Source organism: Cavia porcellus, unplaced genomic scaffold (assembly GCF_034190915.1).
Source record: "Cavia porcellus strain 051 isolate PalLab524CR breed Dunkin Hartley unplaced genomic scaffold, mCavPor4.1 scaffold_32, whole genome shotgun sequence".
Classification (NCBI taxonomy): domain Eukaryota; kingdom Metazoa; phylum Chordata; class Mammalia; order Rodentia; family Caviidae; genus Cavia; species Cavia porcellus.
The window spans coordinates 36,694,154-36,822,891 of NW_026947515.1; the positions used below are offsets into that span (position 1 = coordinate 36,694,154).

Below are 128,738 nucleotides of genomic sequence, written 5' to 3' on the forward strand. Positions count from 1 at the left end.
GCTGGAACTCTACAGCTGAGCAGAGGCACAGAGCCTAGAGAAGTGAAGTCCAGCGGGGGGCAGCCCGAATACGAAAGCGCCCTGGGGCGGCACGTGAGCTCTCGCGCATGTGTGGAACACAGACAAAATGCCCAGCAAGGGACGCACCCTGCAGCGCAAAATTTCCTGAAACTTGCGGGTCGTTTAAGTCCAGTAAAGTGGAAGTGGGGCGTTTCCTAAGACGCATGCGTTCTGGACAGAGCTAGCGATACAGTGGCGTGGTCTTTTCAACGCTCTGCGTACTGACGACGTCTGAGGTGGAAGGGGCGGTTAGGATCGCCAATACGCATGCGTTCAGAGACCAAGGCGTTTCCTCCAGAGGGTGTGGAGTGCAGGACCCTCTATTGCGCAGGCGCACGGTTGGTTTGGTAGGACAAGTGGTCTATCAAGGGGAGGGTAGAGGAGGTTGAAGGGAATTAAAAACCGGGCGCGCCTGCGCACTGTTGACTTCTTGGAGGCGCTCAGGTTTCGTGAGGGGCGGGGTCACGTCTACGCGTCATTGGATGGGTAAGTGGGAGAGAGGGTGGAGCGCGGGGAGGGACTGTGCGCTTGCGCAGTGCGGGGGTGGAGGGCGGGCGAGCTAGGTACCACGCTTGCGCGGCTGTCATAGGGCTGCTTGGTTGGTCAGTGGGGAGTCGGCGCCTGCGTACTAAGACCCGTGTGCAGCAGCGGCGGCGGCGATAGAGGCGGCGGCGGCGGCGGCGGCGGCAGCGGGCTCTGAGGCAGCGGTTGGGCTCGCGGCGAGCGGACGGAGTCGGGTCAGTGCGTTCGCGCGAGGTGAGAGCGAACAGGCGCGCCTGCGCGGAACCTCAGCTTGGGCCGGGAGTAGAGATGGAACTGCGCGGGGGTCGGGGAGGGGGCAGAGGGGAGCGGCGGCCACCGCCACACGCGTTGGGTCGGGGAGCCGCGCGGGGTGCGGAGAGTCGCGGGCGCGCGGCCCAGTTGGCGCGCAGGGTGACGGTTGGGGCGGCCGGGTGACGTTGGAGCGACGCAGGGCGGGGGACGGCCAGCCGCGAGGCCGCCACGCGGGAGAGGCCGCCAGGCGACCACGCCGGGGCGAGGGCCGGGAGCCAGATCGGCCCTGCCAGGATAGGGGTCCCTGGGCCGTTGAGGACCGTGCGCCGCGCGGCCACGTGAGGTGGGGGAGGGGGCTGTTCGGTGAGAGGGCAAGTGGGGGGGTGGCCGCCGGGGGGGGAGGGGAGGCGGCGTGGCTGTGGCCTGGCCCAGCCTTTGGGGAGGGGATGGCCGCGGCGCCGGAAGTGCCCCCCGTGGTAGGCTGCCCTTGGAGGCCGAGACCGCATGGCCGAACGTGGACCGGGTCCGCATGGTAGTGTGGGGACCCCTCCCCCCAGGTCCCGGCCACCGGAAACCCCGGGCGGCCACATGGTGGGCGGGAGCCCGGTCTCCGCAGCCCGGGGAGGACTGCTCCTGCTCCTCCGGGCATCCAGGCCGCCTGGGCTCTGAGGGAGCGGAAGAAGTCCGAAGCCGGGCTCCGCGCCCCGGGGGCCTGCTGCTCTGGCATATGTTTCGGTCTCCCGACGTTGTAGGCCCTGGAGTTTGCCCCTCAGTGCTCACGTGAAGTGAGGCCGCCGGCCAGGTGTAAGTGGCACTCTTGTGAGCGGGGGCCCTGGAGAAATGGGGAGATCTGGGTAGCTGGACCCGGGCCCACCTCTCCGGGCTCGCTCCGCGCCGACAGCGCCGTGTGTCAGGGAGCGGCTGGGGTCCCCGCGGTGATCGGCGGTCTTCACCTTGTCACTGTCTTCCCTGTTGCATCTGGCTTGGGAGTAACTCGGCTTTAGTCTACTAACTACCAGCCTAGTGTGATGTGTACTACTCACTACTACCAGCCTTTTGCTTTCATTTTATTGTCATTCACCACCCCCCACTGCACTTTCTACTGACTGTACAGGCCCGGCCTGAAAAGCCGACAGAACCGATGCATCCTGGGAAAATGGGAGGGCCCTCGAGTGAGAGGCTGGGTTCCTGGGTTCCCTTTGGGAACTGAGATCTAGGTGTTTAATAGGGGAATCGTTTAGGAAACTGCTTTCTCTCCCATGACTGCATCTGCAGTGCATGTTGGAGAGGCGGGAATCCCCCGAGAGGCCTTGTGGTTTCCTGTCCCGGTGACTGGCTTGTGTGTGGATAGGGGTGGAAGGGTGTAACAGAATCGGGTGGGGCCTTGCCCTCCAGTCTCCACCCTCACCCCCATTAGCCCCGCCCTTTTGCTGGCTCATAGTTGCTCACCTAATTATAGCCCTGGCTATATGTGGGGAAGGGGGGTGGTTGGTTTCAGTGGCAAATAACACCTGAGTCCTCCCTGCTCATAGGAAGTAGGCCGCTCTTCATTCGAGATTTGGCATCCCAACTCCCTAGAGCCTTTCTTTTCCCAAGCCATGACTAGCTTTCATTTTGGGGGTGGATCCAGGTATTCTCCCTTCCCTTATACCCATCCTTAAGTGTATTTGATCTCAGTCGGTGTTTATTCTAGGAACTTTGACTTAATTTTAGGTGGTTAATGGAGTAAAGGGTTGGGGGAAATGGAGTAATGTTTCCAGAAAGGTATAGGATGGATTAGAGGTCCCAATAACCTCCATCCTTACTGACCCCAGTTCTCTTCTTGGCTTTAGTTGGAATCCAACCCTCTTAAAATGGCAGATGATTTGGACTTCGAGACAGGAGATGCAGGGGCCTCAGCTACCTTCCCAATGCAGTGCTCAGCATTACGTAAGAATGGCTTTGTGGTGCTCAAAGGCCGGCCATGTAAGATCGTCGAGATGTCTACTTCGAAGACTGGCAAGCATGGCCATGCCAAGGTTAGAATTTCTCCACATCTTGCCTTCCCCCTACCTCCTGTATCCGATCCGTAGGGCTCCTGGCAGCAAGTGGTCACCAGTTCTGGCCCTGTACCTACCTTTAGTTCTTTTCTCACTCAGTCCTTCTGTTAAGCACTCCGCCTCAGACTGTACCTGCCTCTAGTCTGCAGCCTCTTCCGGGGATATCTTTGGGTGGTAGCAGCCTTCTAGTAGGGCTCTCCCTTTGCATCTTTGTGCCAGTCTCTTGGTAGTGTGTTATGCTCTGGCTATTCTGTTTATTCCTTATTCCTTGCCTTTTTCCTTGAGCCTTGTAGATGTCCTTTATTTGCATTACTTTGTCCACTTTAATCCTAACACAGTACAGTGTCACATTCCCTAAAGGGTTCCAGTGTACATGTTTGAAGTCACTTTGCTACTTCCCTCCTTAGCTTTTTCTTTGGAATTGACCTATCCTACATTCCAGTTCCTGCCCTTGCCTGTTAAGTTCTTTACACCTCCTTGCTTTTGGGGGTCTTTATTGCTTGTGTTTCCTGGGTCACCTCAGATGACTTTTTCCTTAAAAGTTCCAGCTGGTTAATTCTTAAAGAATTTCTTGTGGTTTTTGTTTCCCAGTCAAGTTTTTCTGTCTTTTGTTGACTTGACATTAGTCCTGATTCTACTTGAATAATGCCTTGATCTTTTCTATTTCCTTATTTTCTAATGCAAAGTTTGAGATGTTCAAAGTACTTTTTAAAGTTCTTTTATTTCACATTTCTTTTTCTCAACTTTTTCTATTTTCCAAGTTCTTAGTCCCGTGTGTGTCCAGAAAACTTCACCTAGATTCCTATTCCCCTAGTCTTCTGTGTTCGCTATCTGAAAGTAATGGACTTCTCCTAACTCTGCCTTACCATTTCCCGTGTGTGATTAGCCGCCATCTCAATGGTGGTCTTTTGGTCAAAAGGTGGGGGGAATTTTTAGCCTTTGAGGCTTTGATATTTCTTTCCTTGGTTGTGGTTCATTTTCAGTTCGCCTAAACTTTGCCCTAACAAGATAGACTGACTTCTTTCATCAGTCCACATGAGAGTGTATCACCTCCACCCTGGAATTTGGTTGGGTTTCTCTTTGTGGTTCATACACAGGTCCACCTGGTTGGTATTGACATCTTTACTGGGAAGAAATATGAAGATATCTGCCCATCAACCCACAATATGGATGTCCCAAACATCAAAAGGAATGATTTCCAGGTATGTAGTCATTTAGGACAAGGGTGGTTTATGGAGGGAAAATAAGGATTGACCCGAAGCAGCAAAGAGGAGGGAAATGGCAAGAAGAGAGCATTTGATACAAGTGTGCTCATCTTCCCAGTTTGTCCGTTTCCTTTACTCTCAGCTTGTGTGGGCCTACTTTGAACTTCTTTCCTATGTACCCTCAGCTGATTGGCATCCAGGATGGGTACCTATCACTGCTTCAGGACAGTGGGGAGGTGCGAGAGGACCTTCGTCTGCCTGAGGGCGACCTTGGCAAGGAGATTGAGCAGAAGTATGATTGTGGAGAAGAGATCCTGGTACGGTGCCTCCTGCGCCCTTGTGTGTTCAGCTCTGCTCTTCCCTTCGAGTCTAGGCATCTCCTGACTATCCCTTTCTCTTCCAGATCACGGTGCTGTCTGCCATGACAGAGGAGGCAGCAGTTGCAATCAAGGCCATGGCAAAATAACTGACTCCCAGGTGAGAACAGAGCCCTTATCTTCCGTTTTACAGTTCTCATCAGATTATTCCGGTATCCTCTGCTGTGCCTTTCTTGTTAAAAGTATCTTGTGTTACATGGTTTCTTTCTCTTGCCAGGGTGGTGGTGGTGGCGGTGGCAGCAGCGGCGGTGGCGGCAGCAGTGGCAGCAGTGATCCTCAAGCCTGCAGAGGCCCCTCCCCTAGCCTGGCCCCACTCTAGCTGGGCCCTTGGCTGGACTCCTACACAATTTATTTGACGTTTTATTTTGGTTTCCCCTACCCCCTCAATCTGTCGGGGAGCCCCTGCCCTTCACCTAGCTCCCTTGGCCAGGAGTGAGGGAGCCATGGCCTTGGTGAAGCTGCCCTCCTCTTCTCCCCACCACCCCCCACTATAAACCCTAGTGGGGGAGAAGGGGTTGGGTGCTGCTTGTGGTTTAGGATTTTTTTTTTTTTTTTTTTTTTTTTTGGTTTGGGTTTTTTTTTTATTATTATTCAATTTGGAATCAGAATGCTGTGGATTCTGGTAAATGGTCCTTATGCCCTTCTCCCTTACTCGTCAATGGTCTGATCCCGTTTCCCATAGCTCTTTACCCCAACACCACCCCCACAGACTGGGGACCAGCTCTCTCCCCTGCCTGTCTCTCCCTGAACCCCTTTAGATGGGGAGGAAGAGAAGAGGGGAAGGGATGTGCCCCCTCCTCAGGCATCTGGGAGGGCCCTGCCCCCATGGGCTTCATCCTTTCCTGTGGGCTCTCTCCCCGACACATTTGTTAAAATCAAACCTGAATAAAACTACAAGTTTAATATGAAGCCCTCAACTCAAGCCACTTACTTGAATTAAATTTATTGGGTATTTATTGATTGGCAGATATATTCAGGACTCTAAGACTAAATGCCACCTGATGACAGTTTATTAGGGTCCACTGTCTAAGGGTGGCTTAAGTATTTCCCTCCCTCGAAGCAGCTGTACTGTATTCCTGGCCCCTGGGTGGGAAGTGACACGAACAGCAGCAGGCAGGGGTGGCAGGTAGGTTTTATTGATCTGGGACATACAGGGGAGACCCTCACCCATGGGGGGTGGAGTTGAAGAGAAAATCTGATGGTCACTTATGGTAGAAGCGTGGGTTCTGGCTGTGTTGGATGAAGGGGAGCCGGGGGCCAGGTTGACTGGTAGTGGCAAAGCCTGACTGGGTGGTGGTGAATGGAGAATGCTGTTAGTGAGTGTACTCTCCTCCCACTTAACACCCTTACAGATAAGCAACCCTAGAAAGGAGGGGACCACCACAGGACACAAGCCACCTGTCTGGTTTTCCTACTAGCAAAGGGGTTTTGATTACCATCCTTACCTTTCCTGCTGGTTGCATCTGCACAGGAAGCTGAGGGGAGGTGAGGAGTCCAGGTGCTGGGTGCAGAGCTTGAGGGTGCATGGGGCGCAGAGAAGACTGCAGAGGCAAGTCGACATTAGCATACTAGGAGCTCCCCCCAACCTATTCCTCCCCTGAATCTCCCATGGCCCATGCTCACTGAGTCAGAGAAGCCAGTCTGCTGATTAGCATGTTCCATCTGCTTTTGCAAGGACAGAGCGCCACTAGGTTGGAGAAACCCTATGTGGGAAAGAAGATGTGTAAAATGAGTAAGTATGAGTAGACCCACGGGGCCAGGGCTGCTACCCGCAGTGTTAATCACCTGTCTGGGTGGGCTGGAAGTGGCCATGCACGGCATAGGGCTGTGGCTGTGGCTGTGACAAGTACTGCACTGCAGGAAACGCTGAAGGTGCTGAAAAAGGCAGGATGCCGCCGTCAGGACTTGAAGGTTTTCTCTGGACTTGGAGGAAAGCCCGTCTTCTGTCCCCATCACTCACCTCTGAGCTGCTGGCTAGGACTGTAGGCTGGCTGTGTGGGCCCATAGTGTGGAGGGGGCTGAGCAGTCCCATAGGCACCGCCCGGGCTGCCTTGGAATTGCCCATGCTCAGGGGTGCCTGGAAAAGCAGCAGCTGAGCCCACATAGTGCCGGGTCTAGGAAAAAATGAAAACATGTCCTGTAAAGCAGAAACTCAGGGCTGGGGTTACAGTTCAGCATAGCTTGTAAAACTTGGTTCAAACCCAGTATGGGGCGAGAAGATTCCCAGGAACCTGTCATTTATATAGTGCACTCGCCCCCGTACAGTAAGTGCGTTGTACACCTGTGGGCCGGATGTCTGGAGAAAATTCTAGGGGAGAAACTTAACAGCCTACACATCCAAACCTACTTCTCTCACCGTAAGCACTTGGGGTCCAAACATCTGTTTGGCTCTGTCAGCTGCCATGAGGGTGCCTGGGCGATTGTGTCCTCCAGGACTCCCTGGAAAAGGAGAGGGGCTTTGGGATGCTGAAATGGGGAGCCACCATCTCCAGGAGGGCCCTTGTGAGGTGGTTCAGTCCTCACCCTGCATGCTGAGGAGGTGAGTTCCTGTGTGAACAGTCAGGCTCTGCTGGTACGCAGCTGATGTCAGTGTGGTCAGGTCACTGGAGGAAAAGGGAGACAGGTATCCCCCCTTTCGCCATTAAACATCAATTTTGCTACCTGTTCCCAATTCCACTATTCCCATTTGTACTTCTAACTCTGATCTCACCTTTGCTCCTTTCGCCTCCGTTTTTCTTCCTCATGTAAAACTTTCTTTAGCTGCAGGAAAAGCTGGTGCTTCTCTTCCTGTAGAGCCAAAAGCTTCTCCTGTAATTTCAGAATCTGGGAGGGGAAGAGGAAAGAAGAGGTAGGCAGGGGAGTCAAGAGAAACCGCCACGGCTGGGAGTGACTAGGGAATGATTACTTGTTCTTTGGTTTCCTCTAGTGACATTCTCTCTTCCATCTCCTTTTTTTTCCTTCTCTCTTGCTCCTCTTTCATCTTCTGTTCCATCATCTTGTCCACTTCTTCCTCCTCTGGAGAATCGGGGAGAATGGGGAAGTGGCAGGGTGGTGAAAATCGAATGTTAAGAGTCTGAAGACCAATAAAGGCCAGTTACCCTACCACTCCCTTGTAATGGCTTTTTTCTGTCCCAGGGATAAGTTTTATTAGGTGCTCTCCAAGGTCCTTGCCAGCTCGGAGTTTAACTTAAGACCAGGCCCCTTCACTCCTCCGCCGTAAGCACAGCCAGAGAGTACGGCCCAGCTCTGGCCACTGGCCCGCCTGTCCACCCGCCCCGCGTCTACCCCCGCTCTGCGCCGGCTCACCCTGCCGCTTGCGCTCCCGCTCCATCATGATGTGTCGGTGCAGCGCTCTGGCCATGGCGTTAGAAAGCTTGGGGCGCTCCAGGAGCGCGGGCATCGTGCTGCCGGGGTCGTGAGGGCCGCAGGCGCCCCTCTCTGTCACTGGCTGCCAGACCCCGGGCCGGGCCTGTCGGCGGGAGGGCGCTCAGCAGAGACCCACGCCGGGGCCAGGAGGGCGCCCGTGTTGGCGCGAGTCACGTGTCCCGGGAGTCCGCCGCTCGCCAGGCCGCATCCGCAGCCGCACCCTAGACGCGCGCGGACGGCACGAGGCTCGGCGGCCGGGCGCCCCGCCCCTCCGCGCAGCCCGGGGCGCCGACCGCAGCCCACCCCACCCCTACCCCACCAGTCTTCAGGCGCTCCCCGAGGCCTCCGGCGCGCCCGGCCCCAGCGTCACATCCGGCGGCCGGGCCGAATCCTTCCGGGTCACGGAGGCTGCGAGCTTTGCGGGTTGGGCGAAGCGGAAATGCGGAAGCGCGCGGGACGGGTGCCCGCGAGTGCCAGCCCGCGGCCGCGCCCCCGAGACCCGGCGCACTTCCCGCGAGGAGCGCGAGACCGAGGCGAGCTGTGCTCCAAGTGTTTATTGGCTCCTTAAAAACCGGGTCAGTAACAACTGTACAGAGGGTCCGCGGCTTCCTCGCGCCCCCTTGCTCCCCACTCCCGCCTGATGGCCCCGGAAAACAGCAGCTTCGTGTGGGCACAGGGAGAGGCTCCTCTGGGATTCACAGTAACCAGAAACGAAAACGGAAATAAATTAAGTGATGGCGAGGGGCAAAGTAGGGCTCCACGGTCCCCACATCAGTGCATGAAAGCTGGGCTCCCACAAGCTCCCCGCCGTCGGGGGAGCGCGCTGGGCCTCTGGACACGGAGATGGACTCCACTTCCGTCCGATCGAGGCTGCCTGGTGCTCCCGAGGCTCCCAGGCCGCACCAGGCACGCCCTGGCTCACTGGCACGGAGGCGGAGCAGTCTTCACCGAGTCCCGAGTCGGGGCAGAGCCCAGCTGTGCTTGTCGTCGTGGTGCTCCCCCGCACTCATTCCACCCGGACCAGCAGGGCATAGAGGAGCGTGGCCCCCTTCTCCTTAGTGACCCACTCAAGTTCCGCCGGGCTGAAGTGAGGGTCAGGTGGCTCTCTGAGAGCAGCAGAAGGGGGTCCATGGGTGTAGGAGCCAGGGCGCACACAAACCTGGAAAGCCACCTGAGCCTGGTGCGTCCGCTGGGATTTGGGGTCCCGGAATCTGTCATCCAAGCAGAAACAAGGAAAGTGAGGCCTCTGCCCCACTGGCTGCCCCTGGCTAATGTCCCCACCACACAGGCCTTACTGTCCCTTGGAAATAATTCCCAGCAAAAGGCACTGAGCTTCAGCTGTTTGCTACTTGCAAAGGTCTTCAAAGTCTTCTCAGCTACTCCCTTGAATATCTTCTTCATACCTTTGCTCAAACCTCAGTTTTGGGGGTAGGGAGCGGCAATCCTGGGGATTGCCTTCATGCTGAACTATATCCCCCAGGGCTTTTTTTACTTTTGAGACCATGTCTTGCTATGTTATTAAACTGCCTAGGTTAAGGGCTGGGGATTTAGCTCAGTGGTGCAGCACCTGGCTGGCAAGCTTGAGGTCCTGAGTTCAATTCCTGGCACCCCTCCCCCCCAGTAAATAAATAAGTAATTGCCCAGGCTGGGTGGGAACTTACAATCCTCTTGCCCCCACCTCTCAGTGCTGGGGTTACAGGTGTGCACCACCACAGGGGCCAAACCTCACCTTCTGATGTCCAACCTGATACCCTATTTACATGCCCACGCCAAGCACATGCCTCTTGTTTGATTCCACTTTCACTTTTTATTGTTTCCATTGTAGTCACTTATCACTTTAACAATGCTCAAGGCATTATATGTAAATATTTCCTAACGTGAAAGGCTAAGATCTGCAAGAACAAGTCTTTTTTTCTTTCACTAAAACAGCTTGTTCTAAATGGTAATCTGTTCAATGAATAAATGAATGAGGAGAAGACTCAGGTGAAGAAGCAACTAGCAAGCCAGGATGGGCAAAGGAGGGGGTACAAATCATGTCCACCCAAGAGGCCCTGGCCCGCCCCCCAGGTCTGATTCCCCGAAGCACTTCAATTCTTGTACTCACTGCACTTTGGAGGCCAGGGTCTCAGCCCCAGCATACTGAAGAGAGGGGGATAGCAGCACTGGGGGGGGCTGCTCTTCCCGGGGAGGTGCACAGTTCTCACCAGGCTCCTCAAACCCCACCCCGGGATCTCCCTTCAAGGGGCGGCAGCTCAGGATGGAGGCGGTACCTAGGCAGACAGCTGGGTCAGGGCAGCCCCGAGGCCTCCGGTCCAGCCTTCCCTCCCTCCCCGATGCTCTGCAGTACCTGCTCCCAGCTCCCCCCGGTCCAGCACCCTCCGTACAGCTGCCACACTGCTCCCATGATACGCCATGTGCCACTTCTTGGTTAGTGTCCCAGCTTCCAGGCGGGGATTCACCCTAAGAGGAAAACAAGGCAGACAGCACAGTGGTCACTGCTCGGAAGCTTAGCCTCTGTCCTATCACGTTTTACAGCCACTTACTTGGCATTCTCCTTTCCTGGGTGGGGAGCAGTACGAGAAATGCCCGAATCCGACCCATACATACCTGAGGTTGAACCTGCACCAACCAAAGGGCAGAGCATATTCCCGGGGGGGCTCCCCTCTGCGCCTGTGGGCCTCATCTCCGCGCAGCTTCCGGCAGGACTCACAGTAGCACAGGCTACGCTTGGGCGGAGGCATGAAATAATCCTCTGCGGGACAGTGAACAGCAGACTTGATGTGGACGCACACCCTGGTCCCAGCCATGCTGCTGCCCTGGAGCTGCCGCCAGGGCTCTGCACACGGCCTTGGCCTGCCGTATGAGTGGGGGGTGGGTTCTGAGGACTGGGACTCACCAGGAAGCAACAGCAGTTCTTGGAAGCGCGAGCAAAGGGCATGGTACTCGCAGCTCTTTAAAGGGCTGGCAGCAGGCGGTGGACCCCAACACACACTCTCCTTAATACCTGAGGGGGCAGAGGGGGCACAGGTCACAGGACCCAGGGCGAGAAGGATGGGCGCAGGGGAGTGGAGCGGGATGACAGTCCCTTTGGGGCGGCGCACCATCCACCATATCGGCTTTTTCCATGTCCCCTTGGGTTCCAGCACTCTTTCCACTGGCAGCTCCTGGTTCAGGGCTCACAATTGTCACCTACAGGGGAGAGGATCAGCCAGAGTTTGATCAGCCCCAGAGGCTGCTGACCCCTCCTGTGACCCACAAACTTCCCAATCTCCTGGGTACTCCCTCCTTCCTATCTCCATGGCTACCGACCTGCTCGCACTGCCCATAGAGATCCACAAGAGCGTGGCAGGGCTGAGGCACATCGGGCACGGCTACCCCCTGGTCCACCCCATTGACATGGAGATGCAGTCCCCCAGAGCTGTCCAGCCGCAGTCCTAAGATGGTGCCTTCGGGACATGTGTCCAGATTGGGCCCAAACTTCTCGCAGATCTGGAAGGAGAGACCTACTGTTTTCCAGACCTGAGACTCCCGGCTCAGTGGTCATAGTTACCTGCCTCTTTTACCCCCACCTACAGCACTAGTAATGGCAGACACTCCAGAGGAAGAGGCAGGCATAGACCAGATAATGACACACACCCTTGCCCATCCGCTCCCTTCAGACCTATGCGCCTCCTCCCAGGAGTCCAAATCCCACGACTCCCCTTCCGCCAGCCCTCCCTGCTCAGAAGCCTGGGCCTCTCTGGCTCCCCACTCACTTTGAGACCATTGTGGAAGATACCGCGGCCCCGCAGCAGCCAGGCTGCCCGTTTGAGGGCACAGGCAGAAGCGGGAAAGTTGAGTCTCTCAGGTGGGCAGGTGATGACTCCCAGGACGAGAGATGATGTCCACTGTCGGTTCAGAAAATCTATCCGCACCTGCAGAAGGAACTGCTCTACAATCACAGCCCCCAGGCAGAGACATCCACTTACCCAGCCGAACCGGCCACTCTCCAGCCGGGCAGGGAACACTGCACCTCCCAGGGTACGGCCTGGCTTCTTGCCCTTTCATGTCTGGACAGATCAGAAACTAAAAACTCACACGTTTCCGTCCTTTTTATTTGTGTATGTGCATGTGTGTGTTGGGGAATGGAACTCACGGGTACTGCGCATGTTAGACAAGCTCTCTGACTCAGCTGCGGGCTGCCCCATCCTCTCCCACTCACGTTTGAGCCTTGGTCCCCAACTAACTTTGCTGTATCTTTCAGTTTTCAGAAGAAAAGCCCCCTTTAGGAGAGTTGGCACCATCACCCCAGAGCAAGAACTGGGGAGATGGCAAGGCACACCTGGACCAGTAGCTGGGGCAGCAGGGGCTGGCTGATGACAACGATGCCCTGATTGTAGCTGGCCACCCGTGTGGCTGTGCGGTTCCCATTGGACAAAAGAATATTCTTCCCGTGGTTTTCCAGGAACTCGAGGACTGTGGGCATAATACCCATCTGATTCTGGCCCTGATGTGGAGAGAGACAGTGAGCTTCACCAGGACTAATGACCAGCCTATCCCACCCCACTGGGGCGAATACAAAACTCAAGTATGAGCCTTTACCAGGCGGCTGGAGAACCTGAGGGAACCTGACACTTGATGGTCACCAACTGCCCATCCATGTGCCCAGCAGCCCTGCTGCAGCCTCTTACTCCCAAGCCACGTTCCTCGCTCTCGTCATCCTCCTCGCCTTCACTGCCAGTGTCTGAGCTGGGGGAAGGAGGCTGGGTGATTTCGGGCTCCTCCAGCCTCGTGGAACTGACAATGGACACACTGCGTACCGGCCCATATAGATCCAACACAGCCCACACGTTCTAGGGACACAAGACCCAGGTATCAGAGACTGGCATGTGACTTTCACCCAAGGACCCACAACCAGAACCCGAGGCAGTCTGTAGTCTACCTTGGCAATCCCTGTGGCTGCAGGCCCCATGTCCTCTCCATCTACCAGGACGTGCATTGTGTCATCTGCCCCCCGACGAATGCCCACACGGCTCCCCACCTATATCAAAGTGGGACAAAGACAGGCACTCAGTCCCCCTCTCTCTGCTTTGGTAACCCCCAGCCCTGCCCACCACTGCCCTGGAGCCAGCTACCTTACCCCCAGCCTCTCAAGGTTCCGGCCATAGTTCATCCTCTGGAGCTGCCCATCACGCCTCACTTCACAGCTGGACACCATCCAGGTGGTCTTAGTCCGGAGCTCGGGCAGGGAAGGCGGCAGCCCAGGCCCACTGCCTGCTCCAGGCCCCATCTCCCCTGGCACCAACGTGGTCAGCCCCAGCCGGAGGGAGCCTGCCCACTTCTCATCCAGCTCTTCCACCTTCACCTGCGAAAGCAAAGCTATTAGCTGGCCCCATCACTGAGCCAACACCCCCCACCGCATCCCCACAGCCCACCTCAAAGACTTCCTCAGCCTTGAGCTCCTTGGTGCTGAAAACAAGGCCATGGGAATAGCCAACTGCACGCACTGCTCTTGTGCCGTCCTCCTCCAGAGTGACATTCTTGCCACAGGTGTTGTGGAATCGGTGGGCCACGCCAGCCACTGCAGACAGATGGCCACAGGAAGAGGCAGGGTTAGGACAAGAAGCTTCAGATGCCATGCAGAGCCACACTCGCCATGACACAGGAATGGATACGAAGGCTCCACATGACATTACTGCTCTGCACCCCTAGAAACCTCTTCACCATGGCACGAGGCATCCTCAAGCCCAGGGTGCCCAACACGCGGTATGTGGGCCCCTAGGTGCAACCAGGTTATAACCTCGTTTCTGACCGCTTGCTGAGGGCCTTTCCCCACTTATAACCAGCAGCATCTTTGAACAGGATCCCTTTGGCCCACAGCAGACACCTGGGGAGTGCAGAGGGAAGGATTTCTCCGTAGCAGTGTTGCTGGTCGCCAGGCTGTTGTCCATGGGGCCGGTGGCATTGGTGATGGACACTTGGACACACTGGCCATAGAGATCCACGACAGCATACACCTCTGCAAGAAAAGGAAGGGGTCAGAAGCCTGAGAGCTCAGGCAGTCTGAGTGGAGCACGGCTGGCCAGAAGCCACAGAGCAGTCACCTTTACCCGGAGGCAAGCCTGAGCAGGCGGCGCCTTGGTCCTGGCCGTTGATGAAGTAATGCAGGTCACCCTTGGCAGTCCGCATCATGCCAATGCGCGCGCCTGTGCCCAGCGCATCCAGGTCACACCCATAGTTGTTACGCATTGTGTTGCCATCCTGCATAATGGCTGTGCCGCTGGGGAGAGAGCAGGAGGGGTTAGCCTCCCAGTTCCAACCCCACACTGGCCCCGCTAAGTCTGTCTGTCAGCGCCCTCCAGCCTCCTGGACATGAGGAGGGTGTCTTGATCTGGGTCTGAGGTACCATCCTGTCTCCTTTACAACTGGTACCTCCTTAGGGAAGAGCAGGAATTCCCCCAAGAAGGTGATGAATCTCCTACAGGCTGGGCAGGGCTTCCCAGAATTGAACACAGTGCACAGGATCCCCTAGGTCTGCCACTGCCTGGGGCACTACAGACCTACACCCTGATCTTAGCCAGGCACATTCAGCCCCGCCAAGCTGGTCCTGACCTCAGCATCCACGTATCATAGTCAATGTCTGTCATGGTATTGGGGAACTCCAGGTCTTCAGGTCTGATGGCAGTCACCCCTAGGAGAAGGCAGGGGAAGTCAGAGTCCACCCCACAGGCCAAGGCCTCCAGCATCCATCCACACACAGCCACCTCCTCACCGGCCTCGATGGAGCCTGACCAGCGGTCTACCATCTTCTGGATGACAATTTCAAACAGCTCTCCGTCTCGCAGCGCCCTGCCAGGAGAGCAGCGGTCATGGAGGCCCTGCTAGGGTGGGCAGTGAGATAGCAGACACACGGGAGTGCAGAGACTGACCGGTTGGAAATGACAATGGCGTCGTTGAACTCGCTGCGGCAGTTGTGGCGCAGTGCGGTGCGGCCCCCGTTGGTGATGACCGCATTACTGCCGTGCAGCTGGTGGAATCGCAGGTCAGAGCCTCCTGCCCCCGAGGACGGGGAGCTTGGAGATACCTGGTTGTTCCCCTCAGGGAGGGGCTCAGGAACGGGAGGCACCTCTGCAAAAAAGTTGAGGTCACCCATTAGGATTAGGTCTCTGGGTACCTCTCCAGCCTTCCACGGCCACCCTAACCCCCTGCCCCAGCAGAGCCTGGCCTCACCCACGTCATCCACAATGGTGGCCTGGGCCGCCTGGCCATAAAGATCAACGACAGCATAGACACCCGGGGGCACATTCCAGGCAGCCGGGCCCTGAGTCATTCCATTGACAAAGAAGTGGAGAGTGCCGTCCTCCCGCCGCACCACGCCCACCGTGTCCCCTGCCTTGGAAGAAGGGGGGCTGGAGTGAGGAGTCAGGCGGAGTTCCTGCCTGGGACGCCCTGCATTCACCCTCCTCGCAGCTCCCCGACTGCGCACCGGAGCACTGCACCTCTCCCACCTTGAGGCGGTCCAGATTGTGCCCGTATTCATCCAGGATGGTGGTTCCATTGTGCATCACGCCATTCCCAGTCATCATCCAGGTCCCTGAGGGACAAGGGGCCACAGGAGTGAGGGGGAAGCAGGAGTACTCTATACAAAACACTCCCCGACACGGACAGTCCACCCGTCTCTACTGCGATCTCAGCGTGAGTTCCCAAGGCAGCCACACTCCGCCCTCATGGCTTCCACAGACACTGGACAAACCATCACAAGTGTGATGAGCAGGGAAGGGCTAAAGAAAGTGACAGAGCCGCAGGGATGGCCTCTGCTCCAGGACCCAAGCCCAGCCCGGCCCTTGGGAGCTCACCAGAGCGCAAGTTGGTCATGGTGGAGGGCAACTGGAGGTAGGCAGGGTTGTGGGTAGTGACCCCAATCTCGATGGAGCCAGCCCACTTGTCCACCATCTTGTCGATGCGCACCTGGAATACTTCTCCGTCCCGCAGTGCTCTGCTGCTCAGCACCACCCCGTGATTGAAGTCATCAGTGGCACTGAGGACACAGCAAGTGGGGATTGAGACCCCAACACATACTGAGTGTGCCAAGGCTCAACCTAGCACCACCCGTCCCCACTGCCCCAAGCCCAGCAACCAGACCTCACACTGCAGGAAATTCCTGACCTCTGCGTCCAGGACTGCCTAGGGACTCCCTCTACCTCCCTGGTCCCCATCTTGCCCCTTTAGTCCCATCACAGCCCCTTCCGCAGCTTCTCCACCCCACGGGCCGTACTGGGGCCTCAAGGCAGTGCGTCCCTCGTGGGTAATGGCTGCCTTCTGCCCACAGTTGGGGTGAAAGAGCAGGCGCTCAGGTTCCGCCTGGGCAGCAGGGGCAGCCCGGCGGAGGGCACCCTCAGGAGACAATGCCCGCAGAATGGCGTTGTTCCGGCGAAGACGGTCACTGTGATTGTTGTTGTGGACAATGGTCACCTTCACAGCCATCCCATACAAGTCCACCACACCATATACCACTGGGGGGGTCAATGGGGTGGCCACACCTGCGAGGGAGGAAAACGACAGGTGAACAGCAAACAGGAGAGCAAGCAGCACCGAGGATCCCCCCGAGAGCCCAGGCCACAGCCGCTCGGACCACTCCCTTACCTTGATCGATGCCATTAATGAAAAAGTGTAGGGCAGAATTGGACTTCCTGGTGAGGCCAATATGGTCCCCCTCCTAGTGAGAGCAGAAAAGTAGCTCAGTGTGGATCTAGCCATAGTCCCAGGGGCCCCTCCCTACCCGCTTCCACAGAGGACCTGCTCCCAAAGGTGTTCGCGCAGGCCTGAGGCCAGCCCGAGTGGTCGCTGGGCAGGGCATGTCCCAGGTCCCTGTCTTCTAGACATTTCCTGCCTGCTCGGTGTATGTGTTCCCTTCAGTAGCACATGTGCTGACACTCAATGTGAGTGAGGCAGTAAGTCACACCCTTTTATAAGCATCCCCTTCCTTAAATCTATGTAATTGCCACAGGAGTTACGTAGCATGTGGGAAGGATAGGTTCAAACCAAACACAGGGCAAAAGTAACAGTACTGTTAGATTCACTGTACTATCAGACTCATTGTAGAGCCCGTTGAGGAATTCTGCCTTCTCAGAAACAACCTCATGTAGCCGGGCGTGGTGGCTCACGCCTGTAATCCCAGCACTCAGGAGGCTGAGGCAGGAGGATCCTTTGCGAGTTCGAGACCAGCCTAAGTTACAAAGTGAGCTCAAGGCCAGCCTGAACTACTTATCGAAGCCCTGTCTCAAAAAGACAGAAAAAAAAAAAAAAAGAACGAACGAACCTCAAGCAAAGACAAAGGATTTCGTGTCAGATCAGAGACGACTATATGGCCCCCAGGCAGGAACAGAGTACCAGGGCTCCTCTGGAACGGCCCCGCCCTTACCTGCAGCTCATCCAGACTGAATTCACAATACTCCCGGCGGGTGCCCTTGCCATTGGTGAGGATCCCACAGCCGCTCATCATGATGGTGCCTGAGCACGGGTGGACACTTGCTTAGGACATGGCCTTCCTTCCCTTTAGCTGCCCCAGGCTTGCGTCCTCACCCCTCCTGGGGCTGGTACCTGACTGGAGGTTGGTCATGGTGGCTGGGTACTCCAGGTTGTTAGGGTTGTGCGTAGTGACACCAATCTCAATGGAGCCTGACCACTTATCTACGAGCTTGTCAATGCGGATCTGGAGTTAAATGACAGCTAGTAAAGCAACAGGGAACTCAAGTGCAGAGAAGGGACCCTCAGCCCTTGCTCCCCAAGCCCCGCCTGTCATCCATCAAGGACTGAGGCCCATTTTTAGCTCGCACAGGGTGAGCCAGTCAGACCTGAGGGTCCTGCCTACCTCAAACATCTCATTGTCCCGAAGCGGGCGATTGGTCATGACAACTCCGTTGTTGAATTCATCCAGAGGCCTCCGGCGCTCAGCTGTCTTATTATTGTTGCTGAGTTTGATAAGGGTGCCACACTTCTCATGAAAGAGCAGGGCGTCATTGGAAGTGAGGATGGGCGAAGTGGCAGTACCGCTAGATCCCAGCCCATCCCCTGCTGGTGGGGAGCTCAGGTTCACATTCAAGAGCCCCCCATTGTAGGCAGACAGGATGGTATTGCTCACCACCTCAGAGAGCTCCATGCTGGCAAAGTCTACAGCACCAGGACAAAGAAAGAAAACCAAGACGAGGCTCTACACGCTGGCTTAGCACGCTCCCGTCCCAGCCCTCTCCTGAGGTTCCTCTCTTGTATACTGCACTGCCTGAGCCCCTTCCCAGAGCGCCCCCAAAGCCCTCACCATTGTGTGTCTCGAGGCTGTTAGGAAGTGTCCAGGGATGGCCGAGGGGTAAGCGCTCGGCCCGGCTTCCACCACAGCCAGATCTTCCACTCTAGGCCCTATTCTCCCTGGCAGCAGACGCAGGGTCCGCGTGGCTCGGCCTGCCCGGCCTGGACCTTTACTTTGCTGTGCTGCTCCAGCTGTACTCCCTGACCCACCCTCCACCAGGGCCCCGCTGTGTCCTTACCCTCATCTCCAGAGGTCCCCTGTTCAGTCAAGGCAGACTCTTCAGGGGGTGCTGAGGGCTCAAGGGGAGTTGAGGGGATGGGGGTCGGGGGACTGAAGCCTGGCTCAGTGGGGAGCACGGTGATCTGGGTGCACTTGCCATAGAGGTCCACGACAGCCCAGACCCGAGAGGGCAGGCCGGTAGCGGCCACACCGCAGTCCCGCCCATTCACCCAGAGCCGCAGCTCCCCAGCAGCTGTTCTCTCCACACCCACTCGGTCCCCTTCGCCAAGCTGGTCCAGGTCCTGTCCATACTCCTCGAGCACAGAGCGGCCATCCTTCAGCACCGAGCAGCCCGACACTACCCATGAGCCCCCCTTTAACCCTGTGGCACTGCTTGGGAAGTCCAGCACACTGGGATCCAACGCAGTCACCCCAATTTCAATGGAGCCACTCCAGGAGTTGACCTGTGTCGGAGGCAGGAGACAGACAGATTCAGGATGGGCCATCATTGGGGTCTCCCACTTCTAGGAAGCTACATTCCACCTGCCACTGTGCACCTCTTGTCATCTCTCAGGCACCACCCAGAAACGCAGCCCACAAGTCATTTTCTAGACCCCACTTGGGCAGTTATTTGGTTCCACTGTCCCCCGGTGAGCCTGCTCTGTAAAAGGTGCTCTTTTCCTCAGAAGCAGGTTAAACCCCCTTGTTTCAGCTTCCTATCTCTTCCAAACGTTCTGTGGACCTTCAGCCACCGCAACGCACACACTGTCCACACTGCTTTCTCCAGTCTCTCTCTCTCTTCCCAGCCCAACTCTCTCCTAGGGTCAGACTCCTCCCAGATCCACTCTCCTCCCACATTCCTTCCCTGTGGGACCAGCCACACACACACCTCTCTCCCCCAGAGTATTTCACTGCATCTGTCTTTCTGGCTCTGCCTCCGGTATGTCTGTCCTTCTATGGTTTGTGCTTTCCTCTCTCTCTCCATTTTTCCTAACACATCTGACATCACCTCTATCCCCAGGAAACTGTGTCAGGAGGCCCACTCCCCAGCTGGACTATTGGCTGGGCCCCCGGGTCCCTTTTCTGCTTGAGTCTTTCGGATTCTTGGGCTCTCCCTGTCTCTTCCTTCGGACTGAACGTTTCTGAATCATTTTCTTTCTGCCCATGCCTTCATGCCCTACCTCTATCGGGCCCCTTTAGGAACCCAGCGAGGCGAGATTTCTAGCTGTCCTGCCGCATTTCCCTCGCTTCCCTCCCACTCCCCTCCACGTTTCGGTTCCCCGGGCCCGCCCCTGCACCTTGCGGTCGATGCGGACAGTGAAGACGCGTCCATCGCGCAAGGGTTCCCGGCTCAACACCAGCCCATGGTTAAACTCCTGGCCTGGCTGCTGCCTCCGCGCTGTACGCCCACAGGCCGACAGGCTCACCAAGCGCCCGGTGCGCGGGTGCAGCTCCCCAACGCTGCCGAGACCCCCGCTGGACCCCGGGCCTGGGCCGCTGCTGCCAGGGCCCCCACCCCCGCCTGGCCCTGGCCCGGGGCCTCCCCCAGACCCCCCACTCCCACCCGACCCCGCCGCCATCGCCGCTGACACCGGGGCCGCGCGACAGCCGCGCTTGGCGGCACCGTGGCAACCGCGGAGGACAGACACCCTAAGGGACTACGACCGGGGGCTGGGGCCAGGTGTGCTTTACGGCAATGCCGGGCAAGGAAGCATCCCGGCTAGGGAACTAGCGACTACCACGGTGGAAACAGAAGGACGACAGGGTCGGCAGGTTTCCTTTACGGCAGGGCCCGATGAAGTGGTTCCGAGAGTGGAGAGTTGGGCCTCCTAGCTTTTGCGACAGAAAGAGGAACGCCTGCCGCAGGCATCTTTACGACGGACGGGTGCAAGCGCCCAAACACGCTTTGCGACACCTGCGATCCCGCCCTCGCAGGGCGAAGCGACACAGTAATGTATTCGCTTGACGGCCAGGGCCGGCGTCTATTCTTCGCGCCGCACGTTTTAGAACCGTGTGAAGTGGGCTCTGGAAGGTACAGAGACGAGAGCTTTGTAAATGGGCTTCTGTCCTCCACACGACCAAAATGTCGCAGTACCTCCGCTTTGCTTCACACCTTTCTAAGACTGCGCCAGTTTGCGAGAGGGAGAGCTTGCGGATTCAGGTCAAGCCCACTTTAGACGTCACTTCAACCAGACGCTTTAGACTTTAAAACTACAAATGAGAGCCAGTCGTGGTCGTACATGCCTGTAATCCCAGATTTGGGATGCTGAAACAGTACGATCGTCCCAAATTCAAAGTCAGCCTGGACTACATAGTTCAAGGCCAACCTCAACCACATAGCAAGAGCCTCTCTCAAAAAAACTTTTTTAAAAGAAGTCCAAGAATGCATTTTCAAACAAGTATTGATGACCCCGAGGAAACGCCCAGAGTTAATTCTAAATCCAGTTTTCCCGTGCTTGCTCTGAACTCAGACGACGTCACAATCAAGGTTGTTCCGCCCACCCCGCCCTGGGCCAGGCCTTCTGGCTATCATTGGTTGATTTGTGTGATAGTGGTGATGGAGAAGGACGGGAATGAATGGCCGAAACAATGAAAGATAGTCTTTGGGTGGAACAAAAAAGAAAGGGCCAGTGACGCAGGGGCTCCTAGGCTAAAATCCCTATATAGTCTTCATTACGCCCACCTCAACTCTGGAGGGCTAGGAATCAGCTGAGCCTGAGCGTCCCAAGACCTTTACCGTGGGGGCGGGGCCGGGGGCGGGGCTATGTGGAGCAGGGAGGCGGGGCGGGTAGCAGGGAGGGGCCCCTGAGGAGGGGCCATGGAGAAGCGGGAGAGTCCGGGAGCTGCTGGCGGCCCTCGGAGGGAATTCTTTAGAGGGGAAGCCAGAGGAGCCGCGGGAGGGATCGGAGGAACAGTAATGAACACCACGCTCCCCTCTGGAGGAGTCCTGTTTCAAGGCTCAGGACCCACCTTGCACTCCAGGGATACCATAATTTACAGTCCTAGTTCAAGCCGGACTTCCCAAGGAGCAATGACCCTTGGTTCTAGGCCCAGTCAGCACCCTAGGGAATTTGCAGGCTACAACCTTGGATACAGCACATCCCCTGGTGGATTCAACCCCTCTCACCCTGGGACCAGTCTAACCGCCGCGTCCACCAGCCTTGGGCCCAAGGAGCCTAGGGCACACGGTTCGTGGGTCACTCCGGGCTCCGAGTCAACTTTCCTGCATCCCTACAACTCCAGTGAGGACCAGCCCCGGAGCATCTTGAAACACAACCACAGCACCTTACAGGAGAAATCCCCCAGTGAGGAGAAGTAAGGGCCCAGCTTTGTTTCCAGACTGAGGGGGAGGAGCTAGGCATGTGGGAGGGGCGGAGCCATGAAGCAGGAGGCGGAGTCTGAGAGTGTGGTATGAGAGTAGGTGAGGACTGTTGGGTCCAGAACATTATGTCCAACATTACGTTCCAGGTCTTTGATAGAACAGGAGCTCACATAGTAAAATGGTTATCATTGGGTCTGACCTCATCCCTAGCCTCTGCAAGAAGGTATGAAGTTCTTAAATGACTGAAAGAATGAAGGAAGCCTGTGAAGAAGGGCTCAGTAGGTTATTTCCCACCTTCTCTCTGTCTTCTCCCCACCTCAGGAAAAAGTCTCAACACTGGGATGAGATGAATATCCTGGCCACTCACCACCCTGCTGATAAGGACTATGGTTTTATGAAAGTGGACGAGCCTGCCACCCCCTTCCACAGGTGCCAAGCTTTTCAACCTAGACTCCGTTCTCTATTCTAACAAGGGACAAGGGGAGGAGGCAGAAAAACCTCAGGCCCACCTCCCAGCATTGTTTTCTCCTCTGCAGACTGCAGGACAGTGATGAGGACCTTTCTGCTGGGTCCTCCCTCAAGGTGACCCCTGAAGTGCTGGCAGAGAGGTGAGAGTCCTTGCAGATCCTTTGGGGTTTTGGATCTTTACTGCTTCTCAGCGCTGAACTTTAGCATGAAGTATCTCTGCTGTTGGACCCCAAAATAGGAGGTACTACAATTCCTATCAGGCCTGACCAAGGCCAATGTGGTGGGGTCAGCCAGGTTGGTCCCATTTACTACCTGCCCCACTGTAGTTTTCTCCTTTTGATGCCCCCAACTAGTCTCCCTCCTCTTCAGGTTTGCAACCATGGACAATTTCCTCCCCAAGGTCCTCCAGAACGGTGATAACAGAAGCTCAAAAGCTGCAGACAACTTTTCCAAGACACGTGAGATGCAGGGTGAGCATGAATGGAAAGGGAGGTGAAATGAACCTTCACCAAGTTCCTGGTGGGAAACCCAAGTTCTCACACTGACCTACAGACTCCAGTGATTTTTACAAGCAACGTAAGAGACACTACAATGAAGGAAAATTCCTCAGGACTCAGAAAAACACACCTGAATATGATGACAAGGGCAGCTACTGGGGCCGTGCCGGCATCAGCAGTGGTGGTCAAGGTGTGATGGTGGACCCAAAGCCCAGTCCTGTGGAAAGAGGCTGGCCAGGGTTACCAATGGGAGCCACCAAACAGGAGACTTCCCCAGTGACTGCGGATGATGTAGAAGCCACAGGTTGGTAGCAAAGGGGAGGGGAGCCCTCCTAGAACCCAGAACCTACAGTCCTCTTGAACTATCTGTCTGTTCCTCACTTCTCTCCTTTGGGGCTGTTAGCATACAGCCCTGCATCCTGACCTGGAGGCAGTGCTGGGAGGTGACTCCAGGGTTAAAGGAGACTGCTGGAGTGGGGTCCCCAGAGAGGACTGGTTGAAGAACAGAAAATCCAAGAGGGATAGAAAAGTTTCTGACAGTTTCCTAAAATGGGCCAGGCATGGTTAGAGCAGTAAATGGGCTGGCTGTGGTGGTGCACGCTATAATCCTACTACTTGGGAGGCTAGAGGAGGAGGATCCCTGTGACTTTGAGGCCAGCCTGGGCTATGGAGTGAATTCAAGTCTACCCTGAACCTCATAGTGAGAACCTGTCTCAAGAAAAACAGAGACAGAGAAAGGAGGTGGGGGGAGAGAAAATAAATGAGATGAAAACCGAAGACTTGAGCTGTTCTTCTCTGGTGGGAGTCCACTATCCACACCTGAAGGTGGCCACAGACAACTGCCTTGGATGGCCCCTCAGATTCCACTCCCGGCAGAAACCAGTTCCACCCAGTACCAGCCCCGATCCTGATGATGAAGGAGATCGATCAGCAACGCAAGGAATATTACAACAAGGGAATATACCTGAGGTCCTGCTGCAACCCAGAACTTGAAGAGGACACAGAGGATGAGCAGCAGAACAGTGAGAGCCAGGGCAGGAGGTCTGGGGGGTGGAAAATCAGCACTGGCTGGGGCCACAGCCTTCATCCTGTCACACTTGCAGACTCCATAGGCTTGATATAGGTCACTGAGAATCTCCTAACTCCTGATGTTCATCTGGTAGGCCACACACGGGCCCTGAGTGGCTCACAGGACCATTGAGGCTCCCTGATTATGACTGTGACATCATTCTAACCTAGTTAAGGCATCAGGCCACCATCTCCCTAGACCTGGTCTTGGCAAACTCCCATCTGTCAGCCTCTTATTCCTGTTAGGCCAGTACAGCGGTAACATGTAGTAAGAAAGGTCTAAACACCCCCAAGTTCAAGCCAGTGTTATTCGGGAAAGCAACCAGGGAGGCTCTGCGGGGGCTGAGGCACCCACTTGGCTTGGCATAACCCACAGGCTCCATGCCTTCTTCTTGACTCCTCTTTTCCACCCCACCCAACTCCAGATGCTACCGTATCCCCCAGTGACGGTAGATCTCAGGTGGTATCCAACTGCCGTCAATGGCTGGAGGCCAAAAAGCCGAGCTACAAAACCCCAGGGAACTCAGAGAGGGGACATGGAAGCAGCCAGAACCCACCAAGCTGGAACAGGCACTGATGTGACCCTGGGCAGAGGTAAGGAGCGCCTCCAGGGAGGTAAAGGGGCTGAGGATGCACAGGTCATCTGCAAGAAAGCCACTAACCCAACTTCTTCTCTAGATGAAACTCCAAGCTCCAGTGGACTCAGGAAGAGGAAACTAGACCACGGAAAACCTAAGCAGCTGGGGGTGGGGTAAAGGCGACTTTCCCTGCCCTTAAACCTAGGGGTAGACAATAAAGATAAGAAAGCAGGAATCTGGTGCTGCGAATTCGGCTGTCCAGGCTGGTCCTGCTGCATCAAGGCTAGGAGAGGTGGGTGGAGTATTTGCCAGCAGGAAACCCATAAAGCAGTCCAGAGACGAGGGGGCTGGGAGCAGCCCAGGGACTATTTTCAACAAGAACCTAGGATCTTGAGAAGACCCAAGCTGCAACAGGATGACAATAACTGATACGTTAATTTAGTTAATCATAAAGTCACCAGTAGCACTTTTTGGTGGTCTGTTTTGTTTTGTATTTTGAGACAGGGTCTTGCTACATAGTTCAGGCCGGCCTTGAACCCATTGGGATGCTCTCGCCTCTGTCTCACTAGTGCTAGGATTACGGCCGGCCTGTGTCACCACTCTAGGCATCTTTCATTCTTCTAACAACCCTTGAGGGAGGGATTTCCATCTCCATCTTCCAGATGAGGAAACTGGGAAATCAGAGAACTTGCTCAGAGTCACAGACTTTCTAAGTGACAGAGCTAGGATTTGCACCTAGATCATCAAGCCCCAAAATTCAGTCACAAAAGGAGAAAGATGCAGAGGCAGACCATGGTTCACAGGAGGAAGGTGACTGTAGATAGTCTCTGGGGGCGGGGCTGTGGCTTCTCTGATCTCAGGCCCCTCGGCAGGCCAGGCCCCACCCCTACCCCTCCCAGCACTGTCTGAACTGTGGAGCCAGAGCTTCTCCAGGACACCCCTTTTTCTTGGGGAAAGGATTCCACCCTACAGGTCCTCCCCAGCAGAAGACTGGTCCTTCCTCATCCACTGGCCCTCGTGGGGCGGGGAGTGCCTCCACCGACATCCCCACCTGCCTGCCTCCAGGGCCTCTGGCCGCACAGCCACCAAGCTAAAATGACGGTCAAGTTGGATTTTGAAGAGTGTCTCAAGGACTCACCCCGCTTCCGGTAAGTGTGCACAGGTCTGGGGGTGCAGCATTTCCTAATGTGTAACACACCCACAGCTCTTCCCAGGCTAAGCCTCCCTCCAGGGAATAGGCCTCCATTGGACATGAAGGAGCTGGTGGGGCCAAATGGTATCGCTGATAGCCACCAAGGGTCTGCCCAGCCTCTACTGCTTCAACTCGGACTTCTTTCATGTCTCCCACTAACAGTGGGCATTGCCCGCTGGCTCCCTGGGACCCCCGCCCCTCCCCCCGCACCTGCTCTGGGCGGTTAGCAACTTCCTGCTCTCACCACATCCACCCTCCTCCTCCTCTTCCTGCTCTGGCCCGGAGGGTAGTAAGTAGCGTAGACTGTGCAGAGTGAGTGAGCGAGGCGGGCAGGTGGGTGGCCCGCCCAGGCCAGCAGTCTGCTCTGTACCCGCTGTGGCCCCGCAGCCCCAGCCCTGACCCTAACGAGGCAGGCAGGCTGGCTCGGTGGAGCCAAGCTCTTTCCCCATGACCTTTCCCTCCTTTCCCAGAGCCTCTATTGAGTTGGTGGAAGCTGAAGTGTCAGAATTGGAGACTCGTCTGGAAAAGGTGACCCTGACGTGGAGAGAGGACCCAGGAGAGATTAAGGGTCATGCCAGGGAGAAAGGTGGAGACTGAGCATGAGTTCCGGGGCCAGTGAAGGCTCGTTGTACAGGGCAGCTACTGGGGCCTGCAGAGAAGGGAAAGTGGTGGTTCTGAGCCCTCAGCGAGCTTAGCATCTTGGAAAAGTAGACTTAGTCTTGGACTTACTACTGTGCTCGGAGTCCTTGCATGGTAGCTGACCACGGACATGCATGGAGAATGAGACCAGTTCTGCCCCACAGAGTCCACTGGCTATGGAAGTCAAACCAGTGACACATTTAAACATAGTACGCGAAGGTCTGCCCTGGTCACGCTGGATCAAACTGCACATGACGCGCACATGCATTCACACACACACACACACACACACACACACACACACACTTGATTGTTTGTTTCTTTCTTTGGAAACTTACTTCCTGTTAGCTTGCTTGTGTTTTTCTTTTTGTTTTGATCGTCATTCCTTCCTTAGTTTCTCTTTCTTGGTCCAGTGCTGGGTATTGTGTTCACACAGAGCTTTCTCCTCAGCCTCTTTCCCCCTCAGTCTTTTTTATTTCTTTAATGTTTGTTTGTTTATTGAGACAGGGTCAAGGCTAGTCTTGAACTTGCAGCAGTCCTCCGGCTTGAGTATCCCAGAGTGCTGGGATTACAGGCATGCCTGGCCTATTTTTCCCCCCTTTTTACTATTTATTTAGTTATTTAGTTATTTTTTGGTACTGGGGATCAAACTCACAACCTTGCACTTGCCAGGCAGGCGCTTAGGCCACTGAGCTAAATCCTGGCCCTATTTTTTATTTATTTATTTATTTTTTGAGAGAAAATCTCATTAAATTTCTGAGTTGTCCAGTTTGGGCTCAAACTTGCAAACTTCTTGCCTAAGCCTTCCAAAGTGCTGGGATTAGAGATGCGTGCCACCATGCCAAGCTTTTTGTGTTGGGTCCCTATTGCTATTTAACAAATTACACGAACTTAGTGGCTTGAAACACTATGCATTTCTTACAGATGTGAGTCAGGGCTCCCGGCAAGGCCTAGCTGCTCCTCTGCTCTGGATCTCCTAGACTATTAGCAACATCCTGACTGAGGTCGTTGTCTCCCCTGTGACTTGGAATTTTCATCCGAGCTCGTGCCATTATTTAAAGAGTTCAGCTCCTTGCCATTGTGGAACTGAGGCCCTCATCCAGGGGCCACACACGTAGCCCCCTCCATGGGCATAGCAGCTTGCGGCTGCTTCTGCCCCCCCTTTCAAGGCCACGAGGGAAGTCCCCAGTGTGCTGTGTGTGTAACCCTGTGTGTTATGATTACAGAGCTCGGAAAGTAATCCCAGGGATGCCACTCATCACTTCCGCTTCGCAGCTGGCGGTGCCACCGCATTTCCTTTGCCATGTTCTGTTTGAAGCAAGTCATGGCCCAGCCTCGCTCACACTCAAGCGTGGGATTATACAAAGATGCATAAAAGATTGGGGCCTTCCTGATGGGTGCCTGTCGTACTTGTCTGTTTTCCCCCACTAGAAGGAAGGTTCCATGAGAGGCCGTAGGTTTATCTTCGCACAACCCCCCTGAAAGCTAGTAAGCAACCAGTTAATGTATTTTCCCTTTCTTTCTTTCCTTCCTTCCTTCCTCGCTCTTTCCCTTCCTTCCCCTTTCCTCTTTCTTTCTTTTTTTTTCTTTAACACAAGATTTTGCTGTTTTGCTCAGCTCCTTATCTCAAGCAATCCTCCTGCTTAGCTCCCCAGAGGACGGTGTGTATAGGCACATGCCACTACATTTATTGATTGATTTATTTGATTGTTTATTTGATGTACTGAGGCTTTAACCCAGGGCTTTACACATACTAAGCAAGAGTTTAGCACTGACCTATACCTCCAGACAGTCATTTATAGTTTAATTAATTTTTTTTTTGAGACAAGGCCACACTATGTAGTTCAGGCTAACCTTCACTCACTGTGCAATCCAGGCTGGCTTGAACTCCTGACAACCTTCTTGCTCAGCCTCCCAGTTGCTGGGATTATAGGTATGGGCTACCACACCTTTTTTTAAAAATCCGTTTTATTCAAGGATAAAAAGAAGAAAAAGGAAAAAAATGCAATAAAATTTCAAAACATGTCAATCAGGGGAACCAGACCTTTTTTATTCTGACTTAATTATAGGTTCACAGAATAGGAAGGAGAGGGCCCAGGTACCCATTAACCTGCTCCCCCCAGTAGTGACATCTGACATAACCCCACTGCATTATCAAAGCTGAAAAAATAATCTAGGGATAGTACAGTTAATGCAGTCTACAGACCTGCCTCAGATGTTATGTTTGCATGTGCCTTTTCAGGGGTATGTCTATGTGTATAATTCTATGTCACTTGATCCCACATCAAAACAAAACAAAGCCACTTCTGTTGCCACCTGTGTGGCACTTTGCCCATACTTTGTGCCCTGGATCCACAGTGAGCTGTGGGGATCTTTGTGTCTTGTTACAGACCGATGAGATTTGATCTTGTTTCCTGAGCATTACTGATCTTGCTAGCCACTTGCATGTCAAACTGTAGTTCCCTAGAGTCTCCACAAGTTCCAGGGAATGTTTTTTGATTTTTAACAAAAGAATAATGGACACCTGTGGCCCCCAGCTCCTGGCACTCAGTACTTCTTCACAAAGCCTCCGTGGGTGAGCATCAGCGGGCTTGTCAGACACCTGCTCCTTCCCATGTATGGTGTCTCAGGCGAGCCAAGTGTGACACCTCAGAGGCAGAGGCATCGTAGTCCTGTGCATAACAAGGCCTAGCGAGCCGTAGACTGATTTTGTGTGTGTGTTTGAGACAGGGTCTTCCTATGTGGTGCAGGCTGGCCTCCAACTCACGGCGATCCTCCTGCCTAGCCTCCCAGGTGCTGGGCTCATGGGCACACACCGCCATGCCCGTAGGAGACCAGGTTTAAACTCCAGCTCAGTCTCCTGGTTCTCCCAGCGCCCCTCCTCAAGCCAGTCCTTACCTCCTAGTGTAGCAAGTCCCCATTGCTCCATTGCCTGACAGCGTGGGCTCCACAGCACCCTAGCCACCTCCTCGGCCCTGGCCCCGTGGACCACATGGCCATTAACATTTACTGGGGAGTGTTCAGTGAGCACAGAAATGGATGGTCCAGGTCAGAAATACTGTAGAACTGAGTCCAGCTGTGCAGAGAATCCATACTGTGAGCCATGCAGTGAGGAGCTGGAGTTTATAGGGAGCCCCTCATCCAAGCAGGTAGGCAGGGTAGGGAGGGACAGGTGGGAGGGGACAGAGTAAGACATTTTGATGGTAAAAGTGACAGGACAGTGACGGCAACAGACTACGAAGACCAGGGCAGGGATTTTGTACCAGGTTCAGGTCAGTGGAGCCAAGAAGCAGAGGACGTAGCGTTTGTGTTGGGGTAGGGCAGAGCTGGAGTGGGTTGGGGGAAGGTAGACAAGGCTGGGAAAGGGAAACACGGCCCTGGGCAAGGGAGGAAAAGAGGGTTGCCTGGAGGGTGTCACCTAGTATGGTAGCTGATGGCCCTCATTTTTTCCCAGCTCCTCAAGCTGGGAACCGGACTCCTGGAAAGTGGACGCCATTACCTCGCAGCCAGCCGTGCATTCATTGCTGGCATTTATGATCTGGCTCACCTGGGTCCACCAGAGCCCATGATGGCGGTATGTGGAGGGTCTGGACCAGGGTATGCTGAGGGCTGTGGAGGAGAAGCAGGGCCGGAGCTGCTGTCATCCAAGATGCCCGTATCAGGTGGGGTCTGGAGCTGGGAGTGCCCTGTCGCCCCACACTGGTACTATTCTCTCGGCCTCCTCTGGCCTAGGAGTGTCTGGACAAATTCACCATAAGCCTGAACCACAAGCTGGACAGCCACTTGGTGAGTAGGGAGAGGTAAACTGAGGGCACGGGGGACAGCAGGATTCGATGCGGTCCTGAGCCCTTCCTCCCACTTCTGCTTCCCTTAGGAACTTCTTGATGCCACCCAGCACACACTGCAGCAGCAGATCCAGACCCTGGTCAAGGAGTGAGATGGGAGGGAAGGGAGCCTTAGTTTCCAGAAACCATCCCTCTTCCTGTTATCGCAGGGGCCTCCCCGATTGAAGAAGTTACGAGGTTGGGGGTTCCTGGTAGCCTGACTCTATCCTTCCATCCCCCGGATCCCCTTGGGCTTCCCCTTGTACAGAGGCTGACTGAAAAGGTGTGGGTGGGCCTTGTCCTGGGAGGCCCCACTGGGCCCGGCGGGTGTATCTGCAATGCTGTGTTATCTCCCCGCTCCCAGAGGTCTTCGAGGTTTCCGAGAGGCTCGCCGGGATTTCTGGCGAGGGGCTGAGAGCCTGGAGGCTGCTCTTAGCCACAACGCAGAAGTCCCTAGGCGCCGTACACAAGAGGCAGAGGAGGCTGGAGCTGCTCTGAGGACCGCTCGAGCCGGGTACCGAGGCCGGGCATTGGATTATGCCCTGCAGGTACCTCCTCAGCATCTCCACTGGGAGTATTAGGGGCTTGGGTGTCACCCTAAAGCTGGGAAGTCTGCAGTATGTAATGGGAGGGAGGCTCTGTGATTTTAAGACTGACCTGAGGTCTTCTTGGGTCTTCAGATTAATGTGATAGAAGACAAGAGGAAATTTGACATCATGGAATTTGTGAGTTGGGGGGATGCCAGGGTCAGGTGGAGAGGAGCCTGCTGACGGAGCAGGAGGGAGAGGCGGAGAGGCGTCTTCCTCAGCCCTGCCACCTGCCCACCTTGTCCCCTAGGTACTGCGTCTGGTAGAGGCCCAGGCTGTCTATTTCCAACAGGGCCATGAGGAGCTGAGCCAACTGGCCCAGTATCGCAAGGAGCTGGGTGCCCAGGTAGGACCCCAAGGGACAGACAGGTGGTAGAGGGAAGTTAGGGGCTCTGGATGCCTCTCCAGCCAGCGGGGAGAAGGCCTGGACATCTCACACACCCCTCCTATGCCAGTTGCACCAGCTGGTCTTGAATTCAGCGCGAGAGAAGAGGGACATGGAGCAGAGACACGTGCTGCTGAAACAGAAGGTAAAGGTTAGGACCCGCAGGACTTGCAGGAGCAAGGCAGGCCCGCAGTACCTCGGCTGCCCTTTGCCCCTTTGTGTCCACAGGAGCTGGGTGGGGAGGAGCCTGAGCCAAGCCTGAAGGCAGGACCTAATGGCCTGGTCATGGAAGGACATCTCTTCAAACGAGCCAGCAATGCATTTAAGACTTGGAGCAGGTGATGGGAGCCACTGATCAGCTAAACTCACCCAACTGGTTTCTTAGTAGTGGTGACAGTGTGCGAGGGAAGAGCAAGGCAAAGCCCACATTCAATCAGCAAAACCAGACAGTAGCATAAGAACTAGGTAAGCAGTTAGGTGTGCTGGTGCACACCTCCATCACAGCACTTGGGAGGCAGAAGCAGAGCATTGCCCGTGTTCCAAGCCAGCCTGGGGCACATAGTGAGTTCCAGGCTAGCCCGAAGGCCTGAAATTCATGGTGAGACCCTGTCCCTCCCACCAAAAAACCCCTAAGTTTGTTATAGTGCATTGGAAAATAATAGGACATGGGAGAAAACTGAAAAATGGATGTGGTGTGTGGTGACTGCGGTTTTATTTTTATTTGTGGTGCTGGGAAGTAGCTACCTTTACTTCCCAGTTACACAGTGTACTACACCATTGAGCTGCGTATCCAGCTGTTTTTTTTATTTTTTACATTGATACAAGGTCTCACTAAGGTGCCCATGCTGCCTTTGAATTTGTGATCCTCCTGCCTTGGTCTGCAGAGTGCTAGGATTATAGATGTGCAGCGCCAGGCCTGGCTTGAGGTCTGCAATTTTAAACAGTGGGTCAGAGTAGGCCTCATGAAAAGGTTACTTTTGAGTCAGTTGCAAGGCCACTTAGGGGAGGAAAAGGAAGAGCCTGGGCTAGGGCCCTGAGATCCCTGGAGAAAAGCGGTGAGGTGGCCGTGGGGGCAGGCAGAGCAGGGAGCAGGCAGAGGAGCTAAGTGCGAACCATCCTGGGGCTCGTAGACTTTCTAGATCTCTGTAGGACCTCGGGGTGCACGGAGGAAACGGGAAACACCTACAGTGTTTGGAACAGGATAGCGACATGCTCTGATATGACTCCGTCCCTTCTAGAGCTTCGGCCAGCCCATGTGGGACCTGTGCAAATGAGAAACTGAGTCTCTTCCCTGAGACACTTCTACCTGTGAAAATTTATAGTTATAGGACTGTAACTATTCAAATCCAAATCTCTTCTGAAAAACACTCTCACTATCTCCTTAAGCTGTTGAAAATGGTTGAAAACGCTCAGAAATAATGTGTGCCAGCATCTGGGCATCCCTTAGCCGTAACCTAAACCTGTACTGCTATTTACCTCTACTATCTCCTTAAGCTCAGGCTACAATGAGAAAAAAAATTATAGAATAAACCTACTGACTTTTTGATACAGGGTCTGGCTATGTAGTTCAGGCTGGCCTTAAACTTACTATATAGACCAGGCTGACCTCGAACTTGGAGCTGCCCCCCAGCCCCAGCCTCCCAAGTGCTGGGATGACAGGTGTGCACCACCATGCCCAGCTTATTCAAAAGAAAATTAAAAAACAGAAAGCATTGGCACCTGTTAGAAATTTGTCTTCATAAATATTTTAAATCTGAATTGTTCAAGGTGCGAGCAACCTTTGTGAGTCCCAACGATCTGCTCTTCTCTGGGATGTCTCCTGGAGCTGTCAGCCCAGGTCTCTGTCATCCATCTCAGCAGGACCCTCCTACTGTGCCTTCCAAAGCCTCATCCCGGTGCTGCCCATGTTCATAACTAGTTACATTTCTTCCAGGCGCTGGTTCACCATTCAGAGCAACCAACTGGTTTACCAGAAGAGGTACAAGGTGGGTAGAACCAGGTCTGGGCTGCGGGCCCAGGCAGACTGAGTCCTCACCTGTGGCTGAGCATCAGCCCCGTTATGCCACCCGTCAGGACCCTGTGACCGTGGTGGTGGATGACCTTCGCCTCTGCACAGTGAAGCTCTGCCCCGACTCAGAAAGGCGGTTCTGCTTTGAGGTGGTGTCCACCAGCAAGTGAGTACAGACCCCAGGGGTAATGCTCCTCTGCATACTCAGGGACCCTAAGGCAGGACCCCCACAACACCGACTGCCCTTGCGGCTCTAGGTCTTGACCTCGAGGTGGCTGGAATAAAAACCAGAGAGCTCCCTGAGGGAAGGCAGGATGAGGGAGCTATTTAGAAGGGTGTTACCAACTGATTTACAAGTACAGATCTCCCTTGCTTGTGATGGAATTACATCCAGATACACCCATTGTAATTTGAAAATATACTGTTGAAAATGGTTTTCGGGGGGTGGGGGAGACAGGGTATTACTATGCACTTCAGCCTGGCTTTGTCTTTTTTTTTTTTTTTTATTGGTACCGGGGATCTAACTCACAACCACCTGCTTGCAAGGCAGGTGCTTATGCAAGCTTATGTGAGCTAAATCCCCAGCCCCTCAGCCTGGCTTTGGACTCACCACGTAGCCAAGGCTGGCCTCAAACTCACAGCAATCCTCCTGCCTCAGCCTCCTGAGTGCTGGGATTACAGGCATGTGCCACCATGCCCAGCCCTAACCCACTTTAAGTGTACTCAGAACACCTACTTTAGCCTATACGTGAACAGGATCTAACTCAAAGCTATTTTATAACAAAGTATTAAATACCTCATATTATATTGAACACTGTACTGAAAATGAAAATCACAATTGTTATGTGGGTTCTACACCATCATAAAGTCAAAAGATGTTAAGTCAGACATCGTAAGTCGAGGACCAGCTGAATTTCAGTACACCAGCTGCATGTCAGTCTGTCTGCCGCGCCTCGTGGATCGCCAGGCCTTAGCTGCCCTCCTCTGTCACCCCGCCCCACTCAGGTCCTGTCTGCTCCAGGCTGACTCTGAGCGCCTCCTGCAGCTGTGGGTCAGCGCTGTGCAGAGCAGCATCGCCTCGGCCTTCAGCCAGGCTCCCCTTGATGACAGCCCCAGAGGCCCAGGCCAGGTACCTCAACTCGGGGCTGCAGGGCTGGGCTGCCCTGGGAGATGAGGCTGGCCTTATCCAAGGCCCCTGACCACCCTTTCTTTCCCCCTCCTCCAGAGCTCAGGACATCTGACCCTGGGCTCTGCTTCTGCCCCAGGCAGTGGCGGGACAGCCAGGGGGAAGGAACCTAGGACAGTCGGGCATGTGGCAGCCCAGGTGCAGAGCGTAGATGGCAATGCCCAGTGCTGCGACTGCCGGGAGCCAGCCCCAGAGTGGGCCAGCATCAACCTTGGTGTCACCCTCTGCATTGAGTGCTCCGGCATCCACAGGTCATTACCCAAGTCCCCAAGTATGAGGTCTGCTGCTTCTGCCGGTGGTTTGGCTCCCTGCCTATCACTCAGGCCCCTCTCCTCTCCTCTCCTCTCCTCTGCCCTGGCTCCCTCTCTTAAATTCTGGCTCGGTCCCTGGGTATGAGGCCTGAGGCAAGCCTGTGGACATGAGGTGTCCTGGTCTTCCCAGGCCTGGGGACTTCTGAGGAAGTTACGGGGAAGGTACGGGGTAAATGCTGCTGAGGGCAGAGGAGCCAACCACCATGACAGGCGTGGTGGTGAGGTCTTAGCAGGCTTTGTCAGTGTGGTGCAGGGAGGGGACGGGAATGGCATGGAAAGGCCTGACAAGGTAGTGTGCCATGAGAGAAACACAGCTAAAAAGGATGAGAGTCTCACGGAGAAACATGGGGAGGGAGGAATGGTGAAGGGCAGGACCCTCCTAGAACCATCTCGGAGTGACACGGCCCAGCTGCCTGCCTCTGGCCCTGCTCCATTGCACAGCCCCACGCAGGCCCTGCCTCGCAGTCTTCCCAGGGCCAGTAGCAGCCTCCCTGAGCCACTGCCCACAGAGTGCATGACTCCCGCTCTGGCCCTCCAGGAGCCTGGGTGTTCATTTCTCCAAAGTCCGGTCCCTGACCCTTGACTCTTGGGAGCCGGAACTAGTGAAGGTAATGTGGGGTATCGTGAAGACTGGGTGAGGTCGGAGGGCTGAGGAGTCCGTAGGGCACAGACACTCACCCTGCTTCGCCTGCTTCTGTCTCTGCCTCTGCCTGGGACTCTTTAAGCTTATGTGTGAGCTGGGAAATGTCATCATCAACCAGATCTACGAGGCCCGTGTGGAGGCCATGGCAGTGAAGAAACCAGGGCCCAGCTGCTCCCGGTGAGGTTGGGGAGGGGGCTGGGGGTCTCCTCCGGGAAGGGCTGGGGTGGCCAAAGGTGTCTGCTTATCCCTTCTCCTCCAGGCAGGAAAAGGAGGCATGGATTCATGCCAAATATGTGGAGAAGAAGTTTCTGACCAAGCTTCCTGAGATTCAAGGGCGAAGAGGTGGCAGGGGGGCCCCAAGGGGGCACCCCCCTGTTCCCCCAAAGCCTTCCATCAAGCCCCGGCCAGGGAGCATCAGACCTAAGCCAGGTATATGGTTGCTTGAGTCTTCAGTGTCTGCTGTGTGCTCAGCACTATGCTGGGCCCTGTAGGGAGGCAGACTGTGAGGCCCAGGCCTTCCCTTGGGGAAGGGGGATGCTGGAGGGACCAGACTTAGTTTTGAGGGGACACGGTGGCACTAGCACAGGAAGAGCATGGGTGAGGAAATGGGCAGGGTGGAATTTGTAAGGTTGCATGAGGAGAGGCTGGAAGTTGGGGACCTCAAGGCCCTGGAGGGAGGAGGGCCGGACCTCGGGAGGAGGTGTGCCGGGCTGTCAGTGAGCCGGCTCCCCTGTGACATCCAGCCGGTCAGAGTATGTGGAAAGGAGGGGGTGAATAATGCTGTCTGCCCTCCATATCCCGGGGCCCCACACATACATACTCACAGGTACACGACTGCACCTTTCACCCACGCCTGAGTCATGAAGGTTTAATAGGTGGTGAGCCAGCCTACTGCAACATCGGGGGACAGTGCTGCGGGTGCTCCCAAACTCACCACTGAGCCTGCCTGATAGTACCAAATCTCCTCCACAGAGCCCCCTTCTGAGGACCTGGGAAGTCTGCACCCTGGGGCCCTACTGTTCCGAGCCGCTGGGCATCCTCCATCCCTTCCCACCATGGCCGATGCCCTTGCCCATGGAGCTGATGTCAACTGGGTCAACGCGGGTCAGGAGAATGCCACGCCGCTGATCCAGGCCACAGCTGCTGTGAGAACCGCGCTGACCCCCACCCCACCTCCTCACCTTCGGCCTCCTGCTAACTTCTCTTGAGTTTGGATCCAGCCCTCCCCTTCACTCCTGCTGTTCTTTGGGGTCCCCACTCCATGGAAAGATGAGCAATGTCCACTAGCTGCTAGGAGTGTGACTCAGGAGCACAAATCTGAGTTTGAATCCAGGCTCTTATCCCAAGAGACTTTTCTGAACTGACTCATCTGTAAAATAGGGCTAGCTTACCTTGTAAAGCTGCACCATGAACTTTTCTTTTTTGTTCTTTCTTGCTTTTTTTTGTTGTTGTTGTTGTTGTTCTGGGGATCAAACTCACAACCCTACACTTGCTAAGCAGGCACTTGCACTGCCGGGCTATATAGTGCTGGCCCTTGTATGATGGATTTACTGTATGAGTACCTATGAAGAGCTGGAGTCACCTGGTCACAATGGCACTGGTCTGTAACCCAGCTACTTCAAAAGCTGAGTTTAGAAGATGTGATTTTAAGGCCGGCCTGTGCAATATAGCATGACCATGTTCAAAAAAAGAACCACGCTGGGGATTTAGCTCAGTGGTGCAGTGCCTGCCTGGCAAGTGTGAGATTCTGAGTTCGATTTCCGGTACCCTCCCTCCAAAAAAAGGACCAGCATCAAACCTTTTCCTCTACTATGTCCCCCAGCTCCTGGGCCCCACAACTCCACAGTCCCTGAAAAACTCCATACTAAAACATCTTGAAATCCACTTCTAAAGATGTCACCTCCTTGCCTTCCCCATGCAGAATTCCCTTCTGGCTTGTGAGTTCCTTCTCCAGAACGGCGCGAATGTGAACCAAGCAGACAGTCAGGGCCGGGGTCCACTCCACCATGCAACCATTCTCGGCCACACTGGGTAGGGGCAGTGGGACTGAGGGTCTCGGGAGGAAAGCTCCAAGGGCATGAAGACTGGGGATGTGTGCTGAACATGGTTATCCCCTGCAGGCTCGCCTGCCTGTTCCTGAAACGGGGGGCTGATTTGGGGGCCCAAGACTCTGAAGGCAGAGACCCTCTGACTATCGCCATGGAAACAGCCAACGCTGACATCGTCACCCTGTGAGGATCCCTAAGGGTGTGACTGGTGCTTGGATTATCCTTCCTGGGTGGGGTTAACGCCACCCCTGCACAGTGCCTGGTTTGGGGCCCAGGCAGGGGTACCAGAGCCCGGAACTGGCGGAAGAGAAGCACACAGGCAGGGTCATGGGTGGGTGCTCATGCTGTGAGTTAAGTTCGCAGACACTGGAGAGAGAGGGGAATGAAACACGGAGTGGAGTGAAGCTGGGGGGGCCGGAGTGGGGAGCACGAGGTTTATGCCTAATCCTCTCCTTGCAGGCTGCGATTGGCAAAGATGAGGGAGGCCGAAGCTGCCCAGGGTCAGGCAGGTAAAGTGTTCACCCACCCCACTTCCCAGACCCAATACTGAAATTCTGGGCTTCTGGCCCTTGGTGACCTGCCCCTTTTGTGCCCAGCTGTCCCCCTCGTGCCCATTATCAAGGTCTCCCTGCTTCCCTCCATTATTTATTCAACGAGTATACGTGTATGTGTATCATTGCACGCATCCGACAAGCCAGGGCCTCGGGGCAAAGACAAGGCGGGCGCTGCGCCCTGGCCTCAAGCTCCGGTCCGCCCACGCCGCCGCTGGCCGGCAGCCGCGTGCGCTTCCGCTCCGCCGGGGTCCGGGTCGGGCGGCAGCGCTTGCTCCCTCCCTGCAGGAGATGAGACCTATCTGGACATCTTCCGCGACTTCTCCCTCATGGCGTCCGACGACCCGGAGAAGCTGAGCCGGCGAAGCCACGACCTCTACACGCTCTGACCCGTCCTTCCCCCCCACCTTCGCCATTAAAGCCTCGGTGCCGCCTTTCCCTTCGTGGTTCACTTTATTGGCGCCACCTTCGGGCCCGGCAGGGTGCTGGGCGCTGTGGCTTCCGGGCTGCAGGGAGCGGCTGGGCGTTTCAGGGCTCGAGTCTCGAGGGGGCGACTGTCAGACTCGGGCGGCAACGCGGCCGGACCCGTCCAGCGGGGCGGGGCGGGGCGGTGGCGCCGCGCGCCAGGAGCGCGCCGGCCACCCGGGCGGAGAGGTATCCCCGGAATGCGGTGGCTCAGCAGCCGCCCCCTCGGGCATTCCCCGGGAGCCACCCGCAGGGACGTGGTCCCCGGACCGCGCCGGCGGGGCCTTCGTCTTCTCCGAGCGGCGGGCTGGGTTGCAGACGTGAGGCCCGGCACAACCCGGAGGACCCCGGGGCTGTCGCGGCCACATCTGGAAAGATGCGCATGAGTCACCCCACTCCGCTCGTGTCCGCTCGCCCATCCAGTCGGCCCTGTCCCTCCGGAGGGCTCCGGCTCCCACCTCCACCCCGCCGCTGGCCCGACGGGGGCTGGGCGGGGCGCCAGGGGGCGGGGCTGCCCCTTAAAGGGCCCCAGCAGCTGCCCGTTGGACATTTCCTGGGGACCGAGGAGACCTCTGCGCTCTCCCTCCACGAACATCCCGGGAAGGCAGCGACGCCCAAGTTCCGAGACTCCTGGCTGCTTCCATCTGAGCCTTCGGACGCTGCCAGCTCGGGCTGAGTGCGCATCGGTGCCCCGCTGCAGACACTGCGCGGCTAGTCATCTGCTCCCATCAGCTCCGGTCGGTCTTCTGGGGCCGGAGCCTGGAGCCTGGCCGGGCCTCTCACTGACCCCTAGAGCACTGCGTGGACTCGCCCACAGGGACAGTGAACTTCCTAGAGACTCAGAATCTAGGCCCCGCAGAGTCGGGTCTCTGCTCACCACCGTCACCTGCTGGTTGAATTCCGGAAACCCACTGTCTGAAGACCACAGAAAGGAAATCGCTGACCACCCAGAACTGGATACGTCTGGACTGAAGGCTCCCTTCCCCTTTTTGGCGGCCCTCTGCTCTTTTCATCTGTTCTCTCAACCTTGCAGCGATTTCTGTGTCCAGAATTCTCACCTCACCACCAAAATACGTGGGGCGAGCTACAAACTTGCTGACCTGTCCTCCAACCTGTGCCTCCAAACCAGCAATTCTGAACCATACCATCTAATCTTGCACACATCCGGAAGTCCTGCCTTTCTTTCTCTTTCCTTGTCTCCTGTACTCCCCAAAATTTCCCCTCCTCCTGTGCCCTCTTCGCCCCCCTCCTTTGGGGGCCCCGTGACCCTGAATGTGGGGGGCACACTGTATTCCACCACTTTGGAGACCCTGACTCGCTTCCCAGACTCCATGCTGGGGGCCATGTTTAGAGCTGGTACTCCCATATCTGCCAATGGCAACCCTCAAGGAGGTGGCCACTACTTCATCGACCGCGATGGCAAGGCCTTCCGCCACATCCTCAATTTCCTGCGACTGGGCAGACTGGACCTGCCCCTTGGGTATGGAGAGACAGCACTTCTCAAGGCAGAAGCTGACTTCTACCAGATCAGGCCACTCCTGGATGCCCTGAGAGAACTGGAGGCCTCTCGGGGGACACCTGCACCCACAGCTGCCCTGCTTCACGCAGATGTGGATGCCAGCCCCCGCCTGGTACACTTCTCTGCTCGCAGGGGCCCGCACCACTATGAGTTGAGCTCTGTCCAGGTGGACACCTTCAGAGCCAATCTCTTCTGCACTGACCCAGAGTGTCTGGCTGCCATGAAGGCCCGATTTGGTGTGGCCAACGGGGACAGGGCAGAGGGGGGCCCACATTTTCACCTGGAGTGGGCCCCTCGCCCCACAGAGCTCCCCGAGGTGGAGTATGAGAGACTGGGCCTGCAGCCCTTGTGGACTGGAGGGCCAGGAGAGCGGCGCGAGGTGATGGGGACACCAAGTTTCCTGGAGGAGGTTCTTCGCGTGGCTCTGGAGCACGGCTTCCGCCTGGACTCTGTCTTCCCTGACCCTGAAGACCTGCTCAACTCCCGATCTCTGCGCTTTGTGCGGTGTTGAGGATGTGGCGCTCAGCTGCTTGTGGGGAAGAGACCCAATGGGGCAGTTGGTGGGGGTAAGGACTCCCCCTAAAGCCTCTTTCTAGCTCTAGTGTGGAAGCTCTGAGGGTCGGGGGGGCCCACTGCACCTGACTGGAGCCCAGACGTGGGTTGGAATTCCAAAACCTGAGTTTACTGAGGGCTCACAAGTGATCCAAGGGGTCTGGACTGGTGTTATTCTGCGGTGGGGTGGGGCAGGGAAGATTCTCTTGGTTTGTTCTTACTTGAGGCTAGAGACCTCCAGTATCTCTGTTGAAGCTCAGTATTCAGAGGTCTACAAAAGTGGGAAACACATCTCTGCCCAGCCTAGACCTGGGCAAAACCCTGGACAGACACTGAGATCTGAGGGAAAGGGGATAATTTGAATTACCTTGATGTGGGGTCTCCTGGACTGAGGCTTTTCCTCTTGGAGCTGAATGGCTTGGTGTGGCCAAAGAGACCCCAGAACTCTCTGGAACACAGAAAGGGAGGTTGTTGGTGTCTCAAGCCACCTACTGAGGGTGACAGCAAGACCTCCATAGGTTGACATATGGGAGGTAGGAACAAGGCCCCTGAAGTGTCCCTATTTTGAAGGTAGAGTTTACTACAGGGAGAAGCTGGTTTCTTTTTCATGGCCTTCATAGGTGTGTGCATGTCAGCCAGTGTCTGACTAATGTGTGGGTCCTTAGCAACCACTGACTACAGTGTCTACGTGATGGTCCTTGTGTGGTCCCTGCATGTCCAGGCGTGTTTGACGTTGCCCAGCAACTCTTCTGGCCGGGTTTATCTGTGGTGTGAATGTAAGTAGATTAAGATTTAGTTTAATCATAGGGTGTGTGTGTATGCGTGCATGTGTGTATGTGCCTGAATCACCGTGTAGGCAGGAGGGGCCTATTTGTCTGTGAGTCACTAAGATCTTCCTGTGAGAAGTAAAAGAAGTCACTGGGCCTAGCTGGGCCTCTGAGACCTGTAGAGAATGCTTGGTTGCCCCAGCAACCATGGGCCTGTTGCTAGGAGATAGCTGGGGGAAGGCCCAAGGCTGCCCTGGGCACACAGAAGAGGCAAAGAGTTTGGGAGCGTGGGGGAGGATCTGGGAATGGATGGAATCTCTGAGTTCCTGAGTGGATGGGATGCACATGCATGATTTCTTCACTGAAGGGGAATTCTCATTATTTATCACTGACTGTCATAAGAAGAAAAATAAAAGTGCTTTCTGAGCTACACACTTGTAGGGACCCCATCCCCCTTGCAACAGAGCCTCTGTTTTCTATACCTTTTCAGAAATGTCTTCTTCTGAGTTCTGAAACTCAGCCTTAGATGGAGCGGTGGCATTGTTCTGGAACACTCTAGAAATTCCAACTGTTCCAGAATATTCAAGAACCTCCTGGGCAAAGGGCTGGAACCCAGTCACACAGCGCTCTGAAGGCTTTCCAGTCCAGGTGGACCAGCTCCCCTTCCGCCCCCCAGCAGGCTTTATGTGGGCACTGATACTAGGCGGGGTTTTCCTGGCAGCCTCCCAGGCCTGCATCTTTTGCCGGCTCCCAGCCCATGACTTGCCAGGCCGCCTGGCTCAGTTGGAGACCCAGTGGAAGGAATGGGTCTCTCCAGACTTTTCAGCCTTTGCCTTAGGTAAGACCGCCACCCAGGAGCAGGCCCACAGTGGTCACCCCCACCCTCCAAGGGCAGAGGCATGTGATTTCCTCAGTCCACATTCCTCTCTGAACACACTGGCCTCTCCCTCTGGGGTAACTCCCCATCTCAAGAAACTAAGACATTGCCCAGAAGGAAATTCTTGCCCATCTCCACAGATGAGGTGACAATGAACAGAATCACAGAGAAGACTCACAGAGTCCTGAGGGTCATGGGTGAGGTCAAAGGGAAGGTGAACTCTAAGGGTTTGAGGGGGTACAGGGAGTGGGATGCAGGGAGGGCAGAGCACAGGTGGAGACTGGGGGGCTTGTCAGGAAAGGGCTGGAGGGAGGCGGGGTGACCTGGCACTGTTGAGACCCCGAGATATAAATCTGCACTCTAGGGGCTGGGGATTTAGCTCAGCCGCATGCGCGCAGTCGTGAGTTCAATTCCAGGTACCAAAAAAAAAAAAAAAGAAAAAAAGAACCAAAATCTGCATTCTGCCTCCCAGAGATCAAAGGCTCCTTCTCCTCGCTCCCTGCGTACTGGCAGTGGCTGCAGATGACCAAGATCCCGCAGTACACCAGGGAAGGTGCGGGCCGGCAGGGCACGGGGAGTGAGTAGGATCTGGGGCGAAGTGGGGTGTGGCTGAGCGGCTCGCCCGCCCCCATCCCCTCCTTGTCCTTCGTTTCAGCTCTCTGTGCCCCTGCCTGCCGTGAGTAGAAAAATCAAGGGGGGCGAGGACGTGGGGCTTGGGAGCGGGCAGCTAGGAGAGGGCGGAAGCCTCGGTTTCCCCGCCTGCTCCCTCCTTCCGTCTCCTGCAGGGGGCAGCACCATCCTGTACAACTGCTCCACCTGCCGGGGCACCGAGGTGTCCTGCTGGCCCCGAAAACGCTGCCTGCCAGGTGCTGACTGCGACCTCTGCCCCGCCCTGCCCAGACCCAGGGCCTTTGGCTTGGCACTGTGGCCGCCGGGCTCATCCACGGCCTTCTGCGTTCCCTGCAGGAAGTCACGATCTGTGGCAAGCCAGGATCCTGCTCTTCTCTGTCTCTGGCTCTTTCCTGCTTCTGGGTGCCCTGAGCCTCCTGGTGGAGTGAGTTGCCGGATGGAGGGCAGGACTCTCCAATGCCACCCGCTGTCGCTTCTCCCAGCCCCCTTCCTGGACTTCAGCTGGGCCCTATCCTCTCTTCCCTCAGGAACCGCAAACTCCAAGCCAAAGGCAACTTGTGAAGGAACTTAAGGACTGGGTATACACAATGTCCACATCCTTTGGCGAATCAGCTGTCCCTTAGCCCTGCCCCCAAAGACTCAGTCTTCCAGAGCCTTCAACCTAGATGTCCCAAGATCAGTCCAGCATCAAATGCCCTCCAAGAACCCAGGCACCCTTGTCTGGAAAGTTCCTCCCCCCTGGCCCTCCGCCACTCAGACAGAGCAGTGGGTGATGCCAGGAAATTATCTACACAAGGAAAGAATCCCCTGCATGCATCACCCCACTCCCTCACCCCCTCTGCCATTCCCAGACATCGGGGCGTCTGCCCCAGAATCGCCTCTAGGCCTCCCGGGGCTGATTTTGAATCCGGGAATAAGAGTTCTGGAAAACTCCCTCCTGCTCGGGTGAGACCACATCAGTCAGCCGCTGGCATGCATCGGCCCATTGTGTTAACACTGTGCAGCCCTGGCCTACAGAGGCTTCCCTCCTGCTGGACCCGGGTAAAAGTGCTGTTCAATGCCCTCCATCTCTGCTTGGCCTCTGTCTGCACCGGGGAGGTGGCAGGGCACTGGAGGCTCTCAGTGTGGCTCAGGGATTCAAATCAGGGCGATTTAGCACCTGGTAAACATTTAGCAATGGCTGGAGACGTTTTGTATTGTTTTGCTTGGGAGACTGTGCTACCAGCATTTTGTGAGAAGAGACAAGGAGGCTGTTAACATTTGACAATGCACAGAAACTCCTCACAACAAAAAATTAACCTGGGGCCGGGTTAGCTCAGTGGCATAAGTGCCTGTTTGGCACCTGCAAGGTTGTGAGTTCAATCCCCGGTACAAAACGAAACAAACAAACAAACAAACAAAATCTCAAAAAGGAAAAAACCTTTAACCTGCCTCAATGTCAATAATTAGTGGTTGAGAAACCTGGTATTCATCTTCCGTCCATGGAGAGATTTTGGTTTGGTGGGTTGGAGATGGAATGTGAAGAGAGGCTGTCGTCAACCCCAAGGTTCAGTTCAGGACGTAGCGCTCACCTAGCCTAGAAAATTTTAAAATTTGACACGTGAAGTATAAGACCCAGATCACACAAGATCATGCAGCCCCTTTATTCGTCTAACTGACATACAGGGTATCAGCACTGCCCGGCGCAGGCTGAGGAGCCTCGCTTCCTGACTGCCCAGCAGACGGGTCCCGGGAGCTGCAGCAGCTGCCTAGTGCTCTCCTGTGCTTTCCCTTTCTGGGCTCGGCGTTTGGTTTTTGTTTGTATTTGTTTATTTTCTTACTTATTTAGCCAGGGCTCGACATTTTGAATTTTTCTTATTTTCATGCCCACATGGAGGGTCTCCTTCTCCCGCCCTTCGTCCCCAACCCTCACAGTGGACTCAAGTCCCCCTATACACTGCCTGGCCCCTCTCAAATACACGTCCCCCTCAGAGCCACACTGGTCCTCCAAAAACTCCGCATAGCTCACAGCCCGCCTGCTAGGGCCACACAATGGCTAAGACCTCGGGTGGGTTTTTGTTTGTTTTTTTTTTTTGTACTGGGAATTAAACTCAGGATCTTGCACTTGCCAGGCAGGTGCTGTGCTGGTGAGCTTTAGCTCAATAGCTTCAATAAGAACTTGAGTTTTGAAGTTGAGGTGTTGGGTTTCAAATCCTGGCTGTGTCTCTTATTGGACCTTGGGCAACTTATTGAATCTATCTGAACAGGTTTCCTTATTTGTTGTGCTGAAGAGCAAACCCAGAGCTTTGCTAGGCAAGCACCTACCACTGAGCTACACAGCCTCAGCTCCAGCGTAACTTCTCCCCCGCCCATATCCCTGGCATTACAACGGGAACCCAGCTCCTGTGCCTGTTAGGCAAGCCCTCTGGAGTACCACTGAGCTGCATTCCAACCCATTTTTACTTTTATCTTGAGACAAGATCTCAAAAACTTGTTCAGATTCAGATCAAAATTTCTATCCGTCTCAGCCTCCCAATTAGCTGGGATTAACAAGGGCATTACCACCATGCTTAGCCTGCTCTTTTATGGACAGATAATATCTGTCTTTGATTTCATGGCCTTTTTTGGCATCCTTTTTTTTTCTTTTAGTGTGTGTGTGTGTGTGTGTGTGTGTGTGTGTGTGTGTGTGTGTGTATTTAACTGACCTTGAGGTCACTATGCAACCCAGATTGGCCTTGAACCTGTAGTGACCCTCCTGCTTCAGTCTCCTGAGTGCTGGGATTATAGGTGTGTCCCACCACACCTGACTCTTTTTGCATTTTAATAACCGTAAAACCAGAATGTGCTTTAAATATAAAGTACGCCATGATTTAATTGGGGGGTATTTTTTTCTTAGCAATACATAAAATAATAGTATGTTCTGTAATCGATACCCTAAATCGATGAAATGTAGTAGCATTTGCCTTAATACAATTGTTGCAAAGTCCAGAGAAATTCACGTAAATCGCTTGGGGCTGGGCATAACAAAATGGAGGTTCGTTAAGTGCCTGCCCTCATCTCAGGTTTGAAGCCCTTCTCCAGCTGCTCCTTGCCTACAGTGTAGACCTGGCGACTCTACCCTGACGTTCACGCTCTCCATCAGCCACCTCTGTGTGTGTGAACTGCTCCTCAGGTCAGAGCGACGCAAACACAGATCTAACTGGAATCTCCACTCACACGCCCACACGTGTGCACCTCAGACTCCACGTGGCCAAACATACGTCCCAACGCCGTGACTCTCTGTGGGTGCTCTCAAGCTTCCCAGCAGCGCCAGCTGTAATTATGCACAGCACCTTCCTTTCTCTTCCCTGATGTCCACAAGGCCACGTGATGCACCTTTGTAATTCTTCTTGGAATCTGGTGCTCACGAGTCCCTGCAACTCTCTCACTCTGCAAGCCACACCTGAATCACCCCCTACCTGGGAGGCCCTTCTGATCTGACTGAGACATTGTTGCCTCTTCTGAAAAGCAGCTTGGTGCCCCAGCAGAGCAGAGTCCCTCCTTTAAGCAGGTGTCGGCTGTGGCACCGGTTACAGCAAAGTGTTTTTCTTTGCCTGTAGACAACACAGTGCCCTATGAAACCACTGTCCAGTGGTTTGTGGGCTTCATTTCCTGTGCCTGGCACTCATAGACACCAGGCCACAGGGCTCTCGGATGAATGTTCTTCTAGTAGGCTCTTCTTGAAAAGGTGACATGGGAGACAGCTGGCATTTGTGCCGCTTTTCCACTTTTTCTTTTTGTGTTGCAGGTCAGGCCTTCATGTGTACAGGGCAAACACTACGCCTGGGCTACACTCCCAGTTTGTGTGTCTTTTCTATGCATCTAAGAGTTTGGCTGCTGGAATGTGAACTAAGGGGAAGGACTGGCCTTTCTGAGCCCTTCACCAAACAGGGAGGCTGTTGTGGGTGTTTTGGGTTTTTTTGTTTTTGTCTTTTTTCTGTTTATCGGTACCAGGGATCGAACTCACGACTGCCTGCTTGCAAGGCGGGCGCTTATGCCGCTGAGCTAAATCCCCAGCCCCTCGTTGTGGGTGTTTTTAAGAGGTGGTTTTAAAAGATGGCTCCCAAACTCTTTGACACGCTGTCATGGTGGGGTAGGGTCCGTGCATCCTTCCCTTCGATCTGAACTGTGTAACAGGCCGACCAATAAAGCAGTGCAGAGATGACCCTATGCCACTCTCTGGGCCCGTGCCTGAAGGAGCTGGCTGGCACCTTCCACCGTAGCCTCTGGGACACTCACTTCAGAACTTGGTCATCATCTACAAAGAGGCTCAGCTTCAGGAAGAATCTTCATGGAAAAGCTTCAGAGAGAGGCCAAGTCCTGCTACCAGACAGGATGGTGCGACAGCCCTGCCTGTCCCCCCACCCCGCAGCTGTCAGATAATCCCCAAACCTTCAGTTTTCCAAATAAGGCCCAGATGTCACAGAGCAGGGGCAAATCAACTCCACTGGCCTATTGGAATTCCTGGCTCATAAACTTCAGGTATGTAATGCAATCGTTTTGTGCCACTAGGTATGATTCCCTTAACAACAGCTAAGAGGAACAGTGGGCAGAAGAAGGAGCCTAGGACTGCCCAAGGAATGTCCAGAGCTCGTGACCTGCTGCCTTCTCGATGCGTATATCAAGCACATCGTTTGGTAACTCCACCTGTAAGATGGGCTTAATGATGGCTTACTTGTGTGAAGACAACATGTCATGACAACTGGAAACATTTGTGCACCGTATTACCCACAGTTCCACTTGTTTAAACCCAGTGGCTTACAACAAAAGCACACTCTTTCAACTTATAGGAACTGGAATTCCAGAGCGAGCTACAGTTGTATGGAACTAAGATCTACTGTTCTGCGGTGAGTAGGGCTGCGATTACACCTGTGATCCCAGTATTTAGGAGGCGGACGTAAGAGGCTCACCGTGAGTTCCACGCCCGCTGGGCTCCACAGTGAGCTCAAGGCTGGCCTGAACTACACGGTCAGTTCAAGGGCAGCCTGAATGATGCAGGGAGACCCTGTCTCAAAAACAAATTCATCGGGGCTGGGGATTTAGCTCAGCGGCATAAGCGCCTGTCTTGTAAGCAGTCAGTCATGAGTTCGATCCCTGGTACCGATAAAAAGGAAAAAGACCAAAAAAACCCAAATTCATCAGGGTGACCCCAGTTCACACAGACTAAAAGGGTTTCAAACCTCCGACCAGGAAATGAGAAATGTTCAAGGAGGTAGAAATGCTGGTGACTCTGACCTGGTTATTACTCACACTTACACGTTTTGTCACATGATACCTCCTCCACTGTACGCTTATTGTATGTCAGAACAAACTGCGGACCGGGTTGTAGCTCAGTGGCATCTGAGTACCTGTGCCTGGCGGGTGCAAGGTCCTCAGTTTGATTCCTGGAACAAAAAGAAACTTGGGAGCCACTAAGCTGGATGGCTGTAGCTCAGGACCTCTCAAGCTGTTAGGGCTGCAGAAATCTGAGATCTCACTGGGGGTGAAGGATGGCCTCCCAAAATAACACCCTTGCAAGCCTGGCAAGTTGGCTTTGGATGTTGGAAAGAGGATGCAGCTCCTTGACAACTGGAGCTTTTCAAAAGGCTACTTAAGTAGCCTTGTGACATGGTGGCTGGCTTTCCTCAGAGGCAGCAATTCAAGAGCGCAAGACAGGGGGCTGGGGATTTTTAGCTCAGCGGCATAAGCACCTGCCTTGCAAGCAGGCAGTTGTGAGTTCAATCCCTGGTACCGATGAAAAGGAAAAAGACAAAAAAAAAAAAAAAAAAAAAAGCACAAGACAGAGGCCATACTTTCTGGCTAAGCTTGAAAGTCGCCATCTCGTTTGCAGTATTCCATCAATCATCCGGAGGAACCCCATCTACTGTGGGAAGGGACTGTATTGCAGGGTGAGCACCAGGAGGGGACTTCCAAGGAAGTATTTTGGAGACTTGGCTACCACACAGTAGACACAGTTAATCCTCCAATAATCCCATCAGGCCGACACTCTTAGAAGGTTTATCCTGAGGAGGAAGTGGAGGATTCACAACATGAAGTCATTTGCTCAGCCTCGGAGCCTGGTAAAGGTAACTCTGGAATTGAGACTCAGGCAGGCGGACTCAGGAGCTGAGGTCTCAGCTACCGTGAAGGCAGCAAAGGCTTTTAGGTCCATTTCAGGTAAGCTTGAAGGGATATGAGAGTCACCATTTGGGGTACGCAGAAGGGAGTGTGCAGTGGTTCTAAAATCGACCTAGGTTCTGCTCCCGCCTGGCATCGTGTGTGTGTCCAAGTCTGACTACGTCTTCTCACGAACTTCCAGAACCAAGCAATTCCTGCCCAAGAAGCAAAAGCAGAATCGTCCCATTTCTCAGTGGATTCGAAGGGAGACTGATAAAAAAATCAGGTCCAGCTCCAAGAGGAGACACTGGAGGAGGACCAAGCTGGGACTCAGGATTTGCACATAGTTGTAGCGTATTTACTTCCTCAGAGGTCACCAGATGATAGCTTCTTTATCCTGGTCAGAAGTATCCCACTAGATCAAGCTAAAAAGTGGCACTGGCTGTATAGCCAGTGAAGGTGCTTAACCAGCATCTTATTCTTCCTCTGTGATCCATACTGAGTCAACAATAGACGTTTCATTTTGTTTTGGATTTTTGACACAGGGTCTCCTTCTGCGATTCAAGCTGGACTGGAACTCATTATGTGGCCCAGGCTGGCCTTGAACTCGCAGTGATCCTCCTGCTTCAGCTTCCCAAGTGCTGGAGTTACAGGTGTGCACCACATACCTGGTGAACAATAAACGTTTGAAACCTTTAACAAATAAATAGAAGCTACTAAGACAAATGCACTTTGGAAAAGGTGTCTCAAGGCTCTGCGTAGTTGTAGGATGACAAACAGGAGGATTTTAGTAATGGCCTGCGGAGAGCCACCCATGTGGGCACAAGTGCCAACCTAGAAGAGGGGCAGGGATGGGCTTCCTGGAACACGTAGGATGAGGTTTAGTAATTTCTATCTCCACCTCTTCCAGCAAGTGAGCTCTTGATTTTTTTTTTTAATCTCCTTTCCTTCAATTGAACCGAGATGCCTTTCCACCTCATTCATGTGCTCAACGAAGCTTGTTTAACACTTTGCTCAGGAGTCAGGCACCACCCTGAAGACAGGAGGTGTGTCGTGCCCAGGCCAGATGAAGTCCTTGTTCTCGGAATTTAGAATCCATCAGGGGAGACAAACAAGTTACTGACAAACTACCAGAGCAACGATACCATGACAAGGGTGCAGAAAGGTTGGGACCTGTTAGTGACAGGCTTCCTGCACATGGCGAGGCCTGACAGAAATAGACAATGTTGGAAAAGTTTTCCAAGCCGAGGGAATGGCTGCACAGAGAGGCTCAGAGGAGAACAAGCCGGGCCCCCGCTGTACCCTCCCTGGTTGCAAGGCTGTTACAGATAAAGAGGAGGAGGAAAGCCAGGGATTCAGGGAAGGAGGCTCTAAGGAGGATCCTAATAGCAGCAGAACCTTCTGCCCGGGCCTGTCTCCAAGGTGGGGGGGCCATTTGCTTATCTCCCTGGCTCTCTGTCCTTTGGAGGAGGACTTGGCCCTGCAGGAGGGAATGTGCTCACCCTTCAGGATGGATGAGACCGCAGGGCAGGGAGAGGCTCGGGAAAAACCTGGAGTGAGTGGTGGCCGAGCTGGGCTTCCATGGCTCATCCCAGCCTAAAGGTAGCTCGGATGGTGGGGTTGGGTACCCCCAGCAACCACCCTCTGTGAGCAAATGTGGGGACGGCAGAAGGCAGAAGAACTCTAATTCCAAAAGGAACAAATAAATAGGGAGAAGGATAAAAAAATTTTTACACATAATGATCACCTTCATCATAGAGAATTTGTACCTGTACATGATACAGGTACAAATCCCGCATTTCCCCGTCGCCCTACCCTCCCTCCAGCCTCTCCTCCCCCTCCATCTACAAAAGCTTTCTTTCCTTTTTTTTTTTTGTCTTTTTCCTTTTTATCGGTACCAGGGATCGAACTCACGACTGCCTGCAAGGCAGGCGCTTATGCCGCTGAGCTAAATCCTCAGCCCCCATTTTGTCCTATTTTGCAATGCCTTTTGTACATTTTGGTCATTATTTATGCTTTTGGTTTCTCACACCAGAGTAACAATGCAGCATTTACACTTGTATGTCTGATTTATTTCACTTAAGGATACCGTCTCAGGGTGCATCCATTCACCAAGAAATGTCTCCAGCGTATCTGAGAAGGGTCACAATCTAAAGGCTTGGGATTCCCTGGAGTCCCCCAACTCCCAGCCGAAGACAGGGGTGTGACTGAGCCTCTGCCTCCGACTCCTGCTGAGGCAGGAGAGTCTGGGGGGCTGAGGCCCCAAGCCCAGGCTGTGCGTGCCCGGCCTCAGCCTCCTCTCCATCTGTGAGGTCGGGATGTAACAAGAAACGTATACTTGGTCTCTGTCCTGGTTCCTGTCAGCCCTCAGGATCTCCTGAGTGACAGTGGTGCCGGGAACGTCTGCTGTTCTGTGGAATAAGCCTCTGTCGTCGTAGCTGAGTTCATGCTGGTGTGGAAACACCAGCCGTGGAGTCTTTTACCCCTGAGCTTTGAGCTTCACCCCTCAGTGTCTGGAGGGGTGCGGGCTGGGGATTGAGTTCATTACCAACAATCAGCAATTTTCTCCCCAGTACTCGGGGCTGAATGAAGGGCTTTTTAGGTGCTATGCAAGGGCTCTACCCCTGAGCTACATCGTCTTTCCTTTTTACCTATTTTGAGACAGGGTCAAAAGAAGTTGTCCAGGCTGGCCTTGAACTTGTGATCCTCCCAAGTAGCTGGGATTACGTGTGCACCAGTGCATCCAGCTATGGTCAGTGATTTACACCATCAGGCTATATAATGGAAGCTCCACATGAACCCTAGATAGTGGGGTTCAGAGTGTTTGGGGATTGGTAAGACCATACGTGTACTGATTTCTTATCCAGAAAGGAAAAGAAAAAGAAAATCCCTACACGTCATCCTAGGCATCGCTTCCATTTGGCTGTTCATTTGTATCCATTGTAATGTCCTTTATTTTTAAATTAATTAATTAATTAAAATCTATTATATAGGATCTTGCTATGTTCCCTGTGCTCAAACTCAAAGGCTCAAGCAATCCTCCTGCCTCAGCCTCCTGAGTGGCTGGGATTATAGTGCATACATAGTACTTGGCTTCTAAGACCCTTTATGTGAACCATTCTAGCAAATTATCAAACCCAAGGTGGGGTCATGAGAACCCCTGATTTACAGCTGGGCGGTAAGAAGTACAGGAGGCCCAGGCTTTCAACAGTGTCCAAAGTGGGAGGCGGATTGTGGGACCCAACCCTTGAGCTGTGAGGTCTGCACTAGGTCTGGTGGTCAGCACCAGAAGCAAATTATGTCACAGGACACCCTATTGGCACCTACAGAGAAAATCCCTTGGGAGATACTACACGTTTGATGTCAGCAGTGGTGTGTAAAAGTGTAGCATAAACTGTTTTTGCTGGTTTTGGTGTGGGGTAGAACCCAGGGTCTCACTTAATGCTCAGCAAGGGCTCTGCCTCTGGGCTACAGCCTGAGACCCGGTTTGCTCTTTTAGCACTTTCAAAGCAAGGGCCAGGCAGGGCCAGCTCCACGTCCTGAGCCGACAGAAGAGGCTCCTCACACTGTTCCTGACTTCTTCTCACAGCTTTTCCAAGTCCCTTGACTCTGCCACACTGTGTCTCCATGTGACCCTCCCTGGCACGGCTGTTCATGCGATTCCCCGAGCAGCCATGGTGCACCCAGATTCAGATGCTGGGTGTTCAGAGGAAAACCAGGCTCCACAGTTTTCCCCGTGAAGCTCCTGGAGCCACTGTGCCTCCCACAGAGACCTTGGACACCACTTGTACCGTCCCTGCAGGCTGGAAAGCCTTGTCCTCTAGGGGCGGTGCAAGTGCTACCTCTGCCATGTCTTCCCCCGTAGCCCGTCCAGCGCTCTAAGTTGGTCACTGTCACACATTTCTCCGCATTCCCAGGCCCTCTCGGTCCCTCCTCCCGGGTTATGCCCCCTCTCCATCTCCTTCAGCAGTGCATGCTGAGGGCTGGCCGCTGCCTCGGCAGTGTGGGAACTGCGCTGGGACTCTCACCGCGATCTGGGTCTCCTGAAGGAGTCTCAGGCTCTCACTCAGGTCACTTTCAACTGCTGGTTCCTCAAAGGAAACCGATGAAACTTCTCTCTGGAGTAAAAAATCTCAAACGTAGGCCTTTGGGAGTCCTGGATCAAATTCACTAATGGATGATCTCACCATCATGAGTCATCATGTACAATGTACAACCACGAGTGAGTCCACAAAATCAACAACTACAGTCTTAGATCTACAAGGATATACATGTTGGAATCCAAAAAACAAAACAGGCTGGACACGGTGGCACATACCTGGAAGGCCAGCTACTTGGGAATTTGGGACAGAAGAATCAGGAGTTTGAGGGAACTTGGTGCTCTGGGCACTTAATGAAATCCTATTTTTTGAGACAGGATCTTGCTATGTATACAGTTCATTCTGAACTTGAACTTACTATGTATCCCACCTGGCCTCAAATTTGAGGCTATCCTCTTGCCTCTGCCTCCCGAGTGCTGGAATTATATGTGTGTACCACTCGGCTGAAACCCTGTTTTATTTTATTTATTCTTTATTTAGGTACCGGGGATTGAACTCATAACCTTGCAGTTGCCAGATACGCACTTGTGCCACTAAGCTAAATCCCCAGCCCTTGAAACCCTATTTTAAATAAAATTTTAAAAGAGCTAGAGAAAGCTGGAAATGGTGGCATACCCTGTAGTCCTAGCACTCTAGAAGGTTGAGTCAGAAGGATCACAAGTTCAGGCCCAGCCTGGGCCACAGTGATTTAGTGAGATTCTATCTCAAAATTTAAAAATTCTTTTTTTATGGCTGGGGAGGTAGCTCAGTGCAAAGACCCTGATTCAATCTCCAGTAACACACATGCACATGTGCACGCTCACGCGCACACACACACACACACATACATCCACTCACACACGTACATGGTGGTGGGAGTAGTGGTGGGTGTAGCTCAGTGATACTAGACAGGAGGCTCTGGATTCTATCCCTAGCACCACATAAACAAACTCTGAATGAGGTTTTTTTTTTTTTTTTTTTTTTTTTTTTTTCTAAAAATGTGGAGTATGTGGAGGTCAAGTTTGGGTAATTTAGGGGAGCTCCTCTCAAAGTAGAAAATTGAAATAGGGCTGGGGACACAGCCTGGTGTGAAGGTCACGAGTTCAGTTCCCAATACAGCAAGAAAAAAGAAAATACGATAGATAAAACCTGACAAAGTACCAGAAAACAAATTGAGAAGGGCTGATGGCACACACCTGTCATCCCAGCACTTAGGAGGCTGAGGCAGACGGGTTGCCCTGAGTTTGAGGCCAGCTTGGGCTCCACAGTGAGTTTTACAAAAAAATAAAATGTTGATGAAGATGTGGAGCACCTGGGACTCTCTTACTTTGCTGGCAATACTTTGAAATAGTAGAACTACTTAGAAAAACAATTTTTCAGTTTCTTTAAAATTTAAGAATATTTGCTATGGGCTGGAGATTTAGCTCAGCGGCATAAGCACTTACCTTGCAAGCAGGCAGTTGTGAGCTCGATCCCCGGTACCGATAAAAAGGAAAAAGACAAAAAAAAAAAAATTAAGAATATTTGCTATAAGACCAAAACGTCCTGCTCCTGGGTAGTTACCCAATGTCAGTGAAAACACAGACACACATTTTGTTTTGTTTTTGATACAGAGTGCTGTGTAGTTCTGGCTGGTTTTAACTTACTCTGTCACCCAGGCTGGAGCTGAACTTTATGTGGCCCTCCTGCCTCAGCCTCCCAAGTGCTGGGATTACAGGAGTGACCCACACTGACCCAATGTGCACTACTGGGGTGTGTGTGTGTGTGTGTGTGTGTGTGTGTGGTGTCGAGAGCCGACCTCACACATGCTGGGGGGAAGTGCTCTGTTACTGAGCTGCACCCCTACCCTTCTTTTTCAAATGAGCCGGTCCTGAGTAGCTGGGACTCCAGGCATGAGCCACCACACCTAAATATGAATTCTATTTTTATGTAACTGGCAATACCTTAGCTCTGTTTACATCCAGGCCATCATAGCCTTGTGAGTAACCCGGGCGTAAGTCTTTACGATGACTTATAAGTCAAATGACTTATCTAGACACACAGTAAGAAAAGTGACAAGGATGGGATGTGGCTCAGCAGCAGAGCCCTTGCATGCATAAGGCTCCAGGAAAACACACACACGCACACACACACACTAAAACAGAATGACAGGAACCAGTCAGCGTCTCTCAAGAACCAGCTATGCCAGAACCCGGGGACCAACCAAGAAGCAAGGAGCCATCCTTCCTGGTAAGTGGGGGCACGACTGAGCCCCAGGCGCCCCAGGGAGAAAATAAGTCAGTGTCTCCCACTCACGGGCTGAGAATCAAATGTCCCGTGTTCCCTCCCTTAGCAACTGGCTGGTGTCGAGGACAGCCGGAGTTGACAGCAACCAAGACATATACAGCAACTAGACGCTGGTGCTGTTGGGTTGGTCATGCTGAGCTGGGGCCAGAGGTCTGGGTACCTCTTGGGAGGCTGACTGTGTGCAATATAGCAAATATGGGGGATTTCCTTCTGTCTTCTCTTTGAAGGCCAATATTGTTTTTACTGTTTTGCTTTATTCTGATTAATTGTTTTGCTCTATTCAATATTCTGGTCTGATTGGTTTTATACTATTCTGGTTTTGGTTTGATTTTGCTATATCTGATTGAAAGGAAGACTATTGTGAAGATAACGAGATATACTGTGGCACCTATTACTGTTATCCCGGTACCCTGCCCTGAAGTTCTGTACCAGTTTCACTGCATTGTCTCGATTGGCTTTGCTTTGTCTTGTTCTGTTATATTTTACTATCTCTAAAATAAAAAAAAAAATTTAAAAAGAGAATAACGACAGATTATCTGCAAAGATCATCAGCTGCAGTTAGACTGAGCAGACTTTAATTTTTTTATTTTAAAGGGAATAAAAATTCATAAGAAGATAATAAGAAGGTAACAATGTTAATATATTGTGCATTATCTTTCTTTGAATTAGTTGCTCAGAATACATGATACCGGCATTTAATTGTCCAAACAACATTAGCACAAACTTCTCAACAAACTAAGAGAAATTAGTAGAAAAACTAACTGAACTGTCTTACATACATATTTTTTTTTTCTTTTCCCTTCCTTTTTTTTCTCCATCACCCCATTGCAGTTTCTCTTTCCTTTTGAAGCTTCTTCTCATAGATTTTACCTTTGGTAACACTGGAGATTTTAACCCAGGGCCTCATGAACAGCTAGGCAACGGCTCTACTGCTGAGCTATATTCCCTTTTAATTTTTCAATTTTGAAACAGAGTCTTTCTGCGTTACTAAGTTGCCCGGACTGGGCTCAAAATTGTAATCCTCCCACCTCAGTCTCTCACAGTCTGGCGTTACAGACATGCACTGGCTCTGAGCAGATTTTTAATTTATTTTATTTTGGTCCTGGGATCGAACTCACAACCTCATGCTTGCCAGGCAGGTGCTTGTGTCGATGAGCTAAATCCCCGGCCTGAGAACTTTTCTTTACAACTAACATGTACTGTGTCTACCCTACACTGTGCTTTACTGTCAATTAGACAATTAGAACACAGTGATAAATAAGACGGGCCCTGCCCCTACCCTGCGGAATTCACAGTGTGCCAGCGCTGGGCTGGCTGGAGGCAAGAGAGCTGGCCAGAAGACCATTCTGTGGAACTGCGGTACAAACACTTTCCCACCGAGGGGCGAGATGTGACTCAGCAGGCACAGAGCCTGCCTGGGCAAGCACAAGGTCGTGAGTTCGATTCCTGAAAGAAAACAAAAGCAAAAAACACTGTCCCATCGAGTATGGTGTAACATACTGCTGTTTACCAAGTGCAAGAAGGGCTTTCCCCGCCAGAGATGGGGGCGGGAGCCGTGCCCACCCACAGCAGGCCACAGGCACCGACATCTCCATCCCTGGGCCCCTGCTCCCCAGTGAGGGTGTGAGGCGCAATCTCCATGCAGGCAGGCCCGCGCTGTGTCCTTTTCCGCCTAGTTCCCAGGTCTGGGCAGGGTGTCTCCATCAGGCCTTACTCACGCAGGGTGCGTCCTGATAGTGAGAAAGAACGCGCTGGGGAGAAAGCCCTGGACCCAGAGGAGGAAGTCCAGCTGGAGAGGCTGGACAGGAGGGGAGAGGGAAGCAGGGCAGGTGGCTTTCTTGTGGTCCAGGGGCCGAGCTAAGCTACCGAAAGAAAGAGCAGCCAGCGCCCCTGGCCTCTCTCATTTTGCATGGCCAGGACTTGGGAGCGCGGTTCCTGCTGTCCCTGGCCAGCAGCCAGGACCCACCCCCGTCCCGCCCTTCTCGGGATTTAGCGCTGGCAGCCTGGGCAGTGCCACAGCGCCACTTCCGTCTTCTCCAGGTGAGGGCTGCACCCACTAGCAGGGGCCGCAGAGGGGCCGGCAGAGCATCTGCCCGGGGGGCTGTCCGAGGGGTGCCTCCGCTCCCCACCTTGGGTCTTCGGCGAGGTCTGGGTTCTTCTGCTTCTTCTGTGCTTTGCTCTCCCCACCTGACCGGGTCTTTCGGGCACTGGGAGTTCCTCCAGGGCCAGCTCCTCTGCGGCTGGCCAAGTGGACCCAGCCTCGGGGCTGCCAAGTGGGCCTGGCCTGGGGTCTTAGCTTCCTTCTCCTGTAACTGAAGTTGGGGCGTGAGGGGCCCAGGTGTAGTGCAGGCAGCCGTACCAGGAGTGCCTAGCTCTAGAGTTTATTTACATAAAGGCCGGTGGAGAAGCCTTGAAGTGGAATTAGACTGAGGGCCACAGGTGTGCCAGGCTGAGTCAGGCAGGTGTGCAAAAGCTGCCTGTGGCAGCCTCGGTGACTTTGGGGTAACTTGGCTGATTAAAAGGGCATGACCGGAGCATCGCTGGGGTGAGGGCCAGCACGGCTACGTAACTTAGGTGTGTATGGGCACTATGCGTGGATGGCTCGTGAGCTGTGTGTTTATCCAGGTGTCTCCGGCGTGTGGAGGGAGTGAACTGCCTTGTTCAAGTGTATATGTGTGACAGTGAGCGTGGCAGTAGTCCTAGAGTTGTGACACCACACTGGAACGTCTCTGACTTGGGAGGGTAGCTGTGAATGTCTCAGGCACATTTGGCAGTAACCCTGTGGATTTGTAGTGGTACGGGGGAGCCAGTGTACCTTTGTGTGTGTGTACCCACATCTTTGAGCTTTTATTTTTGGTATTGGGGATCAAACTCACAACCTTGCACTTGCCAGGCAGGCACTTGTGTCTGCTGAGCTATATCCTTGGCCCATACCCGCATCTGTGAGGTGTGGTATGGTTAGCGTACCTGGGCATCTCCAGGGTGTGCGGGAAGCAAAAATGTCTCATGTAAGAGGAGGAGAGAGGTCTGAGGTATATACAAATGAGCACGTGTAACAGTTTATCTCAGTTCTGAAGGCACAGTGTATGTGGGTGTCCTGAGGGTACAGGGCAGCATGCCATTGTCTCTCTGGAGCATGGACTGTGGCACACCTGGGTTCTCTCGCCAGTGCAGGCAGTGTTCTAAAACCTCAGGTATGAGAGGGGCAGGCTTCTGGTGAGGGGATGGTGGGGGGGTACAGTATCTGCAGCCTTGGGGCTGAGGAGCATCTTACTCGGGATTTGCCTGTGTCTCTGATGTGTCAGGGTTCCTGTGTCTCTGATGTGTTCCTTCCCCTGGGCCTGTTTCTGATGGGTGAATAGTGGCACTGGAGACCCCATCTCTGGTGTCTGAGTGTCTTAGGTCCTATCCTAGGCCTTACATCTGAAGCAGACCGCCATCGTGGTTATGGGTCCTTCTCCAGACCTGTCCCCTGAGGCCAGCTCCCTATGGCTACTACAGCTGCTCCGGAACATCCAACTGGCCCAGTTTTATCGACCCATCCTTGAAGAACTTAATGTCACTCGGCCAGAGCATTTCAACTTTGTACGGCCTGAAGACCTGGACAGCATCGGCATGGGCCGACCTGGTGAGGAACCCTTGCCCCGAGGCCCTGGTGACTCCTTCCCAGCCTGTCAGTTGCCAGCCCATTCCCTCACACCACAGTCCTCTCGCTGATAAATCTCTGTAAACCGTGTCCACCCCACCCATGCCCCAGTCTCTGATTCTGGCCCCTCCCAGCCCAGCGCAGATTGACTGAAGCTCTCAAGAGGCACCGATCAGGGGTCAAGTCCAAGAATTGGGTCTATAAGGTACGTGGTAGTGATGGTGATGTCTGAAGAGTTTAAATGGCCTCTTTAGGGCCTGGGAGTGGGGTGAGCTAAACAGCAGGAGGGTGCAGGAGGTGCCTGAGTTCCCACTCCTCCTTCAGATCCTTGGGGGTTTTGCCCCTGAGCAAAAGGAGACCACCCCACCCTCAGACAGCCCTGCAAGCCTCCCTGAGCCCGAGAGGGGACTCAAGTGTCTGATCCCAGAGGGTGCTGTGTGCAGAAGGGAGCTGCTGGGCTCAGGCTGCTTTGGCGTAGTACATCGGGGACTGTGGACGCTGCCTAACGGCCAGAGCGTGAGTATCCGGGGGTCCTGGCACAGCTGCCCCCTGCATTCGTTGTGTCCTCTGTGTCTGGCCTTTATAAGGCCGGCCCCAGGGTGCCTAATGATGCTTCTTCCGATCGCCAGGTCCCGGTGGCTGTCAAGTCCCTCCGAGTGGGTCCGGAAGGCCCCGTAGGCACAGAGCTGGGAGACTTCCTGCGGGAGGTGTCCATCATGATGAAGCTGGAGCACCCGCATGTGCTGCGTCTGCACGGCCTGGTACTGGGCCAGCCTCTGCAGATGGTGAGCCCACCGAGCGCCGGTCCCCAGACAGCCCCAGGCCTGGTGTGTGGCGGGCAGCAGGGTGCCGCAGGGCGGCAGCGCACATGGCGGGTCTGTGCCTCTGCAGGTGATGGAGCTGGCGCCACTGGGCTCGCTGCACGCACGGCTGACGGCCCCGGCCCCGACGCCCTCGCTACCCGTGCCTCTGCTCTGCCTCTTTCTTCGGCAGCTGGCAGGGGCCATGGCGTACCTGGGGGCCCGCGGGCTAGTGCACCGGGACCTCGCGACGCGAAACCTGCTGCTGATGTCGCCCAGCACCATCAAGGTGGCCGACTTTGGGCTGGTGCGGCCGCTGGGCGGCGCTCGCGGCCACTACGTCATGGGCGGGCCCCGCCCCATCCCGTACGCCTGGTGAGGGCGCCGCCTGGGTGGGCTTGGGGGTGGGCGCTCCGGAGGGCAGTCCCCTTCAGCACCCCCTTCCGCAGGTGTGCCCCAGAGAGCCTGCGCCAGGGAGCCTTCTCCTCGGCCTCCGACGTGTGGATGTTCGGGGTGACGCTGTGGGAGATGTTCTCGGGGGGCGAGGAGCCCTGGGCCGGAGTCCCGCCCTACCTCATCCTGCAGCTGCTGGAGAAGGACCGAGCCCGGCTGCCCAGGCCTCCGCTCTGCTCCAGGGCCCTCTACTCTGTCGCCTTGCGGTGCTGGGCCCCCCATCCTTCGGACAGGCCTAACTTTTCCTACCTGGAGGAGCTGCTCCAGGAGGTGGGGACCCCAGCTCCTCCCCCAGACGCACGTAGTGCACCTCTCCCCTCCATTCCCTTATGCCCCGGGGTTCCATGCAAAAGACTATGATGTGCAGACAGCTGTGCTAGGCTCGGGACCCGCTCTGAAAAAAAGATTCATTCCCTACCTTCAGGAGCTCAGGTTCCTGGGAAGGCAGGCATGGGCTACTTTGCTGCAGGCTGAAAGCCTGTGTGTGCCTGCGCCCAAAGGAGAGTGCGGTAGGTCCCGGAGGGTGTGGGACAGGCAAAGAGAGAAGTTCTGCGTGGGAGGGGAAATGGAAGAAATGGGGCTGCGGAGGAGAGCAGGTCTGCATCATGGAAGGTTCTGGGGCGTCAGGAACCATGGCTCCCACACAGCACACGAGTAGTCTCATACTGTGGACTGGTGCTTTGCAGGCGTGTTTATGCCTGTTTGTTCATTTAGTGCTCTCATCCACGTCATGAAGCACTTATTCTCCCATTTAGTGGATGGAACAGTTGAGGCACTGTTCAGTAACTTACCTAAAACCACCAAGTAAGTACAAGAATTGACTTAAGCACTGGTCAGCATGACTTCAAGAGCTCTTCCCTAAATGGCCACATGAGTAAAGGAGTTGTCTTCTCTCCAGGGGTGTTGTGGACATGTGTCGGGCAGGGGGTTACAAGCCAACTTCGTGTTATTTTACTGTGTCCTGGTCTAAGAATGGTTTTGAGAGATCCTGCCAGCACTGACTGAAACAAGCTAGACATGATCTGGGTGAGGGGTAAGGAGACGGTGCTGGAGAGGCGTGGAAACCTTCCCGAGGACTTGGGAGGCAGAGCTCTCGGGCTGCGGTGCGGAGAAAAGCAGTAACAGCTCTGCCTGTGGTCTCCCTAGGCAGCAAGAGGGCCCTCTTGCATTGTTCCTCGATCCTTGAGCTATGTTAGCTTGGCAGGGAATTTAGGTAGGCCTCCCCAGTCGGTGACAACTGGGAGACAGTGGCAGTCCTTTTGGGGCCCAGAACAGGACACACCTGCCATGGGTTTGACTGGCAGGTGCATAAAAGGTCTTTCTTTCCTGATCCCATACTACCCTGCCGACTCAGGCTTTTTGAAAGCCCAGCCTTTCCTCCTGTCCCCACAGGCCTGGCCTTCTGAGGGATGCTGCGTGAGGGACGTCACAGAGCCAGGAGCTTTGCAGATGGAGCCTGGCGACTCCATCACCATCATTGAGGGCAGGTACCAGCCTCATGCCCCCCAAACTTCTACAGGGGAGCCCACTTTCCCAAGCTTTCTTGATTCCGGAACCCCTCTCACCTCTCCCCAAGTCCTTGAAGGCTAGTCTTCAGTGTTCTCCCCTCCCCTCTGAGCTCTAGCTCCAGGGCTGGCCTCCCTTCTAGAGCCCTGCCGGGCCCATAGAGCCCTTTTGTGTAGGGAAGAAAAACACTTCCCTTCCTCCAGGCAGATGCAGCCACAAGGCACACAGCTTGGGGAGCTGAATGGGCCCGGGCCAGCTGCATTCTCCCTGGCCCTCACCCCCTTCACCAGTCCTCTTCCCACAGCCCTGACTCTACCATCTGGAAGGGACAGAACGGCCGCACCTTAAAAGTGGGCAGCTTCCCAGCCTCGGCAGTGACGCTTGCAGACTCGGGGGGCTCCTCGGCTACCCGTCCAGTCCACAGAGGCTCCCCTGGAAGGGGAGAGCGAGGCCAGGGGAATACAGACAGGTGAGGCACTGTAAGGGCTGAGGACGGAGCTGGGGCGAGGAGACGGTCCAAGTTGGCCGACTTCTCTAGAAGACAGGATGGAGGATAGAGGATAGGATGGGGAGGGGGCGACTGGAACCGCCTCTCAGCAGCAGCTTCCCGGTGGGCCTCAGCACATCCCGGAGCCCCAGTTTCATCGGGAGGGAACACTGATGCGTGTGTGAGGGGAGGGGTCTGAACCAGACCATTCGCTCCACAGAGAGAAGGAAAAGCCCCGGGACCTACCTCCAGCACAGGGCCAGAGAAGGAAGGTGCCCCTGCAGAGGACGAAAGGTGGGTACCAGGCTGCAGGGGCAGTGACAGCCGCCCGGGCCGCTGTCTTGAATCCACAGCCCTGCGTGAATGACCCCCTTCCTCCAGCCCTGCCTGCAGGCATCCTGCTGTATTTGAAGACCTTAGAGATGTACAGCTTTCCCCAGTGGATCGCATCCTCCCACGCTGGCTGAGTTTGCGACATCAATCGGTGCTAGGGACCAAACCCGGGGGTGCTCTATCAGTGAACTGCATCCCAGTCTTTCATTTGATTTTTGAGACAGGCTCATTACGTTGCCTTGAACTTGCAGTCCTCCTGCCTCAGTTTCCTGAGTAGTTGGGATCACAGGCGTGTGGCACTCCTACCACTCGGGGCGAGCGACACACGCCTTTTCCTGTTTTCCTTCTCCTTTTGAGACAGGGTCTCTCTATGGAATGAACAGTAGCCTTGAACTCACTGTGTAGCTCAGGCTGGCCTCGAACTCACAGTGATCCTCTCGCCCCAGCTTCCCACCACCACTCCTGGTGCTACCGAAGTTCTGATGCCCATTTCTACACCTGCCCGATTGTCCCATTTAACACACGGACCACCCCAAGGACAGTGCTGGCTGGAAATTCTCATGAAACCATCTAGCGCATCACAGATAAAGATAGAAAGCAGGAAAAAGTGTGACCTGGGACCAGCGTCTTCTTTGAAGTTGTTTCTTTTCTCATCTGGACAGGTATTTCCAAGAGTCTGGAATCAGTTCTGTCCCTGGGCCCTCGCCCCACAGGGGGTGGATCAAGTCCCCCCGAACTTCGACGTACCAGGGCTGTGCTCCTGGGACTCCAAGGCCTGCCTCCACGCCCACCCTTCACCTCCAGTTCTTCCCAGCCCAGCCAGCCCCCCAGAGAGAAGCCTCCCAGGCCCAAAAGAGAAGCCCTCCATAATCACCGCAGTATTAACACATCTGGAGCCAGTAAAGCCACTGTCCCCTCTGGAGGCCCCTTCCCCGACACGGAATGGCAGAGGAGGATAAGAGAGGTGAGTGAGGGCTCCCCACTGGCCAAGTGTGCAGAAAGGCCTTGAGATGCGGCAAGGGCCTGAGGAGGCTTTGTGCCCTGCAGGTGGAGGGGAGTGTGCATGGTGTCACCCACCAGGAATGCCAGGCGGCACTAAGAGCCGCAGGCGGAGATGTTGTTGCTGCCATCCGAAACCTCAAGGTAAAGCCAGCACCTTCTCCCACGCTGCTTCTCCTATCCCTGCGACCTGCGATGGAAGCCCGACGCCCTCCCTTGCCTCCGCAGGTAGAACAGCTCTTCCACCTGAGCAGCCGGTCCAGGGCTGACTGCCAGCGCATCCTAGAGCATTATCAGTGGGACCTCTCAGCTGCCAGCCGCTATGTCCTGGCCCAGTCCTGAGCTCTTTTCCGAGGGCACAGACACCAGCATGGAGCCCCGGGACCCCTCAAGGCCGGGCCATAGAAGAACAAGCAGAATCAGAGTTAAAGTCTTGATAGGGTTAAGGTGAGACCTTCCCACCTAAGGAGATTCCATTTGCTATGGAAGGTCAGGAAGTGCTCAGGGAAGCCCAGGCTTGGGCACCGATCAGTCTCCTCCCTACCCTGTCCCCTGTCTCTGAGGGCCGAAGAACCTTTTGCTGGGACAAGAAGGAGCTAATCCACTCTGTCATTGCATTATCAACGAAGAAAACCTGAAGGAAAGTAGTTGCAGTGTAGCTTATCAAGAGGCAGCTTCTGCCCACTGCGGTCACTGATGAGGTGGTTACACTGGACCATGGAACAGCCATCCTGGGCTGCCATTGCTACCTCACCGGACTTTGTGGGGCAGCCATCTTAGATGTTGGAAGCAGCCGTATCGACTTGGGATACGTGGCCCAAACTGCCTTGGTGTAAGCCAGGGCTGCCACAGATGGTGAAATTATCAGCCTCTTGGACTGAAGGACATTTGATCCTCGTAACATGGATTATGAGATGGGGCAACCCCAGCCCAGCTCTCAAAGTTCCCTTTGTGTTTTCCCATGATTCTTTACCCTCTCCCATTACATACATCTTCCAATGTTCAAAAAGTTACAAACTTTATGTGAATACAACGTACAAAGATGCAGCCTCCTTCCTAGTGCAAGGGAAGGCGGGGGTGGTTAAGGCACAGGAAGCTGCAGCAAGCACCAGCCGTGGGCAGGGCCCAGGGGGAGGGAGGGTTGGCACGAGGGCCCAGCCTCTGCAGCTGTTAGTGGGGAGTGGGGCTCCCCCAAGGTGCCATAGTCTAAGGCTGAACTCGTTGGCCAAGCTGATGCAGGGGAAAGGCAGTGTACCCGCCATCTTTGGTGCTATGTGCTCTTCTCCCGCTAACCCTGTGGCACACCAAAGTTCTGGATTCCCAGGGCCTCTCGCTGGTGCAGAGGCCCTGAGAGTCGGAGGGGGAGGTCAGGGGCAGGTTGAAAGCCGATATGCCTTTGTGTAAGGGGCCACTGGGCGGCAGCAGGAAAGGGCGCTTATACGTACCCTTCCGTGGGGCCACGGGTGAAGGGGGCGAGGGGAGAGGGCAGGGCTGGGGCTCCAGGGCCCCCAGCCACTCAGGAACCCCGTCTGTCCCCCGCAGTGTACACGGAGGAAAGGGGCTCTCTCTGAGAAGAGGCCAGGCCAGAGCAAGTGACCATCTGGAATTCTGGTCGGAGGGATGGTCTCTTCACCCTGAGGCGTCCTCTAACCGGTGATGGCGGAGGGCCCAGCACCTCCTCGCTTCTCGAAGAACATGTAGTCCTGAGGGGAAGCGACTGTCAACAGATCTGGCTGGGTCAGCCTGGCTCAGCCGTCACAGCCCAAGTCTTGATCCACAACACCCACCGCCCACCCTCACCCGCCATACCCGTCCCTAACATTTTCCTGGCAAGAGGCATCAGGTGACAGCCAGGGAGTGGCAGAGGGGAGGGGCAGGGGCAGCCAACTCACGATGAGGAACGTGGCCCCCAGCAGCACGGCCTTCACCCTCACATCCAGGTCCAGAGGGAACTGCAGGCCGAAGTCGTCGGCGTCCGTGAGGGCTTCTCGCAGCAGCCCTCCCCACTGCTTGCTGATGCGGCCCACGCTGCGGGACTCGTCCCTGGTCTTCACCTGTCAGGAGGGAAGGAGGCTCTGACTGGGGAGGATGGGACCAACCGCACTCCCAGGGTCACCGTGTCTGAACTGTGCAGGGTCCACACCAGATGAACCCTACCAGGCTGGGGATTTAGCTCGGTGGCATAAGCACCTGCCTGGCAAGCGCAGGGAGCCCAAGGACGTGTTTGATCACTGGTACCAAAAAATAAGAATCCTGGGGCTGGGGATTTAGCTCAGCAGCGTAAGCACCTGCCTTGCAAGCAGGCGGTCGTGAGTTCGATCCTCGGTACCGATAAAAATGAAAAAGACAAAAAAAAAAAAAAAAAAAGAATCCTGGAGCCAGGCATGGTGGGGCACACCTGTAATCCCAGCACTCAGGAGGCTGAGGCAGGTGATCATTGCAACTTCAAGACCAGCCTGAACTGCAAAGTGAGACCGTCTCAAAAAAAAAAAAAAAAAAGAATCCTAACACTTCCGGATTCCATGTGATAGCTGGAGAGACAGACACCCTACATCCTACATTACATGCAAGTAAACTGCAAATATCAGGGTTCAAACTCAGATCTGTTCTCCAAAGGCCATGGGTGACATAACTGAATAGCAGTAGCAGAAATGGAAGCATAACGTCGTCAAATCCCCTCAGCGTAGGGCTGCTTATTGGTTTGTCCCTGACACCCACGGGCGGGAGAGTCTGCACTCTGCAGAGAAGTCTGGCTGACGAGCAAAGCAAGCTGACAAAATCCTAGCTCTTAGATGGCCATGTCTGCCATGGATGACTTTTCTGTAGTCTGCAAAGTAGAGGCATGCCCTGTCCAGCACTGAACGTGGGTCTCATCCAACCTACTGGTTGTAGGGAGTGCCTCTAAGGACCAACCTCTCGGAGCCCAGCAATAGGCTCTGCTGATGTGGGCAGTAACTCCTAATTACTTCCTGGTCCTTTTTTATGCTCAGGATCTGGTGACTAGGCCCAGAGCGATTTCCTTCTATATCCTGTCCATCCCCTTCCTCCACTGTCCTAAAGCAGGGGGCACTTCCTGCAGCCCTGCCCCAGGCTGAGCAGGGCCTGTCCCAGCCAGCGCCGCGGTCCTGAGGGTGTAGCATCAGCACAGAATCTTGCCCTAGGCTGGACACTGTATCTGGGAGGAGGCTGGGAGGCGGAACCAGGGGGCTCTAGCTGGAGCTCTATCTCCCCCGCCCCTAGGAATTTACTTGTGGCGCGAAATGAATACCAATGGGCTACCTGTGCATCACTAATGCCCCTTAGGCTCCACCCCAAACCTGAGCTACAGGTATGCCCCCACACCACGTGTCCCAAGGAGACAATGCCAGACCCGGGAGGGTCAGGGGATCTCTCCCCACATTCTTAAAACAGAGGTCTTTTGGGGCTGGGGATTTAGCTTAGCAGCATAAGCGCCTGCCTTGCAAGCCTGTGGTTGTGAGTTCAATCCCTGGTACCGGTAAAAATACAAAAAAAAAAAAAAAAAAAAAAAAAAAAAAAAGGTCATTTATATTTCATAATTCTTTCTTTTCAGCCGCACCAAAATTCTACCACAGACCATTCATAATTGTGTAAAAGGGTCACTGGCCCTCTCAGAACCCACATATCCACATAGACATCACACAACTACCTCCTCCCCACTGGTGCCCATCACAGAGCCTCCCTGGTACTACCACGTGACTCACTTTTTAAAAGTACCCTGAGGTGAAATACCTTGTTGGAAGTCTTACAACATCTCCTGGATAATACTGTTGTTTCTTTCTTATCTGCACAGGAAATTATCCCTTAAAGAACCTGGGGGTCTATGAAATACCTCTGTCTTTAGAAATTAAAGTATTTCTCAGGCCTGGCCTAACCCGAGAGCATCACTTAGTTCTCCAGGATCCACTGGTGATAAGAAGGTATCACCTGGACTTCAGTTACCTCCAACCCAACCCAGTGCTATAGGTAACCATCGACACTGGTTCCGAAGATGAAATCTTTTTTGCTATGCTTTTGTAAGACTACAAAGCCATCCCATTTCTTTTCTTTTCTTTCCTTTTTTTCTTTTTGATACAGGGTCTCACTGTGCAGTTCAGGCTGGCCATGAGCTCACTTTGTAGCCCAGGCTGGTCTCGAACTCGCAACAATCCTCCTGCCTCAGCCTCCCGAGTGCTGGGATTACAGGCCTGAGTCACCACACCCAGCTAGCCATCCCATTTCTGACTAGAGGAAAACTGGAATTGTGGTAGGAGTCAAATGCATTTGGATTGATGACCTCAGAATCTTGACTTTAGTCAAGCCATTCTGCCTGAGGGAAACTGCCATGTTAGCTTATAAAGATTTCAGGAATCTCCCCTTTAATCCCAGTACCTCAAAGTTGGTATCTGTGCCACAGCCACAGGTCCAGCAAGGTCCCACCACTCGCAGGACAGTCTGTCTATCAGCATCCTGGATAGAGAACTTAGGGAGGAAGGGATGCCAGGTCTGGAGCACGTGACCAATGGTGGTGCCTGGTGGAGACTGTACTTCCATCTGGAGGGGGAGGCAGAGGGTCACTGCTGAGCCCATGCACCCTGACCCATGTGCTCACTGGTCCTGGCACTATCCGGCATCCAAGCCTTTTGTCTACCCAGCCCCTCACTAAACCCGCCATCCTTGCCTGCCCACTAGCACTAGGAGCCACACCGCTCTCCTAGCCCTGCCCCATCAAGGTCCACCTGCTTGCCCCCACCTAGCGCTGTAGCCTCTTTGCAGCCCCAGAGCTCACTGCCCACCTCCTGAAGGCCACAGGGGCAGCAGAGGCAGCCACAGTGGAGTGGACGAATCAGGCGCAGCACCTCCCGGTCCCCAGGGTCTGCCATGCGGACACGAAGCGGCCTTTGGGAGCCACAGCACAGGCGGGCACAGCAGTTGCTCTCCTCAGCCGCCTGACCCAGAGGCTGCCCAGCCCCTGAGCGCAGTTCATAGCGGTTGCAGGTCTCCCAGCCTAGGAACGCTGTCGGGGTGACACACAGTGGCTTAGGTGCCCACCCAGAAGTCTCCAGGGCTGCTGTGGTAATAAGCCCTGCCTAATTCCGTGCAAGGGAAGGAGTCCTGCAACTTACTTTCCACTGGCTCAGTCTTCTGATGAATCAAGATCTGATCAATCTGAGGAGGACAGGGGTAGTGCTGATCATCTGGCCAACTGGACTCCCAGGTCCTCTCCCCACACCCTCCCTGCCACTCACCTGCGCCAGAAATTCGAGACCAGAAGGCACCCCTGGCAGTGGCAAGAAGGGGACAGAAGGCCCGGGGGCCACGGGGGCCACGGGGACCACAGGGACCGCAGGGCCCGGCGAAGGGAAGACAGCGAAGCCAGGTGCAGGGGGAGGCACTTGGGCGGGCACGGAAGGCTGCCCCGGCCCAGGATGCTGCGCAGGCTCCGCGTATCCGGTGGTCACAGGGTAGGGAGGTGGGGGTGAAGGGGCATAGCCTTTGGGGGGTAGGTAACCTGTCGGGAAGGGGCAGGGGCAAATCAGAAAGGTACCTGCGGCCTCATCCCATTATTCCTTAGCCCAAGGGCCGAAAGACCCCGCAGGAAACGTGTGGAAGGCGAGGAGGATGGGGCAGGGGTGCAGGGCGGTGGCTCCCAGGAGGAAGGGAGGGCCCGAGCAGCCAGCCAGTCGGAGCACATTCCTAGAGGATGTGCTCCACACCCAGCACCCGAGTCCGTGGGGGGATAACGGAGCCCCCGGCCCAGCGTCCGCTTACCTGCCATCAGAGAGGGAGAGGTGCTGGCGTGGTGGGGTGTCGGTGCCAGGCGCCTTAGTGCTGGAGGTGAGGCAAGCTCGGAGACGGCCAGACAGACACAGACAGACACAAAGACGGACAGGCAAACGCGGAGAGCCAGCAGCGCCCGGCGCCAGCCCAGGGTCTCTAGGGCGGCGCCTAAGACTCGGGAGAAACCGAAAGTGTCAGCGGGCGGGGCGGGGTACCTGGGACCCTGGATTCCCTCCGGGGCCCAGAACCGCCCCCTCCCTTTGTTCTCCCATTGTGTGCGGAGGCGGCCGCAGGCAGACGACAGTGCAGATGGCCCCGCGGCCAGCCAGACCGCGCGACCTCGAGGGAGGTCTCCTCGACGTCCATAAGCCCCGGCTCACCTGCAGCCCCCAGAATAGCCCGGGGGCCAAGCTCTCCTGGACGCCCAGGCGCTCGCGGAGGCGGGACCAGGCCTGGCCCCGCCCCTACACCATAGGCCCCTCCCCCGGAGGGCGGCGCGCCTGCGCAGAGGACGCCGCTCCCCTCGGTCCGCGGACCTAGGACCTGGCGCCTCTCGGTGCCGCCGCGGTCCTCGCTCCCTCGGCTCCGACTGCAGAATCCCCGAGCTCCTGGGCCGCGCGGCTCGCCAAACCCCGCTCTCCGACCCGTGCCAGGGCGCCCCTAGCTGGAAGCAGGCCGCAGTCCTGCTCCGCTGCGAACCAACTGCACCGGTTCCTGGGCTCCTCCTCCCAAGGGCGCTTTGGGCCTCGCTGACGCAGCGGAACATCCTTCACACTCACCCATTGGCTTCCCGGGCTGACTCCTGGCTCCCTTTCTACCTCTCCGGGACGACCTCGCAGTCTTCGCTCCCTGACGCCGTGGTGACCTACGCAGGCACCTCAGAATTACAGTGCGTCCCTTAGCTTCCCCCAGCCACGTGGGTGGCAGGCTCCCAGCCACCAGTGATGCATGTGCGTGAAGGGAGGCTCAGGAGGCCAGAGGAGGACGCTTGGTCAGCAAAAGCTGCCTCGAGAGGAGTCCGGGAGGTCCGCAGATTTTGAACAACTGAGGTTCTCAGGTTGGGTTGGCAGCAGGAGTCTGCTGGAGAGGATGGCTGTGGTCGCAGTGGTGCAGAGTTAACCCACTTCAAAAATCCATAGACACAGCTGGGGCTTTAGCTCAGCGGCAAGTCCGAGGTCGTGAGTTCAATCCCAGCACACACAAAAAAAATACAACATAGACAATAATATGGAATTTTGTTGGGGGTGAGATGTGAGGGCAAGGAGTCTCCGATGGCCTCAGATGTCTTTCTAGTAGCCATGCAGATGCAAGTGGACATGGCGATGCATGTCTGGGAATCTCAGCACCCTGGAAGGCTTAGGCAAGAGGATCAAAGTTGTTTGACTTAGCAAGAGTTGAGAGAGAGAGAGATTTAGGGACCTCCTGCTCTTGTGTCTGTGTTACTTTGGAATAGCCCCAGCACCTCTCCTGGTTTGCTTATCTCCTTCCACAATTTTATTCATCATCTGCTCCAGACCCAAACTCTATCTGGCTCAAACCTTGGCCAGCTTCCAGTAAAACAGAAACATTCAAGAATCCAACCAAGGAGAGGCTAGGGGCTTAGCTCAGTGGCCTAAGTGTCTGCTTGGCAAATGCTAAGTCATGAGTTCAATCCCCAGTACCAAAAAAAAAAAACAAAAACAAATCCAACCAAGGGTTAGTGAGTACCTATCACATGCCAGACAGCATTTGAGGTGATGGGAATATGGAACAGCTTTTGTTTTATTTTTTAAAGACACAATTCCAACCTCCTTGGCAACAACATCCTTGCTAGTGAACAGTCAATAGGAAGGACAGAGGGAAAGTCAGAGTAGTAAGTGCTATGCTATGACAACAGAACAGGATGAACAGCCAGGTGTGGTGGTGCACACCTGTAATCCCAGCACTCTAGAGGCTGAGGCAGGAGGATCCTTTCAAGTTTGAGACCAGCCTGAGCTACATAGTGAGACCCTGTCTCAAAAAACAAAACAACAGGGGCTGGGGATTTAGCTCAGCGGCATAAGCGCCTGCCTTGCAAGCAGGCAGTCTGTGAGTTCAATCTCCAGTACCAATAAAAAAGAAAAAGACAAAAAAAAAAAAAAAAAAAAAAATGAGGAAAACGGAGTGGTAGGTAGCATACAATGTTTTTTTTTCTTCAGTGTTTAGGATTAAATCCAAGGCCTTCTATATGCTAAGCAAGCATACTACCACTGACCTACTCCTCCAGTTTGGCTTTGCTGTTTTTGTTGCATTTTGCTTTGTTTTTATTTTTGTTTCCCCTCACACACCCTTTTTTAATGAAGTGTTACTATGTTGCCCACAGTGGCCTTGAACTCCTAGACTTAGGAGATTCTCCTGCCTCAACCACCCTAACAGACTAAGATGTATGCCACCATGCCCTGCTGGTTTTGCAGTTTAAAGAGGGCCAGCTAAGAAAATATACTGAAGAGTTGATCAAAAACCTGAAGGAGGTGCAGGATTGAGCGATGAAGGTCTCCAGGTGAACAGCATTTCAGGCAGAGGAACAGTTAAGTCAAAGCGCTTGTGACCAGTGTGTTCAGTGGGTCAAAGGCGACCAGTGAGGCTGGGAAGGCGTTAGTGATGGGGAGGGTAGAAGGCCGGATGACACGCAGCCTTGAAGACCACGGGACTCCGTTCTGGGATGGACGGTGGTAGACTGTTTAGGGGGACTGACACCTGGTAGTCAACTTGCAACGCCCAGCTGAACTGAGTCAGTGCGGCGGCTGGGTGAGGAGGGCTCACCTGAGTTTGTTGCCAACAACATAAAAAGGCCAACTGGAGAGGAAGGAGTGGTTGGTTCTCCTGTTCAGGTGGGTTCTCCTGGGGAGATTTTCAGGCTTCTCTCCTGATGGGAACTTTGCTGTTCTCATTGCCAGAGGAGCTCAGGACCTTGTTGTTGCTGAAAATGGCTGTGGTTCACTTTGGGAGAGCTCTGGTCCTTACCGTGACCATCATTTCGTGGCTCCAGAGGGCACGATGCTGTGCTGTTCAATCTGGAGAAGCATGGCAGGCTGGCTGTAATTGTCAGAGGAGCTCAGGACCTTGGCTGTCACTGAGGATGGCTTGCATTCCTTTTTGGGGAGACTCTGGTCCATACTTTGATCATCACTTCCTGGCTCCAGAGCAAATCCCTCGGCTCACTGCACAGATCCTTCATCCTCTGGGCACAGACTTTTTAGCTTCCACCGCTGCCCTTTGGGCCTTCCCAGTGCAGATCCACGAAACAGACTTACATGGGTCATTGTGGGCTTTGGGCTCCAGTTGGACTTGTGGGGGACATTGTCAAGGGCTGTAGGTCTTCACCTGAACTCATGCAGGTCATTGCCATGGGATCAGTGGATTCTTTGGGTCTTTAGTGTGTGGACAGATCTCCTGCACTTTTTTTTTTTTTTTTTTTTTTTGTCTTTTTACTTTTTACCGGTACCAGGCATCGAACTCACGACTGCCTGCTTGCAAGGCAGGCACTTATGCTGCTGAGCTAAATCCCCAGCCCCCACTTTTTTTGTATTTGACTCTTTGGATGACTATTATAAAATAGTTTTATAAATTATACATCCAGTATTAAATCATTTTCCTTGCAAACCCAGACTACAACGAGGGTTTACTCTGCTATGTAATTCAGGCAGGCCCTGAACTCACTGTGTAGTCCAGGCTGGCCTGGAACTCACAGCGATCCCCTTCCTCAGCCTCCTGAGTGCTGGGATTACAGGAGTGCACCACCATGTGTGGCATCAAATGACTTTTTTTTCCTGGGGTGGGGGTTGGTACAAGGTCTTCGTAGGAAGTCTAGGCTGACCTCAAACTCTCAGTCCTCCTGCCTCAGCCTCACAAATACTGGGATTACAGATATGCAGTACCATGCCTGGTTATCATATAATTTAAGCCACAGTCTCACTAATAGCTAACTTGTCAGCTTCAAATGATTTTTTTTTGTTTGTTTGTTTTATTTGAGACAAAGTCTTGCTACACAGTCTAGGCTGATTCTGCTTTTTTTTTTTTTTTTTTTTTTCCTGCTTTTTTTTTTTTGAGAAGTCCTGGGAATTGAACTCAGGAACTCATGCTTGCCAGGTAGGTGCTGTGCCACTAAGCTAAATCCCTGGCTCACTCGGCTTGTTTTGAACTCAGTATAGCTCAGGCTGGCCTCAAACTTGGGGCAATCCTCTTGCCTCAGCCTCCCAAGTGCTGGGATTACAGACATTCACACCACACCCCGCTTAAATGATCTTTTCAAAGGGTCTATTTTCGCTAGTGAAATTTGAATTTCTTGGCTTACTGAAAAGAATTTAGCTCTGAGTTAGAGAAGTTTATTCACAGCTTACGCAGGTCCTAGCTGCATAATATAGAATCTCTCTTAGCTTCCCTTTTCACAGACTTGCAGGGATGTTCAGAAAACCTGACACAATGTTAGAGAATTATCATAACTCTCATTCATATTAATGCACTCTGGCGGCCACTTTTTTTTTTTTTTTGAGGTGCTAAGGATCAAAGTCAGGACCTTGCACATACCAGGCTAGGTAAGCATTCTGTTGCTGAACTGCATCCCGGCCCTTGACATCTATAATATTGTCCTGAGCTTGGCTTGTCACCCTTCACCTGTACTTCTGTGTGTGTGTGGCATCAGGAATGGAACTCAGGACCTTGCATTTGCCCGGCAGACACCGTGAGCGATGTCTGGCCCCAACGTGTGCATTCTGAGGAGCCGGCCATCCGGTTACATGTCCTAGGTAGATAAAGGTCACACTGTGAGCCACTCGACTCCCTCACTTTTGCTTTTTTTTTTTTTTTGAGACAGTCTCTCCCTGTACCCCAGGCTGGGTTTGAACTCCCTATAGTCCAGGCCTGCTGAGTGCTGGGATTACAGGTCTGTATCACCATGCCTGGCCTTCTCTTTTGCTTTAAACTTAGGAAACCTGTTTGAACCCAAGATGTAACCCTTGAGTGGCCTGCCTTGGAACTCGTGCGTCCTTCAAATTAACCATTGCCACCCCTCAGGGAGAGCCCGCAAGAACAGCTGATGGCCCGGACCCTGACAGAAGTTCAGTCCTGTAGTTCCCGACCTCTTTTGTTCCCACCTGTGGGCTGAGATGTGGCCCAGATGGCTTCCCTCCCTTAGCGCCCCAGAATGCCAACCTGTTCTCTGGGATCTGTAGTCTGTTCACTTTGCTGAGCCACAGTTAAGTCTCTGACTTACAAACATGCGACTAGTGAACTTTCACAGATAGGAAAGGACCCGGCATTGCAAACCTGTGTAGATGCAACAAATCACACAAGTAGCTCTTGTGCCTGCCTGTGTACTGTAGTACAGTACAGTCAGGGACATTTTGTGTTTGGTTTTTTATGCTTTACATTGTATATTTCTGTCAAAGATGTATAAGACTTACTTTGCTGGACTTGCAAACGAATCCAAACTAATGAACATTCTCCTGGAATGAAGACTTCTTTGGGGAACTTACTGTATCCCAAACCTAACTTAAATACCTCACTTAATAAATCGCCATAGTAAAAACAGAGACAAAGTATCAAGCAGGCTTTACTTAGACTGGCAGGGCTGAGGCTAAAGCACTGACCTCATTACACGGAGGGCAGTCATTCCAATGCCTGGGTGTCCTCCACGATGGTCGCCCTGTGACCTAGATGACATCTAAAATGGGTAGAAAGGGATTTCCTTACCTCCCCGTCCTTTCTACTACTTTTTTTTTTTTTTTTTTTTTTGGTGTTTTTGATGATAAACATTCTCTGTGGGAGAGGTAATAACTCCTGTGCTTTCAATTTTTATCTCATTGATGATTAGTGATGTTGAGAATTTTTTTGTAAATCTGGTCAATTGTACGTCTTCTTTTGAGATATACATATTTAGGTCTTTTGCCCATTTCAAAAAAGTTATATGGGGGGCTGGGGATTTAGCTCAGCGGCATAAGCGCCTGCCTTGCAAGCAGGCAGTCGTGCGTTTGATCCCTGGTACTGATAAAAAAGGAAAAAGACAAAAAAAAAAAGTTATATGGATTTGTTGTCATCTAGTTGAATACTCCCTTTGACAGGCATAATTTGCAAATATTTTCTCCCATTCCAGAAGTTGTTACTTCACTGTATTGATTCTTTTGGAGAAATCTTTTTAGTTTGCTGATTTCTGCCTTTTCCTTTTTTCCCCCCTTTCTGATGTCTTGCTCAAACAAATCATTCCCTCGATTCCCAGTACAAAAAAAAAAAATCAAAAATAAGTAACATGGTTAAGAATGCCAGGTTGGGCATGGTGGTGCCTGCCTGACATCTCAGCACTGGGGAGGCTGAGACAGGAGGATCACCAGGAGTTTGAGGATAGCCTGAACTACATGAGACCCTGTCTCAAAAACAAAACACCTAAAAATAATGAAATAATGTACTGGGCATGGTGGCACACGCCTGTTATCCCAGCCAAGAGGTAAGGCAGAAAGATTACTTGAGTTTGAGGTTAGCTTGAACTAAATAGCAAAAGAGAGAGAGAGAGAGAGAGAGAGAGAGAGAGAGAGAGAGAGAGAGAGAGATTGTAAAGTATGGAACTGGATGAGATTACCCAGAAATTGTGATTTTTTTTTTTTTTTTGAAACAGGGTCTCTATGCAGTTCTGGCTGGCCTTGAGCCCAGGCTGGTCTGGAACTCACAACGATCCTCCTGCCTCAGCCTCCTGAGTACATAAGCCACCATGCCTGGCTAGAAATTGTGATTTTTGCAAAAGGGTCTACATACTTTTTATTTAAAGTGTTTGTGATATAATGGATATATTCATCATGTAAATTGGTACATATATATAATATACATATATATTATATATATGTAATTCATTTATTACAGTAGTGGGGATTGAACTCACGACCTCATGCTTGCCAGGCAAGCACTTATATCACTGAGCTAAGTCTCTAGCCCTAGTACATATATATTAAATCAATCCTTTTTACTTCCCCTTCCCATTCTCTCTTCTCTCTCATCTCTACATCCTCTTCCCATTTGCAAAAGATCTACCTCCTCATTTCCTATCACCTATCTTTTATTTTGCTTTCAATTATTTATACTTTGGGTTCCTCATGTAAGAGACACCATGCAGGGCTGGGGGTTTAGCCCAGCAGCATAAACACCTGCCTGGCAAATGTGAGGTTGGGAGTTCCACCCATGGAACCAAAAGGAAGAAGACAGAGAGAGAGAGAGGGACACCATACAATATTTAAGTGTGTTTGATTTATTCTGCTTAGTATTATGGTCAAGGTGCATCCATTTTCCTTCAAAGGACTCAAATTTATCTTTCTTTATGGCTGAGTACTCCACTGTGTATGTGTGCCACACGTTCTTTATCCACTCACCTGTTGATGGACTTCCATAATTTTTTTTTTGTCTTTTTTAAGCCAAGGCCTCTATGCAGTTCAGGCTGGCCTTGAGCTCACTTTGTAGCCCAGACTGGTCTTGAACTCGCAACAATCCTCCTGCCTCAGCCTCCGAGTGCTGAGATCACAGGCGTGAGCCACCACGCCCGGCTCGGACTTCCACACTTTTTGAATGCATACATTCCTGAAAATTGTGTCCTCAATGTATTATACAAATTATGCTTTGCAGAACACACACAAAAATGGAAAGTTAAAAGCAAAAACTGGAACCCTTCAGTCTCTTACTGTTGCACTAGAGTCCAAGAAACTTAGCGCCTTCTGCAAGGCCTACCCCAGCCACCCAGGACTCCGTGGTCACCTCAGGGGGGCTGTATAGCGTGTCCTTCCTCCGACTCACCGAACTGTCTCACACCAAGGATGTGGCATTGTTCTTCTCTGTCTTGTCCACTATTAGGAAACACTTTTTCTACTCTTCTCCTGGTTATTTCTGCTGCCGCAGGACCTCCTGGAAGAGGCCTTCCCTCTGAAGGGGAGGGGACGTCCTTCACTGCCCAGTTGTCCAGCACAAATTGCAATGACACATTTGTGCGATGAGCTCCTTGTTTCCACTGCGAGATGGGAAACTCCATCAAGGAAACAACAGTATCTGTCCTGCTGGGATTTGGGGGCGAGGGCAGTATTGAGACAGGGTCTCCTTGTGCAGTTCAGGCTGGCTTATTTTAATTTCTCAGGCTAGCCTGGAACTCACTATCTAACCCAGACTGGCCTTGGACTTGGGGTGACCCTCCTGCCTCACCCTCCCACTGATGGGATTCTAGGTGTGTGCTGCCATGCTTTGTCTCGCTTATGCTTAACCTGTCACGTGTCTTGCACCCGGTGGGACCCACACTGGCCTGTTTAGTGCCCCCTAGACGTCCTCCAGGCCTCTCCATGCTGCCTGGCAGCCTTCCTTGCCGCTCTGCTCTTCCTCACTGTCTCCTCAGCCTGGGCTTCCCCTCCCCACCTCAGCCTCCTGTTCATTGTCTGCCACCTGACGAGCTCATGTAGGGATTATCTCAAGCACTATCAAGTATTTTCTGACTCCCTGGCATATGATGTGGCTTCCACTTTGAATCCCAAAGTACTTAGTTACTTTTTCTGCCCGCTTTGCCTTCCCTTTACTTCCAAAGTGGACGTGCAACAAATTTATAGAATGACAGAACTGAAAACCTCTATCCTACTGTGATCTTCAAATTCAGAACTACACCAGCTTACTAAAATGTAGACTCCGTATTTCATTCTTTTTTTTTTTTTTGATATCGGGGATCAAACTCATGACTTCCCACTTGCCAGACAGGCACTTGTGCCACTCAGCTAACTCTTTAGCTAATTCCTCTTATAGATTTTTTCATTTTGATTTTATTGAGACAGGGTCTCATTTTATAGGGCAAGATGGCCTCGAATGCACTAGAGCTCAGGTTGGCCTTAAACTTGGGGCAACTCTCCTGCCTCAGCCTCCTGAATGCTGAGATGACAGGTGCTTACCACTACACCCAGCTTTTTGGTTGATACAGGGTCCCAACATATAGTTCAGGCTGGCCAGGAACTCATGGTGATACTCCTGCCTCAGCCTCCTGAATATTAGTATTATATGCATGTGCCACTATGCGCTGCGATTTCAAGCACTCCCACCAGTATAAGAATATCGTAACAAGTTACCTTGAAACAGAAATTCCAGAAGCAAGGTTCATTGATAAGTCTCAGAAAAGGGAAGGAGTTCAAAGGTTAAATCCTTATCTTTTCCTCTCCAACAGTTTGGGTTGATGAATAAAGGCTCCAAAATTATTTGCTTTTTTTTTTTTTTTTAATTCCCTTTCTGTTCCATCTTCCCACAAAATTACCCAGAAAAGCTCAGTAACTAAAAAAGAGACTTCAAAGAGCCAATGTAAACCAGCCTAGGAGAAGTAGGCTCCCTCCCACTGGGCCCAACATCTGGAGGCTAGTATCGCCACTCAGAGCCTGGTAGTAAAAGCTGGTGCAGAATAAAGTGGTTCCGGAAGCTAGCAGCAACCCGGCCTGCAGAGCACAATAGGGACTCATGAGAACAGGGAAGGCTGAGGGGCAGTCGATAGGCTTTCTTAGGAGTAGGCAGGGGGACAGATTACCCAGAGGGGTTTTCTGCAATGGGGTACTCCCAACAGGGCCAGACTGTGAAAGAAGTGGTGTTTGTTGGCCTTGTCAAAGAGCTGTAAGAAAACACACATGGGAGACTTCCTAAGCAAAGCAAGCTACTGGATCGCGTGGTGACACACAGGATCAAAGTTTACCACCCCAGCCACACCCTTAAAGTCCAACTGTCCCCTTCCTCAGGCACCCCTGCCACAGGCTTGCAGCATCTGTTGCTCCAAATACCAGAACTTTTCTCCCAGTCCCCACTTTCCTCGAGGACCCCAGACTCTGCCTTCGTAAGCCTGCGAGTCAGGGAGCCCCAGCTCAGTTACTTCACCTCCTTCCCGTAGGCATCCGGAAACTGAGCGCCTGTGGAGAGAGCACAAGGTTATCAGACACAGCACCACTCTACTGTCCCCAAACGGGGGAGGCCAGGGGGACTTTGGAGCGATTGGGCGTCCCCAAGGAAGGTTTCTATTGGTAGTGGAAACACACAACGCTGGGAACCAACTGGACGCGCCAAGGGCTGCTACAAAAATTAGGCTCTGCGAACTGTCTGGTTTGGGGGCACTTCACGGAGGGTCCCGCTCTTTATCAAACCCGCAGAAGTAGTCCCCTTGCACATCCCAGTTGCGTCCCCAGGTCCCTCACCGTGCGCCCCGTAGGTGGCCAAACCCAACGCTCCAGTTCCTGACAAGGCACCAAGGCGACGGAAAGCAGCTCCTGCCCAGGTCATGGTGGTAGCTGGTCAGATGCGGGACAAACACCGCCCCGGCCACCCAAGATGCCAACCAATCCCGAGCGCCCAAGCAAATAAGACCCATAGGTGCCCAATCAGGGCTGCTTTCATTTCCAGCACCCAGCTCCCCCAGGCGGATATTTGCGTCTTTGTAAAGCCACTGCTGAGTGGCGAAGACGTGTGGCGGGCGGAGAAACTAGAACCAATTAGCAGCGGAAGAACAGAGCAGTGAGGGGCCGAGTTGGAGGCGGGAGGAGAGGATTTGCGTCACGGATTGGCCCACTTTCCAAATTGATCGCCTCTTCGAACCTCCCCGCCCGCACCTCTGGCTAATTTCCAAGGATCCTTGTCCCCACGCAAAGCTCCGCCCCTTTCTCTACAGGCTCCTCCTGTTCTGCTTCAAACCGGACCCATTCTTAAAAAGGGGCGGTCCCACGGACACAGGCCCCGCCCCGCCCTCGGACCGCCTCCCGGCCCCTAGGCCCCGCCCCCTCCGTGCGATGCTCGGGCCCGGGGTTCGGCTCCTTCCCCCTCCCTCCCCAGACCCGAGAGCCCCGAGGGTGGGAGATCCGGGGGACGCTTCCTCTCGGCCCCGGCTGGCTACGTGCATCCGTCCGTCTGTCCACTCCCACCCCCGTCCACCGTCTCCAATCCCCACTGGCTCCGGAGGGCCGGCGGGCGGGCAGGCGGGTGCGAGCGAGGGGTGTGCGCCGCTCTCGGCGGGGGGCGGGGGAGGCGGCCGCGCGGTGACGCGCGGGGCTGCTGCGGCTGCTCCGCCGGCGGATCATCACTCTCGGACTGGGATGGACGCGGGGCGGGCGGGCCCTGGCGAGCGGAGCCGGGAGTCCGGGCCTCCCGGCTGCTGAGCCTCCCCGAAGCCTCTCCTCGCCCCGTCTCCGCTCCGAGGAGCCGCGCCGATCTCCGCCTCGAGGGTTCGGGCCCGGCTCCGGCCCTCCCCTGACTCCCCGGACTCCCCCTCCTGCCCGCCCTCGGGATCGACTAGATCCCTCCCCCTCCCCGAGGATTCCGGCTGGATCCCTGCCCCTGCACCGCGGATCCTGCGCCCCGGGGCCCCGAGCCCCTGGGGATTGCCGTGGACTGCTCCTTCAGCACCCGATCCCTTAGGATCCTCCGCCTGGACCGCTTTCTGGTCCCTCGCAGCCAGGCCACGGAGCCAGTGGATCTCCAGTTCAGTCTTGTCCCCTCGTCCCCTCCTTGCTCTGCCGTCCCCTCTGCGGGGTTCCCCGTTTTCAGGCTCCCCCACATCCCATCCCCTAGCTCTTCTTTTCCCAAGGATCGACTGGATCCCGGCCCCGCCCCCCGGGGCTGGGGCGATCCCCCTCCCCCGCCGGGTGAGGCTCTGCGGGCGGGGGCTGGGCCTGCGGGGCCGCGGGGGCTCAGAGGCCGCCGCCCCCCTCCCGAAGCCCGTCGGCCCCCCACTCGGAGCCCTGGATGGAGGCACCACGGCCCCAGGGCTGAGCCAGGTAGGAGCTAAGCCAGGCGGGGTGAAGGGGGCTACGTGGCGGTCCGCTGGGGTCTCCCTCTCCCCATCTTCCTCCCTGCGCCTGATTCCCCCAGCCTGCTCTGTCTGCGTGTCTCCGCCTAGGGATGCTCTCGCCGTGTCTCTGCGTCTTGGTCTCTTTGTCTCTGCCTCTCTCCAGTCCATGAATGATCCTTTGAATGGGCCCACAGACCCCATGTGTTCCCAGCTCCTCCTCCCCCTCCTTCTCCCCTTCCCGGCCAAGCCGTTTTCCCCACTGCGGGAAGGGGGGGGGGCTGCGGCCTGAGCCCCCGTCCCTCAACTCTGCCGGCTGGGGGAGTCGGGCCTGGGCTGGAATGGAGACAGCCAGGCAAAAGGATGGGGAGAAGGACGGGGAGCAGGATGTGGCAGAGCGAGATGGGGAGAGAAAATGGGGGAGACAGAGATAGAGGATGGGAGAGAGACAGAGTGAGAGGAGGAGGGGGCTTGAGGGCGAAAACTGGGGAAGGTATTTGGAGGAGACCGATGAGAAACACCAAGGAGAGAGATGTAAAAGAAATGAGAAAAAGACAGAGCGGCGAGAGACTGAAGGCGAGAGCTAGAGCAAGCTGGAAGCCGAGGAAAACTGCTCCAGGGGAGCGACAGAGAGGGGAGAGAGATGGAGGGACGCCAGCAGGAGAAAGAAGGGAGAGGAGCTGCTCGGGGAGGAGGAGGCCAGGGGCCTAGGGACCCTAAAGGAGAGGGGTGACTGAGGCAGGCCATTTAGGGGGAGGGGAGGAGGCAGCAAGGCCATGGTGCTGAACCTAGCCTGGCCTAGGCAGAGGTCCTGGGGAGCCAGCTCCAAGCCCCTCCAGGTGAGAGGGAGCGAGGTTAGGAGGATCTGAAGGGGGAGGGCTGGGTGTGAGTGGTAAGGGTTCCTGTGTCCTCATCTCTGGAATAAATTGACACCTGCAGAGAGCCACCCGCGGGCTGGCGCCTGGCTCTGAAAACCCCGCGTCAGCAAACAGCTCTGGCTGCTGGTGGGGGGTGGGGGGGCTTGCTGAAATGACCTGGGTGCCTGCCCCTTTGGGCTCATCTCGTCTGTTGTCCTGCCCCTGCTGCCCTGAGCACCTAGACAACAGAGCAGCAGTGTTAGGGGGCTGGCAAAGGGAAGGGGAGGTGAATGGATGGGATGGGATGGGATGGGATGGGATGGGATGGGATGGGATGGGATGGGAAGAGAGCTGAGGTTTGCCCCCAGAACATATGTCAAAATGCCCTGGAAAGATGAGGTGTCTGGAGTACAAGGCTGTTCAAGACTGTGGGAGGGGGCTTATCTGGTACCCCCAAGCCACCTCAGCACCCCTTCTCCCCAGCCAGAGGCCTGGTCACTAGGGCTAGGCTCTGATTGGCTAACAAGGGGGCAAGAGGCGGGTCTTTTAGGGTTCTCCAGGCCCCCAGGTTCCTCTTCTCCGCATATACCCTTCCTCTATTTTATGGTTGGGGGAAACTAGCACTCTGACTCACACCTGCCCTCCCTCTCAGGCCCTCAATGGACCCTTCCAGCAAACTAGCCCCTTCCCCTCTTCCTCCAGACCCTGCTCCAGGGTTAAAGCTGCAGCCCGTTGCCGAGGTAACATTGCGGGGCAGCATCCCGTCGCCCAGCAACCGGCTGCAGGATCACGCATCTGTCCCCTGATTTGCCCCTCCAGCATTCTCTCCCTACTCTAACCCCTACCTCGAGGCACCCCAACTTCTGAGAAAAGCAATGGTAGTGCCTGGGAAGAAAGGGGGCCTGGGGCCATATAAATCCTTAGAGAATGATGTCTTGAAGGAGAAAAGAGGGGCTGGGCTTGTACAGTCCCAAGAAAGGCCCTAGTCTGGCCTGAGGTGGGGGTTCAGTGCCATGAAATTACAGCTCCAGAGTAATTAACACGTATAAACAAACCCGCCACTTCCTGCTAATTAATGACTTGGTATTTTTATTTTCTCTTTCTGGTCTATCTCATTCCCTCCCAGGGAGGTGGGCATTGAGACTCCTGAGTCCCTGGAGAGAGCCTGCCTGGAAGGGAGGACAGGCCGAGAGGGGCGGGGCGTGCTGGACCTGGGGGACAGACCCACCCGTTGTTCCTCTGACTTAGCTCGCACTTTTACCGCATCTGCCCCGCCCCCAGCCGGGGTCCCTACCGAGGGGAGGCGGGATGCTGGGTGCCCTGGGAGGAGGAGCGGGCAAGTTGGTCTGAAGTCCAAGTCACTAACCACTTTGTCTCTTCTGTCTCCCCAATCCTTTCTGTGTACCCCATCCTTCCCCTCTTTCACCTCTCCTCTATATTTTTGTCTGTCTGTCTGTCTGTCTGTCTCTCGCACCCTGACCCTTCTGCGCTGCCCCCTGCAGGTCGGGCCTGCCTTCCCCCCCTCCCACCTCCTTCCCCTTCCCCACCCCACGCCCCCTCCATGGAGAGGAACAGACACCTTCCCAGTCCGGTCTAACCCAGGGCCCGCCCCACACCCCTCCTCCCTCCTCTCCCCTGCCCCCTCCTGCCCCCTGGGGCGAGGGGGCCTCCCTCCCTCTCCCCCCCCTTCTCTCTCTCTCCGAGGGGGGGGTCCCAGGGAGGGAGGGGGGGTCCCCGATCAGCATGTGGCTCCTGGCGCTGTGTCTGGTGGGGCTGGCGGGGGCTCAGCGGGGGGGAGGGGGTCCCGGCGGCCCCGGCGGCGCGGGCCCGGGGCTCGGCGGCCTCGGGGAGGAGCGCTTCCCGGTGGTGAACACGGCCTACGGGCGAGTGCGCGGCGTGCGGCGCGAGCTCAACAACGAGATCCTGGGCCCCGTCGTGCAGTTCTTGGGCGTGCCCTACGCCACGCCGCCCCTGGGCGCCCGCCGCTTCCAGCCGCCCGAGGCGCCCGCCTCCTGGCCCGGCGTGCGCAACGCCACCACCCTGCCGCCCGCCTGCCCGCAGAACCTGCACGGGGCGCTGCCGGCCATCATGCTGCCTGTGTGGTTCACCGACAACCTGGAGGCGGCTGCCACCTACGTGCAGAACCAGAGCGAGGACTGCCTGTACCTCAACCTCTACGTGCCCACCGAGGACGGTAAGGGCGCGGGCACAAGGCCCGGCACCCCACGAACACAGCCCCCAAACGCACACCCAGAGCCTCAGGCACCTGACCAGCTCCTGGGCCTGAGCTGGTCCTGGTTGGGGACGGTGAGCTGCCAGCTGTCCCTGCAGCCTCCGGCTGCCCTCCGAGGACAGTAAGGGCGCCTGTCAGGCAGCCCAGGAGCATCCCATACGGGCCACCCCACAAGTTCCTCGTGCCCTACAGAGCCATGTTAAGGGAGGCAGTCACTTACCCTGGGCTCGCCCGCCGTTTTCCCAGGAGGCACACAGTCACCTAATCTCAGCGTGGCTGCTGGGAGTTCAGGTGATAGAACCATCACCTGCTCAGATGCCCGCTCCAGCCTCACCGCCTCCCACATCTAGGCCCAGATGTGGTGTGCTCACTTCAGCTACCTCAAGGACAACACAGACGCTTCCTCCCTCCTTACCAGGGCAATCTGGGTAGACTTGCATCCATCATGTGGCACCCACAGCCCCTCACTTGAGTGCTGTTGGCTGTGGCCCTCTTACCCTCCTCTTGTGGGAGATTTGTCTCCTATACAGAAATCCCTGAGGCATCAGTGAAGCTTCTAACCCAGGGCCACTCCACTCACCGCCCAGCTCACTCTCCATTCCCATCAGAATATCTCCCCTTGGACCCAAGCTGCTGTTAATGAGCTCCTGTCTACTACAGGGCAGTTCTGCCAACCTTCCGCACCTCTGGATTGATCAGAACACCTCCTAACTGTCCACAACAGAGGATACTTGCAGATTCCAGCCTTATCAACAGAACATCCACACAGACTCCCCCTTATTACCCTTCTGGTGCTCCATCTTGCTACTCAAAACATGCCAACGCCTCCACAAAGCCCATCCTCTGCCATGCCCTCACCCCAGGCCCTGTTTTCAATAACCTGGTGCCCAGGATCCTTATGTGCCCTTGTACCCCCTGCATCTCCCAAAGTGTATTCAAATGTCGTAACAATCTGTCTCAACCATTCAACATACGAAGCACGCTCCCAGTCATCCAGTGCGCCAGCCGAGTGCTCCAATACCTGTGTGTCACTGTTCCCAGCACCTCACAGGCCATCCACATGTGGCACTTCCCTAAAACTGCACCCCTCACACACACAGGCCCCTGCTCCCAGGAATTAGCCACACAGGCCTTGCTACCTAGTATCCCAGGAAATAGATCCTGTGCCTGATCATGCCCACCTACAGACCTCCTACTCCAGGACGGCATTTGAACTGTGTGTTCTAACAGGATTCTAAGCCATCTCACAGTTGTCTACCCCAACTCCTACCTAGAGATCACTCAAACCCTGCTCACCGATCAAGTACATCGAACACCTACCACCTTGCACTCTGCATCCAGAATCTTCTCATGCCAATCACAGAATTTATGCACTAGGGTTGGGGATGTAGCTCAGCGGCATAAGCGCTTGCCTTCCAAGTGCGCAGTCCTGAGTTCAATCCTCAGTACCAAAAAAGAAAAATTTATGCACTTAACCCATCCATGTACATTTGAACACCTCCCATGTGGACCCCATGTCCCTGGTTTCAGGGATGTACTGCAACCTCTTAATTATTCTTCCCCCATAAACCCTGCCTCCTGACAACCCAAACACAGTCTGCAGAAACATCCTGTACACAAATCTCATCTAAATTATAAGCACCCTGATCCCCTACAGACCATTCATATTAGCATATTCCAGACGTCCGCCACACACTGCACACGAGAAACACACACTTCACATTCTTCTGTCCGCAGTGGACCCCTGCCCAGCATCCTGTGACCCGTGAGTCTCCCCCAACTGTGCATCTCAACACTCCCCAGTTTCTGACCTTCCACACCCACATGCTCACATGGCCATGCACCCCCTATCTCATGGAGGCTCTCATAGCCCCCATATGAAGTGCCCACTTCCTCCAACACCACGCAAACTGTCCCTACCCCTGTACCACCTGTGCGCGTACCCTTTGTGTGTTTAGACACTGTTTGTTACCTGCCTGCTTGGGGCCTGACATTCAGGTGATCTCTGAATCTTCACATGGGCTCTGAGAGGAAGAGGTTGACTCAGGACACTTGAACACATACACACACTTTGCATTCTCGTGCACATGTGTGTGCCCTGCTGACTTCATCCCCACTCACATTCAAAGAAGGGGTCCCTTTGCAATGAGTTTCCAGGGGGCCAACATTGCCCTTAAGGGGAAGTCTTCCAGAGCTAGCCTGGGCCTTGCAGACCCATCCTCCCAAGCCACTGAGGGTGGGGGATTCCCACCATCTTGGGAATCCCCCACCCCCGCCAGGCCTTTGAGTTCCAGCCTTACTCTGACCAGTGTCCTCACCATGGAACCTGGGTCCAGTCTTGGCCCTTACCCACTGGGCCCACTCTGTGCATCCACACCTCCACCCAGCGCCTTATGTGTCAGGCTGGGTCAGGGCACTGTGCGGCCCATTCTGCTTCCAGACTGAGCCCTCCAAATGGGGAGGAGGGCTTTCTGTCAGTGGAGCAGGGGCTGGGAGTGGGGCTGGTGGCAAATGGACAATTTGGGGGAGGAGAGGAGGCCTGGGCAAGGGACAAGTTGACGGGAGTGTGGAGGGGTGAGCTGGAGTGGAGGGCAAGACCTGATGACCCCTTTCCCTGTTTTGCCCACACTGGGGAGGCGGGGTGAGAAGCCAGGCCTGTGGATGCGGATGGGAGAGACATGCTGGCCGTGAGGCTGGGTAGCTGGGCGGGCAGCCCTAGATGACCTACCCTAGCCCTCCAGCAGGGAGCAGAGGGCTTCTGGGACTGTGAGCTGTGGGTGGGCTGCCCCAACCCCTCCTGCCCTCCCCTCCTGAGTGGTTCAGAGGGAGGCAGAGTCCTTCCTGCACAGACTTTCCCCTCTGTGGCCTGGGTGCAGGAGGCAGTGTCCGGCTGGTCCCAAGGGCCCTCTGTGAGAGGTGGCCTGTGCGGCAGCCAGCCTTGGTCTCCCGGGGCTTCCCCTCCCCTCCCCACCACTCCTCTGACACCCTCCTTTCCAGCACTTAGCAAACACACCGACAAGCCAAGTCACCCGTCTTAAGACAGGCCTCAGCCCACTCAGCCACCCCACCCCCAAAACCCACCTTTTCTCTGGGGCATGACTTTTTCCGGGGAGGGGAACAAAATTGGGTTATAGAAACGTTTTTCTCTTTTCTTGGTTTCTTTTTCTTGCAAACGAATTTTGCTTTTTTTGGCTTATTTTTTCTGCCTCCCCCACCCTCCCCTTTTCTGCTTTCTCTCCCCCCCTCCCCATCCACCACCTCTCCCGACCCCCCATCTTTCCCCACAAAATTGTCCTTTTTTCTCTGTTTTGTGTTCCCGGTCTTAGGTCCGCTCACAAAAAAACGTGACGAGGCGACGCTCAATCCGCCAGACACAGGTAGATTTAAAAATCCCGCTGCTGCATGTGATTGCTTATAAGAGAACGTTCATGGCCCTGCCCCTAACTAAACGTCCCCACAGCCCGAAGGCCCCTCAGTCATTCTCCAACTAAAAAAAAAAAAAAGAAAAAGAAAAAAAAAAAAAAGAAAGAAAAGAAAACTTTTCAATAATTGGAAAAATGAATTATGAAAACTTCAAATGAAACTTGAATACTGTTGGACCCACTTGAAAACCTGAAAGAAAAGCTAATCATGGTGAAAAAGTGGAAAAAGAAAAGAAATTGGAATACTAGGGAAAAAAAGCCCAAAGAATTGGATAAAATGTTTAGAGTTTGAAAGAAATTTGGACTGTCTTGAAACTTGTGAAATGCACCATTGGAGAAACAATTTTAATTTGGAGCCAAACAACATTTGAAAAAAAATCATACAGTTGGCAAATTGACAACACAATTGAAACAAGAAATCCGTTAGTTTCCAAAAACCTATCAGACACAGAAAATGCAAACGTTTGAAGAGAATCAAAGAATTTGGAAATTTTTAAAACAAGGCCCAGTATCTAGACATTTCACCACAAAATTTTGAAAAAAAAAATACAAAGAATTTTTTTCTTGTTTTCTTTTTTTCCAAAATGGAGTTTTTTGTTTTTTCTTTTCTTGTTGAATCTGCCCCAGGAGCTTCTTGCTTTTTGGTTGTTGTTTTTTCTTTCTTTCTTCTTTCTTGATCCTGTTTTTGGTTGGTTTTGAATTCTTGTGGCCCCAGACCCTCTTCCTGCTCCTTCCCCTTCTGAGTCCCTGGCCCCACCTGGGAGTGGGGCAGGCGGGGAGGACCCAAGGCCTGTAGACAGCCCAGAAGGGAAGGGGGCCCACCAAGCCGAGGGGAAGAACAGGATGCAGGGGGGACACGGAGGGTGCTGCCCACCTGGGAACTCTAGTGGGGAAACGAGGCTGCAGAGAAGAGAAAGCTGGCTGGGAGGAGTCCAGGGAAACGTCCAACAGGCCGAGCTTCTGGCTGAAGGAAAATGTACCAGGAGCTGGCTGAGGTGCTGGCCGGCAGCTGGGGCGCCCAGCCCTCCTAGCTGAGCACCCAGGTAATCTGATGTGGCAGATGCTAAGAAAGAGAGCGTGTGGGCCAGAGGTGATCCTGAACTGGCATTGCGGCTGAGTCATAAAGGAGCTGCAGAGGGGGTGCTATTACTTTGGGGACACCGGCAAGCCCTGTGTCCTACCCTCTAAGGGATTTATCACCCGTGGTCCCGTCTGAAGTCTTGAGAGCCTACTACAGATAGCAATGATTAAGGAAGCCTTGTAGGTTGTGGCAAGGAAGGAGTGCAGAGCTCAGGCCAGTTTGTGGGTGTCTAAGACTCAGAGCTGTACCCCGGCTTCTTTAGGCAGGCTCTTTCCCATCCTGCCTCCTCCTGCCACGGTAATTAGGCTGGGGGTTGCCATGGTAACTGGGGAGGTGACCTAGAAAGGAATTAGGGCGGGGAAGAGACCAAGCCCCCCAGGGACCCTAGGGCCTAGCACCCCCTCACCCACAGACCAGGGTGCCCTGTGGTGTCAAGGACCAAGGTGTGAGTGTGAGGAAGGGCCAAGACTGCCAGCACCTCTAGCCCTAGTTCCAGGGCCCTCACCTAAGAGCAGAAAGGAGACCACTGTGGCCTCCAGGGGTCCCTGGACCCAGCAGGTGCTCCTGGGAGGCTGCGTTCCACCCCCAGCCACTGTTTGGGCTTTCTGTCCCACACTTGGAGAAGTGCTTGGGGACAAGCTGGCCGGGGGTGGCAAGGGACCTTCCTCCAGGGCTAGCTGTGGGGGAGGAAGGGGAATCCGGTCTTGCCCCCCAGGGATGGGAGTAACAAGTCCTCTGAGCACAGGGTGGTCCTCAGCAGGCCCAGAGCTGTTGGTACCACTCCTAGTCTGACTGTGTCCTTGTCCCACCTCCTGGCCCACCTGCTGCCCCTCCACACAGATATCCGAGACTCCGGAAGGAAGCCTGTGATGCTGTTTCTGCATGGCGGTTCCTACATGGAAGGCACAGGGAACATGTTTGACGGCTCCGTCCTGGCCGCCTACGGCAACGTCATCGTAGCCACACTCAACTACCGGCTTGGGGTACTCGGTGAGGGTGGACAGCCACTCTAGGGGGCGGGGTCTGGGAGGTGGGCCTGGGGGCAGGGCTCTCCAAACCCTGCAGATTGCCCAGAAAGGGGACCGGGGAGCAGTGACACCTCCAGGTAGCCCCTTTCTTCTGTCCCCAGGTTTCCTCAGCACCGGGGATCAGGCTGCAAAAGGCAACTATGGGCTCTTGGACCAGATCCAGGCACTGCGCTGGCTCAGTGAAAACATTGCCCACTTCGGGGGTGACCCTGAGCGCATCACCATCTTTGGGTCTGGGGCAGGAGCTTCCTGTGTTAACCTGCTGATCCTCTCCCACCACTCAGAAGGTACCAGTGCCCTGCCCAGCCTGCCCTGCCCAGCCTGCCCTGCCCCTCTCTCGGCTCCGACCCCACCAGCTCCCCCTTCTTTTGGCTGGTCCTCATAGCCCAGCCTGAGGTCTGCTCTCCCCACCAGGACTTTTCCAGAAGGCCATCGCCCAGAGTGGCACTGCCATTTCCAGCTGGTCTGTCAACTACCAGCCGCTCAAGTACACACGGCTGCTGGCAGCCAAGGTGGGCTGCGACCGAGAGGACAGCGCCGAGGCTGTGGAGTGTCTGCGCCGGAAGCCTTCCAGGGAGCTGGTGGACCAGGATGTGCAGCCTGCTCGGTACGGAGTGGAGAGGGCTTGGAACCTTGCTGGTTCCAGGGAGGGTGCGGCGAGAAATGTCTACACGGATCCCACTGGGCAAGGAGAGGTGGCTTCGGGCCCCACTGGTGACCTGTCTTGGCAGCCTTCCCTCAGTAAAGGTGATAAAATAAGTGGGCACAGCGTGCCGTGAATGGCTTCAGGATGACTTCCAGAGGTCAGGTGCCCTGCAAGACTCTGTGAAGTCTTAGGTAAAGGAGGAGGAGGCCAGGCGTGGTGGTGCACGCCTGTAATCTCAGCACTGTGGAGGCTGAGGCAAGAGGGTCCTTGTGAGCTTCAGGCCAGCCTGGGCTACAAAGTGAGCTCGGGGCCAGCCTGAACTGTGTGGGGAAACTGTCTCAAAAAAAAAAAAAAAAAAAAGAAAGAAAAAGAAAAAGAAAAAAAAAGTGGAGGAGAAGGGTCTGCCAGGTCAAGGGAGACACCTGCTTTGGGCTTAGCGGGGCAGGAACGGTGAGCCGAGCCGGTAATGAGACCCTGCCTCTCTCCCCAGCTATCACATTGCCTTTGGGCCTGTGGTGGATGGAGACGTAGTCCCCGATGACCCCGAGATCCTCATGCAGCAAGGAGAATTCCTCAACTACGACATGCTCATCGGAGTCAATCAGGGTGAGGGCCTGAAGTTTGTGGAGGACTCAGCGGAGAGTGAGGATGGGGTGTCCGCCAGCGCCTTTGATTTCACTGTCTCCAACTTCGTGGATAACTTGTATGGCTACCCGGAGGGCAAGGATGTGCTGCGGGAGACCATCAAGTTCATGTACACAGACTGGGCTGACCGGGACAACGGCGAGATGCGGCGGAAGACCCTGCTGGCGCTCTTCACGGACCACCAGTGGGTGGCCCCGGCTGTGGCCACTGCCAAGCTGCACGCTGACTACCAGTCCCCCGTCTACTTTTACACTTTCTACCACCACTGCCAGGCTGAGGGCCGGCCAGAGTGGGCAGACGCAGCACATGGGGATGAGCTGCCCTATGTGTTTGGTGTGCCCATGGTGGGCGCCACTGACCTCTTCCCCTGCAACTTCTCTAAGAATGACGTCATGCTCAGCGCAGTGGTCATGACCTACTGGACCAACTTCGCCAAGACTGGGTGAGGGCCAGAGGGACTGGTGGGGCTGGGGGGACCCCTGCAGGCCAGGACACCCTCGCCATCTTTGATTGATCCTCTCTTTCCTTCTCTGTCTCTGTCACATGGCCATCGCTCCTGCAGGGAGGTAATCTCTCTTGACTTCTCTTGCTCAAGTGAGATGGACTCAGACATTAGGGAGCGCCTCTGTCCCGGGGACCGAGCTGAGGGCTGCAGGTTGGGCAGGGTTAGAGAGGTCCCTGTCCTCCAGGGGAGGGCTCCCTCAGTGGCTTTGGTTCGGTGGCTTTCTCTTCCTCCCTGGCCCCATCTCGCACCCGTGCTGTGCTCCTGTCCCACCACTCTGGTGCGCATCTCAGTACGGAAGGGTCTGCGTCTGTCTGTCTGTCTCTGTGTCTGTCGCTTTCCCCTGACATCCACTGTTTCTCCCTGTGTTTACTTCTTGCCCTCCCTGGCCGCTGGCTGCTTTCACCCCGGGTGTTTCTGTTTCTGGCCATCTCCTGTGTCTTGGACTATCTAACTCAGTCTCAGCTTCTGCTTCTTAGTGGGTTTTTTTTTTTCTATCTGTTTCTTTATCCTCATCTCCAGCTGTCTCTGGCAATCTGTCTTCATCTCTTTTTGTCTCATTGGCCCTGTCTCTGGCAATTTTTAAATTGTGTCTGGCAATTCCTGTGTCTTCTTTGCATGTCTGTCTCTCTGTCCCCACTACTTACTCTCTGGCTTTGTTTGTTGTTTGTTTTTGTTTTGTTTTGTTTTCTTGAGACAGGGTCTCCCTGTGCAACCCAGGCTGGCCTCAAACGCTCAGCAGTCTTCCTGCCTCGGCCTTCAAGTGCTGGGCCCGTGGCCAGCCCCGCGCCACCACGCCTAGCGTGTTTGCTGTCTTCTTGTCTGTCTGCGTCATCCCTCTGCCGCTCGGTCGTCCTGTGGAGCCCTGCCTCATTCTTCCTTTCCTTTGCCCTCCTGTGCCCACAGTGACCCCAACCAGCCAGTGCCCCAGGACACCAAGTTCATCCACACCAAGCCCAATCGCTTTGAGGAGGTGGTTTGGAGCAAGTTCAACAGCAAGGAGAAACAGTACCTGCACATTGGCTTGAAGCCACGCGTGCGTGACAACTACCGTGCCAACAAGGTGGCCTTCTGGCTGGAGCTTGTGCCCCACCTGCACAACCTGCACACCGAGCTCTTCACCACCACCACGCGGCTGCCTCCCTACGCCACGCGCTGGCCGCCTCGCCCGCCCCCTGGTGCCCCCGGGACTCGCCGACCCCTGCCACCCGCCACCCTGCCGCCTGAGCCCGAGCCCGAGCCAGGGCCGAGGGCCTATGACCGCTTCCCCGGGGACTCGCGAGACTACTCCACGGAGCTAAGTGTCACTGTGGCCGTGGGTGCCTCCCTCCTGTTCCTCAACATCCTGGCCTTTGCCGCCCTTTACTACAAGCGGGACCGGCGGCAGGAGCTGCGCTGCAGGCGGCTTAGCCCGCCTGGAGGCTCCGGCTCTGGTGTTCCTGGAGGGGGTCCTCTGCTTCCTGCCACTGGCCGCGAGCTGCCACCAGAGGAGGAGTTGGTGTCTTTGCAGCTGAAGCGGGGTGGCGGCGTCGGGGCAGACCCTGCTGAGGCCCTGCGCCCCGCCTGCCCGCCCGACTACACCTTGGCCCTGCGCAGGGCACCGGACGATGTGCCTCTCTTAGCCCCTGGCGCCCTGACCCTGCTGCCCAGTGGCCTGGGGCCGCCTCCTCCACCGCCGCCCCCGTCCCTGCATCCCTTTGGGCCCTTCCCGCCCCCTCCCCCCACTGCTACCAGCCACAACAACACGCTACCCCATCCCCACTCCACCACTCGGGTATAGGGGCGGCCGGGGAGGCGCTCCTCCCCCGCTTTCCCAGCCCGGCCACTCCAGAGGGAGGGAGGAGGACTTGGCACCCGGCTTTCCTCCTGTGGAGTCGTCAGTCAGCGAGGTGGACATGGGATTCCTCACTGGGATGTGTGTTTTCCCATGCAAAGAGGCCCATTCTTTTCTCTGGACCTGGGCCTTCGAACAACTGAGGGGGTATTTTCTGCCCCCCTTTGGGACACCAGTCTTCGGTGTGTGGAAATGTGGAAGTCTCTTCCCACGTGGAGGCGTGCTCTCCTCACAGAGGGGGTGTTTTCCCATGTGCAGGGTGAGGTTTTTTTGGCCGCCCTGGACACATGTTGGCCCCCTCGAATAATTTCTGCGGGGATTTGTACCCCAGAATCCTGTCCCCCCCATGCCTTCTCCCACTTCCTCCCCCTCATCCCCGGAGACCCTGGATGTGATGTGTTCACATACAGTGACCCTTGGCCACCAGACACCCCAGGTGGTCCCTGGGGAACAGCAAGGCAATCACAGGCCCCTGACCCCTGCTCCCCTCCACCCAAGCGAAGCATGTTTCTCCCCCATGGCACAAGTCAGATGAAGCACGTTTCCCCAGGGAGGCTCTCACCTTCCACAGATGACAGATGTAGGTTTCCTGCCAGGGGGACGGGAGGAGATCCGCGCATCCCGGTGCTGCCTGGAGACTTATTTTCCCATGGTCCAGGACACAGTTCTCTGAGTGGAAACATGTTCTTGCATGTGGATGTGTGTTTTCCCAGGCAGAGGGTCCCTGTCCCCAGCACTCCCCTGCATCCCCCAGCTGCAGGCCCAGCACTTAATTCCTCCTCACACAGCAGGTGGGAACAGATTTTGAATTAACAGAAGCTGAGGGGGCATCCAACCCTTGAGGGAGGCCTAGGGTCCTCCCTCCTCCAGAGATGCTGAGTGGGAGTGGAGGGGCGTGGCAAGTGCCACCTGCAGAGGCCATGCATGTTTGACCAAAGCCCTCACGTGGGGCTTGAAGACAGCCTTCCCCTCAGTCCTCAGATCATTGCTCATCCGTGCCAAACTGGGTAGGTGGGTTTGGGTTTGGATGGGGTGGGGAGACTCCGAATGTGCCAAGGATCACCCCGTCCTAGGCCAGGACAGGGTAGATGATGGGGGCGAGTAAGATACTGAGCAGGGGGGTGTGGCAGCGGAGGGACCCCCATCTGTGTCTCTTGTCCTCCTGTCCTCCTTCCCTCTCTGCCTCACTTCCCCACGCACCATCTCTGTCTCCCTCTTTGAAACTGTCCCCATCTCAGGGTCAGACCAACTTTCTCCCCTCCCCTTCTTTGACCTGCCCCTCTTCCCTGGCTGCCAGAGCTCAAGGAAAGGATCAGTGGAAGGAGGGAGGGAGGGAACAGAGAGGTTTCTTGGGCGGCTTGGGAAAGAATGAGGTCAGCTGTGTTGAGGAGCAGATGGGAGAGGCCGTGGGGGACTGGGCTTGGGCGGACATCGGCACGAAGAATTTGAAAAGAAATATGAAGCAAGTATCCAGAGGTCCTTGAACTTGGGGCTCTGGGAAAGGAAGCCGTGGAAGGAGGGTTTTCCATGCTAGTGCCAAGCCAGGGGGTGGGTGCTGTCTTCCATGGACGCCCAGTGCAGAAACCCCGGTCCTAACCCTCAGAACTTTGCCTCTTGGCTGTTCCTTTCTCCACCTCCACCCATGGGAGCGCAGTTCTTTCTGGCCTTTTCCCCTGCTTGGTCTAGCTCCTCTTGGAACAGCCATGCCCTCCAAATGCTAGTGACCTGGGCCCTGAGCCTTATAGACAGATGCCCCCAGAAGAGGGGCTAGGGGACCCCATGATTCAGCCACGGACTCCAGTGCCCAGCCCCTCTTTCCAGAACAATCCCACGTCCCCACCCCAAACCTTTGCGGCTCTGTACACATTTTTAAACCTGGCAAAAGATGAAGAGAATATTGTAAATATAAAAAGTTTAACTGTTGATTGTGCCTGCTGTTATGTTAGGATGTTGGGGGCAACCTTGAAATAAGTCTTGGGAGTTGAAACCTCTGTTTTATAGTAACCAGCTGTGAGGTGTACGATGGAAGGGAAGTGTTGCATAGAAGGGGCAAGACTGCCATAGAAACGGGATCGGAGAGCTAAAGTCAGGGCCCCAGACTGTGCAGGGAACACGATCTGGTGTAGCTCTAGGAGGAGGGGATAGGGACAGATACCAAACAGGCCATCGGGCAGTGACCTGGTCCAGGTGTCAAGCTGCAAGAAAGGAAGGCAAGATACAGGGTTTGGCCCTGGCAAGCCCGTACTCAGGCTGAAGTGCCAACCTGGGCCTAGCACTCTGCGAGTAGCCCCTTGGCACATTGTGAGGGAGAGCCTGAGCATCATTGTGACCCACCCACTCATCCTCAGGAACCTCTGAGTCAGGTAGATGGGCTGGTGGACCCTGGGCACAGTGGGCTGGGGGCCTAAGGGCCCTGGTGGCCCTAGAGACCACCATGGCCGTGGCTGAGCATCCAAAGCCTGAGTGGGCCTTGTATCACAGCCCCCACCCCACCAACACCTGCGAGGATGTGGGCAATTCCATCCTACTGCTGCTAGGCCTCATCATCTGCCTTAACATCGGCATCAATGTGGTGACCCTGGTCAGGGGAGGGCTAGGTGGGAGGGTGCTGATGGGATAGCAGGGGGGGCAAGCGTCACTAGGACCTGCGTGGGTCACCGTGTCCTCCTGTACCTAGCTCTGGATTCGAGTCCGTGTCATCTTACAACAATTGTTCCATAACATTTGTGAGAAAGGTAAGCAGGGCTGGGCTTAGGAGGGACAGAAACCAGGCCCCAGCCCTGACCTGGCCCCTGCTGCTCTCCCCTCTCAGACAGCCTGGTGACGGTGCAGCTTCTCTCCCCAAGGCCGCTTCCCCTCCCTACTGGGAGCCAGGCCATCCCCTCTCAGCCTCTTAGGGTCCCCTCTCCCTGATCCACAGAAATTGCTAAGTCATCCTCACCCAGGAAGCCAACCCATCGGAAGAAGCAGAGCTCAGCAGCAGTCCGTCTTCGATGCACCATGGACCCCGTGAAGATGACTGTGACGCCCCCACCCACCCGTCACCGTCGCCCTCAAGCCTCTCCGTTTTACCGTGCCCACGGCCCCGAGGCTTGGACCCCTGACACCGACGATGAAAAGCCCCCATATCAGAACCCGACAATCTGTTCCCACCACGGGGAAGGCCCCAAGGTATGGGAAGGCTTCCAACCCACCCCAGAGACCTGGGATTCCTGGACTCAGGACAGTCTGGAGCCACCTCCCCATACCATCCGCTTCCAGCCAACTACTGAGAAAAAGCCACTCAAAACAGAGCTCCTGTCCAAGCAGAGCCTAGAGGCCTATGTGTACCCAGTGAACCCTTTGCCTCCCAGTGGGGAGGCCGTGGAGCACAGGAACCCTGGGCCGGGGGCGGAGGCTGAGGCGGCCCAGTGCCAGCCTGCCCCACCACCCTTCCTGGGCCCGGCGGTCATCCCCGATGTTCCCAGGCGACGCTCCTCAGTTCGAATAGTGTACGATGCCCGAGATGTGAGGCGGCGGCTTCGGGAGCTGACCCGGGAGGTGGAGGCCCTGTCCCACTGCTATCCCTTTGTGTCTGGATCCAGCGTGGCCGAGGGGACAGACAAGGACTGGGTATATCGTTCTGTGGCAGGGAGGTGATGGGAAGAAAGTAAACAGGAGAGAGAGAGTTCGTGGTGGCACGTGGGGGTGGAAGGCAGGGCCCACGCAGCACCCCCAAGCCCTGGCTGCTAAGGGAATGGTCTCTCTGGGATAGGACCGAAAGCATAGGGACCCTCATCAGCCTCTTGCCCTCACAGGCCCTTTCCTTGGCTTTTTCCAGTGCCTTCTTGATTCCAAGTTTTCGGCTCCCCTCTTCTCTGTTTTCTGTAGTACCCAGAAAATTCTGCTTCCAAAGCTTGCTCCAGGTCCTCAAATAGTTCCACATGGAAGGAAAGATCCCATCCCCGTGACCCCAACTCCTTACAAATCTGGTCCTGGCCAGACCTCAGGTGTAGGCTACAGCCCTACGGGGACTCCTGGTTCCCTCCCATACACTGGTTTCTTTAGGGTGAGGAGAGGGTCTCTAGTCCCTCACAGTGCCCCTGAGCAAAGCCTAAAGCTTCTGTATCCTATGCAGGCTTGAAGCAGAAGGCAAAAACACATACTGGAAACACTTTTAAGAGGTGCCTGAGTACACCACCACATCCCTCTGTGGCCCTGTTCTTATTGAGACTGAGGTTCAATAGGGCCAGGGATTCAGCTCAGCTGTGTAAGCGCCTGCCTGGCAAGCTCAAGGTCATGAGTTTGATCCCCATTACCAAAGAAAGAAAGATTGAGGTTCTGTTGGTTTTTTTTTTTTTTTTTTTGTCTTTTTCATTTTTTTTTTTTTTTTTTGTCTTTTTCCTTTTTTATCGGTACCGGGGATCGAACTCACGACTGCCTGCTTGCAAGGCAGGTGCTTATGCCGCTGAGCTAAATCCCCAGTCCCTTCTAGTAACCTTATAAAGTACAAACTGACATAGTCTCCATTTTACAGATCAAAAACAGGTAAAAGAAGATTAAATTATTTTTTGGGGGTGGGTTGTCTTTTTCCTTTTTATCGGTATCGGGGATCGAACTCACGACTGCCTGCTTGCAAGGCAGGTGCTTATGCCACTGAGCTAAATCCCCAGCCCCAGGGTTGAGGTTCAAAAACACCAAATGACTTGCTCTGGGCACACAGGTGCCAGGGATCTAGTTCACGGTCTCCAGGGTTTAATTCCTCTGCTCCTCCGAGTGGATACATTCCCTTGGCACCAAGTCAGACTAGCCGACTAGTGTCTCTAACCTGCTTCAGTTTACCAATGATTCCCTCAGAATATTCTGTCTGCTAGGCAGCAAGGAAACGTGGGCCCTCTGTACTCTGGGAGGTTAGGATCATACGCACGTGCACATGTAGAGTTTGGGAACAGAGTCCTATGAGTGAGACCAGACCCTTATCTCCCGTGCTAGACGGGTTCTGGGTATGTGAGATTTCTGTCAATTGTCCTAAGTAGGACATTTACATCCAACTAATGCCATGGATAATTCTAACTGGTTCCATTCAGTGGGTACATACTAAGCTTCTACTAGGTGTGTGAAGGCCTTGATGGCATTTCTGAGCAGTTTACTGTGTAATGAATTACTGGCCATCCTCAGAGAGTGCCCTTTCACACACTCCAGTGACACACACACCTAGTCTACATGGAAAACTCCTGTCACGTCAGTAATTACATCCATTTTGCTGAGTATCGTGGTGCACACCTGTAATCTTGCTACTCGGGAGGCTCAGGCAAGAGGATTGCCATAAATCTGAGGCCAGCCTGGGCCACATAGCTAGACTATGTCTCTCTCTTTTTTTTAATCCGTACTGGGCATCGAACTCACGACCGTGCGCTTCCAAGGCAGGTGCTTATGCCACTGAGCTAAATCCCCCAGACTATGTCTCAAGAGAAAAAAAACAAATAAATAAACTATACCTATTTTATGCTGTTAATTTCGTGTGGTTTTCTGGGGTTTTTTTATTTTTTATTCTTTTGGAGCTGGGGACCAAATTCACGACCTCACACTTGCCAGGCAGACACTTGTGGTGATGTGCCATCTCCTGGCTCGTGTGGTTTTCTTAAGAAAGATGGCACCTACCAGGATTTAACTTGGAGTAGGTGAGACAGTGAGAGGACGGTTGGCGTGGAAGGAGAGAAGCCAGAGCTTGGGTCTATCCCTGTCGAGGGCAGCAACCTCAGGAAGATGGGACCCACTTGCCCGAAGCTCAGAGGCCTGGCTCAGAGGCCTCCAGTGCTCAGGGTTTCAATCCCTGGCCGGAAGGTTGGACAAGGATTCGTGCTACAGGAATAATGACAGGAAAATAGGATAAGAAGGAACTAGTGCGGCAGGATAACCCCAGAGGGAACACTCGCTCTTACCCATCATCCTGTCACCTCAGCTGCCGGACCTACACTAGGCGTGGGATGGGTGCACCAGCAGGCTACACGGGTTGCGTTATGTCTTCAAGAGCAATGAAGAGCCAGGTGTTCTGGTGCACGCCTGTAATTCCAGCTCTCCCGGAGGCTGATGCAGGAAGATTGTAGATTGAAGCCCAGCAACTTAATGAGACCCTGTCTCAAAAAAGCAGGGCTGGAGTCAGGTGTGGTGGCACTCAGGAGGCTGAGGCAGGATGCTTGCTATGACATCAAGGCCGGCCTGGTTCTACATAGTGAGATCTTGTCTCAGAATACCACAGATGGCAGGGGAGGTGGGGGGCTGTAGCTCAGCATGAAGGTCCTGGGTTCAATTCTCGGCACTTAAAAAAAGGAGAGAGAGAGAGCAATGAAATGAAGAAAATCCTTTATGCTTGATTCAAACTCGTGAAGACTGCCTCAGGACTAAAACTACCATATTTTCAGAGCAGGAACCAGGTGTGGGGCTAAGCAAGCCTCACAGAGAAGAGGAGACTAAACTCGGGGACATCTGGGGCCTGGGGACCATGTGTGGGAGATAAAGGTGGAGACCGCTGCGTGAAGGTAGACAAGGAGCTGCCACCCTATATTGTGACTCCCTCTAACTCGCCTCATTATGACCTTTCTCCCTGCCAGGTTGGTAGATATCTCCAGGGACGGCATGAGTACAGTGTGGATTGGGTTGGGGGGGGGCCAGGCGGGCCTAGGACCCCCCCCCCATGGAAAACCAGCCCTGGCGGGACACCTTGGGGTGCTGCAGTCAACACCAAGAAAACCCCCAGGACCCCGAGGACATCTTATTCCTGCTGCTGGGTCTCATCATTCTTGTCAACATTAGCATTAACATGGCAACTGTGGTCAGTGATGGTTCTAAAGCGCCCTTGGGGGGCGAGGAGGGTTGGGGGGAGTCAGCCGCAGTTATGTTGCCACCTGAAGGGACGGTCTTGACTGGGGCAGTGCGGGTGGTGGCACTGGGGTGGGGGCGTGGCCTTCACTGCCATCCCTCCCACCACCCCCAGATGTGGCATGGGCTCCAGAATGCCTTAGACAAGACGATCTATTGGATTAACCAGAAAAGTAAGTATGGCAGCTAGAACATAGGGTTCGCCACCACCCCTATGCCCACTACCACCCCACCACTGTGGTCCCAGAAACTGTCCAGCATTGCCATGTGATCTCTTCTGGCAATGGCTCTGACCTCCCAGACTCTAACCTCCCCCAGGTGAAGTCTGGGCTAGCGACTGTTCCGCCAAAGATCCTCCAGCCAAGGCCCAGGATATCCACGTCCACTGCACCCTGGACCCTGTACAGGTGAAGATGGCCCCGCCCACACACTCCTCCGCTTCCTCCGGTCAGTACCCTTTCAACTGCCACCGCCGCCGCCGCTACCAGCCCAGGCCACGGAACCACAAACAATTCCCCAGGGGCTTCCGAATCGGTCACAACCAACCTTACGGCTGCAAGACCTTAAAGCCACGGCCAGTGCCCTTCTATGACCTGGAAGACCAGGACCCCTACGTGGAGGAGTTGGAAGACTCGCCTTTCCCAGTGCTCAAGTACCCACACCATCGGGGGAGGGGTGGGCTCTATCAGCGAAAGGATGTGCCCTCCATTGTGGGCCTGTGGGGCCGCCAGGGCGGGATTCTGGCCAGCCTGCCACCGCCCTCTCTCTACTTGTCCCCGGAGCTGCGTCGCCTGCCCAGGCGGGTCCAGGCCAGGTCGGAGCTGAGGCTGCAGGCCTACGGGCCCCAAGGCTCGCAGTCCCGCACATGCGGCACTGCGGAGGCCAAGCAGTGTACCCCGTCTCCACTACCTCCCCGCCGGCCGCCCCCTAACTCCTCCTGGGTCCCTGGCAGGCAGGGCTCTTACTCCTCAAGGGGCCATGTACTGTGTGACACCTGGGATCAGCGGCAGCGTGGTGTGGAGAGCTCTGAGCCGCCTCCACCCTTGATGTCCCGAAGTGGCCGGCCAGAGGCCCAGGCCCACCAGGAGCACTGCTCGGCACAGTCCCAGGGACGGAGCCACCTTGGCCACGCTCACAGCCAGGCCAACCGCAGCCCATATCCATCCACGGGACACGTAGGCTTTGGCTCCCGGGATGCCCATGACATACGGCGCCGGGCAGCTGACTGGGCCGAAGCTTTGCCGGCTCGGCACCCTCTGACCACCTCCACCTCCCTCACCGTGTTGGGCGAAGTCTCCCACCATCGAGCCCCGGCTGCCAGCTCAGCCTTGCTTCCGCCCTCCTCCCAGCTCCTGCCTGAAGCTGACCAGGCTGTGGATCCTACCCCACCCTCAACTAACTTTGTCCCACTTAGACGGAACCCAGGGGGCAATGCCAGTTCCCAGGTGTACGACAGCCTGGAGCTGAAGCGGCAGGTGCAGGAGAGCAGAATACGAGCCAGCTCCCTGCCACCACCTTGCACCTTGACCTCCAGGCCTTCTCTGCACAAGAACCGGACTGGGAAATTTAACTGACCAGCAGGTCAAAGTGTGGCAGGACAAGATATGGAGAAATAAAATTAAAAAAAAAAAAAGGAGGTCTTTGGTATAGAAGCATTCCCCTCGCCTTCTGCAAGCCTAGAGCCCTGCCCTTGAGTTCCTGAGACGAGACATCAGTGTCCCCTTCTTGCTACGAGGCTTCCCTTGACTCAGAGGCAATGGCCCTGCCTGTAAGCCCTGGTCCTGTGTCATGCACTAAAGCCCTGTAGCTGCACACTCCAAACTGCAGGCCTCTTGTTCTGTGCGCCCATTGGGTGTCTCTGCCCTCCCTGTCCCAAAGGAGCCCAGCAGTCCAGCCCTGCTCATGAAACTGAGGACAGCACTTAGGAGGCTGAGGCAGGAGGATTGCCATGAGTTCAAAGCCAACCCTAGGTACATAATGAAATCAAGGCCAGCCTGAAGTGTATAGCAAGACCTTGTCTCTAAAGACAAAACAGATACAGAAAAAGACAGAGAGAGAGAGGGAAGGAAGAAGAGAGAGAGAGGGAGAAACTACGGACAGAATCGAGACCTGGGGGTTTCATTTCTAGGCAGATCAAAGCCTGTGGCCCAGTGTGGGCCAGAAAGTTAGCCAGGCTCTAGATCCCATCCAGGGCACTGTGGCCAAGGTCCAAGGTCTTCCCAGTCTTAGGGGTGAAGGGCTTGGGATTCTCAGCTGAGACTGAAGGAAGAATGGAATGAAGGAGTGTTTGAGCTCAGTCAGCACAGCGGGGGAATGACTGGGGAAGAAGGGAGGGGTGCTGGCCTCCAGCTCAGGGCATCCGGGCTTGGCTAACACAGAACTCTGTTCTGTGCCCTCATCTTCTCCAATCTCCCTCATTGTGATCCCCACCGCCTGCCCCATTATGACTCAGTTTTCCCCTCCCCCTTCAGGGGGAGTTTGTCTCCTAGTGAGTATGTGGGGGCTAAGGGACTCCAGGTACTCCTAGGACCCCAGGCCATGGGTGAGCAAGCCTACTATGGAGCCCATGTATGTATGCTCCGGAACCAACCCCAGGAAATGCCAGGATTTAGGAGACTCGATTCTTCTGCTGCTGGGCAGCTTCATCTTGCTCAACGTGGGACTCAATGTGGTGACTCTGGTCAGGGCAGGGCGTGAGCAGCAGGATTGGGAGATTCGGGGGGTCCTGCAGGGGCTAAGTGGGAGGGCTGCCGGGATCTGGTTGCAGTCAGAGCTTACTATGCTTTGGGACTCTCCTCCCCCTGCTTCCTTCAGCTCTGGAGAAATCTGAAGGGCTCCTTGAGGATTCTTGTCCGTCATTTTTTCTGTCAAGGTGAGTGAGCCCTGGCAGGGGCTCCCGGGTCTGTGGGCTGTCTCCTTCCTTTTCTCCTTGTCCCTGCTCTCAGGCACCCAAGCCTCCTCTCGTACTCCTCTCCCTGCAGACAAGGAGCCCAGCAGGCCTGCAGGCACGCACTGCACTGCGGATCCCAAGGCCCTGTGCTCAAGAGTCTCTTCCCGCGTCCATTGTCACACCAGCAACCTGCTCAGGCGCACTAACCACCGTGACTCCTGGATACCAGACGGCGAAAAGGCTTCGAGATGCTGCAGGATGCCACCTCAATGTGGACAAGCCAGGGTTCCTTCAGAGGCTCCAGGGAGACTGGGGAAGGAGGGAGCTGGGGAAGCCCCTCAGGTCACAGCCTTGAAGGACCGTGCCTCCTTGCTCTCCAGGACAGAGAATTCCTCCCAGGTCCGGAAGATGAACAAGCTGAACATGGTTTCACTCTCTTTGCCCCAAGAGAGCAAGACTAAGGCCCCAGATCATGGCCTGACCCGTGCTGCTCCTAAGGCCAAGTCCTACCCTTCAGCCCATACCTCAACAGTCCACATTCCACCCCCTATGCCACCCCCCACCCCAGAGCCTATACCAACCCACGTCTTACCCCCTGCCCCACCCCCCAGTCCTATCCATGCCTCTACCTCAGCCCCTACCCTGGCTGACAGCCAAGCCCAGGCCCCAGACCTAGCTCCTGCCCCAATCTGTGCCTCAACCCCTACTCCAGCCCCGGCCCCAGCCCCTGAGCACACCCCTGAGCAGTCCCTGCCCCACAATTGTGAGAACATCCCAGCCCACACCACACCACAGGTGGGTTGGGATGAGACCCTTACCTCAGCCCACTCCAAGGGCCATGACCCAGTTCACACTTCAACACAGGCCTGTACCCACACCCAGGGCCACATCCCCAAGCACACATCAGCCCCAAATTCAGGACACTCTCTAGCCGGTTCTCACCTGACCCATTCCTGTGCCCATGCTTCAGTTCCCGCCCCATCCTCCACCCTGGCCCCTCCCCCAACTTTTGTCCCAGCCCCTCCGAACATCTCCCACATTCAAGCCCCTGTCCCCGGGTGTCCCTTGACCTCCACTCCAGCAGGGACTGTCCCTGCCACCACCTCTACTTCTGTCATAACTCTTATTCCTCCTCCTCTGGCTGCCTTCAGCCCCAGCTACTCCACTGGCCATGTGGTCTATGATGCCCGCAGAGTAAAGCAGAACATCTTGCATAAGTGCAATGCCCAGAACTCTGGATATTCCAGAAGAGACTTGGGTACCCTCCCCAAGCCCCAAGAGAGGCACATTCCGGTGAGTCCTAGTATATCTGAGCAGACTTCAAAGCAAAACATGGCGGAAAGTGCGGAGCCTTCTGTAGAATCTATAGCGGGCTACCTAGAGTTGGGGAATATGGAGTGGAAGGCTTCAGAAGACACCAAAGAGAAACTCTGGCAGACTAAGACCTTCCCTTACTATAGCTTCCATCCTTGCAATTCTGAGAGGAAAAACACAAGCTCTAAGGCGTCAGTGTACCCTAAATTCCTGATCTATACACAGGACGCTGCCCCTTCTACACACTGCTTGCACTCTCCAGCCACTGCCCAGAGCTCACTGCCCACACCTACTCCGTCATGTACTCTCTCTCTGCCCCTTGTTTCTCCCAAGGCCTTCGTCCTAACTCAGTCCACCAATCACCAAAAGCCCTCCAATGTAACACAACCGCCCTCCTTTCTTCCAACCACCAAATCATCTCAATCGGTCCCCTCTTCCCATATCCCCAACCCTCCCCAGCTCTCCGCCATTTTCCAGTCCTTGATCCAACCCCAACGCCCTGAACTTGGTGATAATCAAGATCTAACTCAATATGCTGACCTCCAAATGACTCCATGCCTTTCAAAAGACTTGAGAGTTTCCAGGAACCCAAGCCCTACCCAACACCCAGGCCTCAACAAGAACATAAGCCTTACACAAGATCCAGGCCTCTACAAGAATCCACATCTCGCTCAAAATCTAGGGCTCCAAAAGTTCCCAGGCCTTTCTCAAGACCCGGAACACTGCAAAAACCTGAGCCCTTCCCAAGACACTGGTCTTCACAAGAATCCAAGCACTGGCTCCCAAAAGAGCCCAGGTCCTTCTCAAAATGCTAGTGTTATTAGGATCCCATGTCTTACCCAACCCTCTGGACTCCAGAACAACACCCTATTTACCCAAACTTCCAACCTTCAGAAAACTTCAGACTTTATACAAGACTCTGGAGTCAGTAGGAATGCTCAACTTATCCAAGACACTGTGGCCAACAAAAGTCAAGGCCTCTCCCAAGTAACTGATCTCCAAAAGGGGCCAGGCCCTTGTCAAGATTCTGGAGGTAACAAGAATACAGGCAATATCCAAGATCCAGGAGCCCATGGGAGCATAGGCTTTATGCAAGAGTCTAGAACACAAAAGAATCCACCATGTCCCATCCAAAACACTGAAGTCAACAAAAATTCAGGACTTATCCAGGAATCTGGAAACTGCAGGAATCCAGACCTTGTCCAAACCTCTGGCCTCCATAAAGTCTCAGGCCTCACACAAGACTCAGGAGACTGTAAGAATTTAAGCCATACTGGAGTCAACAGAATCCCAGGTTTTATCCAAAATTCTGATTGCCACATGAGTACAACTGTTCCCCAAGCCACTGAAGTAGAAAAAGCCAATTTAACCCAAGATGTTGGAGCTTTCAGGAGCACAGAACATGGCCAAGATTCTAACCTCCACAAGTGCTCAGGAATTCGTCAAGATCCTGGCCCTCACAAGGATCTAGCAGTTGGCCAAAACTCTAGCCTCCCCAAGATTCCAGGCCTTTCTGAGAAATTTGGCCTTCACAAAGATGCATGTCACATCCCAGATCCTGGCCTCCATGAGAATCCAAGCCTTGCTATAGGTACTGGTTCTGTCCAAGTCTTGGATCTGCACCCAACTCCACAGCCAACACCGTGTCTGATGAAATGTGAGACCACTCTTGAGAAAGTGAGTGCCGAGCATCATGTATCCTGGGCTTCTGTCCCAAACAACCAAAACTCCTGCCCCGCCAAGGCCCAGCTCATCTCCACAGACCTGCAGACCTTCTCCGAGGTACCTGTACTAATTGAGCTGCAGCCGTCCTCCCAGCAGGCAGGCAGCCAAGATTGGGTATACCACCCCGTGGACACAGTTCCGTCACCCTGCCAGAACTATCACCAGGTGTCTGTGCCTCCCAGAGTCAACTGGAGGCCCCACTGCCCTGGACCAGGGACCAGGACAGGGCATGTAGTCTTTGATGCTAGAAAGAGACATTTAGCAGTGGGCAGAGACAAATGTGAAGCTCTGTCTCCTCGGCCCCTACGCCAAAAGGCACCTCGAAACTCAGAGGAGAACATCAAAGAGTGGGGTTATCAGAACGTGATAAGAACCTCAGGCCAACAGGGGACACATGTACATCAGTAATAAAGAGAAAAGAGAAATATTCTGTGGTTTTTTTGAGGACATCTATCCCAGACCCAGCCCTCATCGTGACCAGTGACAGAGTTTGATGGAGACTAGAATGGTCATGTCCCTGTCACTCTTCCACAGAGTCACAGCCTAACTCTGTATTCTCCAGGACCTAGGCCTGCATTTACAGATACAGCAGCCCACTAGCCAAATGTGACTTTCAAAAAGGCAATTAAAATTTAAAATTCTCTTACTCGGTCTCATTATTTACCTTTTAAGGGCTTAAAAGCCACATGTGAGTAGTGGCTGTTCTATTGGACAACACAGATTCAAAACGTTTCTATCACAGAAAGTTATTCTGCTGGATAACAACACTTTAGAGTTTTAAAAAAATCCTCCTTCCCCTTGTCATCCATCCCCAACATTTTCAAAATACTTATAGTACTCAGATAATGTTATTTATTTTTAGGCTACTTTCTAGGGAAGAGGTGACATATGTGGAGGTCTGGGCCTAATTACCTCAGATTCTGAAAAGAGCTCAGTTTTCAGTTATCCAGATCTGGCCCGTTGGGTCACAAACGAGTGTATGAGAACCTACTTTCCCTGGTTCTGGGCTGTTTTTGGTACTATCCGTTCCCTAATCCTGGTGGCTGAGAGAAAAGGCTTATCTTGGTCAGTGACACGTGAGATATGGGTTTCCCAAACTGAGATCTGGTTTCAGGAGTTTGCTCTTTTACAGGCTTCTAATTTTTCACAATGTCTTTGCTTAATTCTCTTGCCTATGAATTTAGGTCTATCCTACTCTAAAGACAAATCATATGCAGAAGGAATGTGAGAAGTCCTGGCCCAACATGGTCAAATGTAGGGGCCTGCTGCTAGTTTCCTGTCCTCTGTCCCAATATCCCTGCCTATGATCAAGCTGTGTTCTGCCCTTGTTCTGCTCCCTAACAGCATAAGTTACTGAAAGCAATTTCCTGCCCTTAATTATTTCCCATTGCCCTGCCCTAGCCTAGTTTGGAATTTCCTCTGGCTGATAATTCTACACTAGAGTACATACAACTGTAAAATTCCAGCGTTTATCCTGCCATAACTCTTGCATGTCTGAGGTGGACATCACTAGTATGCCTGTCTTTCTCAAAGTCAGATGTCTATTCTTGGATCACACCACCTATATGTTCCTGTCCTAACAACCCACTAATTCCCAGCACTTGGGAGGCAGAGGCAGGAGGATCACTGTAAGTTCCAGACCAACCTGGTCTACAAAATAAGCTCAAGGCCAGCCTGAACTGCATAGGGACACCCTGCCTCAAAAAGACAAAAACCAAACAAAAACAATCCACTAGTTCCAAGAAGAACCTTCTGATCAGCCAGGAAGCCCCTTCCCAAAACGTGCAAGATGAAGCTCTTACACAAATGCCTTTCTAAGACCTAAGATACAGTCTCCCCATCCCTAAAATGCAACTCAGAGTTTCATGAGATAATGCTCTTAGATCTAAGCAACTAGGCCTCCTCTACTCACACAGGGCCCCTGTTTCTCCTCAGGCTCTAGGATGTGTCCATCCTCATTACTCCGATTCCAAGGAACGTTTCTGAAGGACTGACAAAATGTTAAATAATACACCGCTACAGAAACTACAACTTCCATCAGGCGCTACTTCGGCGGAACAGGAAAGGCTTGGGGGCGTGGCTCCCGTAGCGTGGGGAAGGAACTACAACTCCCAGGGTAGCGCGGGATCCCAGTCCAGTAAAAGGAGAGCCAGAACTCTCCCTGGAGGAGGGACATTCCTGGAACCACCTCTACAACCTCCAGAAAAGGGTGTGGTCGAAATTGAAGGGCGTGGGCATGTGGGCATGAGGAGGAAGTTACCTGTTGAATTTCCCTGTCCTTTCCCTTCCCGACCTTTGTAGTTATTCTAAGGAGAAAACCATTGAACAATAATACTCCTCCAAAAACAGGTAAGAGGAGGCAGACAGGGGCGTGATTACTGCATCCCGTGGGAGAGGCCCCACAACTACTTTTAACCTGCGAAGTCCAGTGACCCGGCTCACGGGGCGGAGACTTGCATTTGCGAAAAGGCAAGGGCGAGGGAGACACTGTATTTGTTCATTTTGAAGGACCCCCCCCCCCAGAATCTGCACACCCATTTGGGGGGCTTGCTTTGCCACCGAAGGTGGGAAGAACCGGCAGCAAAACAAGGCTGTCTGGGCTGTCTCCCGAGAGAGTTTTGCCTAGCCAAACACTAGAGTACCATGGCTTCCGCCGTCTGGGGGAGTGTCCCTTGGTGGGGCCCGCCGCCGCCAGCCCCAGCCCGGCCGCTCACGGACCTCGACTTCTGCTCTGGGGCGCAGTTGCAGGAACTGACCCAGCTAATTCAGGAACTCGGGGTGCAAGAGAGCTGGAATGACGGGCCGCAGCCAGGAGCAGACCTCCTCCGGGCAAAGGACTTCGTCTTCTCGTTGCTTGGTAAGTGACCCTTCCTCACTGTAGGAACTCGCAGTTCTCAGCGTTGTGATTCCGCACCCCAACTTTGGACGCTACCCTCACGATCACTTCTTTTCCCTTAGGTCTAGTTCACCGCCAAGACCCCCGTTTTCCTTCTCAAGCAGAGCTTTTGCTACTTCGTGGAGGGGTTCGCGAGGGCTCCCTGGATCTGGGGCATGCACCCTTGGGTCCCTACGCCCGCGGACCTCATTACGACGCCGGTTTCACTCTTCTAGTCCCAGTATTTTCACTGGAAGGCACTGGGTCGGAGCTGCAACTGGACCGAGAATCCTGTTATGCATGGCTCCGCCTCCCAGAGCTGGTTCTCGGAACCTCCCTACACGAAGCATGGCAGGATTGCCTAGGACCCCCAGTCCCAGGAGGATGTGATTTGATTCACCAGACTGAGAACGAGGGAAGCCCTAAGGACAAGCAAAGTTCGGTGGTCCAGCCGAGCAGTTACATCACGGAGTCTGATCCGAGCATAGTTTTGGAAAAATCACCTAGTGACCTTTCAGGGCCTGAATCGTCTCAGCATGACGTCACCCACTTTGGCTCTTCTGAACCAATGCAAGAAGTGAGTACTGGCATCGTCGAGGCAACCGTCGATGGTCTAGAAGGTCTAGTTCCACAGGCCTCCGAGGTTCGGGAGGCGTGGCCCACGTTGTGTCCAGCCCAGGTGGCCGCCTGGTTTTTTGCTACTCTGGCTACAGTTGCCGAGTCTCTCATCCCTGTCCCGGGAGCTCCGCGCCTGGTGCACGCAGCACGCCACGCGGGCTTCACCACGATTCTCCTAGCAACGCCGGGGCCCCCGCGGCGCCTACTGCTCTTCGACTTGATCCCAGTGGTGTCCGTGGCAGGCTGGCCAGAAGGAGCTCGCAGCCACTCATGGGCAGGGCCGCTGGCCTCAGAGTCAGCCTCCTTCTACCTGGTACCAGGCGGTGGCACCAAGCAGCAGGAGGCCTCCGGCTGGCAGCTCTGCTTCGCCCGCCAGGAGCTGGCGCTCAAGACACGCATCCCGGCGCCGCTGCTGCAGGCGCACGCGGCTGCCCAGGCTCTACTGCGCCCACTGGTGGCCGGGACGCGGACCGCGGCGCCCTACCTTCTGCGAACGCTGCTGTACTGGGCTTGCGAGCGGCTGCCAGCGCTTTACCTGGCACGACCAGAAAACGCCGGCGCCTGCTGCCTCGGGCTGCTGGATGAGCTGGGCCGCGTGCTCGAGGCCGGGACACTGCCTCACTATTTTCTGAGTGGTCGGAAGCTCCATGCGGGGGAAGGTTCCGCTTCCCTCCTGGGGGCGTTGGTTGAGCTCCGCGGGGACCCTGCCCGTGCTCTGCGTGCAGCGGTGGAGGAAGCCAAGGTTGCCCGCAAGGGGGGTGGCTTGGCAGGCGTGGGGGGCGGGGCCCATTAAATACTCTACTACCCTCGTGGAAAGCGTTTCTCTTGACGTGCGCAGCCCTGAGGAGGACTACTGGCCCCTTACATGGGAGACGGACTGTGTGCCCTGGACCCAAGTCTTTTGGAAGGCCTCCAGGCATGTCCTCCCCTTCCCCTGCCGGCGTTGATAGTCCCATTCTCCAAATCTGGCCAGTACCCCTTCTACCCTGGTGCATCCTCCAGCAACTACCTCTCCCCAGTTCTTTTGATCTTTTTTCCTTTGGAGCCAGTGGAGATGGAAGGAATGTACTTGCTGACTAGATGGGCAAAGGAGACTAGAGACTGTTCAGTTTGGCACATAAAAGCAGAGATATTAAGGACGCTGGAATTCGCCCCAGGCTGGCTCTTACCACCCCCAGCCCCCATCTCTCCAGTTCTGCCCACTTTGATCATCCAGTCCTGCCCTTCCTTCCTTCCCAGCCACCCTCTGCTTCCTCCCGCCATCCACCATTCCATCTGAAGTCCAAACTCTTCCCCAGTGAGGGTTCCTTCGCTCTCCTCTTAACCCTGAGATGTGCGGCCTGACCTCCGTTCCGCCTGCTCCTGGGACAGGCACCCTCCCTGCCTCTAAGGAACCCCAGGATTCCGCCTGTCCATCCTAACTCCCCCTTTTCAAGCGTCTCCGCCCCCTGCCCCGCCCCCAGCTCTTCCAGGAGGGTGAGCTGCTGCTGTCGCCGCCGCCACCACCTCAGCTTCCCACAGCCGCCGCCACCGCCGCTGCCGCTGCCGCCGCTGCCACTCTGCCTAGTCCGGCCGCCAGGCCCTGTGCTGACTTCGGGACCCAGAGACACGCCTCACACCGTGGGGGTCCGGGACGCCTAGCCGGGTGCCTGGGGAAGCTCGGCTTGCAGGGGACAGGGAGGGAGGAGCCTGGAACCAGAGCCAACGCCACCCTTCGCCCGGATCAACAGGACGGGACAGGTTGAGGGGCGTCAGGGAAAGGAAAGGGGGTGCTATAGGCAGTCGCCGGAGGCTAGGATGCCCTGTCTCAGGAAGCTCTGATGCGCTGACTTGTTTGGGGCCTGTTCACATCAGGGGACTGGTGACAACGTGGGTGCACTCCTCTTTTGGGGGGCTGGTTAGATTGAAGGGTGTGGGATCTATACAGCACTAGCTGTCCCTGAAGAAATTAGGGGGCAACCAGGAAGAGAAAAACAATATAAAAAAGACCCAAACCAAAAACGAATGCTTTTTATTTTTATTTCCTCCAACCACCTGGCGTATCCACTAGAAAGGGTGGATTTGGAGGTGACTTAAGAAGAGTGGGGGGTGACCAGTGAGGAAAGGGCCTCAGCAGCTGGAACACTATGCTACTGTAAATGAGAGTGAGGGTGAAAAAGGCGTCCAGCTAGATCTGGGAACCTCTTCTCATTGAACCTGGACAGCTCTGGTACTGATACATGTTTTAGGGGGATTTCAGTGAAAAGTGGGTGATCCTCTTCATTTAGAAGATAGTAAAGGAAAAACCACCAAGGTTGGGTTCCTCTTTGACATTGAACAGTAGCCCAGGAGTGGGGTGAACTAATATTCCCCAAACAGAGGACCCGCTTTTAAATTACAAAGGTGGATTTGGTAAGAGTGTGGGCCCCAAAATAGGGTGGAAAGATGTCTGTCCGGGAATGTTAGAACCACATCCTAGAGATTTTGGAGATCCTGGCTCTGGGATTAAAAAAGGTAGGGACAGAGACGAGAGAGGAGGGAAGGGGTGGTTTAGTAGGGGACAAAACTCGAGGGTGAGGTCAGCTGAGGAGTACAGGGCTGCTGGATTCGGTGGAGCTAGTCCAGGGCCCAGAGGTGAGAGCTGGCAGCTTTTGGGGGTACCTGGGGGAGTCTGAGACTTATCCTCAGGTCCTGTGGGTGGGGCAGTGAGTTAGGGCCCGAACGTCAAGAGCATGCCTTGGTGAGAGGGCTCCTCTGGAGAAGCCCAGCGCGCCCCAGGCGCCTGCTGGTTTGGGGGTGTCTCCTCCCAGGGCGCCATGGCGGCGCTGGCCAGTAGCCTTATCCGGCAGAAGCGGGAGGTCCGCGAGCCCGGGGGCAGCCGACCGGTGTCGGCACAGCGGCGCGTATGTCCTCGCGGCACCAAGTCCCTTTGCCAGAAGCAGCTCCTCATTCTGCTCTCCAAGGTGCGACTGTGCGGGGGGCGGCCCGCGCGGCCGGACCGCGGCCTGGGTGAGTGCGGCTGGGGCGGGGTCCCCGGGCTAGAAGTCGGCCTGGGAAGGTTGAGGCCAAGGACTCTGAAGCGTGGAGCCTGGCAGGGGTTGGGGGGCCCGACAGTGGGAGGGGTGGGCCAGAATGACACGTCTACCAGACCGTGCCTCAGTTTCCCACCTCTTTTTTCCCTCATGCTGAATCTCCTTTCGAGGGCAAGGGGAAGGCTTGGGGGGCTAAACCGGCGTGCAGCTCCCGTCCGCCCCCCTTGGACACGCGGTCCGCACCCCCACCGTCCTCCGCCTACGTGCCGGTTCTCGCGATCCTTTCAATCCCGAGCGGAGGGGCCTGGGGGTTCCGGACGCCTGGGTCACCCCGAGGTTTCTGCGGCTCCGGGCGCCCCGCCCCCGCCCTGGTGCTCCCGCTTCTCCACGCCTCGGCTGGGTTCCTCCTGGCCAAGCTCGCCTGGCGCGGAGCCAGTATCCTCGGCTCTCCCTCGGGTGTCCTTGCAGCCACCTCACCAGCCAGCCCCTCTGTGTGCCCTGTTCCTGTGACCTGATCTTCTAGAAGGGAGCTGGGTACCCCTTCCCAGTGCCTCCGCGCGACTCCGAAATCGGGTCCCAAAGGCTAAGGAGACCCCGTGTCTGGAGGAACTTAGACACAGTTGGGGCTGGAGCCCTGCACAGACTTGGGGGGTCGTACCACCTACAAGGGGGGACAAGAAAGCCAGCAGAGAGCAAGCGGCGGGGAGGAGACTTGAGTGCTAGCTTGCGGTCCGGTCCCCGTCCAAGTACGACAGGCAGGAATCCCTCTGGCCCCACTCCAGCTGGCGCCCCGGTCCCCTCGGGGTAGCCCCTCACGCCCTCCTCCCCTGCAGCCGGCGGCCAGTGGTACGGTCCGCAGCCCACCCTCGGAGTGGGACCCGCTGCACGTGACTCAGCCCGGCTCGCCGCTCCTCGCGCCCCTCCCCCTTCCTTGATCTAACCCCAGGCTGGTTACCTGGTCAAGACCAGAGGTGGAGCCTCAGCGAAAACTGGGCCCCCGTAAGTCAGAAGGCACGTAGACAGACAGACAAGACAGACAGACAGATGGGTCAGTGTCAGACAGGCCGGCGCTGGGCCAAAGCAAGGCCCGAGCCAAGCGAGCGGCAGCCGCAGCAGCAGGTGCTGAGTCAGCGTCAGGCCCAGTCCCACTCCCATTCCTCAGGGGGAGTCCCCTCCCCGTGGTCCCTTGCCACCTCCCTGCACCCCGTTCACAGACTCGTGCCCCTGGGCGCCCCGCGTGTCTTTCTCTGTCCGCCGCCTTTTAATGTGTGTCTCCCCTTCCCCCTCCCTCTCCCCTCCCCCTTCTGGTTGAGCTGTAGAGTAGGAATTAAGCCATTTAAATAAATTTCAATAAATTAAACCGAAAGCTGGTGATTAGAGGAAACAGAAGGAGCCCAAACCCCAACTTTGCCAAGAGTCAAAGAGAAGTGGGAGAGAGCTTGTTTCAAGGTTAAGAGGATTGGGGCCCTGGGGTGTACTTCCTTCCCCCACTCTGGTTGTTTCCTGTGATCCCGCCAAGTGTATGAATGTTTCTGGGAACAGAGATGTCATTTTCAAAGATGAATGTCTCTCTTTTCAGAGCCTCAGCTAAAAGGCATCGTCACCAAACTGTTCTGCCGCCAGGGCTTCTACCTCCAGGCGAATCCCGACGGAAGCATCCAGGGCACCCCAGAGGACACAAGCTCCTTCAGTGAGAGGGGGTGGCAGCCGCTGGGTGGGAAGGGGAGAGATGGGGATGGGAGACGTGAATCCTATTCCCTCTTCAGGTTCTGCTGCTTTCAGTCTGCCTCCTGGGCCCCCAAGGGAAACGGTGGAACTGGGGTGGGGAGCTCGGATGGGGTGAGGTTCTTAGGTGGCGGTGTCTCCTCTTTCCTCCCTCAGCCCACTTCAACCTGATCCCTGTGGGGCTCCGTGTGGTCACCATCCAGAGTGCCAAGCTGGGTCACTACATGGCAATGAATGCTGAGGGGCTGCTCTACTGCTCGGTGAGACCATGAGGCTGAGTGGCCTGGGTACTGGGCCCCCTCTAGCAGACCACCTCCCTCGCTACAGGCATCTTGTATCCAGGACTCCCTGCCCACCACTGGCCACCTAAGAGCTCCTCCTCGAGGGTTTATGTAATACCTACCCCTTGTACAACCTCCCAGTTACCCCTGGGCTCTTTGGATGTCCAACATTTTCAGCCTTCTAGAATCCCCACCTGTCATCCTGCCTCCTCCAGACTTATGATTGTTCCCTTCGCCAGAGTCATTCAGGAGAGTAATGGTGAGATGTTGGGAGTGGAGAGAAAAGTCTAGTTCAGAGCCCTCAGGGGCGATCAGGCTCCTCCTTGTTCTCCCTTTGCTCTGAGAGCCTCCAGGGACTCAAATGTTGCTCTCACCCTCCCTCAAAACGCACAGACTTAACAAAAATGCACAGATTATATCCTCTTCTTCCCGAGGGCTTCCTTCCGCCAGTGATGTGGCTTTCTCTGTCTGTGAGTGTGCCTTTTTGGATCTTTCTCTCCTCAGCCACATTTCACAGCCGAATGTCGCTTTAAGGAGTGTGTTTTTGAGAATTACTACGTCCTGTATGCCTCTGCTCTCTACCGCCAGCGTCGTTCTGGCCGGGCCTGGTACCTAGGCCTGGACAAGGAGGGCCAGGTCATGAAGGGAAACCGAGTCAAGAAGACCAAGGCAGCTGCCCACTTTGTGCCCAAGCTCCTGGAGGGTGGGTATGGACAAAAGAAAGGTGGGCTGTGTGGGAGGGTACTGACCCTGACGTGGACAGTTAGTGGCATAAAGCCCAGGCTCTGAGTGTTAAGAGGAGGTTGTTACCATAGAACAGGACAGGACGGTGCTGGCCTTTTGGAGGTGTGGAAGGTTCTCCTCCTTTGGCTTGGAGTTCTCAGGGGGCGTGTGTAGGGGAAGGGAGCCCCCTCAGAGCCCTGCTTTTGCCCGAGTCTCTCTGTGCCTAACTCCCTGCTCCTCTCTCTCTTTCTCCTTCACAGTGGCCATGTACCGGGAACCTTCTCTGCACAGTGTCCCTGAGACCTCTCCTTCCAGTCCGCCTGCTCCCTGACATATAGTCCTGGACTCCTAGTGAGCCAGCCACCACCTCGGCCCTTTTTCTAGCCCTGCGCGTGGCCCTGCTCTCACCCTTGCTGCCACACATGCCTTGAGCAGCTGGGTCACCAGGTGCTCTACCTTGAGGGAGCCTAGGGGCTGGCTGGGACTTCCAGGGCTTCTGGGACTTTTAGACCCTTGGATCAGAGAGGGGATCAGAAAGGGTGATACCTGAAGGTGGTTCTGGCTGATCACTTCTTTTTTTCCACACACCCCTCCCCAAAGCCTGTCCTGAGATGGAACTTGGGGTTCCATAACTGACAGAGGTAGGACAAACACTCTAACCTCCCACCCAGCCACTTTCTGGAGCCCTGTGCCTCTTCTCATTGTCACTGAGCCATAGATTTATAGGTCCACTGGAGCTCAGGATCAGTTTTCTTCTTTCCCTGGGCTTCCTTCTGCCTTGGTCTGGTCAGGTTCTGAAACACCAAAAACCCACTGGGGCCACTTCTTTACTAGGGATCTCTGCTGGACTGAAGGCATGCTGCCAGGCTGTGTTTTAGATTCAGTAAGCTTCTGTCCATGACCCAGGTGGATCCCTGGCTCCTAAGCAGAGAGAAGCCGGATAACAGCCCTGTGTGGTGGTCAGCCTGGTCCTGAACCGAGACAAGTCTGACTACCACCAATTTAACATTCTTATCCCAGAGACCCCCAACTCCAAAGCACGGTGTTCTATATTGTTATGGAGCCATGCTTCCTCCTGAATCTCAGCCCTAGGACATAGACCATGATCCTCAGCCCTGCTCTGTAGGATGGATCTGGGGCCTATATAGCCATATTATTGCTCTAGAGTAAGTTCTAGACCCACACTCTCATTTTCTCTAGTGATACTTATGAAGAATGAGCTCTGGAAAGGATCTAGTTCTGATTCACAAAGAACCAATTAGTTCTAGTTGAATCAAGAATTAACTTTCAGTTTTCCTAGGTAGTTTTCTAAAAATCTTATTCTTCTGTAGAGAATGCTAGCCTTATTTTTAAATGCAATTTCTAACTGCTGCAACCTACCTGTGGTCCTGCCGGAAAAAATCTGGAGGACAGAAAAATTGTAGCAGGATCTCTGGCTCATGGTAGGGAAGCTGGGGTGGGGGAAAGCATGGCGTGATGGAACCTGTGTCTGGGTTGGGGGGACATGACCACTTAGCTACCTCAGCAGGAATTCCTTCCAGGTCCCCTTTAAAGCTGAGGTCTTTATGACAAGTGTGACCAGAACAAAAGGGTGAATAGGACACATCCCTGAGACTCTCCCCAAATGAGAATACCCTAATTCAGCAATAAGTCCCACCCCTCACCCTACAGGCCAGGCAGGAGGGTGAGAGCCTCTTGAGCTCAAAACCTCATACATCCCCAGAGCTTCTAACTCAACAGAACTTGCTTTACCTTACAGTTTATAACCTCAGTTGTGTTTTCAGTACCACAAAAGGGCCAGACTAGATTCTTCTGAAAAATACAGTAAGACCTCCTAGCAGGCCTGAAAACCACTAGTGAAGCAGAAAGCAGACGAGTCCCCCAGCCCTGGGTGGGGTAGACTGAGGAGGCCCTAAGGGAGAGGCTAGTGCCCAGAGGCAGGTCATTTTTCCTTAGGCTCTTTTACTTCTGGCTTGTTGCAAAGGGGTAGCTGCGCGCCTCACCTACACAAACCCGCTCAGGCTTCACCTAGTTCCTGGCTCTGCTCCCAGATGACCGGTTCTCCACTTCATGCTTTCTCAATTAAAGACGATTTGTACAACTGAAGGATTTGTCTGTCAGCTGTGCTTGGCGGGCGACGCAGTTGCCGGGGGCGGGACCAAGTCGCGGAGGCGGGGCGGGTGGGCTGGCGGCTGCCCCCCAGACAACAGGTGCACATTCCCGGGCGCCTTGTCACTTCCCCTGTGCTGGTGGCCCCGGAGTCTCTCGGAGTGAACTCACCGAGCCACGCGGCCAAGCTATGGCCCCAGGGGCACTACTGCTGCTTCTGGGGGTCCTGGGGGCGCTGATCGCCCCAGGTAAGTCAGTTCAGGCCCCGCAGAGGAGTACTAGGGCGACAGTTGAGGCAGGCATCTGGGCTTCACTTAATGCTCTCCTCCCACAGGCGCCCAAGGCTCGGAGGCGGAGGGCAGACTCCGCGAGAAACTTTTCTCGGGCTATGATAGCTCGGTGCGGCCGGCGCGGGAGGTGGGAGACCGCGTCAGGGTTGGCATTGGGCTCAGCCTGGCACAGCTCATCAGCCTGGTGAGGGCGCTCGCCGGGGTTGAGTTCAGGCAGCAGGACCGCCGGAGGCGGGGCTTTACGCGGGGCGGGGCGGGGCCGACCGTCAGTCAGGTTGAGGGCGGGGCCTGGCGCAAGGTCGGGTTGAGTGTTGGGCCAGCCTCTAGCGGTGATTGGATAGAAGTCAAACCAATGAAAGAGTCCGTGGGCGTGGCCCGCAGCGGATCCAGGTGGGATGATGCCCCTGCCTGGGGACAGGTCCTGAAATGGAACTGGGCCGAGAGACGGACCTTTAGGTAGGGACGCACAAATTCTGATAGGGTGGGGCGGGATCTGGTGCCCAACCAGTAAATAAATAGCGGCTAAGGGAGATGCGGAGTTGGAGGGATTATGAGCTGTGGGCGGGGTGCAAGGCAGTAGGCCGGACAGTAGCCAGGCTGGCACCTAAATAGACTGAGAACGTCGACAGCAGGAAGGCTTGTTGCCTAGGTAGATCGGGCAGGGACTTAAACTGATGCACCTTCTAGAAGTAGGGGCTTGGACCCAGATAGTGGGCCTCAGGCAAAGGGGGTGGGGTCTTCAGAGAGCGGCAGAGCTGCAGAGCCCCTCATTTCTCGCCATCTCACTCTGCCTTTACTCTTTAAACTTTTCCCTTTTAGAACGAGAAGGATGAAGAAATGAGCACTAAGGTGTACTTAGACCTGGTATGGAGAACCGGTGGGGTGGGGGAAGGGCATCCCTCCGCCTTTACCGTCTCCTTGAATAAACCAGGCCCGGTAACTTATTCCTGTCATTCCAGCCCTCTGGGAAGTTGAGGCAGGAGGGTCAAAAATTTGAGCTCAGACGGATTTAGCCAGACTCTGTCTAAACAAGCAGATAGATAGACAGATAGATTTTAAAAAACCGAGGGATGTAGGTCAGGCCAAAGGTCCTGGGTTCAATCTCCAGTATGGGGTGGAGGGGGGTATTTTTTTTTTTTAAGACAAGGTGTCTCTGGGGCTGGGGATTTAGCTCAGCGGCATAAGCACCTGCCTTGCAAGCAGGCGGTTGTGATTTTGTTCCCCAGTACCGGAAAAAAAAAAAAAAAAAGAAAAAAGAAAAAAAGAAAGAAAGCAAGAGAGAAAGAAAGAAAAAAGACAAGGTGTCTCTATAGAGTTTAGGCTGGCCTTCCGCCCACCATGTAGTCCAGGCTGGCCTTGAACTCACGGCAGTCCACCTGCCTCAGCCTTGTGAATGCTGAGATTACAGCCATGTGTTACCACGCTTGGCGAGGAGGGATATTTCTTCAATAAGGGTCTCGGAAAACATGTTTATAATTGAAACAGAAGCTTCAGGCAACAATATGGGAGTTGCTCTACATGCATTTTTCATTGTAATTTTTTGAAATTGGTTAGGGGCCACTAATTAGACTCACCGTCCACGAAAGTGGAGGATTGCAGTTTGAAAACCCGTTAGAGGCTAGCTAGTGCAACTCTCCATGTTTACAGACTATACAATTGGGGCCCAGGAAGGGGGCGGGCGTGAGATGAATTAGTTGATGTGGATCCCAGCAAGCAAAAAGGCGCCTTGACGCCAGAGCCCATGCCTGTGCTGGCCCCGTCTCTTGCACTCCTTTCCAGGGCCTTGAGCCTCTGGGCCTCTACTTCCGTAGGAATGGACAGACTACAGGCTGAGCTGGGACCCCGCGGAGCACGAGGGCATCGATGCGCTGCGCATCACCGCGGAATCTGTGTGGCTCCCTGACGTAGTGCTACTCAACAAGTAGGATCTTTACTACGATGAGAGGGTGGGCCCTGAGGGCGTGGTTGCGAGGGGGCCTGGTGTGGGTGGGGCGGAGCCTTCGGAGGAATAGTCCTGATCTCAGGTGTGAGGACCCCTTCCCTGCAGCAATGATGGAAATTTTGACGTGGCTCTGGACATTAACGTCGTGGTGTCTTCTGATGGCTCCGTGCGCTGGCAGCCCCCAGGTCTCTATCGAAGCAGCTGCAGCATCCAGGTTCTTGAGCCCCTCCCTGAGAAGCTCAAGGAGCTTAGAAACCCTCTCTCTCCTACACACCTTGATTCCTGGGCGACTCCCATCCCGCCCCCACCATTCCTTGTGGCCTCATTTCTCGTTTGTCCGCCTTGTTTTCTTTTCCCTTAAGTGTCCAATTCTCGGTATATTTTCTTTAACATTCATTCTTCCTCATGACCCTTCTCCATTTCCCAAATGGCTTCCCTTGATAACCCTCCTCTAGTTCCTCCATGACCAACCTGCCCTGTGGCCTTCCTGGTGCTCTCTGTCTCCTTGATGCCCCTTAACCTGTGATCTCCCTGATGACTCCCAAACTCCCTCAGCCTTGGCCTGTTCTCTGGCAACTGGCATGACTACCTTCTCTGTCCAGGTCACTTATTTCCCCTTCGACTGGCAGAACTGCACCATGGTGTTCAGTTCCTACAGCTATGACAGCTCAGAGGTCAGCCTGCATACAGGCCTAGGTCCTGACAGGCAGGATCGGCAGGAAATCTATATTCATGAAGGAACCTTCATTGGTGAGTGGACATGGCTTCCACAGCCGCAGGCTTTCTGATTTCCAGTTTCTAAGGAGGTAAATAGACTCTGCCTGTGCTGCCCAGTCTAAGCCTGTGGAGTCAGCAAGACAGGGATGACTGTCAACTTTCTGGACATGGAAATGAGACTTGACGAAGTTTACTAGACATGGACTGCCCAGCAGAGTGGGACAGAGCTGGTATTGATGAGGATAGCTTGCACACAGGTGTCCACTTCTTCTTTCCCGCCAGAAAATGGCCAGTGGGAGATTATCCATAAGCCTTCTCGACTAATCCAGCCCTCAGCAGACCCCAAGGGAGGCAGGGAAGGACAGCGTCAGGAAGTCACCTTCTACCTCATCATCCGCCGAAAGCCTCTCTTCTACCTGGTCAACGTCATTGCCCCATGCATCCTCATCACCCTCCTGGCCATCTTTGTCTTCTACCTGCCACCAGATGCAGGTAAGGAGGAGGGGACCCCAGCCCTCTCACTGTTAGCTCAGCTTTTTTTTTTTTTTTTTTTGTCTTTTTGAGACAGGGTCTCGCTATGTAGTTCAGGTTGGCCTTGAGCTCACTTTGTAGCCCAGGCTGGTCTCGAACTCGCAACCATCTTTCTACCTCAGCCTCTGGAGTGCTGGGATTACAGGCATGAGCCACCTCGCCCAGCTTCAGCTTTTTTTTTTTGAACTCTTGACCTTGTGCTTGCCAGCCGGGTGCTTATACCACTGTGCTAAATCCTCAGCCCCTCTCTTTAGCCTTAATCTAGATGCTTTGCCTGCCAACCTAAGCAATTACGAATTGGACTTCGACAAGCCTGTGTCTTCTCTCCCACCAGTTACAGCTAACTTGAGGCTCTACATCTCCTCTGCTTCTGGCTTCCTTCACCTAGCGGTGTCAGAGGAGTTTCCCCCCCTCAGCCATGGAATTTCTACTACTCTGACCAACAAATTCCAGGCTGAGCCAGCTCCCCTTCTCCCACTCCTTAGATAGCCTTTAGCACCTTAACTTTCTGTTTCCGTGGGAAATAATTGTCAACACTTCTCCAGGAGGAATTATAATGCAGTAACAGAGGAACCATGGGCAAATTCCTTAATTTTTGTGTATATCAGTTTCCTGATCTGGGAATGGAGATAATTACCATCTCTACTATATATAGCATTATTTTGAGGATTGACTGAATTAATAAATCTATCCTTGGTACCCAGTAAGTTCTATATAAGTGTGTTTTTGTTTTATACTAGTTTTTGTTTTTTACTATTTTTGAGCACTTGCTATAAGTAATATAATTAATGTTACATGTATTAACTCAATTCTAAACTTTATAATAACTGTTCAAGTGTTAATTTTTTATTCCCATTTTATAACATAAAATAAAGAGACAGAGAGTATAAATTATTTGTTTGGCATCACACAGAAAGTGGCGGTGTTATTATTCTGACTCTGGTCAGTGCCAAACTGATTCAGGACCTGATATTCCTAACTCTGTTTTTTTGTTTTATTTTACATTATGTGTGTGTGTGTGTGTGTGTGTGTGTGTGTGTGTGTGTGTGTGTTTGAGAAAGGGTTTCATTATGTATTTCAGGCTGGCTTTGAACTCATTATGTGGTCCAGGCTGGCCTCAAACTTAGTCAATCCTCCTGCCTCAGCCTCTGAAGTGCTGGGATTACAGGCATGGCCACCAATCCTGGTTTGTATTCTGTTTCATTTCTTGATCCTTCAAATTATTTTACTAGCCAGGTGTGGTGGTACATGGCTCTCGTACTAGCAATTGGAAGACCACAACTGGGTGCTGCTGCAAGCTGGAGGCCAGTAAGACCCCGTCTCAAAAAACTAAACAACAACAAAAATTGTTGTATTATTCCTGAAATAGCTACGGAAGTCGGGTAGTCCCTTCATTTGTGCAACTGTATTTGTTGAATTGTACTATAATGTGTTAGGCACTGATAATACATCAGTGAATTAAAACAAAATCCCTGATCTCTAGGAGTTTACATTCTCGTTGAGAATAACTTAATAAATAAATAAATAAGTAAATAAGCCTATTATGTAGTATTTTAAAAGAGCAACTTTTGGCTGGAGATTTAGCTCAGTGGCATAAGTGCCTGCTGGGCAAGTGTAGTTTGATCCCTTGTGAGTTTGGTCCCTGGTGTCAAAAAGTTAAAATAAAATAAAATAGCAAGTTCTAAACAAAAAAATAAAGTAAAAGAGGGGAGGTAAGAAGTCAAAATGGGAATAGAGATTGCAATTTAAAAACGGGATGTCAGGAGCCAGGTGTGGTAGACACACCTGTAATACCAGCACTCTGGGAAGTTGAAGCCAGAGGATCAAAAGTTCAAACCCAACCTGGTTTACTTAATGATTTAATGAGACCTTGTCACAAACCAAAAATAGGGCCGGGGTAAGGTCCTGAGTTCAATTCCTAGTACTGCAAAAATAAACAAATGACAAATAAATGAAAATAGCATTGTTGGGGCTGGGGATTTAGCTCAGTGGCATAAGCACCTGCCTTGCAAGCAGGCGGTCATGAGTTCGATCCCCGGTACCGATTAAAGAAAAATAGCATTGGCCATGGTGGTACATACCAATAACCCCAACACTTGGGAGGCTGAAGCAGGAGGACTGCTGTGAGTCTGAGGCCAGCCTGGGTTACGTAGTGAGTTCAGGGCCAGTCTGAACTGTATAGTAAGACCCTGTCTCCAAGACAAAGAAAGAAAGGAAAATAGGATGACAGGACGGAGGGTGTAACTCAGGGAGGGTTGAGTTTCCTACTATGTGAGAGTCCCCAGGCTTGGTCTCCAGCACCACAAATAAGTAAAAAATAAATGAAATTTAAAAATAAAATGTCAGCAGCATCTCATTGAGAGGGGATTTTTGACTTGAAGAGGGCAAGAGAATGCTCTGGTGGGTCCCTGGGGGAAGAATGTGAAAGCAGATGCCATAGTGAGAGGGTGTCTTGTTTAAGAAACGTGGAGGAGCCTGGCATGCTAATGCGCACCTGTAGTCCTGGCACTCTGAGGCTGAGGCAGGAGGATCATAAGTTTAAGCCCAGCATGAGCAGCTTAGTGACTTAGTGAAAAATAAAGATAGAGAGCTGGGAATGTAGCTCGGTGTGAAGGCACTGGTTTAACCCCCTGTACCACACACCCACACACACACACACACACACACACACACACAAAAAATATGCAGGAAGGAAAATAAAACAAACCAAGGGAAAGGCCAGTGTAACTAAATCAAGTAGGGAAGCAGGAAAACAGAAGATGCACTCAAGGGTAATAGAAAGTGGTGTGGCCGTAATAATGACTTAGTTAGAAAGAGGAATGATCTATCTTATGCATATTTCAAGAAGATCAGGGTGCTGAGAATAGCTAGCAGTAGTTAGGAAGCCTTTACAATTCAGGCCTGAAATGATAGTGGTTGGGAACAGAATGGAAGATGTGATGTCATCAGTTTTAGAGCCAATAGAGTTTGCTATGGGATGGGGGTAGGGGAAGCAGGAGAGAGGGAGAGACAGACAGACAGACAGACTGGAGTTAGAACAATTTGATAGAGTCTGTCCTTTTTTGTGTGTTTTGCTTTTTGTTTTGTTTTGTTGAGGCAGGGTCGCACTATATAGTTCAGGCTGGTCTTGAACTCACACTGTATAGCCCAGGCTGGTCTCAAACTTGCAGCAATCTTTCTGCTTCAGCCTCCCAAGTGCTGAGATTTTAAGCATGCACCACTACACCTGACTTGATAGAATTTGTCTTGAGCCACAGGAAAGTTGGAGTTTCCACCTATGATGGAGAAAACTCTGGAAGAGCAATTTGGTGATGAATTAGGCTTTGGACATGTTAAATTTAAATTGTCTATTGGAGGCTGGGGATTTAGCTCAGCGGCATAAGCGCCTGCCTTGCAAGCAGGCAGTCGTGAGTTCGATCCCCGGTACTGATAAAAAGGAAAAAGACAAAAAAAAAATTGTCTATTGGAAATCCAAGTGGAAAGGTGGATAGTTATTTGAATGTGAGCCTGGAGTTCAGGAGGGAAGTCTAGGCTGGAAGAGTAAATGTGGCAGTGATTTGAGAGGAGATAGCTGTTCCAAAACCTTATCTTTGCCAGGCATTGTGGCATATGCTTGTAATCCCAGCACTCAGGAGGCTGAGACAGGAGAATTGCCCTGAGTTCAAGGACAACCTGGACTATATCGTAAGTTTAAGGATAGCCTGAACTATATAGTGAGACCCTGTTTAAAAACCAAAAACAAAGGGGCTGGGAATTTAGCTCAGCGGCATAAGCACCTGCCTTGCAAGCAGGCGGTCGTGAGTTCGATCCCTGGTACTGATAAAAATGAAAAAGACAAAAAAACAAAAACAAAAACAAAAACAAATCCAAACAAGAAAATCCCCACAATCCTCCATCTGTGAGTCAGCTGGAAACGTGGTCACTGATAAAGCCGTAGAGATTTACTTGTGAGAAGGCCTAATTCTTCTGTCTTCTCCTCTGCTCTTCAAGGAGAGAAGATGGGGCTCTCAATCTTTGCCTTGCTGACCCTTACTGTGTTCCTGCTGCTTCTGGCGGACAAAGTGCCTGAGACTTCCCTGTCGGTCCCCATCATTATTAAATATCTCATGTTTACCATGATCCTGGTCACCTTCTCAGTCATCCTTAGTGTGGTGGTCCTCAACCTGCATCACCGCTCACCCCACACCCACCAAATGCCACTTTGGGTCCGTCAGGTAAGAGGGTTCTCCTCCGCGCTGTAATAATTCCCAATCCTAGTCCTGGGCTTTTTTCCAGATATTGCTCCTCCTTCCCACCAACCCCAACTTGCTGTTTACAGACCTATAGAACCATAGCTACCAAGCAGAGTGTTGAAGAGCTCAAACCTGTTGGCTATTGAAACACTGCACAATAAATTTTATTCTCTCCTTTATCATTTTACATCTCATACTCTATCAATACTGCTCATCTTTGATTCTAAGAACATATTCTTGGGCATAGGGACTCTCAGGGTGGAAGGCCTCAGCACTTCTCAGAAGCCTCCCAACCCACTAGGAGCTCTTAAGCCAGTGGTGAGGTACACCAATAGTCCCAGCACTTTTTTGGAGGCTGAATCTGGGGAACTGAAAATTGGAGCTCAGCCTGGGTAACTTAGTGAGATCCTCTCTCAAAATAAAAAATAAAGGAGTGGAGGGCTGGGGATGTAGCTTGGTAGACAGACCTGGGTTCAACCCCCAATACCACACAAGTGCACATATGCCCCCACACCTCCAATAAGGCTTCAGGGTTGCATTTTCTTGTCTGTGTAGCTCTGTCAGACCCTGTGCACACATATGCCAAAGTGGCATGTGGAGTGGCTGCGGTTGGCTGCTTCTCTTGTATTATTAATGCCTGACAGTCCTTTCTAATATGCATCTTCTACTCTGCAGATCTTCATCCACAAGCTCCCACTCTACCTGGGTCTGAAGAGACCCAAACCTGAGAGAGACCATCTACCGGAGCCCCCTCACTCTTTTTCTCCAGGAAGTGGCTGGGGTCGGGGAACAGATGAATATTTCATTCGGAAGCCGCCATGTAATTTTCTCTTCCCCAAGCCCAACAGGTAGGGCCTATACCCATCACCCACAAGAAAGTGAGCGGGAACTACAGTCCCCAGAAGACTGTGCGGAAGTTGGTCGCGCATGCTTACGGAGGATGTTGTGGTTGAGCATCATGGGAAGTGTATTTTTTTCAGTTGCTTGCTTTGAGAGAAGGTGGCAATGACAATTTAGACGGGTGGATGGAGTTGTGCGGAAGGATGGATAGACCGCCGCTGGCGGGGAGACCCTGAAGGACCCTCTCTGGTTTTGGAAAATGGCAGGTTGTTGAAAGAGGCTGTTGAAATGTGGCCTAGATAACTGGAGCGGACTGTCCTGTCTTTGTGGCCGCGGTTGTGGTCAGCCATGCCTTTTCCAGGTTCCAGCCTGAACCGTCTGCCCCGGACCTGCGACGATTTATCGATGGTCCGAACCGAGCAGTGGTGGGACTGCCTCCCGAGCTACGCGAGGTTGTTTCCTCGATCAGCTACATCGCTCGACAGCTGCAGGAACAGGAGGACTATGATGCAGTAAGTCAGATGAGGGTGGAGCAGGGCCGGCCCTAGGTGATTTGGCTCCACTCCCTACGTGCAGGTTCCGCCCCTAGCACCAACTCCGCTTCTGATTGGAGGTTTGTCCTTGTGGTCCCGCCCCCTACATTCCGACTGAATGTGTAGCTTACAAAGCCCGAGTTGCACTCTCCTTTTACACTGTCCCGGGGTAGAAAACCGCAGCGGGGTACAGAGCTGTGGGAGTGGGCTCCCGTGCGGTCAGGGCCTGGCCTCAGGAGATTCCTCTGCCTGATCCCAGCTGAAGGAGGATTGGCAGTTTGTGGCTATGGTAGTGGATCGCCTCTTCCTGTGGACCTTCATCATCTTCACGAGCGTCGGGACCCTTGTCATCTTCCTAGACGCCACCTACCACTTGCCCCCTCCCGATCCCTTTCCTTGAAGCCTGGAGAGCCAAGTTCCCAGTCCCCGGCCAGCGGCCAGCGGAAGCAAGAGTTTGGTCCCATCCCTCTCTGCCTTCACTAGGAATCCAACCCTATTATTTTGCCTCTGGAGGCTGGGCAGGGTCCCTTGGACCCACCTGATGTGTATGTCAGCTATTTACTGTCTGTGGTATCCAGGAGGCTCCTTTGGATATTGACAGCTGCATGCCTAGAGATAGAACAAACAGCATAACTAGACTGTAAGCTTTATGAAGGCAGCATATGCCTTTTTCATTGTCATGTCCCAATTCCTGGCAGGGTTCCTGAACCCACAGCAAGTGCTGAACATTTGTTAAACCCAGAGGGGAGAGATTTCTGGAAGGAAATACACCAATTAATAGTGCCTACATTTGCATGTTGGGACTAGCCTTTTTTTCTTTTTTTAACTTTTCCATAATTATTTGTAATGAGTACTACATTTAGGATGGAGAGAAAAAGGGTTTTCTCAAAAGCTGTATTTGCAATGTGAACAAATAATTTAAAGACTCCCAATTTCCACCTTTCGTGCTCAAACTACCAAACTGCTCTGTATCTGTTTCCACATCTGTAAAATGAAGCTAATAAAAGTATATGCCCTATAGTATACTATATATATATATATATATATATATATATATATATATTACTAATGGGTGCATTTTGGTTGGCCCACGTTGTAGGTCTGTACAATGTCACATTTCAGTTATCCTATTGGTTATGAGGGCGCTTGCATGTAATCCCAACAGTCAAGAGGCTAAGGCAGAAGGATCACCATGAGTTTGAGGCCAGCCTGGGCTATACTTGAGTTCAAGGCCAGTTTCAAAAAAAAATTTTTTTTATATACTTCACTGAGACATTTGGATTTCTGGTTTCTTGTGAAAAAAAAAAAAAAACTATAATAATACCTGAAGTGATGGCCAGGGATTTAGCTCAGCAGCATAAGCACCTGCCTAGCAAGCATGAGGTTGAGTTCGATCCCCAGTACCAAAAAACCCCCAAAACAAAAAATACCTGGAGTGATTCTGTTGGCAGCAACTTACTGATTAGTGACTGCCTGCTGTGCCAAAGTTCCACAAAGCTCCCATCCACCTAACAAACTTCATCTTACCTGTCCTTCTTCAGTAACACTAGAAAAGATAGAGAAGGGAAGGGTGGGAAGAGATGAAGCCATTGGGAAGGTGAAGAGCGGGAAAAGTTTGTCTCTTGTGGCCATCATACCTTCTGTGCTCTAGTTTGCTTTCACGTAGGAAAAGGGTTGGACCTGGTTTAAAACAAAAGTGTCCAAGTATACCGATCTGGTACCTCGGGCTGTACACGGAAGGCTGTGTAAGGTGGACTGAGTTAATGCTTCTTCCTGGAGGTCAGATGAAAGTCAGCTGGGACCTCGTGGCCATCACACCTGGTGAGGCACCTGATCACCAAGCCTCCCACCTGCTCAGCTCCTGAGAGGGAATCGGACTACAATTCCCAGGGTCCCTGTGGGACAAGGACACGACATCTTTCCCCAGACCCACGAGCCACACAAGTGGCAGCACCTGGCATCCCACTGTGGAGCACAGTGCACAGTTCATTTGTCTCGTTGGTTTATTGGCCTAGAGTTGGACACACACACAGATGCGGAGATAAATACTGGTTGTTTCTCTAAGTCTGGGTCCTCACTACGTACAGAGCTAGACTCTGTAGAATTCTAATTCTTGCGTGCGTGGCACAGAACCAGTGGCATTCCCACTCTGCCATCACCCTTCTCCCCAGGGAACATGGGGACAGAGGGGACAAACTGACAACGCCAGATCATTTTCAAAGAACAAAATTGCAGAGCCCCGAATTTCCAACATCTGAAACTCAGTGATATTCAAATCCCCCAGCTCAAATATGTATTTTAATCTCTACTCTGCCACAATCTCATTTGTTGTCCAGAACCACCAAGTTCTGGAAGCTATTTTTCCTTAACCATATTTTAAAAAATGTGTACAATTTCACTTCTTCCAAAATGTCCATGGTTTTAGAATTTTGAGTTATTCTGAAATTCAAATTTCCCAGTCGATTCTCAACCTCTTCCATTCTCCTGTGCCTGTCAGCCTCAGAGGAGTGCAGGTGAAGGATATAGGGGACTGTCATTATATCTGTCCCTTGCCTCTAGGCTTTCCTAAATCTCTTGTGGTTC

The 128,738-nt window shown here is 54.0% G+C and overlaps 19 protein-coding genes across 45 annotated transcripts in view; 13 read left to right on the plus strand and 6 right to left on the minus strand.

Annotated features, from left to right (window-relative positions):
- The first annotated feature begins 609 nt into the window (after positions 1–609).
- Positions 610–5,364, plus strand: Eif5a (eukaryotic translation initiation factor 5A). 3 transcript variants are annotated; one of them, XM_003466180.5, is made up of 6 exons: positions 610–816; positions 2,667–2,852; positions 3,971–4,075; positions 4,264–4,395; positions 4,482–4,555; positions 4,673–5,364. In XM_003466180.5, exons 2-5 carry the CDS (start codon positions 2,688–2,690, stop codon positions 4,542–4,544), a joined length of 465 nt encoding a protein of 154 aa, XP_003466228.2. In that variant the 5' UTR covers positions 610–816; positions 2,667–2,687; the 3' UTR covers positions 4,545–4,555; positions 4,673–5,364. The 3 variants fall into 3 exon arrangements, with proteins under 3 accessions (XP_003466228.2, XP_013004212.1, XP_063098001.1); XM_013148758.3 differs by having other exon boundaries at positions 640–797; XM_063241931.1 differs by lacking the exon at positions 610–816 and adding an exon at positions 1,031–1,177.
- A 205-nt stretch (positions 5,365–5,569) lies between these two features.
- On the minus strand, positions 5,570–8,150 carry Gps2 (G protein pathway suppressor 2). The gene is made up of 10 exons (XM_003466264.5): positions 7,762–8,150; positions 7,361–7,470; positions 7,166–7,278; positions 6,979–7,058; positions 6,812–6,894; positions 6,416–6,569; positions 6,241–6,330; positions 6,079–6,158; positions 5,901–5,996; positions 5,570–5,741 (listed from the first exon to the last, which is right to left on the minus strand). The coding sequence occupies exons 1-10, from the start codon at positions 7,853–7,855 to the stop codon at positions 5,658–5,660; spliced, it is 984 nt and encodes a 327-aa protein (XP_003466312.1). The 5' UTR covers positions 7,856–8,150; the 3' UTR covers positions 5,570–5,657.
- Positions 8,151–8,360: 210 nt separating this feature from the next.
- Positions 8,361–19,917, minus strand: Neurl4 (neuralized E3 ubiquitin protein ligase 4). Of its 2 annotated transcripts, none has more exons than XM_005002115.3 (28): positions 19,621–19,917; positions 18,342–18,786; positions 17,672–17,970; positions 17,401–17,512; positions 17,222–17,310; positions 16,444–16,516; positions 16,076–16,340; positions 15,657–15,838; positions 15,309–15,394; positions 15,031–15,193; positions 14,730–14,928; positions 14,573–14,649; positions 14,413–14,491; positions 13,911–14,080; positions 13,688–13,819; positions 13,236–13,381; positions 12,941–13,165; positions 12,743–12,841; positions 12,492–12,653; positions 12,143–12,307; positions 11,577–11,735; positions 11,131–11,310; positions 10,923–11,010; positions 10,718–10,825; positions 10,429–10,573; positions 10,169–10,281; positions 9,926–10,091; positions 8,361–9,032 (listed from the first exon to the last, which is right to left on the minus strand). In XM_005002115.3, the coding sequence occupies exons 1-28, from the start codon at positions 19,900–19,902 to the stop codon at positions 8,828–8,830; spliced, it is 4,614 nt and encodes a 1,537-aa protein (XP_005002172.1). In that variant the 5' UTR covers positions 19,903–19,917; the 3' UTR covers positions 8,361–8,827. The 2 variants fall into 2 exon arrangements, with proteins under 2 accessions (XP_005002172.1, XP_013004211.1); XM_013148757.3 differs by having other exon boundaries at positions 13,905–14,080.
- A 1,195-nt stretch (positions 19,918–21,112) lies between these two features.
- LOC100712811 (uncharacterized) lies at positions 21,113–24,490 on the plus strand. The gene is made up of 8 exons (XM_013148756.2): positions 21,113–21,637; positions 21,966–22,073; positions 22,181–22,252; positions 22,482–22,582; positions 22,665–22,913; positions 23,470–23,631; positions 24,103–24,271; positions 24,356–24,490. Exons 1-7 carry the CDS (start codon positions 21,141–21,143, stop codon positions 24,252–24,254), a joined length of 1,341 nt encoding a protein of 446 aa, XP_013004210.2. The 5' UTR covers positions 21,113–21,140; the 3' UTR covers positions 24,255–24,271; positions 24,356–24,490.
- Positions 24,491–25,157: 667 nt separating this feature from the next.
- Acap1 (ArfGAP with coiled-coil, ankyrin repeat and PH domains 1) lies at positions 25,158–38,067 on the plus strand. Of its 3 annotated transcripts, XM_003466262.4 has the most exons (22): positions 25,158–25,403; positions 25,918–25,975; positions 29,541–29,660; positions 29,819–29,872; positions 29,961–30,019; positions 30,275–30,458; positions 30,591–30,635; positions 30,748–30,843; positions 30,953–31,027; positions 31,111–31,220; positions 32,816–32,867; positions 32,956–33,056; positions 33,896–34,019; positions 34,116–34,327; positions 34,926–34,995; positions 35,113–35,207; positions 35,290–35,459; positions 36,003–36,175; positions 36,952–37,061; positions 37,151–37,261; positions 37,538–37,587; positions 37,918–38,067. In XM_003466262.4, the coding sequence occupies exons 1-22, from the start codon at positions 25,351–25,353 to the stop codon at positions 38,016–38,018; spliced, it is 2,223 nt and encodes a 740-aa protein (XP_003466310.1). In that variant the 5' UTR covers positions 25,158–25,350; the 3' UTR covers positions 38,019–38,067. The 3 variants fall into 3 exon arrangements, with proteins under 3 accessions (XP_003466310.1, XP_013004209.1, XP_013004207.1); XM_013148755.3 differs by lacking the exon at positions 25,918–25,975 and having other exon boundaries at positions 25,173–25,403; XM_013148753.2 differs by lacking the exons at positions 25,158–25,403; positions 25,918–25,975 and adding an exon at positions 26,004–26,033.
- On the minus strand, positions 38,064–38,797 carry LOC111755725 (basic salivary proline-rich protein 3-like). Of its 2 annotated transcripts, none has more exons than XM_023563555.2 (2): positions 38,665–38,797; positions 38,064–38,462 (listed from the first exon to the last, which is right to left on the minus strand). In XM_023563555.2, exons 1-2 carry the CDS (start codon positions 38,776–38,778, stop codon positions 38,187–38,189), a joined length of 390 nt encoding a protein of 129 aa, XP_023419323.2. In that variant the 5' UTR covers positions 38,779–38,797; the 3' UTR covers positions 38,064–38,186. The 2 variants fall into 2 exon arrangements, with proteins under 2 accessions (XP_023419323.2, XP_063098000.1); XM_063241930.1 differs by having other exon boundaries at positions 38,553–38,689.
- A 628-nt stretch (positions 38,798–39,425) lies between these two features.
- Kctd11 (potassium channel tetramerization domain containing 11) lies at positions 39,426–41,393 on the plus strand. Its single transcript, XM_005002113.4, has one exon. It carries the CDS (start codon positions 39,426–39,428, stop codon positions 40,122–40,124), a length of 699 nt encoding a protein of 232 aa, XP_005002170.1. The 3' UTR covers positions 40,125–41,393.
- Positions 41,394–41,559: 166 nt separating this feature from the next.
- Positions 41,560–51,548, plus strand: Tmem95 (transmembrane protein 95). 3 transcript variants are annotated; one of them, XM_023563554.2, is made up of 7 exons: positions 41,560–41,770; positions 41,950–42,006; positions 42,282–42,362; positions 42,465–42,485; positions 42,595–42,675; positions 42,776–42,863; positions 42,967–51,548. In XM_023563554.2, exons 1-7 carry the CDS (start codon positions 41,617–41,619, stop codon positions 42,998–43,000), a joined length of 516 nt encoding a protein of 171 aa, XP_023419322.1. In that variant the 5' UTR covers positions 41,560–41,616; the 3' UTR covers positions 43,001–51,548. The 3 variants fall into 3 exon arrangements, with proteins under 3 accessions (XP_023419322.1, XP_063097998.1, XP_023419320.1); XM_063241928.1 differs by having other exon boundaries at positions 42,595–42,863; XM_023563552.2 differs by having other exon boundaries at positions 42,595–51,548.
- A 2,089-nt stretch (positions 51,549–53,637) lies between these two features.
- Tnk1 (tyrosine kinase non receptor 1) lies at positions 53,638–64,189 on the plus strand. 7 transcript variants are annotated; one of them, XM_063241922.1, is made up of 13 exons: positions 53,652–54,861; positions 58,333–58,546; positions 58,699–58,769; positions 58,889–59,080; positions 59,194–59,349; positions 59,456–59,730; positions 59,814–60,087; positions 61,210–61,304; positions 61,628–61,792; positions 62,031–62,104; positions 62,806–63,107; positions 63,191–63,286; positions 63,371–64,189. In XM_063241922.1, exons 1-13 carry the CDS (start codon positions 54,814–54,816, stop codon positions 63,482–63,484), a joined length of 2,076 nt encoding a protein of 691 aa, XP_063097992.1. In that variant the 5' UTR covers positions 53,652–54,813; the 3' UTR covers positions 63,485–64,189. The 7 variants fall into 7 exon arrangements, 6 of the variants coding, with proteins under 6 accessions (XP_013004203.2, XP_063097992.1, XP_063097991.1 ...); XM_063241921.1 differs by having other exon boundaries at positions 53,653–54,861; positions 59,456–59,739; XM_013148745.3 differs by lacking the exon at positions 53,652–54,861 and adding an exon at positions 56,633–56,958 and having other exon boundaries at positions 59,456–59,739.
- Plscr3 (phospholipid scramblase 3) lies at positions 64,144–69,824 on the minus strand. Of its 4 annotated transcripts, none has more exons than XM_013148751.3 (8): positions 69,700–69,824; positions 68,912–69,088; positions 68,389–68,651; positions 68,266–68,308; positions 67,936–68,156; positions 67,532–67,693; positions 65,035–65,196; positions 64,144–64,845 (listed from the first exon to the last, which is right to left on the minus strand). In XM_013148751.3, exons 1-8 carry the CDS (start codon positions 69,701–69,703, stop codon positions 64,789–64,791), a joined length of 1,089 nt encoding a protein of 362 aa, XP_013004205.1. In that variant the 5' UTR covers positions 69,704–69,824; the 3' UTR covers positions 64,144–64,788. The 4 variants fall into 4 exon arrangements, with proteins under 4 accessions (XP_013004205.1, XP_013004204.1, XP_003466223.2 ...); XM_013148750.1 differs by having other exon boundaries at positions 68,912–69,094; positions 69,700–69,718; XM_003466175.4 differs by lacking the exon at positions 69,700–69,824 and adding an exon at positions 69,301–69,645.
- An 8,308-nt stretch (positions 69,825–78,132) lies between these two features.
- On the minus strand, positions 78,133–79,303 carry Tmem256 (transmembrane protein 256). The gene is made up of 4 exons (XM_003466261.5): positions 79,111–79,303; positions 78,797–78,828; positions 78,456–78,536; positions 78,133–78,366 (listed from the first exon to the last, which is right to left on the minus strand). The coding sequence occupies exons 1-4, from the start codon at positions 79,193–79,195 to the stop codon at positions 78,223–78,225; spliced, it is 342 nt and encodes a 113-aa protein (XP_003466309.1). The 5' UTR covers positions 79,196–79,303; the 3' UTR covers positions 78,133–78,222.
- A 1,239-nt stretch (positions 79,304–80,542) lies between these two features.
- Nlgn2 (neuroligin 2) lies at positions 80,543–94,864 on the plus strand. 2 transcript variants are annotated; one of them, XM_013148657.2, is made up of 8 exons: positions 80,543–80,682; positions 83,053–83,744; positions 87,110–87,160; positions 89,127–89,276; positions 89,416–89,601; positions 89,729–89,921; positions 90,451–91,047; positions 92,014–94,864. In XM_013148657.2, exons 2-8 carry the CDS (start codon positions 83,294–83,296, stop codon positions 92,885–92,887), a joined length of 2,502 nt encoding a protein of 833 aa, XP_013004111.2. In that variant the 5' UTR covers positions 80,543–80,682; positions 83,053–83,293; the 3' UTR covers positions 92,888–94,864. The 2 variants fall into 2 exon arrangements, with proteins under 2 accessions (XP_013004111.2, XP_063097989.1); XM_063241919.1 differs by lacking the exon at positions 87,110–87,160.
- Positions 94,865–95,041: 177 nt separating this feature from the next.
- On the plus strand, positions 95,042–98,435 carry Spem1 (spermatid maturation 1). The gene is made up of 3 exons (XM_003466260.4): positions 95,042–95,522; positions 95,619–95,676; positions 95,862–98,435. Exons 1-3 carry the CDS (start codon positions 95,376–95,378, stop codon positions 96,578–96,580), a joined length of 924 nt encoding a protein of 307 aa, XP_003466308.1. The 5' UTR covers positions 95,042–95,375; the 3' UTR covers positions 96,581–98,435.
- Positions 98,436–99,593: 1,158 nt separating this feature from the next.
- Positions 99,594–101,402, plus strand: Spem2 (SPEM family member 2). Its single transcript, XM_003466174.2, has 3 exons — positions 99,594–99,752; positions 99,915–99,972; positions 100,118–101,402. Exons 1-3 carry the CDS (start codon positions 99,615–99,617, stop codon positions 101,371–101,373), a joined length of 1,452 nt encoding a protein of 483 aa, XP_003466222.1. The 5' UTR covers positions 99,594–99,614; the 3' UTR covers positions 101,374–101,402.
- A 783-nt stretch (positions 101,403–102,185) lies between these two features.
- Spem3 (SPEM family member 3) lies at positions 102,186–106,333 on the plus strand. The gene is made up of 3 exons (XM_063242245.1): positions 102,186–102,479; positions 102,614–102,671; positions 102,781–106,333. Exons 1-3 carry the CDS (start codon positions 102,357–102,359, stop codon positions 106,134–106,136), a joined length of 3,537 nt encoding a protein of 1,178 aa, XP_063098315.1. The 5' UTR covers positions 102,186–102,356; the 3' UTR covers positions 106,137–106,333.
- A 1,690-nt stretch (positions 106,334–108,023) lies between these two features.
- Positions 108,024–110,037, plus strand: Tmem102 (transmembrane protein 102). Its single transcript, XM_003466259.4, has 2 exons — positions 108,024–108,585; positions 108,687–110,037. The coding sequence occupies exons 1-2, from the start codon at positions 108,372–108,374 to the stop codon at positions 110,012–110,014; spliced, it is 1,542 nt and encodes a 513-aa protein (XP_003466307.1). The 5' UTR covers positions 108,024–108,371; the 3' UTR covers positions 110,015–110,037.
- A 9-nt stretch (positions 110,038–110,046) lies between these two features.
- Positions 110,047–117,067, plus strand: Fgf11 (fibroblast growth factor 11). 2 transcript variants are annotated; one of them, XM_023563550.2, is made up of 5 exons: positions 110,047–112,163; positions 113,812–113,922; positions 114,114–114,217; positions 114,743–114,941; positions 115,222–117,067. In XM_023563550.2, exons 1-5 carry the CDS (start codon positions 112,106–112,108, stop codon positions 115,290–115,292), a joined length of 543 nt encoding a protein of 180 aa, XP_023419318.1. In that variant the 5' UTR covers positions 110,047–112,105; the 3' UTR covers positions 115,293–117,067. The 2 variants fall into 2 exon arrangements, with proteins under 2 accessions (XP_023419318.1, XP_003466306.1); XM_003466258.5 differs by having other exon boundaries at positions 110,049–112,209.
- Positions 117,068–117,158: 91 nt separating this feature from the next.
- Positions 117,159–127,183, plus strand: Chrnb1 (cholinergic receptor nicotinic beta 1 subunit). Of its 2 annotated transcripts, XM_003466257.5 has the most exons (11): positions 117,159–117,318; positions 117,405–117,544; positions 118,180–118,224; positions 119,172–119,281; positions 119,408–119,516; positions 119,905–120,052; positions 120,302–120,511; positions 124,541–124,764; positions 125,458–125,630; positions 125,984–126,134; positions 126,415–127,183. In XM_003466257.5, the coding sequence occupies exons 1-11, from the start codon at positions 117,261–117,263 to the stop codon at positions 126,553–126,555; spliced, it is 1,509 nt and encodes a 502-aa protein (XP_003466305.1). In that variant the 5' UTR covers positions 117,159–117,260; the 3' UTR covers positions 126,556–127,183. The 2 variants fall into 2 exon arrangements, with proteins under 2 accessions (XP_003466305.1, XP_005002169.1); XM_005002112.4 differs by lacking the exons at positions 117,159–117,318; positions 117,405–117,544 and adding an exon at positions 117,700–117,816.
- Positions 127,184–128,140: 957 nt separating this feature from the next.
- The window catches only part of Zbtb4 (zinc finger and BTB domain containing 4), a 16,801-nt gene continuing 16,203 nt past the window's right edge, over positions 128,141–128,738 (minus strand). For all 7 annotated transcript variants that reach the window (XM_063241915.1, XM_003466256.5, XM_005002111.4 and 4 more), the window contains exon 4: positions 128,141–128,738. This exon is cut by the window's right edge and continues 3,942 nt beyond it. The gene's annotated coding sequence lies outside the window, so the exon portion shown is untranslated.

What these genes read in the sequence shown, in the direction of transcription:
- Eif5a (XM_003466180.5), top strand. Translation starts at nt 2,688, where the DNA reads ATGGCAGATGATTTGGACTTCGAGACAGGAGATGCAGGGGCCTCAGCT. An exon ending in GCAAGCATGGCCATGCCAAG is followed by an intron (nt 2,853 to 3,970) that starts GTTAGAATTTCT and finishes GTTCATACACAG; the next exon opens with GTCCACCTGGTTGGTATTGA. An exon ending in ATTGTGGAGAAGAGATCCTG is followed by an intron (nt 4,396 to 4,481) that starts GTACGGTGCCTC and finishes TTTCTCTTCCAG; the next exon opens with ATCACGGTGCTGTCTGCCAT.
- Gps2 (XM_003466264.5), bottom strand. Translation starts at nt 7,855, where the DNA reads ATGCCCGCGCTCCTGGAGCGCCCCAAGCTTTCTAACGCCATGGCCAGA. An exon ending in GCGGGAGCGCAAGCGGCAGG is followed by an intron (nt 7,471 to 7,761) that starts GTGAGCCGGCGC and finishes CCGATTCTCCAG; the next exon opens with AGGAGGAAGAAGTGGACAAG. An exon ending in AGACTGGCTTCTCTGACTCA is followed by an intron (nt 5,997 to 6,078) that starts GTGAGCATGGGC and finishes TTGCCTCTGCAG; the next exon opens with TCTTCTCTGCGCCCCATGCA.
- Neurl4 (XM_013148757.3), bottom strand. Translation starts at nt 19,902, where the DNA reads ATGGCGGCGGGGTCGGGTGGGAGTGGGGGGTCTGGGGGAGGCCCCGGG. An exon ending in TATGATACGTGGATGCTGAG is followed by an intron (nt 14,081 to 14,412) that starts GTCAGGACCAGC and finishes CTCTCTCCCCAG; the next exon opens with CGGCACAGCCATTATGCAGG. An exon ending in AGAACTGCTGTTGCTTCCTG is followed by an intron (nt 10,574 to 10,717) that starts GTGAGTCCCAGT and finishes ACTGTCCCGCAG; the next exon opens with AGGATTATTTCATGCCTCCG.
- LOC100712811 (XM_013148756.2), top strand. Translation starts at nt 21,141, where the DNA reads ATGGAGAAGCGGGAGAGTCCGGGAGCTGCTGGCGGCCCTCGGAGGGAA. An exon ending in AAATCCCCCAGTGAGGAGAA is followed by an intron (nt 21,638 to 21,965) that starts GTAAGGGCCCAG and finishes TCCCCACCTCAG; the next exon opens with GAAAAAGTCTCAACACTGGG. An exon ending in CCTGCCACCCCCTTCCACAG is followed by an intron (nt 22,074 to 22,180) that starts GTGCCAAGCTTT and finishes TCTCCTCTGCAG; the next exon opens with ACTGCAGGACAGTGATGAGG.
- Acap1 (XM_003466262.4), top strand. Translation starts at nt 25,351, where the DNA reads ATGACGGTCAAGTTGGATTTTGAAGAGTGTCTCAAGGACTCACCCCGC. An exon ending in TGGAGACTCGTCTGGAAAAG is followed by an intron (nt 25,976 to 29,540) that starts GTGACCCTGACG and finishes ATTTTTTCCCAG; the next exon opens with CTCCTCAAGCTGGGAACCGG. An exon ending in GAGGTGGTGTCCACCAGCAA is followed by an intron (nt 33,057 to 33,895) that starts GTGAGTACAGAC and finishes CGCCCCACTCAG; the next exon opens with GTCCTGTCTGCTCCAGGCTG.
- LOC111755725 (XM_063241930.1), bottom strand. Translation starts at nt 38,689, where the DNA reads ATGTTCGTGGAGGGAGAGCGCAGAGGTCTCCTCGGTCCCCAGGAAATG. An exon ending in GGGCCAGCGGCGGGGTGGAG is followed by an intron (nt 38,463 to 38,552) that starts GTGGGAGCCGGA and finishes GCATCTTTCCAG; the next exon opens with ATGTGGCCGCGACAGCCCCG.
- Kctd11 (XM_005002113.4), top strand. Translation starts at nt 39,426, where the DNA reads ATGCTGGGGGCCATGTTTAGAGCTGGTACTCCCATATCTGCCAATGGC.
- Tmem95 (XM_023563552.2), top strand. Translation starts at nt 41,617, where the DNA reads ATGTGGGCACTGATACTAGGCGGGGTTTTCCTGGCAGCCTCCCAGGCC. An exon ending in CTTTTCAGCCTTTGCCTTAG is followed by an intron (nt 41,771 to 41,949) that starts GTAAGACCGCCA and finishes CCATCTCCACAG; the next exon opens with ATGAGGTGACAATGAACAGA. An exon ending in CCCGCAGTACACCAGGGAAG is followed by an intron (nt 42,363 to 42,464) that starts GTGCGGGCCGGC and finishes CCTTCGTTTCAG; the next exon opens with CTCTCTGTGCCCCTGCCTGC.
- Tnk1 (XM_063241921.1), top strand. Translation starts at nt 54,814, where the DNA reads ATGCCAGAACCCGGGGACCAACCAAGAAGCAAGGAGCCATCCTTCCTG. An exon ending in ATCACCATCATTGAGGGCAG is followed by an intron (nt 61,305 to 61,627) that starts GTACCAGCCTCA and finishes CTCTTCCCACAG; the next exon opens with CCCTGACTCTACCATCTGGA. An exon ending in CTGCCATCCGAAACCTCAAG is followed by an intron (nt 63,287 to 63,370) that starts GTAAAGCCAGCA and finishes TTGCCTCCGCAG; the next exon opens with GTAGAACAGCTCTTCCACCT.
- Plscr3 (XM_013148750.1), bottom strand. An exon ending in CTCTCCCTCTCTGATGGCAG is followed by an intron (nt 68,652 to 68,911) that starts GTAAGCGGACGC and finishes CCTTCCCGACAG; the next exon opens with GTTACCTACCCCCCAAAGGC. An exon ending in GCCCCTGTGGCCTTCAGGAG is followed by an intron (nt 67,694 to 67,935) that starts GTGGGCAGTGAG and finishes CTCCCCCTCCAG; the next exon opens with ATGGAAGTACAGTCTCCACC.
- Tmem256 (XM_003466261.5), bottom strand. Translation starts at nt 79,195, where the DNA reads ATGACCTGGGCAGGAGCTGCTTTCCGTCGCCTTGGTGCCTTGTCAGGA. An exon ending in GGCCACCTACGGGGCGCACG is followed by an intron (nt 78,829 to 79,110) that starts GTGAGGGACCTG and finishes CTCTCTCCACAG; the next exon opens with GCGCTCAGTTTCCGGATGCC. An exon ending in ATTGCAGAAAACCCCTCTGG is followed by an intron (nt 78,367 to 78,455) that starts GTAATCTGTCCC and finishes TGTGCTCTGCAG; the next exon opens with GCCGGGTTGCTGCTAGCTTC.
- Nlgn2 (XM_013148657.2), top strand. Translation starts at nt 83,294, where the DNA reads ATGTGGCTCCTGGCGCTGTGTCTGGTGGGGCTGGCGGGGGCTCAGCGG. An exon ending in GCTCAATCCGCCAGACACAG is followed by an intron (nt 87,161 to 89,126) that starts GTAGATTTAAAA and finishes CCCTCCACACAG; the next exon opens with ATATCCGAGACTCCGGAAGG. An exon ending in ACCAACTTCGCCAAGACTGG is followed by an intron (nt 91,048 to 92,013) that starts GTGAGGGCCAGA and finishes CTGTGCCCACAG; the next exon opens with TGACCCCAACCAGCCAGTGC.
- Spem1 (XM_003466260.4), top strand. Translation starts at nt 95,376, where the DNA reads ATGGCCGTGGCTGAGCATCCAAAGCCTGAGTGGGCCTTGTATCACAGC. An exon ending in GCATCAATGTGGTGACCCTG is followed by an intron (nt 95,523 to 95,618) that starts GTCAGGGGAGGG and finishes TCCTGTACCTAG; the next exon opens with CTCTGGATTCGAGTCCGTGT. An exon ending in CCATAACATTTGTGAGAAAG is followed by an intron (nt 95,677 to 95,861) that starts GTAAGCAGGGCT and finishes CCTGATCCACAG; the next exon opens with AAATTGCTAAGTCATCCTCA.
- Spem2 (XM_003466174.2), top strand. Translation starts at nt 99,615, where the DNA reads ATGGAAAACCAGCCCTGGCGGGACACCTTGGGGTGCTGCAGTCAACAC. An exon ending in GCATTAACATGGCAACTGTG is followed by an intron (nt 99,753 to 99,914) that starts GTCAGTGATGGT and finishes CACCACCCCCAG; the next exon opens with ATGTGGCATGGGCTCCAGAA. An exon ending in CTATTGGATTAACCAGAAAA is followed by an intron (nt 99,973 to 100,117) that starts GTAAGTATGGCA and finishes AACCTCCCCCAG; the next exon opens with GTGAAGTCTGGGCTAGCGAC.
- Spem3 (XM_063242245.1), top strand. Translation starts at nt 102,357, where the DNA reads ATGGAGCCCATGTATGTATGCTCCGGAACCAACCCCAGGAAATGCCAG. An exon ending in GACTCAATGTGGTGACTCTG is followed by an intron (nt 102,480 to 102,613) that starts GTCAGGGCAGGG and finishes TGCTTCCTTCAG; the next exon opens with CTCTGGAGAAATCTGAAGGG. An exon ending in CCGTCATTTTTTCTGTCAAG is followed by an intron (nt 102,672 to 102,780) that starts GTGAGTGAGCCC and finishes CTCTCCCTGCAG; the next exon opens with ACAAGGAGCCCAGCAGGCCT.
- Tmem102 (XM_003466259.4), top strand. Translation starts at nt 108,372, where the DNA reads ATGGCTTCCGCCGTCTGGGGGAGTGTCCCTTGGTGGGGCCCGCCGCCG. An exon ending in CTTCGTCTTCTCGTTGCTTG is followed by an intron (nt 108,586 to 108,686) that starts GTAAGTGACCCT and finishes CTTTTCCCTTAG; the next exon opens with GTCTAGTTCACCGCCAAGAC.
- Fgf11 (XM_003466258.5), top strand. Translation starts at nt 112,017, where the DNA reads ATGGCGGCGCTGGCCAGTAGCCTTATCCGGCAGAAGCGGGAGGTCCGC. An exon ending in AGAGGACACAAGCTCCTTCA is followed by an intron (nt 113,923 to 114,113) that starts GTGAGAGGGGGT and finishes TTCCTCCCTCAG; the next exon opens with CCCACTTCAACCTGATCCCT. An exon ending in TGTGCCCAAGCTCCTGGAGG is followed by an intron (nt 114,942 to 115,221) that starts GTGGGTATGGAC and finishes TCTCCTTCACAG; the next exon opens with TGGCCATGTACCGGGAACCT.
- Chrnb1 (XM_003466257.5), top strand. Translation starts at nt 117,261, where the DNA reads ATGGCCCCAGGGGCACTACTGCTGCTTCTGGGGGTCCTGGGGGCGCTG. An exon ending in CTAAGGTGTACTTAGACCTG is followed by an intron (nt 118,225 to 119,171) that starts GTATGGAGAACC and finishes CTACTTCCGTAG; the next exon opens with GAATGGACAGACTACAGGCT. An exon ending in TCATGAAGGAACCTTCATTG is followed by an intron (nt 120,053 to 120,301) that starts GTGAGTGGACAT and finishes CTTTCCCGCCAG; the next exon opens with AAAATGGCCAGTGGGAGATT.